General features: G+C 37.2%; 2 long non-coding RNA genes and 3 other non-coding genes across 8 annotated transcripts; 2 read left to right on the top strand and 3 right to left on the bottom strand.

Annotated features, from left to right (window-relative positions):
- Window positions 1-4,992: 4,992 nt before the first annotated feature.
- On the top strand, window positions 4,993-5,101 carry LOC112753878 (small nucleolar RNA R71). Its single transcript, XR_003178241.1, has one exon. It is a non-coding gene; the product is annotated as a small nucleolar RNA R71 (small nucleolar RNA).
- Window positions 5,102-33,089: 27,988 nt separating this feature from the next.
- Window positions 33,090-40,014, top strand: LOC112750166 (uncharacterized). Of its 4 annotated transcripts, none has more exons than XR_003175389.3 (10): window positions 33,090-33,451; window positions 33,554-33,602; window positions 33,792-33,938; window positions 34,266-34,376; window positions 35,159-35,311; window positions 37,877-38,117; window positions 38,209-38,421; window positions 38,687-38,779; window positions 39,300-39,401; window positions 39,504-40,014. It is a non-coding gene; the product is annotated as an uncharacterized lncRNA (long non-coding RNA). The 4 variants fall into 4 exon arrangements; XR_003175392.3 differs by having other exon boundaries at window positions 33,226-33,451; window positions 33,580-33,602; XR_003175390.3 differs by having other exon boundaries at window positions 33,229-33,451; window positions 33,738-33,938.
- A 22,638-nt stretch (window positions 40,015-62,652) lies between these two features.
- LOC140179498 (uncharacterized) lies at window positions 62,653-66,492 on the bottom strand. Its single transcript, XR_011872980.1, has 4 exons — window positions 65,695-66,492; window positions 65,543-65,624; window positions 65,316-65,396; window positions 62,653-62,813 (listed from the first exon to the last, which is right to left on the bottom strand). It is a non-coding gene; the product is annotated as an uncharacterized lncRNA (long non-coding RNA).
- Window positions 66,493-92,137: 25,645 nt separating this feature from the next.
- Window positions 92,138-92,245, bottom strand: LOC112753113 (small nucleolar RNA R71). The gene has a single exon (XR_003177512.1). It is a non-coding gene; the product is annotated as a small nucleolar RNA R71 (small nucleolar RNA).
- Window positions 92,246-108,998: 16,753 nt separating this feature from the next.
- LOC112752233 (small nucleolar RNA R71) lies at window positions 108,999-109,106 on the bottom strand. The gene has a single exon (XR_003176680.1). It is a non-coding gene; the product is annotated as a small nucleolar RNA R71 (small nucleolar RNA).
- Window positions 109,107-144,179: the final 35,073 nt, after the last annotated feature.

Below are 144,179 nucleotides of genomic sequence, written 5' to 3' on the forward strand. Positions count from 1 at the left end.
AGACACCAAACTTAAAAATTTTGAAACCAAAGATATTAATACATCTTACTAACTACTCCAACAATGAGTGATTCATTCAATGGCAAGGCTGTAAGTGATTAAGCCATGGGTCGTGGTCATTAATCTCCTCTAATCCAAACCAAACGCCCGAACAGGTCAGTCAGTCTGGCAGAGGGTGAAGCTCACGCAACTCAATCTCTGATGATCCTACTCAAAACGCCACAGACAAGGTCGGATCTTCCGGATCAGAGAATGACGCTCTATGATTCTAGCCCTTAGAGCCACAGGAACCTCAATTACCCATGACTAACGAGATTTCATGTCGCATATCCCAATTAGCCTAAGTAACTTGTTGGAACCCGTGATGTACTCTCAAGCTGTAGCTCAATACTATCCGGGTCATGACTCGTAAAGAACTCATGTAGAACAAGGGGTCATACTTTCGTTCCACCCCATATTCATAAAGATGAAGAACAACAATACATCATAGAATAGAATCAAACATATATTAGAGTAGAAAAGTAATTGTATTAATCCATAGGAATCCGCAGATCTCCTAATCTTAACCTAGGAGTTTATCCGCTCATACTATACAGAAAATAGTGTATGATAAGTTCTGAGGGGATGAGGATCCTAAACATGGGAGATCTTCACCTATATATACTAATCTAATAATTAAAAATTACAAAAGTGATATAAACTAAGCAGAAAGGTGTGAAAATTCACTTCTGGGCCCACTTAGGTGAGTGTCTTGGGCTAATCTTGGCGTCCAACTTGAGGAATGGGTGTTGAACGCCTATTAAGGGGGTGTCCACGCTGCCTTGTGCTCCCTTAGTGGCGTTGAACTCTAGGTTTGGGCGTTCAACGCTAGCCTTGGTCCTCTTGGGGCATTGAACGCTGGAAAAGGTGTAGTTTGGGCGTTCAACGCCCGTTTTGGGCAGTGCAATCTAAAAAAAGTATATACCATTATATATTGCTGGAAAGCTCTGGAAGTTAGCTTTCCAACTCCATTGAGAACGCCTCAATTGGTCCTCGGTAGGTCCTAAAAAGCTCGTTTGAATGCATGGAGGTCAGGATTTTACAACATCTATACTCCTTTTTTGGCCTCTGAATCAGACTTTGTCAAAACGTGCTAAATTCACCCAAAATTTAGCTAGAATCATAGGAAAAACAAAATAGCTCAAATTAGTATCCAAAAAGTGAATTTTTCATTAAAACCTACTAAAACATCATAAAACTTAACAAAATATACTAAAAACACTAAGAAAGCAGTACTAAAAGGTGTATAAAATATCCACTCATCAGTGCATCCTAAAGAGGAGAGATAAAAATAGGTTTCAAGTAGAACAATGAGGAAGCACAAACAATCTAAAGAAAAATCCAAATGCTTAAGTTGCAAGTCTAAAGAATTGAGATACAAGTAATCTTGAGCAAACACAAGGTGACTTGATTCAATTTTTTGAGAAAATACGTATTGGAGTTGTGGAAATAAAAAGCTCATTATTATGAAAGTTCACAACAACAATAAATATTTAAGCAAAGTGGAATATCATTTGTTCATTTGGAAGATGTGAGAATCACATAAACAATGTGGTTGAGTTAAAGCAAAAGATGTCTGATCAAAACATCAATGTATAAGCACTTGTAATGTGATTACTCTATGTCAATTACTATGATGAACAATGGATAATTTAATTCAATTAAGGTCAATTCATTCATAAACAAGTCACCCATTAACAATGAAGCAAAGTCATGTAAGACATGGGTGATTAAAACTTCCAATTCAATGACTCAAGAAATACATTGATAAATTCAAGTTAATCATCATCAAGATTCATTTTTAACATTGTACAAATCATGGAATATGCCGAACAAGAAATAAGTTGAGTGCATATGATGGCTATTTCATATGAATCAAGCAAAAATGTCACTTGGGCAATTCATTTAAAACTTAATGTGCATTGTGCAAACACATCAAATTTAAGCTCAAATTCAATCAATAACAACCCAAGAATTCAGAAATCAAACATTTGCAATACAATAGCAACTAATCAAGACAATAAACTTAATCTAATTCATTTTATTGAAATTAAAACAAGCTAAAAAATTAACATAAAAAGAAATAAAACTTGAAAAGAAAAGGATGAAGAATGTAAGAAGAGAGGATGAATCAGTGGCACTTTTGATAGCCACTGTGAGGTCACAGCGGTCAGATCGCTACAGACACACCAGATTTCTCAGAGGACGGAAAAGCTCACTGGTGGAAAGGAAAAGAAAGAAAAGGAGAAGAAGAGGAAAGAAGGAAAGAAGAAAGAAAGGGGGTGGTGGCGGTAGCTAGATGGCAGCAGCGCGCCGGCGGCAGGGTCACTGAAAGGGGCTGGGCAGATCATGTGTGCGTGCACACGCATGTGTTTGCATGCACACAGAGCAAAATGTCAGGGGTTCAAATGCACAGGGGCCTACGAGCGCTCCCAACAGAAGGAGTGCAATTGAGTTGGCGTATGCACGAATGGGTGCATACACATAGATTGTAGAAAAGGGTTTGTGTGCGTACGCACAAGAGGGTGCGAACGCACAAAGCACGAAACAAACTGGGATGCACATGCACAGAGAGGTGCGAGTGCTCCCAATAGGGGCTGTGTAGGCTAGTGTGCGTACGCACAGGTGGGTGCGCACACACAGGATGCAGAATTTGGTGATTGTGTGCGTACACACAAGGGTGTGCGCACGCACGATGCCCTATTTTTCCAAACTTTTTTTCTCAAATCCTAAGTTACTAAGCTTTAGTTCAACCAAAGTTCAATCCTCAAACATTTAAAATTCATACATTCATGATCCATATGCAAATTAATCTATCTATGCTCAAAAATTAAGCTAATCCTAAGTGAACCATCATATCAAAAGGGCAATTAAGTCAAAATAAAAACAAAAAGAGAAGGGTTAGAACAATATTACCATGTTGGGGTGTCTCCCACCTAGCACTTTGGTTTAACATCCTTAAGTTGGACATGCATGAATTCAATGATCAACATTGAAACCTCTCCGAGGAGGAAAATCTCCAACTCCTTGGCATGCTTGGATTGTGTGTGGTCCAATGCTATAGGCTCCTTGACAACCTTTTCTTCTTCATGTCCCACATTAGGCTCAACTACTGGCTCTTCAATTAGATCACAACCAAAGATAGAATATGCTTCATGGTTTGGTTTCTTGGCTCCCTCCAAGGTGAACTTCACCACTCTCCCCTCGGCTTCAAATGAATAAGACCCTGAAAATGCATCTAACTTGAACCAGGATGTCTTCAAAAATGGCCTCTCAAAGAGGATAGAAGATGGCTTGTCCGAATCAATCGAACGAGTTTCCAGAATGTGAAAATATACCGGGAATAGCAATTCTTGAATATTTACCAAGACATTCTCCGCAATTCCCACAACCGACACAATACTTTTGTCCACCAACACAAATCTTGCTCCAGACCGCTTCAATGGTTACACGTTCAACTTTTCATAGATATGGAGGGGCATGATGCTCACACAAGCTCCCAAATCGTACATATAATCCATGAACTTCATCCCACCAATCACACAAGTTACTAGGCAAGGACCGGAATCACTACACTTTTTCAGAATAAGAGAAGAGATAGAGTCATTTACCGGATTCTTACCTAACTCATCAATTTTCTCCTTGTGTGTGCAAACATCCTTTAGAAATTTAGCGTATTTTCGAACTTGTTGGATGGCTTGAAAAAAAGGGACGGTAATTTCCACATAAAGATTTCTACTACATTGGGGTCAAAGTCTTCATGCTTCTTAGCCGTTTTAGCTACCGATGGAAAAGGAATTCATATGGGCTCCTCAAGGGGATTTTTCCTTTTGGGTTCCTTGACCTTCAATACATCTTCCTCTTTTCTTACAACATCCTCCTTCTCACCTCCTTCAACCTCCACATCCTCTTCTATTTCTTCATCGTGGGTTTCCTTGCTCACACTCGTAGGCTTAAGATCAACTTCATCCAATTTGGTACCACTCCTTAAGGTAATAGCATTAATGCTTCCTTTAGGATTTGGTTGAGGTTGAGAAGGTAGGTCACTAGAGGTTGAAGCTTGGTGGGTGTTATGATTGGTTAAAAGAGGAAGAGTCAAACGGGATAAGGCTTCGGCGATGGTTTCCATGTATGTTTCTTGCTTCTTATGAAATTCTCTTGCTCTTGCATGAAGCTTTGAAGTGCATCATTCATATGAGGTTGGTCTTAAGAGGGAAGTTGATTATTTTGGGGAAGGTTGGCATAGTGTGTGGTGGTTGATATCTTGCTTGAGGTTGGGAATGTAATTGTTGATTGGTTTGTGAATGGGTGGATTTTGTGGTTGATATGATTGGTAGTGAGTTTGGGGTGTTTGATAATAAGGTTGTTGGCCTTGAGTAGGTTGATGATAATAAGCTTGTTGGTTGGAGTAAGGTTGAGCTTGAGAAGGTTGATTCCACCTTTGATTTGAGTTGTCTCTCCAACCTTGACCTTGGTTTCCACCATAGTGGTAAGACCCTTGATTGCCTTGATTAAAATTCGACCTTTGTAGATGAGAATTTGCCACCACCAATGTGTTGTCCTCTTGGATTTGAGGACACTCATCGGTATAGTGACCATTGCAAGCACAAATACCACAAGATCTAGAGGGCCCCTCAATCCTAGGAGGTTGAGGTGGAGCTAGCAACATTTGTGAAATTTGTTGACCTTGAGTAATTTATCTTAGCAAGACCATCATTTCACCAAGTGTCTTAGTCAAGATAGCATCACCAGAAGGTGAGACTTCACTTATGGCCTTTGGTTGGGTATTCCTTGTCCTTAGATGTTGAGTTGAATCCGCTAAATTCGCAATGACCTTCCAAGCCTCCTCTGTGGTTTTGTTCTTAGTGAGAAATCCTCCACTTGAGGCATCAATGAGGAGCTTGTTTTGAGGGACTAAACCTTGGCAAAAATAGCTTATGAGCATCAATTCACCAATGAAGTGATGAGGACAAGATTTCAAGAACTTCTTGAACCTTTCCCAACATTCATAAAGGGTTTCTCCATCTTATTGCATGATGCATGAGATTTCTTTCCTTAAACGATCCATCTTTTGAGGTGGGAAAAACATTTCAAGAAACTCCTTGCGTAACAAATCCCAATTAGTGATCACCTCCTTAGATTGGGTGTAAAACCACTCTTTCGCCTTTCCCTCCAAAGAGAAATGGAAAGCCAAAACTATGATGGCCATCTCATCTGAGCCATGCCTTCTTGCAGTAGAGCACACAACTTGAAAATCTTTTAAGTTCTTGAGGGGGTCTTCACCCAGTAACCCATGATATTTCGAAAGCAAGTTGATCATACCCGTCTTAAGCTCAAAGTTGTTATTTAAATCTGGATATCGAACTTGTACTGGTTGCAAAGTGATGTCCGGGGCTCCGACCTTGATAAACCACTATTTTATGGTTTATCTTGTACTCAATTGAGTGGTTTTTATTAACTCTTTACCCACTTATTCATACTATTTGCATGGTTTTATATTTCCTTCCTAATTATGTGTTTTGATTGAAAACATGCTTCTTTGATCTTATATTTGCTTATTATTAATCCTCTCTTATTACCATTAGATGCCTTGATATGTGTGTTAAGTGTTTTCAGATATTATAAGGCAAGAATGGCTTGGAGGATGGAAAGGAAGCATGCAAAAGTGGAAGGAATACACGAAGTTGGAGAAATTGCTAAGCTGTCCAGCCTGACCTCTTCGCACTCAAACGGCTATAACTTTAGCTACCGAAATCCAAATGACGCGATTCTAGTTGCGTTGGAAAGCTAACGTCCGGGGCTTCGATTTGATATATAATATGATATAGTTTCCCTAATGCTAGGCAACGCGACTGCGTGATCTATGGGCCGCATCGCAGTGACGAAAAAAACCAGCGTAGCAAAATTCGAAACCAGCGAATTCTGGACTGTTTTCGACCTAGTTCGCGGCCCAGAAAACACAGATTAGAGGCTATAAAGTGAGGGATTGTATCCATTCATAAGAGGCTCTCATAATTCACTTCTCATGATTTAGATTAGTTTTGAGAGAGGTTCTCTCCTCTCTCTCTTTTAGGATTTAGGACTTCTCCTAGTTTTAGGAGTAACTCTCAATCCCAGGTTCTTTATTTTTATTTTTCCAATTGGCTTATGAAATTTTTCATGTTAGATTTTACTACTTTGAATGTATTTTATTTGAGGTATTCCAGATATTTGTGATTTATATTTTAGCTTTTTACATTTTTGGTTTTGGTTAAGAAATCAGTAACTCAGAAGTTATCCAACTCAACAGCATAATTGATAACTGTTATCTTTGCTAATTGAACTGAGCTTCAATAATCCCAACCTTTTCTTAGGAAATAAATAGGATTCAAAGATCAAACTAATTAGTCCCTTGACTTACCTTTACTTTAGTAAAGGTTGACTAAGTGGAATTGAGATTCAACTTTCATTGTTGTTGATAAGAATAACTAAGTCTGGACTTCCAATTTCTCATACCTTGCCAAAAGTTTGCTTTACAGTTATTTATTTATTTTTATTGCTTTGAAAATATACCTGTGCCCATTGCCCAAACTCCAAATTTCTCCAATTTACAAACTCATAACCAATAATAAGAACATACCTCCCTGCAATTCCTTGAGAAGACGACCCGAGGTTTAAATACTCGGTTATCAATTTTAAAAGGGGTTTGTTACTTGTGACAACCAAAACGTTTGTACGAAGGGATTTTTGTCGGTTTAGAGACTATATCTACAACGCGACTGTTTTTATGAACTTCTTTACTGGAAAAAATCCTAACGTCAGGCCTCCTTGAGACTGATTCTTCGAGGTGGCACCGCCATATTGTTGTCACCTAATTCACTTATAGAAATTTCAGCACTTCCAACAGAAGAATACAAGGTTCTCTCATTTAATGAAGAATAAGAATCACGGTTAGAAAGTGATTGTGAATCGGGTTGCTCTTCAAGAGAATCCGATTCACTATGCACAAATGCTAACCGACGCCGAGCTTGCCTAAGATGAGTTAAAGTTCTTTCTATTTTAGGGTTAAAAGGGGCTAAGCTCGGGTATGAAGCAACCGTGTCATTCAACTGAGGAATCAATAAAATCATGCAATCATCAAAAGCAAAACAAGAGTAAGGAAGTAAACAAAAATGATCTAATAGTAAATAACTACCAAAACTATCTAGATAAAAGTGTTAATTACCAATTAGTGTCAAGTGACAAACAAAAATCAAGTATTCACACTATTCACATATTCACAACAACCAAAATCATAGCACTCATCGCACTAGATTCCCCAGCAACGGTGCCAAAAACTTGGTAGAGAGAATTATGCCAATTCAGAATTTAGACAAAACGATTCCATTGGTAGCATAGTCCAAACCGGCAATGTATCCTCTCAATAAAATTTTGAATTAAAGAATGTCACAATTTAAAACCAATTTAATCCGGGAGTAGAATCCAGGGTCGTTCTCCCTAGGAACTAATGACCACAAATGCACAATTTTGGTTGTGAAAATCGAGGCGGTTTTCTATAAAGAAGCAAACAATCAAGAAAAAAAGAACGATCAAAATTTCAATTAATAAACTAATAAAGGAATTAAAGAACTATCTATTTAATATGGACAAGTAATCCTTTAAAATGATGGAAATGTAGTTCAAAACAAAAATGGAACCGTTGACTTGGGATGAGTTAGGAAATCCTTTCCTTGTTACAACCACAACTATGATAATTATGATGGATTAGTCTCACTTAATTAACCCTTAACATCGAAGAGCAAGTCAAGTGAGCATAGCTGTTCTTAATCCACAAATCCTAACTAACTTACTAATTACCTTAGTAAAAAGCTAGCAATAGTAGAAACAAGAACAATCAACAATCCACGAATCATCACTAAATGTTAGACATTACAACTCTAGTATCCCATATGCTCATTTCTCCCAAGCCAAGGAGTGGAATTTTATCCCATAATCAAAATTGACATTTCCACAAACACTTGGTAGGAATACTTATAAAACATGGCAAAATTGGGAAAATGGTAAAAACTATGAACTACAAATGATCAAAATCAACACTAGTAACTCAAACAAACATATAACCAAAAATCATCAAGTTCGTCAACTAGAATTCAAAGATGAAAAACTATGTATATATTAATAAAATGTCTTTAACTATAAGAAAGTGTAGCTCAAGTGTAGTAATTAGAGAGAAATTAAGAGATACTTACAATGGAGGCAAGAAAAAATCTAAGATCAAAAATGGAAATAGCACTTTGCAAGATAAACCTTAATGCAAACCCTAGGAAAGTTGCGAGAAAACTAAGAGAAAAAAACAAAAACCTAAAGCCTCCTAAAACTATCTAATACTACTACTAATGACATGCTATGTTTTCTCAAGTGTTGACCCCTCCATATGAGCTCTAGGCCATCAGATTTGGGCCTCCAAAGCCTCCAATTTGCGAGCCACGTGACCTTTTAATGAAGTCACGCACTGGCAGTTGTGCATACATATAGATGTGTGTGTACGCACTGATAAACCCATATTTTATGATATATTTTGTGCTTAATCTGAGTGATTTATTCAATCCTTCACCCACTTATTCATATTAATTGCATGGTTTTACTTTCCCTTCCTTATTATGTGATGTATGTGACAAACATGTTTCCTATGCTTAAAAATAATTATTTTGATTACCCTTTATTTCCATTCGATGCCGTGATTCGTGTGTTGAGTAGTTTCAGATCTTCTAAGGCAGGAATGACTTAAAGGATGGAAAGGAAACATACAAAATGGAAGGAAAGCACAAAACAGAGTTTTTGAAGAAACTGGCAGCCACGCGATCGCATGGGCGACGCGGCCCATGCCAAAGCGGAAAGGCATTGACGCGGCCGCATGACTGACGCGACCACGTGACAAGGAAAACTCTGAATGATGCGATCGCGTGACCCACGCGGACGCGTGACAGAGGCCACGCACCAGAAATTACAGAAAACACTCATAGCGAATTTTGAAGCCCTTTTTGGCCCAAATCCAAGTCCAGAAGGCATAGACCAGAGGTTATGATGTGGGGGAATGCATCCATTCAAGGAGAGTCTCCAATTAGTTAGTTTTCCATGATTTAGATTCAGTTTTGAGAGGGAGATTCTCTCCTCTCTCTTTAGGATTAGGATTTAGATTTAGGATTTTATGCGCTTTCAAGATTATCTCTTTTTATCAGGTTCAATATTCCTTTTTATTATTTTCCTAATTTTATTTATGAATTCTTCTATGTTACAGATTACTCTTTGAATTAATGTTATTTGAGGTATTTCAGTTTATTATTGCTTTCTTTTGTTTACATTATTGTTATTCCCATCTGAAGACATTTTTATTCCAGTGGATTTACTTTTCTCCTTTTGGTCTTGGTTAAGAAATCAGTAACTCAGGAGTTATCAAACTCAAGCATGATTGATAATTGTTATCTTTGCTAATTGAACTGAACTTCTATAATCCCAATCTTTCCTTAGGGATTAACTAGGATTCGAAGATCAAACTAATTAGTCACTTGACCTTTCTTTACTTTAAGTAAAGACTAATTGAGTGGAATTAAGATTCAATTTTCATCATCATTGATAAGGATAACTAGGATAGGACTTCTAATTTCTCATACCTTGCCAAAAGTGTGTTTTACAGTTATTTATTTAAATTACAGTCTTTTACTTATTTTAAATTGCAATTTAAATTACTTGTTCTTTATCTTCAAATCCTCGATTTACAATCTCCATAACCAATAATAAGAGCATACTTCCCTGCAGTTCCTTGAGAAGACGACCCGAGGTTTAAAAACTCGGTTATCAATTTTAAAGGGGTTTGTTACTTATGACAACCAAAACTTTTGTAAGAAAGGTTGATTGCTTGTTTTAGAAACTATACTTGCAACGAGAGTTTACTATAACTTCTAAACCATCAATCTTCAGTTCTTTCAAAATGGCGTCGTTGCCGGGGAATTGCAATCGTGTGCCTTATTATTGGTTATTGTAAATATTTTTCTTTTACATGTTTATTTGTTTTTATTTTCTTCTTTTATCTTCATTAGCTACTATGAATTCTCACCCCTCTCGCTTTGAGTTTGGTTCTAATATTGTTGAAAGGAATGAAAGTTATAACAGGAACATGCATCAAGGTCAGAGCAATCAAAGATGGATGGAGCCAAGAGGATCTGATCAACCCTTTTGGCAGCAACACCCTCCAAGATATCATGGACAAAGACCATTCTACAATGCATACCAAGGCAATGGACATGGTGGACAACCTCGTAGTTACCAACAAGCCCCACCTTATGCTTATAGGCCATCCTCTCAACACAACCTTGAACCACCACACCCACAAGCTCCTTTTCACCATTCGCCACCATATAATCCTCATTTACCCCGATTCCAATCCAATTACTCCCAAACACCACCACTTCCCAATGTACCACGTCCAAATCCATCACCCCGAGAATCAGAAGTTCGCCTCAAGGGAACAGTAGATCAACTTCAAACAACCCTTCATCAACTGGAGCAAGCAATAAGTCAATTATCTTCTAGACGTTCGAACATTCAAGGGCCTCCCAGAGCCCTATGTGGGCAATCTAATGAAAAGCGTAGCATGAAGGAGATATTAGAAACTCCAGTGGACAAGACAAAGCATGACTTCATACTAGAACAAGCAGATGAAGCTGTCATTATACAAGAAGAAGAGTTGGTTGAAGACTTAGGAGACGCTGAACTTCCATGGGAACCCAGAGTTATGGAGAATTCTGTCAAGGCCGTTACAATTGATGCTAAAGAGAATAGTGTACAACCCCCAAAGCAAGTCTCTTATGAAGAATTAGATGGAATGACCCAAGAAGTAAATTCTCTTGATGATGATAGTCACAAGTCCAGTTCTTCTAGTAATGAACTTGCATCCGCGAGTGAATTCTCTGAGATCGAAGAATCTTCCCCAAGCGAGTATGAAGATGATACAGAGGTAGATTTTTCCCAACCTCCCGTTTATGACTTGAGTGACGAGGAAGACATAGAAGGCTTTGATCAGGACATGAATACATTTGAAGAATCTTGCAAAGAAGTGAAGAATTTCACAGAAGAGCACAAGGGAGTAAAACTCACAGAACCACTGGAACCACCTATCCCAAGGCCATTACCACCCAATACAAGCTTCAAGTGGGTACAATCCTTAACATTTAGCTTTATTTTTCCACTTGAATATGGTTTGCTTGAAACAGATGGCCAGCTTAGAGCTCTCTGCGGCTTTAAGAGTAAAAGAGAAATGGCTCGTACTCAGAGATGGTGCATAAGGTTCAATAAGGTTCCACGCTTCGACTCGAAGTGTGCGGATTGGTATCATGATCTATCAAATGGATCTTGGAAAACGTTTGGTAATTCTGGTGAGAATCTAATTTCTAAACCGCCCGGATGGAAAAATATAGATCAAGACGAAGGCGGATTTAAAAGCGAAGTTTAGGATCCTGGAATCTATTCTGACACTCGTCACCCTGGGAGCCTGAGAATCTATTTGAAGCTGCTTAGAAGCTTTATATGCCTAGTTTGGGACCCCGGAGGCTATTGGCATTCCAAGCGTTGGTGGAGATTTCTGGATGAATTTAAGCACAAGCCACCATAACAGGAAGCTCATCCAATGTCCAACTTAAGGACTTTAACTAAAAGTGCTAGGTGGGAGACAACCCACCATGGTATGATCGTTCCTTTTTTCAATTTTAATTTTATTCCGTTTTGTTTATTTTTTAGTTTTATTTTATTTTACTTCATTGAACCTGGAATCATGCATAACATTCATATTAGCATTGCATTATGCATTTTGCACAAAAAAAAAGAGGGTGTGCGACGCGACCGCATCATTCATGCGATCACGTCAAGTTGCAAAAAATACTTCCCACGTGACCGCATCATTCACGCGGCCGCGTGATCTAGAGGTCGGTGTAAACATCCAACGACCAGAAAGTTAGGCTGAAATTGTGCGGCCATTGTGTGTTTTGCACAAAATGCCCACGCGATCGCGTCCCTGACGCGATCGCGTCACTTGCACAACATCAATCCCACGCGACAGCGTAAGCAACGCGATCGCGTCGCATGGATTGCACAACACCCCAAAAGGAGACAGAGAGTTGCACTGAAATGACGCTGGAATCGTGCGTTTCACACAATTTCCAGCGACGTGATCGCATGCCCCAGGCAATCGCGTCATTCGCTCCCTAATCCATTCCTTGCGATCGCGTGTCCCATGCGATCGCGTCAACCACCATTTCAGCCCAACCACACGACCGTGTGCCCCACGCGATCGCGTGGATTCAAATTTATAACCCCCCAGTCACGCGAACCCTACCATTCGCGGCCCCCCTCCCCCCAAACCCTTCTCCTTCCTCTCTTCTTCTCCAACCACCCAACCACCACCCAGCCACCATCACTGACCGCCGCCACCCCGCCGACCACCCAGACCCTGTCGCCACGCCACCCCTTTCCTCCTTCCCCTTCTTTTTTCTTCTTCCTTCTCCTTCCTCCCTCCACCGCCACTGCCCCCCTCCGCGATCACCACCCCACCGCGCTGCCGTCACTGCCGCGCCCCCATCCGCCACCCAAGCCCCCCTTCCCTTATTTCCTTCTCTCTCTCCCCCTACCCCCATTGCCCTTCCCGAAGCCTCTGCCTCCAAACAGCAACCGCCGCCACCACCGCCACTATCCCCCAGCCACCTCTCTGCCCCACTCTCCTTAATTCGCCTACCAGGTTCTGACGAACGCCACCCTTCTATCCATTTGTAGTTAATTCATATTTTTCTATTTATGTTCATATTTAGGCTAGTTAGTTATGCATGTTGTAGTGGATTTTAGGTTGTTAGGTAGCCTAGGATGTGGTTAGTGGATTTAGGCCTGTTTAATTGCGCTGTTCGTGTTTCTTGTTTTACAATTTTCGCAATTCTGCTGTTGCTATATGTTAATAATGTTCATATGTTGTTCTTCAAGTTCATTCTTGTTCATACTCTTTAATTGCAATCTGTTTTCATTCATATGAACTATTCTGATTGCTGTTTATTTTCCGGGACAATCCAATTTCAGCCGGAATGCTGCCCAAATTTTTATAAAATGTTTTTGACTTTCATTCATGTTTTGGTTTTGGCTATTTAAACTTTGCTTTACTCTGCTTTTACCAAACCAATTCATGAATGCCAGGGCAAGCTTTCTTATTCTTTTTGATTTCCTAGTTCTTAATCTGTATTTTTGATGTTTAGATTCCAATTTTTGCTATTTCTATATCTATCTGAATCATCATCAACTTAATTTCCTTGTTTGGATATGAGTTACCTATAGCTTCTATTTGTGAATGCCTGTTACTTGGAATATGATCATTATGCCACTTACTTTACCCACTTTTTACTAACTCACTAATTTTAACTTCCTAAACTATTTTTCGTTTCTAACCAAACCTAACCTTTCAAAACATTTCTTCTCGTTTTTCACTTTCTTTTAACTTCTAACCAAGGCATGATGATACTTTTTCTAATTAACTTGAACTGAAGTACATTTTGGATTGTGACATTTTTATTCTCAGTATTCTAACTCTTGTACAATCCTTAATGCAAATTTGCTTAACTCAATCTCCTATTCTATTGCTCCTTTGCCACTTTGTGTTTCTTTTGATTATTTGCCTATTTTGTTTTCCTTTTTTTTTATATCCTGGTTTTCTGTCTTTCAGGATGTCTGCCAGCCAAAGAAAAGGAAAAGCAAAGGATACTACTGGCAAACGTAAAAGAGGAGAATCCGCTATGTCCATCATTGATATCATACACGATGACTCCTGGCGGGAGAAAAACTTTACCCCGCAGGAGAAGGCCGACCAGCTACTCCCTGCTACTGATCCAGTAAAGTTTGCAAACCGATTCTGTGAGCTGAAGTATCCGGTGTTTGCAACCTCCAGGAACCTGTACCTGGAGAGGACTCTGAAGATCCCAAAAGAACTCCAGCAATACACCTCTGATAAGATCAAACAAAGAGGCTGGTTCTTCCTGGAAAGAAACCTGACTGAGGTCAATGCATCTTGGGCATGAGAATTCTACTCCAATTACTTCAAGACTTCCCTAGATGCAGTGAACCTAAGAAGGAAGCAGATTCTGGTCACTGAAGAGGCCATAGAGGATGTTCTGAAACTTTTGCCTAAATCTGATCAGCTGGATAGTTATCAAAAAGCTGAGGAGGATATGCGCTTCATGAAGTTTGATTGGGATGTAGTCAAGGCCAGGATAGCCCTTGACCCGACCGTTCCATGGATCATGGGTCAGAACACCACCATGCCAAAGGGAATCAAGCGGATTTACTTAAATGATGAGGCTCAGCTATGGCACCAGATCCTGAGCAATTTTGTCATGCCGAGTACCCATGAGACAGAGATCCCTGCCGCTATGATCACCCTCCTATGGTGTGTGATGGAGGGTAAGGACCTGTACCTGCCACGCTTCATCCGGTACTATATGGCCAGGGTCCACGTCCGAGGCACTCTTCCCTTTCCTTATCTGATTACACAGCTAGGCCGTCGAGCTGACGTGCCTTGGGAGGATGCTGATGAGAAGCCACCTGCTGCAGAATGCAAGAAGATTATCCCTCACAGCAGGAACTTTCTGGCTTTGGGCTACAGACCTCTATTCCTCACTGCTACTGCTGAGACAGCCACACCATCTGCCGGCCCCTCTTCTTCCACAGCTACCCCTGCTACCACCACTGCACCTCCACCTGCCTCAGAGCCCATCTATCACCTAGTGCACTGCCTATTTCGACGGCTTGACCAGATGGAGCGTCGCAACAAGCAACGCTATGAGCACCTGAAGCTGATGATACGATCTGGCGACATTCCCTCCGAGCCTGACACACCATCTGAGGCATTTGAGGAGGAGACGGATGATCACGAGGCAGAAACCCATCCACAGAGCGAGGCTGCACAGGCAGGCACAGAGCAGGCTGCATCACATCAGAAGGCTTCGCCTCAAATTCAGGCTGTAGACCCAGAGATCCCTATCCAGTCAGCACCTCCTCTGCAGCAGGCAGATCTTCAGACCACCACCACAGAGACTCCAGCTACCCACCCTTCCAGTGATGACACCCCTCCACACCCTGCTTGAGTGAGCATCAGGGATGATGCTTCATTTTAAGTGTGGAGAGGTCGCCATCTCTGGCGTATTCTTTTGGTGACCACTACAGACTCTTTCATTTTATTTTGCTATTTTTCTGTATTTTTTTCTTTATTTTTATTTTTATTTTCCCAGTACTTATACATTGCTATTTTCATGTATGTATACTCTATTTTCTGCATTTCGTATTTTCAGTTCATATTTTAGCCATTTAGTTTAGTAGCAATTCTAACTTATTAGTTATAGAAATTGTGGATTAATTAGTATAGTTTACCCTTTTTAGCATAAGATAGCTTAGTTTAATTTGAAAATATAAAAAGGAAGTAAACTAGAGACTTGAACATAATAGAAACAACCCACACCTTGTATATATAGCATTATATGTTAGTTAGTTAACAACATTTCATCAAGGAGAAACACAAACTTTAAAGCCATTCAAAATAAATTTTACATTGAGAATAATGGGAACTTTTAATTTTACTTGCATGACATACATAATTGATATATGATTTCTGAGTTAGAGAACACACAGCCTGTGAGTTTTGAGCTTAATTGTATGGTTACATTCAAACCATAATTTTTATTCCTGTGTGTTCCACCCTTCTTTTTTTTTTTATTCTGATGTTCTTTACTTTGTTTTAATCTATATGTCCGATTATAGAATAGAAATACATACCAAGAGAGTGATTGAGGCCATTGTTTAATTTTAGCTCACTTATCCCAAATTAGCCTACCCTTTACATCACCCTTGTTAGCCCCCTTGAGCCTTTAAATCCCCTCTTATTCTATAAGCCACAATACTAGCTTTAAGCAGAAAAACAAAATAAAAATCCCAAGTTGGATCCTTGGTTAGCTTAAGATAGAAAGAGTGTAATTGTTTAAGTGTGGAAAACCTATTGGAAACATGGATGATAAAAACAAAAGGTAAAAAAGTTGAAAAGAATAAAATTATTCAAATAAAAATTTTGGGAAGCATGCTCATGTAAAATCAAATAATTGAATTACCATGTGCAATAAAAAAATGTTATTTTTCAGTATTGGAATAAAGGGGATACAAAAGGATTCCCCAAATGTAAAATAAATGCACATGGGACAAAAGTTAAAGTATGAGCATATAACATCAAAAGTGGGAAAAAGTGGGAACATAGGTAAAGAAATTTTGCTTTACAAAGTATGTATGTTAGGTGAGATCTTAGACTAATCAAGGATTCGCTTAATTAGCTCACTTAGCCTTATACATATACCTTTACCTTTACCTTGGCCCCATTACAACCTTAATTAAAGACCTCATGACTTTTGTATGCCTATATTCTATAATTGTTGATTGGTTAGATGAAGAACAAAGTTATAGAAAGGAAAGATAAAAAGAAGAATAGAGTGATTAACCCAATAAACACTGAGTGACTAGAGAGTAAACACAAAATCCAGTGAGGGTTCAATAGCTCATTAACATATATCTCTGCTTGAATTATTAATTGTCTTGCAAGTTTATAAAATATTTTTCTCTCCCATCTCAACTGTAAAAGTGCTTTATCATTATCTAAGGTTTATATATATATATATATATGACTCCTTGAGAATGTGAATTAATTCAACTACATGTAAGCTTTATATACAAGTGAATAAAAATTAAGAATTGCGTGATTCATGTAGGTAGTTGCATTTAGAGTAGATAGCATTGCATGAGATTCCACCACTTTAACCTTAACTTACTCTTTATCTTGGACTTAGCATGAGGACATGCTATTGTTTAAGTGTGGGGAGGTTGATAAACCCATATTTTATGATATATTTTATGCTTAATCTGAGTAATTTATTCAATCCTTCACCCACTTATTCATATTAATTGCATGATTTTACTTTCCCTTCCTTATTATGTGATGTATGTGAAAAACATGTTTCCTATGCTTAAAAATAATTATTTTGATTACCCTTTATTTCCATTCGATGTCGTGATTCATGTGTTGAGTAGTTTCAGATCTTCTAAGGCAGGAATGACTTAAAGGATGGAAAGAAAACATACAAAAATGGAAGAAAAGCACAAAACAGAGTTTTTGAAGAAACTGGCAGCCACGTGATCGCATGGGCGACACGGCCGTAGGACTGACGCGACCACGTGACAGAGGCCACGCACCAGAAATTGCAGAAAACGCTCATAGGGAATTCTGAAGCCCTTTTTGGCCCAAATCCAAGTCCAGAAGGCATAGACCAGAGGTTATGAAGTGGGGGAATGCATCCATTCAAGGAGAATCTCCAAATAGTTAGTTTTCCATGATTTAGATTTAGTTTTCTCTCCTCTCTCTTTAGGATTAGGATTTAGATTTAGGATTTTATGCGCTTTCAGGATTATCTCTTTTTATCAGGTTCAATATTCCTTTTTATTATTTTCCCAATTTTATTTATGAATTCTTCTATGTTACAGATTACTCTTTAAATTAATGTTATTTGAGGTATTTCAGTTTATTATTGCTTTCTTTTATTTACATTATTGTTATTCCCATCTGAAGACATTTTTATTCCAGCAGATTTACTTTTCTCCTTTTGGTCTTGGTTAAGAAATCAGTAACTCAGGAGTTATCAAACTCAAGCATGATTGATAATTGTTATCTTTGCTAATTGAACTGAACTTCTATAATCCCAATCTTTACTTAGGGATTAACTAGGATTCGAAGATCAAACTAATTAGTCACTTGACCTTTCTTTACTTTAAGTAAAGACTAATTGAGTGGAATTAAGATTCAATTTTCATCATCATTGATAAGGATAACTAGGATAGGACTTCTAATTTCTCATACCTTGCCAAAAGTGTGTTTTACAGTTATTTATTTAAATTACAGTCTTTTACTTATTTTAAATTGCAATTTAAATTACTTGTTCTTTATCTTCAAATCCTCGATTTACAATCTCCATAACCAATAATAAGAGCATACTTCCCTGCAGTTCCTTGAGAAGACGACCCGAGGTTTAAAAACTCGGTTATCAATTTTAAAGGGGTTTGTTACTTATGACAACCAAAACTTTTGTAAGAAAGGTTGATTGCTTGTTTTAGAAACTATACTTGCAACGAGAGTTTACTATAACTTCTAAACCATCAATCTTCAGTTCTTTCAAAATGGCGTCGTTGCCGGGGAATTGCAATCGTGTGCCTTATTATTGGTTATTGTAAATATTTTTCTTTTACATGTTTATTTGTTTTTATTTTCTTCTTTTATCTTCATTAGCTACTATGAATTCTCACCCCTCTCGCTTTGAGTTTGGTTCTAATATTGTTGAAAGGAATGAAAGTTATAACAGGAACATGCATCAAGGTCAGAGCAATCAAAGATGGATGGAGCCAAGAGGATCTGATCAACCCTTTTGGCAGCAACACCCTCCAAGATATCATGGACAAAGACCATTCTACAATGCATACCAAGGCAATGGACATGGTGGACAACCTCGTAGTTACCAACAAGCCCCACCTTATGCTTATAGGCCATCCTCTCAACACAACCTTGAACCACCACACCCACAAGCTCCTTTTCACCATTCGCCACCATATAATCCTCATTTACCCCGATTCCAATCCAATTACTCCCAAACACCACCACTTCCCAATGTACCACGTCCAAATCCATCACCCCGAGAATCAGAAGTTCGCCTCAAGGGAACAGTAGATCAACTTCAAACAACCCTTCATCAACTGGAGCAAGCAATAAGTCAATTATCTTCTAGACGTTCGAACATTCAAGGGCCTCCCAGAGCCCTATGTGGGCAATCTAATGAAAAGCGTAGCATGAAGGAGATATTAGAAACTCCAGTGGACAAGACAAAGCATGACTTCATACTAGAACAAGCAGATGAAGCTGTCATTATACAAGAAGAAGAGTTGGTTGAAGACTTAGGAGACGCTGAACTTCCATGGGAACCCAGAGTTATGGAGAATTCTGTCAAGGCCGTTACAATTGATGCTAAAGAGAATAGTGTACAACCCCCAAAGCAAGTCTCTTATGAAGAATTAGATGGAATGACCCAAGAAGTAAATTCTCTTGATGATGATAGTCACAAGTCCAGTTCTTCTAGTAATGAACTTGCATCCGCGAGTGAATTCTCTGAGATCGAAGAATCTTCCCCAAGCGAGTATGAAGATGATACAGAGGTAGATTTTTCCCAACCTCCCGTTTATGACTTGAGTGACGAGGAAGACATAGAAGGCTTTGATCAGGACATGAATACATTTGAAGAATCTTGCAAAGAAGTGAAGAATTTCACAGAAGAGCACAAGGGAGTAAAACTCACAGAACCACTGGAACCACCTATCCCAAGGCCATTACCACCCAATACAAGCTTCAAGTGGGTACAATCCTTAACATTTAGCTTTATTTTTCCACTTGAATATGGTTTGCTTGAAACAGATGGCCAGCTTAGAGCTCTCTGCGGCTTTAAGAGTAAAAGAGAAATGGCTCGTACTCAGAGATGGTGCATAAGGTTCAATAAGGTTCCACGCTTCGACTCGAAGTGTGCGGATTGGTATCATGATCTATCAAATGGATCTTGGAAAACGTTTGGTAATTCTGGTGAGAATCTAATTTCTAAACCGCCCGGATGGAAAAATATAGATCAAGACGAAGGCGGATTTAAAAGCGAAGTTTAGGATCCTGGAATCTATTCTGACACTCGTCACCCTGGGAGCCTGAGAATCTATTTGAAGCTGCTTAGAAGCTTTATATGCCTAGTTTGGGACCCCGGAGGCTATTGGCATTCCAAGCGTTGGTGGAGATTTCTGGATGAATTTAAGCACAAGCCACCATAACAGGAAGCTCATCCAATGTCCAACTTAAGGACTTTAACTAAAAGTGCTAGGTGGGAGACAACCCACCATGGTATGATCGTTCCTTTTTTCAATTTTAATTTTATTCCGTTTTGTTTATTTTTTAGTTTTATTTTATTTTACTTCATTGAACCTGGAATCATGCATAACATTCATATTAGCATTGCATTATGCATTTTGCACAAAAAAAAAGAGGGTGTGCGACGCGACCGCATCATTCATGCGATCACGTCAAGTTGCAAAAAATACTTCCCACGTGACCGCATCATTCACGCGGCCGCGTGATCTAGAGGTCGGTGTAAACATCCAACGACCAGAAAGTTAGGCTGAAATTGTGCGGCCATTGTGTGTTTTGCACAAAATGCCCACGCGATCGCGTCCCTGACGCGATCGCGTCACTTGCACAACATCAATCCCACGCGACAGCGTAAGCAACGCGATCGCGTCGCATGGATTGCACAACACCCCAAAAGGAGACAGAGAGTTGCGCTGAAATGACGCTGGAATCGTGCGTTTCACACAATTTCCAGCGACGTGATCGCATGCCCCAGGCAATCGCGTCATTCGCTCCCTAATCCATTCCTTGCGATCGCGTGTCCCATGCGATCGCGTCAACCACCATTTCAGCCCAACCACACGACCGTGTGCCCCACGCGATCGCGTGGATTCAAATTTATAACCCCCCAGTCACGCGAACCCTACCATTCGCGGCCCCCCTCCCCCCAAACCCTTCTCCTTCCTCTCTTCTTCTCCAACCACCCAACCACCACCCAGCCACCATCACTGACCGCCGCCACCCCGCCGACCACCCAGACCCTGTCGCCACGCCACCCCTTTCCTCCTTCCCCTTCTTTTTTCTTCTTCCTTCTCCTTCCTCCCTCCACCGCCACTGCCCCCCTCCGCGATCACCACCCCACCGCGCTGCCGTCACTGCCGCGCCCCCATCCGCCACCCAAGCCCCCCTTCCCTTATTTCCTTCTCTCTCTCCCCCTACCCCCATTGCCCTTCCCGAAGCCTCTGCCTCCAAACAGCAACCGCCGCCACCACCGCCACTATCCCCCAGCCACCTCTCTGCCCCACTCTCCTTAATTCGCCTACCAGGTTCTGACGAACGCCACCCTTCTATCCATTTGTAGTTAATTCATATTTTTCTATTTATGTTCATATTTAGGCTAGTTAGTTATGCATGTTGTAGTGGATTTTAGGTTGTTAGGTAGCCTAGGATGTGGTTAGTGGATTTAGGCCTGTTTAATTGCGCTGTTCGTGTTTCTTGTTTTACAATTTTCGCAATTCTGCTGTTGCTATATGTTAATAATGTTCATATGTTGTTCTTCAAGTTCATTCTTGTTCATACTCTTTAATTGCAATCTGTTTTCATTCATATGAACTATTCTGATTGCTGTTTATTTTCCGGGACAATCCAATTTCAGCCGGAATGCTGCCCAAATTTTTATAAAATGTTTTTGACTTTCATTCATGTTTTGGTTTTGGCTATTTAAACTTTGCTTTACTCTGCTTTTACCAAACCAATTCATGAATGCCAGGGCAAGCTTTCTTATTCTTTTTGATTTCCTAGTTCTTAATCTGTATTTTTGATGTTTAGATTCCAATTTTTGCTATTTCTATATCTATCTGAATCATCATCAACTTAATTTCCTTGTTTGGATATGAGTTACCTATAGCTTCTATTTGTGAATGCCTGTTACTTGGAATATGATCATTATGCCACTTACTTTACCCACTTTTTACTAACTCACTAATTTTAACTTCCTAAACTATTTTTCGTTTCTAACCAAACCTAACCTTTCAAAACATTTCTTCTCGTTTTTCACTTTCTTTTAACTTCTAACCAAGGCATGATGATACTTTTTCTAATTAACTTGAACTGAAGTACATTTTGGATTGTGACATTTTTATTCTCAGTATTCTAACTCTTGTACAATCCTTAATGCAAATTTGCTTAACTCAATCTCCTATTCTATTGCTCCTTTGCCACTTTGTGTTTCTTTTGATTATTTGCCTATTTTGTTTTCCTTTTTTTTTATATCCTGGTTTTCTGTCTTTCAGGATGTCTGCCAGCCAAAGAAAAGGAAAAGCAAAGGATACTACTGGCAAACGTAAAAGAGGAGAATCCGCTATGTCCATCATTGATATCATACACGATGACTCCTGGCGGGAGAAAAACTTTACCCCGCAGGAGAAGGCCGACCAGCTACTCCCTGCTACTGATCCAGTAAAGTTTGCAAACCGATTCTGTGAGCTGAAGTATCCGGTGTTTGCAACCTCCAGGAACCTGTACCTGGAGAGGACTCTGAAGATCCCAAAAGAACTCCAGCAATACACCTCTGATAAGATCAAACAAAGAGGCTGGTTCTTCCTGGAAAGAAACCTGACTGAGGTCAATGCATCTTGGGCATGAGAATTCTACTCCAATTACTTCAAGACTTCCCTAGATGCAGTGAACCTAAGAAGGAAGCAGATTCTGGTCACTGAAGAGGCCATAGAGGATGTTCTGAAACTTTTGCCTAAATCTGATCAGCTGGATAGTTATCAAAAAGCTGAGGAGGATATGCGCTTCATGAAGTTTGATTGGGATGTAGTCAAGGCCAGGATAGCCCTTGACCCGACCGTTCCATGGATCATGGGTCAGAACACCACCATGCCAAAGGGAATCAAGCGGATTTACTTAAATGATGAGGCTCAGCTATGGCACCAGATCCTGAGCAATTTTGTCATGCCGAGTACCCATGAGACAGAGATCCCTGCCGCTATGATCACCCTCCTATGGTGTGTGATGGAGGGTAAGGACCTGTACCTGCCACGCTTCATCCGGTACTATATGGCCAGGGTCCACGTCCGAGGCACTCTTCCCTTTCCTTATCTGATTACACAGCTAGGCCGTCGAGCTGACGTGCCTTGGGAGGATGCTGATGAGAAGCCACCTGCTGCAGAATGCAAGAAGATTATCCCTCACAGCAGGAACTTTCTGGCTTTGGGCTACAGACCTCTATTCCTCACTGCTACTGCTGAGACAGCCACACCATCTGCCGGCCCCTCTTCTTCCACAGCTACCCCTGCTACCACCACTGCACCTCCACCTGCCTCAGAGCCCATCTATCACCTAGTGCACTGCCTATTTCGACGGCTTGACCAGATGGAGCGTCGCAACAAGCAACGCTATGAGCACCTGAAGCTGATGATACGATCTGGCGACATTCCCTCCGAGCCTGACACACCATCTGAGGCATTTGAGGAGGAGACGGATGATCACGAGGCAGAAACCCATCCACAGAGCGAGGCTGCACAGGCAGGCACAGAGCAGGCTGCATCACATCAGAAGGCTTCGCCTCAAATTCAGGCTGTAGACCCAGAGATCCCTATCCAGTCAGCACCTCCTCTGCAGCAGGCAGATCTTCAGACCACCACCACAGAGACTCCAGCTACCCACCCTTCCAGTGATGACACCCCTCCACACCCTGCTTGAGTGAGCATCAGGGATGATGCTTCATTTTAAGTGTGGAGAGGTCGCCATCTCTGGCGTATTCTTTTGGTGACCACTACAGACTCTTTCATTTTATTTTGCTATTTTTCTGTATTTTTTTCTTTATTTTTATTTTTATTTTCCCAGTACTTATACATTGCTATTTTCATGTATGTATACTCTATTTTCTGCATTTCGTATTTTCAGTTCATATTTTAGCCATTTAGTTTAGTAGCAATTCTAACTTATTAGTTATAGAAATTGTGGATTAATTAGTATAGTTTACCCTTTTTAGCATAAGATAGCTTAGTTTAATTTGAAAATATAAAAAGGAAGTAAACTAGAGACTTGAACATAATAGAAACAACCCACACCTTGTATATATAGCATTATATGTTAGTTAGTTAACAACATTTCATCAAGGAGAAACACAAACTTTAAAGCCATTCAAAATAAATTTTACATTGAGAATAATGGGAACTTTTAATTTTACTTGCATGACATACATAATTGATATATGATTTCTGAGTTAGAGAACACACAGCCTGTGAGTTTTGAGCTTAATTGTATGGTTACATTCAAACCATAATTTTTATTCCTGTGTGTTCCACCCTTCTTTTTTTTTTTATTCTGATGTTCTTTACTTTGTTTTAATCTATATGTCCGATTATAGAATAGAAATACATACCAAGAGAGTGATTGAGGCCATTGTTTAATTTTAGCTCACTTATCCCAAATTAGCCTACCCTTTACATCACCCTTGTTAGCCCCCTTGAGCCTTTAAATCCCCTCTTATTCTATAAGCCACAATACTAGCTTTAAGCAGAAAAACAAAATAAAAATCCCAAGTTGGATCCTTGGTTAGCTTAAGATAGAAAGAGTGTAATTGTTTAAGTGTGGAAAACCTATTGGAAACATGGATGATAAAAACAAAAGGTAAAAAAGTTGAAAAGAATAAAATTATTCAAATAAAAATTTTGGGAAGCATGCTCATGTAAAATCAAATAATTGAATTACCATGTGCAATAAAAAAATGTTATTTTTCAGTATTGGAATAAAGGGGATACAAAAGGATTCCCCAAATGTAAAATAAATGCACATGGGACAAAAGTTAAAGTATGAGCATATAACATCAAAAGTGGGAAAAAGTGGGAACATAGGTAAAGAAATTTTGCTTTACAAAGTATGTATGTTAGGTGAGATCTTAGACTAATCAAGGATTCGCTTAATTAGCTCACTTAGCCTTATACATATACCTTTACCTTTACCTTGGCCCCATTACAACCTTAATTAAAGACCTCATGACTTTTGTATGCCTATATTCTATAATTGTTGATTGGTTAGATGAAGAACAAAGTTATAGAAAGGAAAGATAAAAAGAAGAATAGAGTGATTAACCCAATAAACACTGAGTGACTAGAGAGTAAACACAAAATCCAGTGAGGGTTCAATAGCTCATTAACATATATCTCTGCTTGAATTATTAATTGTCTTGCAAGTTTATAAAATATTTTTCTCTCCCATCTCAACTGTAAAAGTGCTTTATCATTATCTAAGGTTTATATATATATATATATATGACTCCTTGAGAATGTGAATTAATTCAACTACATGTAAGCTTTATATACAAGTGAATAAAAATTAAGAATTGCGTGATTCATGTAGGTAGTTGCATTTAGAGTAGATAGCATTGCATGAGATTCCACCACTTTAACCTTAACTTACTCTTTATCTTGGACTTAGCATGAGGACATGCTATTGTTTAAGTGTGGGGAGGTTGATAAACCCATATTTTATGATATATTTTATGCTTAATCTGAGTAATTTATTCAATCCTTCACCCACTTATTCATATTAATTGCATGATTTTACTTTCCCTTCCTTATTATGTGATGTATGTGAAAAACATGTTTCCTATGCTTAAAAATAATTATTTTGATTACCCTTTATTTCCATTCGATGTCGTGATTCATGTGTTGAGTAGTTTCAGATCTTCTAAGGCAGGAATGACTTAAAGGATGGAAAGAAAACATACAAAAATGGAAGAAAAGCACAAAACAGAGTTTTTGAAGAAACTGGCAGCCACGTGATCGCATGGGCGACACGGCCGTAGGACTGACGCGACCACGTGACAGAGGCCACGCACCAGAAATTGCAGAAAACGCTCATAGGGAATTCTGAAGCCCTTTTTGGCCCAAATCCAAGTCCAGAAGGCATAGACCAGAGGTTATGAAGTGGGGGAATGCATCCATTCAAGGAGAATCTCCAAATAGTTAGTTTTCCATGATTTAGATTTAGTTTTCTCTCCTCTCTCTTTAGGATTAGGATTTAGATTTAGGATTTTATGCGCTTTCAGGATTATCTCTTTTTATCAGGTTCAATATTCCTTTTTATTATTTTCCCAATTTTATTTATGAATTCTTCTATGTTACAGATTACTCTTTAAATTAATGTTATTTGAGGTATTTCAGTTTATTATTGCTTTCTTTTATTTACATTATTGTTATTCCCATCTGAAGACATTTTTATTCCAGCAGATTTACTTTTCTCCTTTTGGTCTTGGTTAAGAAATCAGTAACTCAGGAGTTATCAAACTCAAGCATGATTGATAATTGTTATCTTTGCTAATTGAACTGAACTTCTATAATCCCAATCTTTACTTAGGGATTAACTAGGATTCGAAGATCAAACTAATTAGTCACTTGACCTTTCTTTACTTTAAGTAAAGACTAATTGAGTGGAATTAAGATTCAATTTTCATCATCATTGATAAGGATAACTAGGATAGGACTTCTAATTTCTCATACCTTGCCAAAAGTGTGTTTTACAGTTATTTATTTAAATTACAGTCTTTTACTTATTTTAAATTACAATTTAAATTACTTGTTCCTTATCTTCAAAACCCCGATTTACAATCTCCATAACCAATAATAAGAACATACTTCCCTGCAGTTCCTTGAGAAGACGACCCGAGGTTTAAATACTCTGTTATTAATTTTAAAGGGGTTTGTTACTTGTGACAACCAAAACTTTTGTAAGAAAGGTTGATTGCTTGGTTTAGAAACTATACTTGCAATGAGAGTTTACTATAACTTCTAAACTATCAATCTTCAGTTCTTTCATGCACACTGGCCGATTCTCAACTTGTGTGTACGCACAAGTGGCTGTGCGCACGCACACTTCAAAATGTTTTTCTCCTTTGTTTCTTCATGTTTTCTCCTACTTGCATGCTCCTTTTCCCTTCTAATCAAGTCATTCCTACCTATTTCCGTTGATATCACTTATCAAAAACATCAAGGTATCGAATGGGACATAAATGGAATAAAATTTAATTAATTTAAGCACAAAAGAGCATATTTTCACACTTAGACACAATTCAAGAAGAAAACACAAAAGCGTGCTATTTAAGGGAATAAATGTGGGTTTACATGATAAAATCCACTCATTTTCAACCAAAATATATCATCAAATGTGGGCTTATCAGTCACCAATATGGAAAGGACCTTTTAAGGTCGAAAAAATATTTGATGACAATGCATATGAATTATGAGATATAAGAATTAATCGACAAGTAGGGCATATTAATGGCAAGTAACTCAAGTTATATCATTGTCATTAAATCAAAAGATGAAATTGATGAGTTCATACAAAACATGGTCGGGGTATCATTAAAAATACAAAAGGATTGATTAAAATAAAGTCAAACTTAAGCTTTAAGTCCTCTTATTTTTTACCTAAGATCGTAGCAGCTTCCGAAACCTTATCTTTGACCTTGTTAGTCTGAGCGACAACCTCGACTATTGCGGAATGACTTGAGGACTTGGAATTATACATTTTGATCATCTTCTGATGTTGAAAGCTGAGAGTCAAGTTAGCTACTGCAATCTTCCCCCTGACTAGCTTTTAGCTCAGCCAGCTCCTTCTCAAGGGTTTCAATTCTTGATACCATAGTCCTCTTTTTGGCTTGACCCTCTGACAGAACTTCTTCAATTTGAGTCTTGGTCGTCTCGTTTTTCTGTAATTGAATGTCATAATGAGCCAGAACCAAAGTCAATTTGCTTAAATTTTCTTCAGTAGCATCAAACTTTGAGATATGATTATAGATATCTTCAATGAAGATACCTAGAGTTGTGTGGACGTCAGTCGGGATCTTTTTATCCAAAAAGCCAAGAGCATCGAGGAGTCGAATCTTCAGTTCAGGTTGCTGTTGATCTCGTCTAGGGATTGATTAATGCAATCGAGAATTGCGTTTACCTTTTCGACAACGAACGGGTCAGGACCTGGTAGTGTTGGAGGTGGAGGAGAGGTAATTTCTTCTTCACAAATCAAAGCTTCAGGCATGGGTTTTTGAGTTAGGGGAAAAAGGTTAGGTTCTGAGTCTGAAGAGGATAGCACCCTGGTTTCCTCTGACGAATATACTTGTCGAGCTTCAAATGAAATGTTAGCAAGGTCAAAGTCGAAGTGCTAAAAATCTAAATCTCCAGTTTCTGGTGCAAGAAGATTGAAAGCAGGATCCAAATCCAATTTAACATTAGCCTAATTTGTGTCTGGGGTGATTGTAGAAGCGGCTGTAGCAGTTGTCGAAACCGGACCTGACTCTCGATGTGTTTCTGCATTACTTCCGATATGAGTGGACACACTTATGTCTACAGGATTTTAAATCCATAAATGAATACAATTCAGCAACGTTCTAAATTACCTCATGAATAAAATTATGAGGAAAATATAACTAATAATGACATGTTAGAGAAAACTTTCTCGATCTTCCATGTCTCAAATGTGCTTCTACAGTAGTATTGAGAAAAATAATTTTAAAAATATTCTTAGCTAATTTCTTGCCTTCTTGTTGATGAACGGAACAATAAGTTGCTTTTAAAAAAATCATGAAGCGCGCCCAGCTGGCGCCACCCCATTTCCTGTAGCAAATGCGGCAAATCATTACCCTATAAGACGTAAATGGCAAGGTTTTAGTAACAAGAAAAATTATGGAAGGAAGAAAAATTATGTTCACAAGAAAGGATCTCACCAGAAGTGGGATAAAAAAAGAAATAATGGCAAAATAAATCAACAGAGGATAAATGTTTCCATTGTGGTGGAAAGGGCATTGGTCACGTACCTGTCATACCCTGAGGCACCTAGTTGATCATTATCAAGCATTCTTGAAAAAAGACGACAAAGAAAAGGAGACAAATTTTGTTTCAAAAGATGTTGCTAAAAATTACACCACTCATTATAAAGTATCTGATTTCTTTGAGGATCTTGAAGGAAATATTGGTCATTTGATCAATGATGGAAAAGTTTGATATTTGGGTTCAATACTTATGTAAATAAATAATGTAAAAAAACTTTTAAGTTTTATTCCCTATGTATTTGAATTTTAAGTGTGATGTATATAAATAATGTTTAATAAAATATTTATGTTTATAAATTTCAAAATTACTAAATATGTCAAGTTCTAAAATAATAATAATAATAAAATTTTTAGTGTATGATACTATGTACAATACTTTTTAGAAAAACGATTTCAATCTAGAAAATAATTTTACTGTGTATATCCTTGTACTCATTTTATTATTATTATTTGTCATTGAGAAAATGGCAAGGACATATAGTGAAGATGTTTGCCTTGCGGATAGTGAAAGTTTGCATACCTTTCTCAAAAGTAATATATATTTTACACATCTAGTACCAAAAGAAGAATATGTTAATACTATTATTAGCTCAGGCAATGTGATAGAAGGCTCCAGAAGAGCTATAATTTTATTTTTCGGAGAAATAAAATTCATAATAAACAATGTACTTTTATCTACCAAGTCTCTAAGGAACTTGTTGAGTTTTAAAGATATTCGCCAGAATGGATACCATATTGAAACAATGAATGAGGGAATCATTAGTACTTATGTATCACAACTCATGATTCAAATAAAAATATTATATTAAAAAAGTTATCTTCACTTTTATCTGGGTTATATTATCCTAAAATTAGTGCAATTGAATCACATGCCATTGTAAACCAGTAGTTTACTAGTCCAAATAAATTTATAATTTGGCATGATCGATTGGGTCATCTTGGAACAACCATGATGCGAAGAATTATTGAAAACTCCCATGGACATTCACTAAAGAACCAAAAGATTCTTAAATCTAGTGAATTTTGTTGTGCTACATGTTCTCAAGATAAGCAAATTTTAAGGCCATCACCAGTAAGGATTAGATTTGAGTCCCCGGAATTCCTAGAAAGGATTCAAGGTGATATATGTGGATCTATTTATCCACCACATGGATCTTTTAGATATTTTATGGTCCTAATAGATGCATCTTCGAGATGGTCATATGTGTACTTATTGTCTTCTTTCAACCTGGCGTTTGCGAGATTACTTGCTCAAATTATTCGATTAAAAGCACAGTTTTCAGAAAATCAAATCAAAGTAATTCGTCTTGATAATGCTAGTAAATTTACTTTCCAAGCCTTTGATGCTTATTAGATGGCTAACGGAATAAGTGTTGAACATCCAGTAGCTCATGTTCACACACAAAAGGGGTTAACAGAATCACTTATTAAATACTTCTAGTTAATTGCTAGACTCTTGCTTATGAGAACAAATCTCCCAACCTCGGCTTGGGGGCATGCTATTTTACATGCTGCAACACTTATTCGTCTAAGGCTAACAAGTTACCATCAATTCTCTCCTCTACAATTAGCTTTTGGCCAGTAGTCAAATGTTTCCCATTTGAGAATTTTTTGCTGTGCGATATATGCTGCAATTGTCCCACCTTCTCGTACCAAAATGAGACCCCAAAGAAAATTGAGGATATATATTGGATATGATTCTCCCTCAATAGTGAGGTATCTTGAGATACAAACTGGAGATGTCTTTAAAGTCTGATTTCCAGATTGTCATTTTGATGAATTAAAATTTTCAACATTAGGGGGAGAGAATAAGCTTCCTAAAAAGGAACTTAATTGAAATGCATCATCCTTGATACATTTAGATCCTCAAGTAGGGTAATGTGAACTAGAAGTTCAAAAGATTATACATTTGCAAAGAATAGCAAATGAATTGCCTGATGCACTTTCTGATACAAAAAGGATCACTAAATCCTATATACCATTTGAAAATGTTCCAATTTGAATTGATATCCCAATTGGACAAATGGCCATTGAAACAAATTCGCATCAGAAGCGTGGTAGGCCTGTCGGTTCCAAAGACAAAAATCCTCGAAAAAGAAAAGAGGTAACTACTATTCCTATTGAAAAGATAAAGACATCGTAAAGACACCTGCAGATGTCTAAAATTCTGATATATTTTTTATGCCAGAATACGTTCAGGTACCTGAAAATTGTGAAAATGACGAGATCTCAATAAATTATGTCTTTATAGGAGAAAAATGGGACCGAAATAAGACAATTTTCAATGAAATATTTGAATATAATATGGCATTAAATATCATGCATGAAAGTAAGAATCTTGAGCCAAGAACAGTCGAAGAATGTTGACAAAGGAATTATTGGCCAAAATGGGAAGAAGCTATGAAGGCTGAGTTAGACTCACTTGCAAAACGTGAAGTCTTTGGACCTATAGTCCGTATACCAGAAGATGTAAAACCTGTTGGATATAGATGGGTATTTGTGAGAAAATGAAATGAAAAAAATAAAGTTGTATGCTACAAAGCTCGATTTGTGGTGCAAGGTTTTTCATAAAGGTCTGGTATAGATTATGAAGAAACAGATTTGCCTGTAATAGATGCAATAACATTGCTTTATTTGGTCAATTTATCCGCATATCATAAACTACATATGCATTTAATAGATGTGGTAACATCCTACTTATATGGATCATTAGATCGTGATATCTATATAAAAGTCCCTGAAGGATTAAAGATATTTAAATCATCCAATGAATATTCACAGGGGTTATACTCAGTCAAAGATGATCTTTATATGGTCTAAAGCAATCTGAACGAATGTGGTATAATTGTCTTACTAAGTATCTGACCAAAAATAGATTCAAGAATGATGATATCTGCCCATGTGTTTTCATAAAGAAATATGCATCTGGATTCATTATAATTGCTATGTATGTTAATGATTTAAATATCATTGGAACCTTTGAAGAGATTCCAACAACTATAAAAGCTCTAAATGAAGAGTTTGAGATGAAAGATCTTGAAAAGGCTAAATTTTGTCTTGGCCTGCAGATCGAAGATACAAAAATGGAATCTTTATTCATCTAACAACGTACACAAAAAAGATCTTGAAGAGATTTTATATGGATAAGTCATATCCATTAAGTATCCTAATGATCGTAAGGTTTTTGGATGTGAAAAATGATCAATTCTGTCCTAAAAACAAAATGAAGATATCCTTGATCCTGAAGTACCATATCTCAGTGCCATTGGGGCACTAATGTATCTTACTAATAATACACGACCCGAAATATCATTTGCCGCGAATTTACTAGCAAGGTATAGTTCCACTCCAACCAGAAGACATTAGAATGGAATCAAACAAATCTTTCGATATCTTCATGGAACAGTTGATATAGGATTATTTTATCCATATGGATCTAAGTCACAACTAGTTGGCTATGCAAATATAAGATACTTTTCTGATCCACACAAAGGGAGATCTCAAATAGGATACGTATTCAAATATGTTGGTACAACTATATCATGAAGGTCCACGAAACAGACGATTGCAGCAACATCCTCTAATCATGCTGAAATACTGGCGATAAATGAAGCAAGTCACGAGTGTTTTTAGCTCAGGAGTTTGATCCAATATATTCTGTCATCATGTGGATTAATTGATCATAAGATAGCTTCAACTATTCTGTTTAAAGATAATACAGCATGTATTACACAACATAAATGTGGATATATCAAAGGTAATAGAACAAAGCATATTTCTCCCAAATTCTTCTTCACTCATGATCTTCAAAATCAAGGAACAATTGATGTCTAACAGATCCGCTCAAACGATAATTTGGCAGATTTATTTACAAAGTTACTTCCAAAATCTTTCTTTGAAAGGTTGGGATGCACCGATTTCGAGATATTAAATAATGGTGACAAAAGGAGGAGGGTGTACTCTTTTTCCTTTAGTCAGGTTTTTTTTCATTGGGTTTTTCTTGACAAAGTTTTTAATGAGGCAGTCCCCATCACAAAGGATATTGTACTATTTTTCCTTTACTAAAGTTTTTTTTCCCATTGGTTTTTCTTTAGTAAGGTTTTAATGAGTTATAATCCTAAATGGGTATCCAAGGGGGAGTGTTGTGATAAGATCAGAACGGATGCCCATTAATATGGGTAGCTAATTTTATTTTTCAACACTGAAGGGCTCAGCTTCTCAAGGCAACCCAAAGTTAATGAAGTTGAAAATATAAACTTCACACACCTAAAAATAGAGAAGCGATATGAGAAATAATACACATAATAAAATATAAAAATATTTTTCTCTCTCTGTACGTGCAATATATATAATATATATGAATCATCTCTATTATAATGAGATAATAATATTGGTGAATATTAATATTAGCACTACAAAAAAAAAGAGATTAAAATGCCATTTATATTATGGAGGTTTTGAAAACCTGCCATAATATTTGGATATTGTGGTGTTTTTTGTTGCTGCCGTTAAGTGATTTGTTCTTAGTGGCGATTTGGATCATTACAGCGGTTCCAACCCGTCGTTATCTCCCATATATATAAAAGCCCAATTCGGCAATTCTATCCCTAATTTCGGAAACACTAGGTCGTTGCTGAAGACGCGTGCGTACACTACTGCTTCCATTGTGTGGCGATCTCTGATCCTATGCGTTCCCTGACGATCTCCTCCGGTGGCATCTCCTCCTCTGGCGACGATCTCCTCCGGTCGGTCTCCTCTAGCTTCTTGCTGTCCTCCTTCTCTGCCAAAATTCTCAGTGCCTCCCTTTCATTCTCCCTTTCCTTCCATTGATGGTACTTCTCTCTCTCTCTCTCTCTATCTCTCTTTCTTTTTGGGTTCGCTTCTCACTCAAAAATTTGTTGTAATGGTGAAAATGTAATGTGAATTTTGATAAGGACAATGTTTGATGATGGAAACCTAGTGCAGGAGAATAGCTTCATATATGTGAGTGTTATTTCTTCTTTTTCCAGCTTCAGTTTGTAAATTATAGCTTAAATTATAGCTTAGATCTTTATAGAACTAATTAACTTGAGTTGATAATAATAATTACTAGTCTCTATGTTCCTGTCACAAATGCAGTTCAAATTTCTACATTAATTATTACTCTTTCTTTGCTATATCATGTAATTTAAGCGCTGGTGGAGTGGAGGATTTGGATATGAACTGTGAATTGGGATCTTAGATCAGAAGCAACTTATTTACCTGCAGAAGCTCAATACTAGCTGGTGAAATCCAACTTGATGCTAACTGCAGTATTGATTTGAACCTAGATTTCAATAGGTATTTTTATTTACTCCTTTTTATTGTTTTCTCCATTTGTTCACTGCTTATTATCAGAGATTTTCTTTATTTAGTCTTTTTCTTTAAGTTGTTGCTTATTAAGATGGAATAAGATTTGATGGTTGTTACTGTTGTTGTCATATATTGATTTCTAATATTGATTTTTGTGTTCAAAATTTCAGATGCTTTGAATTTAATTTAGCTATCAAATTTAATTTTATTAAGAAAATTGCTTAATCTGTATCTGATTTCTGCTGCTGTTCTCATTCACTCAGAGTTTATTAGTGTTTTCATATGTGATGTTGATATCTTTATTCTTTTTGGCAGGGTTCTTCCTAGTAGAAATCTCCAACCTGTAGTATATAGGCTATACTTGGAACTCCTCAAATGACATGCTTTTGAACTTAAATCTCAGATAAAAAGGTCTCATTATCAAAAGTAAGCTTCAGTCTATATAACATTTATCTCTTTCAGAAAATTAGTTAGTATAGCTAATGTATACATGCCAATTAGATTTCTTTACTTTTAAGTCTTTTGGCCGTTCCTTATAAAGATTGAAATTTTAGATATAAACTATTAATAATTATGTGTTGGTAATGTCCAGTTAATTGATTATACGACCAAGTCAATCTTATCTCTTAGTCATGTTGTTGAACCGTTATAAATTTCTATTTTACCCTTATGACAATGTAACATCAGCATTCTAGTGTTCACTGGTGGTTAATCAGAGGTATGATTTGGAAATTGTTATATTATCCTGCATCTATAGCTTTATAATTATATTCATGATTAATTATATTTCTTGCACATATTGGATGCTATTTCCAACTTCCAATAGATACTTCTTGATGCAATTTTTTGTTCAGAACTTCAGATATGCAACTGATTATCAAGCAAGAAATAAATTTAAAAAAAAAAGAAAACAAAAAATCCAAATGGTATTGTTCTACTCAATGACAGTGAACAATTATATTTACACAGTCCTTGGAATTTCAGAATTAGTATAGTTACTCCACACAGTTTTATATTAAATTAGTTTGTATAGATATAAATTGCACCGAAAATGAATTATCAATATGCAGAAGGAGTGTATCTTTTTTTGCACATCATGAAAATTAGTAGAAGCAGCGACTTTTATTTTTAAATTAGCTTTGTTATTCAAATTATTCTACTGTGCCATGCTTATTCTCAATCTTGTTTATTTTTTCTTATATTTGCAGCATAAAGATTTTTGTTCCAGTGACTGTGGTGGCACTCCTGATTTTGATTCCAGCAAATGTGTCAAGTGGGACATTGTTTTTCTTACAAAAAGAATTGGTAGTGAGCGACATTGATAAACTCTCAATATCGAATGTTTCTCCTAAATCCACAAGGTATGGTTACTATTTTAATTACAGATATATTACATATTGCTGGTACTATGATTTAGTACTAATGCAGTTACTTGTTTGTTTCAGATTTTTTGTTCACATAGCATTAGAATACCTGTTCACAGCATGGATTTGTTTCCTGCTTTAAATTTGAACCCCCCCCCCCTCTAAATCTTACGCTTAATTTAGCAGTGACTATATGTACCTCCTCACAATCCTTCATCATTCAATGCTTTGTGTATTTGTTCGATGTTAATTCTCTCATTCTTAAATTAGGTCTTATATTTGTTTCTCCTTTGTTCTAGCTGATTGGATTTGTTATTGATCAAGGCTTAGTTGCCTTAATTGGATTTGTGTTCTTGTAGTTTAATTGGTAACCTATAAAATGAAAGATGCTTAATAAGGTAATAGCTTTATGTTCTTTCATCTGTTAATATATAAATTATATTATACACTCCACTTTTGATGCTAAATTTAATTTGTCTAATTTTAAATTTGTCCAATTTCTTCTTGTTAAGAACTCCCAATCCCAATTTGTTTTGTTCTCTGTGTTTTTCTTCATGATCATTTATGTCAATGTCATCTATACAAGAATAATTAAGAACAACTCAGATTGTATATAAAAATTCTATAAATACAGACTCATGCCTTAGATAATGTAAATATTGATATCTATATTTAGATCAAAATCATCTTCATCAGCAGTCAGGTTATCATTATTAGCTGCCTCAGAAGGAAAATTCGCATTCGAAAAGATCACTGAAAGTTCCTGAATAGTTTAATAAAGTTTATTTTCATGCTAAGTTATATAAGTTACTTTGCAGTTTGCACGTCTCTCTTTATATTATTAATTTTATCATCATGGACAATATGGTCACTTTATTTTTAATTTTATGACTTCCGATTAATTTTAAAATATATAATGTCAGTTAGGCCAATATGTTATATACATGAGCATGCTTATGTGAACCACCTAGCTAGCTTCCTTAGGATTTTGTGTACAATAATTATATTTAATTTAATTTATTAGGTATATATATATATATATACTAAATAAAAAGTTAGGACTCTATATATAATGAATTATATTTTTATAAATGTTGTATTAATTAATTCTTATTGTTCAAATCCTTTAATAATATAATTTGATATTAATCCTAAATTATTAAAAATACGACATTCATATATTTTTAGTTGATTATACATACACACATGATGTATAGATATTGATCGTACATGATATATATATATATATATATATATCATTCTAGTTCACCACATGCATGCTGATTATTTAAAATTTTGAATGTTTAATTTTGATCATTTTAATATATATATATATGTCATTCTAGTTGACCACATGCATGCTGATTATTTAAAATTTTGAATGTTTAATTTTGATCATTTTAATAAATCTGTTGGTGATAATTTTTTATGTGAAACAAGTTTTAGATTTTCTTCAACTCTTGCTGCTAGCTACTTTACTTTGAAAACTTCAAATTTTAATATTTGTTGGAAAAGAAAAAAAAAAGAAAAATTATCATTTGAAAGAGGTAATTATAATTTTTTTATATTTTTTTAAATATTATTTAAGTAAGTTTTTAATATCTAATTTGCATATAAAAGAATAAATTTTTAGCCTTTAGAATAAATATAGATTTTTAATGAATAGATTTTTTAAAATTCCTATTTGTAGTCCCTCTTAGTCATATCAATCGATAAGTCATGGATTGGAAAACCACGAACCACGCATGAGTATAAAGATGGTTTAAACAAGTTTTTGGATTTTGCTTTTGAGTATCGATCTCTCGCGGGTCGTCAGATTAAATGCCCTTGTCCGGTATGTAATATTCTCAACTGTAATATTCTCCGGCCACCTATCACACCATTTCTTTCACTCCTCTTCCTTTCTAAATTTCACTATCTTCCAATTTACATGTCTTTGTTCAGATTTTTCTCTAAATAATGTTCCTGCCACTACTGCTTCCCTTCTACTTCTACTTCTACTTCTACACCACAATGCCTCACAGCTGTTCCTCTTTCCTTCCAAAACACTTAAGAGAGTGAAATATTTCCTAACCACTGTATTTTATTTTAGTATTTAGTAGACCTTATTTTATTGAGTTATTATCTGAAGAGTATATATATTCTAATCAATCGTAGCATCTTATCTCGCTTAGCAATAATCATTTTCTGCTCTAACTTTTTCTTTGAATATTTGGTCGAAATTATGTTTCTTATTTACCTTATTATATTCTTATATTTAATCAAATTATTCTTTTTTTTAAATTTTATATTCTTACATTTTATCCAACTTGTTCTTTTTCTTAAATATTATAGTATTTTCTTGTTTTAATAATGATATTTATCTTGCAGTGGATACTACTAATATTAGCCTATTTTCACCTTGATTCGGAATTCTGATGTATAATATATAGTATTATATATGTAGCTGTTACATTATACCCTACACAAGAATCAATCTTTTATAATATATATCTATCATCATATGTTTTATTCTTTAGTCGCTCAATTACTCATTTATTTATATTTATTTATCTATTTTAGATGAATATGAAGATAGTACACGCCTTTATTTATTAGTGAAGGATGTGCATAAATTACCAGAAGTTTTGCGCATAGTTGTCAATTTTGATAGACAGCGTGCAGCAATAGGAGAAGCAGCCGGACTCCTTGCAGGAGTTTGTGGACAATTGGCCACTGATTGTGTAGCATTTTCAATCAGTTTTGATAAGTGATCAGACATTCCAGAGAGCTTTTCTGAAAATCAATTTAATATTTTTTCCAAGTAAGAAGATTACTTAAACTCTAAAGCTTATTTCTTTGTCATTATTTAGTTATATTGTTAGTTAATATATATTCTTTGTTCCATATTAAAGGTTCGATTTTGCTTCAAAGTGTGTGATAGCTTGGCCAAACAATTTCTGCTCCAATCGCTTGGCGAAAAATGGAGGGAACATAGGATAAAGCTTTGGAATGAGTTTTATGATCTAAGATTGAGTAAAACTGAGATCATAAATAGTACACCAGAAGATATTGCTCTTGATCAATAGGCTTTATTCGTAGAATATCGTTTGAAACTTGAAACTCAAGTAAGTACTTACTCTCCTAGTTAAATGTTGTCCCACTAAAAAGCCTTATATAGTTTGCTGCTGTAAATAGGATATTGAATTCATATGGAATGTTGTGAAAGGTCTTTATATAAAGTTGGTAATAAAAAACCTTTATTCATAGTTTGCTTCCTGCTCATATTTTATTTTATATAGAGTTGGTAATGAACCAGCGATATGTTGAAGGTATGTTATATGTTGAATGCATGTTTGACTCTATTTAATTGTGTCCAAATTTATCTTGCAGAATCTTTGTAAGAGGAATCAAGAAATTTGGCAAAAATAAATAATTTCTCATACTTCAGGTGCTAAATCAATTGCAAGAAGAAGGGCTGAATTGGTAATCATTTCTATGGTTTTGTTTGAATTGGCTGAGAACTGCTATTCTCTAATGCATGATATTGTGTCCTGTATATTATTTTATTATTAAACTAATGCAGATGTTTGACAAGATCCTTTTATTTGCATAACTAATAATATTTTAAGAAAAGGATAAATATGGTCCACTTCTCCAACTAGAAGCCTTTCGAGAGTAATAAGCAGAAATGTCTTTAAGCATTGCAATTTCAAAATCATTCTCATAGTGATCTATTTGCCCTATCCCAATTTCAACAAATATATCTAATATATTCTTTAATAAAGCCTGATCAATGTGCTCCTTTCACGTTTTTTATTAATCTTTAAACAGATAAGGGTTAGTTATCAAAATTTGTAAGCACTGAATGCATAGGAGTCATTTATGTTAGCACCCAATGCATCTCAGTTATTATATTGTTATTGTTAGTTACTTAATTTTATGCATATCTTTTCTTAAATGATATATTTCTTGATTGAGTCTTTCTACTAATCTTGAATTTTAGACAGAAGAGACGGAAAAAGAAGTTAGTAGGGTTCAAATATGGGACATCACTCACAAAAAAATAGATGAAAGTTATATTAATGAAAAGGCTAAAAAAATAGCGGTAAGACTAAAGTGCAATAAATAACTTGTTTGTATTTTTTTCTTTCTTTTTTTATAAGATAATACTATGTTTGATTCTTTCTCTTTCTTTTTATATATGTAGGAAAAGATTGAAGCAAATAATAGTCAACAAGCGGTAGAATCAACCGTTAATTCTCCTCTTGATGCTCTTGGAGTAGTTCTTGGGAATTAAAGAGCACCCTGGTCGTGTTCGTGGTTTAGACATGGGAGCTGTTCCAACAGTTGCTTTCAAGAACAACATTACAAGGATTAATCAGATGAATTTAGGTCCTTCAAATGATGCTGGCACATCATCTACTTGTGGTCTAAATGTGCAAGAAGAGTTGGACACCGTTAAATCGCAATTGTAAGCGCTAGTCTCCTATATTGCTTCTAAGAAAGGAGGTAAAATTTCAGTGAAATTGGCTGGAATGTTCCCTACTCAACAAATTTCACATGTACAAATACAATTTATGTTCTTAATACCTTATTCCATGTGTAATATTTTGACTCTTAAGAAGGAAATGCTTATATTTGTTAGATTTTCAACAATGTAAAAGAATAATAGTCTAACATATAGAATTATTATACAAGGGAGCATGAGATTTTGCAGATTTTTTAGGCTTTTTTTAATTTTAATTGTGTTTTGGTCTGCTGTGTTGAATTTCTGTTAAATCCATTTTGTTACGGTTGAAGGTATTGAGGGGACATAGAAAATTATATACTAGTGTTGTAAGTTGTAAGTTGCAACCATATCCTTGCATTGGAATATTGATAAAGAAAATTGGCTCAGCATTTTGGTGGATATTATTGCCAGGTGATGAGACGCAGAAGCTGGTGAATTAAAAATTATTAAAATAGTTACGTTGCAAGTATAGTTCTTAACTCACCGAAAATCTGCCTATCAATTTAGAAATATGTCACAGAGAATTAAATTAAAAATTACTGGGAGTTTTAAGTCCCAGGTCGTCTCCCAACGAGTTGCAGAAAAGTGTGCTATCTTATTAATCAGATGTTCCAAGAAGTTAAGCTAAGTAAATTGGGATGTAAATTGAGGAAAGTTAAATAATATGAATAAAAGCCTTGACTGGGAGTTGATTGGTTGGAATTTCTATTATTGGTGGAGTGAATGTAAGATTAATTTATAATTAATGGTTGTTCTGTTTGGTTATCCTTTACTAAGTAAGGAAAAGTCAAACAAGCTGGAATGCCAGATCTGTTCACAAGTTGCAACCCACTTAGTTCAAAGGGATTGGCGTTGGTGACAGGATAGCAATCCAACATTTAACCCAATTACAAATTTTTCTTTCAATCCTTCCAACTCAAGAATTCCTTTTAATCAACTCCCCATCAAGTAAGGAAACTACTCATGCATTGTAAATAAAGAATCCATAGCACATAATAGAGAATTAAAAGAAGACATAATTATTGGAATTGAAATTGAATTAAAAAGAAATAGTCCTTGCATTAATTAATCATAAAAGTATTCAAATAACAAAATTGAACAAAACAGGGAACATGGAAGAATGAAACCAAGTTAAGAAAACAAACTAGAATGATGAAGTCTTGATGGGGAAATAATTCTTCTCAATGTTCCAATGCTAAGACCAATTGAAAATTAAAATTCTAAAACCTAGAGAGAAAAACCTAAGAGAGTAAAACTAGATCTGAAATTGTCTCTGAATGAATGTGTTAATTGTTTCTGCATGTTCTCTGACTCTAGTCTGCTGTTCCGGGCCGAAAACTGGGTCGAAATAGGGCCCAAAATTTCCCCCAACGAATTCTGCAGATTATGCAGATCGCACATGTCACGCGATCGCGTCATCCATGCGGACACGTCATTCGCGCTTTTCCTCGCCACGCGTTCGCGTCGTCCACGCTACCGCGTCGCCAGAACTTTTACAATTCGCGCGGCCGCGTGAGCCATGCGACCGCGTCACTGCGATTTGCTCTCCTTCGCGCGGTCGCGTGAACCATGCGACCGCGTCACTTCTCACTGGTTATCTCCTCAAATTCTTGTGTTTCTTCCATTTTTGCTAGCTTCCTTTCCAATCTCCAACTCATTCATGCCCTATAAAATTTGAAACACTTAACACACAGATCACGGCATCGAATGGAATAAAAGAGAATTAAAAATAAATAATTAAAGTCTCTAGGAAGCAGTTTTCAAACATGTAATAAATTCAGGAAGGAAATCTAAATGCATGCTAATTTAATGAATAAGTGGGTAAGGATCATGATAAAACCACACAATTAAACACAATATAAACCATAAAGTAGTGGTTTATCAACCTCCCCACACTTAAACATTAGCATGTCCTCATGCTTAATTGAAGGAGATAAGGAAATAAGTATGAACATGTAGAAACTCATGAAATGCAGTGCAAACCTACACATATATAAATAAATGCAACTATATGATTCTTGTCCACTTAATCAAATGTAAATAAGCTCTTCAAAACAATTACAAATCAAATTCCACTAATTTTATCATTACACAATAAAACAGATAAAAGTGCAAGAAAATAGCTCGTGAAAGCAGGGAACATGAAAATTCAAGCATTGAACCCTCACTGATAATGTATGTATGCTCTGATCTCTAGTGTATAGGGTGGTCACTCTATCCTTCTCTAATCATACTTTCTAACTTTTGTTCTTCTCCTAACTAATCAACAATAGTTAATATACCAATGCAAACATCATGAGGTCTTTTCAAGGTTGTAATGGGGCTAAGGTATAGGCAAGGGTGTATATTTGGTCAAGTGAGCTAATAAATTGAATCTTTAATTAACCCAAGCTCTAATATAACTTGTATACACTTAATGTCATCTTTAAAGTTCATACCTAGCTACCCAGAATTCCCTTTTTCAATCCATACTCATGTATCAACTTATATTTTTGGTTCTATCATATGTGCATTGATCTTCGAATTCTGAATTCAACATTAGGGTAATTTTGTCCCCTTATTTATTGATTTTTCATATTTATTATTTTATATATATATAAAATAATAAATATGAAAAATCAATAAATAAGGGGACAAAATTACCCCAATATAAATAAAGCTTGTCAATGCACATAGATTTTTAATTCTTATATTTTCACATGAGTAGGTATCCAAATTCCCTTTAAATTTTCATGACACATTCCCTTAACAACTTTTGTTCCCACAATTTCCCATACTTAACTAGCACACACAATTCTATCTTAAGCTAACTAAAGATTCAATTTGGGATATACGATTATTTTTCGGCTTAAGGTTAGTAATGTGGTAAAATATCGAACAAATGGGAATTAAAGGCTCAAAGTGGTTAACAAAGGTAATTGAAAAGGGTAGGCTTAATTTGGATGAGTGAGTTTAAACAAATAATGGCCTCAATCATGTGCAAGCACGCAAATATAATAACTATTGAACATATAAGATAAAACAAAATATAGATTACAATCATAGAGAAGTAAACACACAAGAACGAAATAATTATGGTTAAATAATGTAACCATTCATAAAGGCTCAAATCTTTCACAAGTTGTGTGTTCTTTAACTCAAATATCATGTTCCAAATACAACTCAAGCAAATTTATCATAAAAATTTTGAAAAATTAGTGAAATTTTGTTCCAAAGATAGATTTTTAAAAGAAACTTATTGTCTTTTCAATCAAGTAGAACATGCATGCAACTATCCTAACCTACGCAATTTATTCTATTCTATAAAGGAAAGAAAATCTAACTAAAATATCCTAATTATTGGTGCCAGAGAAGAGAATTTACCTCCGGAAGTCAGGTACTGACCGACCTCCCCACACTTAAGGCTTTGCACCGTCCTCGGTGCCATCTGTCAGAAACAGGGGTGGGCTGGTAGCAGTATCTCCACAGGCGGGGCCGTCATGGCTCCCTGTGCTGGTGAAGGAAGTGGAGTCCGGGGTGTCTGAGTCTCTAAAATGTCCCTTGAGTAGCTCCTTGAGGTGTTTGAATCGGCGCTCGTTACGACGCTCTCTCATCTTTGCTTTCTGTTCTTGCCGATCCAACCGTTCGATTATCTGCTGGAGCAATTTCTCAGTTGTAGATGCTTGTGGTGTTGAAGAAGGATTATCTTCAACTGGAGCAGTAGGAAGGCTTGTAGTGGCTGCTGAGAGTCTGAGGTATTTCCCGTTAGGGACATACTGATCGTTCCGTGGAAGCATGGCTTTGGTGTCCCCAGCTCTGTAGGAGACTCCGGCTGCTGAGACAAGATCTGAGACCAGGGCGGAGAAAGGTAAGTTGCCCGCAATTTATACGTGTTCCATAGCATTCCGGATATGTCTTGAGAGATTCAGAGGTTGGTCTATAAGGATGCACCATAGGAGAATAGCCATGTCCGCAGTGAAGGAGGACTCATGAGTGCTCGGAAAGACGTAATGGGACATGATCTGCGCCCATACGCGAGCCTCCAAGGTAAGTGCTGAAGCCAAGATTCCCTTAGGGCGGTACGGTGGTATCCGTAGATCCAACGGCTGCCAGGTAATGCGATGACTCCGAGAACGGAGTCCCAGTCGAATTGGTATCTCTGGCACTGAAGGGCAGCTTCTTGAAAAGCGTCCATTCCTGCTGGAATAGGGGGAAGATTCAGAGCTTGCTGAATGGCCTCTTCTGTGATGGGGACTTGCTTTTGCCAGACATAAACAGACTGCAGGGTCGGCATGTAGAAGTTGGAGTAGAACTCAACTACCCAAGAAAGATTGACCTGCCTCGGCTGTCTCCGTAGGAAACCCATTGTCTTCGCTCAAGTTGCGGCTCAACAAAGGTGGCAATATTGGACGGGAGGATAAGAAGGTATTCATTGTTATAATTCTTTTCTGCCATGATAGGGAACATCTGCTCACAGTAGCAATTGGAAAATCGCGCAGTGTCCTTTGCTGGAAAGGCTTTCTCCTTTTCATCAACTTTTATTATCCGCTTAACTCTTTTTGTTGAGGGCTTGACGGTGGTTGAAGAAGGCTCTGCCACTAATGCTCTTTTAGTTCCTCTTCTTGCTGGTGGTTTGGAAGTTGCTTTCTCCTTTCCTTTCTTGGTGGCCATCCTGAAAGAAGGGAAGAGAAAGAAAATTAAATTTAAGGAGACATACAGCAGGGAAGGAAACGAAAAAGAGGGTGAATGATGCACAGCAAAATGTAGATGACATTAACACATGCTCTCGAGTACATATGAAAAGCCATTAATGGAAAATAGCTAGTGCAGATAAAAACAAGTGAATGCAAGGTGTTTATTGGCATGCTGGCAAAGGGCATGAGTAGCATAGACCAAGCATTACTTCGTAACAAACCATCACGTTTGTATTGACAATTGAATTTAATTAATAAAATAATAAGGAGAATTTGTGAAAAGCAAGCATTGAATAGTAGAATAAAGTAATGTAGAAAAGTGCATAGGGCTATATAGGCTTTTTCACAAACACATGGCATGCATGGTAAGTAAGATATAAAAAGTATGAAATTGAACATGCAAGTAATCCTCTTAAAAATAATAATAATTGTCAAATAAATTGTAACAAGTCACAAGCATATAATGAGGGATAATGACTCAAAAATTTTCTAGCACCATGTAAAAAGGGAAAAAAGAAAATGAAATACAAAAGTGAAAAGAAAAAGGAAGGAAAAAGAAAATAAAAATGTATATAATATCATAAGAATGATGGAAAAGAGAAGAAGGAAGAAGAAGGTAAAACCTTGTTAATGGTGGTGAGAAAGATAGAGAGTGAAAGGTGAGATAGAAGGGGGAAGGAAGAAATAAGGAGGGAAAAGAAAAATTAGGATTTGGGGGAGAGAAAGATAAGATAATTTGGCAATTTAGGTTGAGCCGTGCGGCGCATGCGACGCGGCCGCGTGGGGCACGCGTTCGCATGGGTGCGCGTCAGGTAAGGGGACGCGATCGCGTCAGTCACGCGGTCGCGTGATCCGTGTTACGCTGCTGGCGCGAGTGCAGCCTCGCTCCAGCACAACTCTCTGTTCGATTTATTTTAATTACCAAATTAGTGTGACGCGATCGCGTGGGTCACGCGATCGCATGAGTGTGCGTTATAAAATGGGTGACGCGGCCGCGTCGGCGACGCGGTCGCGTGAAAAGGATTGTGCTTCCAACACCAATCCAGCACTACTCTTGCACAATATCTCAGTGTGCACCCTTTTACGTCGAAAATTCAGGGCACGCGTTCGTGTGGGAGGCCAGGATTCCCATGCGATGCGAACGCGTCAGGGACGCGGTCGCGTGGGTCGATTTGTGCCATTGGCACGCCTCCAGCCGGACTCCAGCCGAACTCTCTATTCGTTTATTTGTTTTCTCCACCCCCTTTGCGACGCGGACGCATCGCTGATGCGATCGCGTCGCGCGACGAAAAACCCTTTTTTTTTTTGGAAATATAAAGACATGTAAATGAAAGAGCACGAAAGCACTAATAAAGAGAAGAGTTATTAAAGAAGAAAAACTAAAAGTGAAGAAAAGAACGATCATACCGCGGTGGGTTGTCTCCCACCAAGCACTTTGCTTTAACGTCCGTAAGTTGGACGCTCCACTAGCTCAATCGGCTGCTATGTGGGGATCTTCCAGGCGGAAGATCTCAAGCTCCTTATTTTTCTGCACCTTCTCACCATGGTATAGCTTCAGGCGTTGTCCATTAACCTTAATAAGTTCAGAGCTTGAAGGATGGCTTAGGTGATAAACTCCATACGGTTCAGCCTTCTCTACTCTGTATGGACCTTCCCATTTTGATCTCAACTTACCGGGCATGAGCCTTAGTCGAGATTTGTAAAGGAAGACAAAATCTCCAGGTTGAAACTCTTTCTTCTTGATGTTCTGATCATGCACAGCTTTCAGCTTTTCCTTGTAAATTCTGGAGTTCTCATAAGCTTCTAGGCGAAGGTTCTCCAGTTCCTGCAGTTGCAACTTCCTTTCAGCTCCGGCGTTCTCAATTCCCATGTTGCACTCCTTAACTGCCCAGAAGGCTCTGTGTTCTATTTCAACTGGGAGATGACAAGCTTTTCCATAAACCAAGCGGAAGGGACTCATCCCAATGGACGTCTTGTATGCTGTTCTATATGCCCACAGTGCATCTTGTAGCCTGGTGCTCCAGTCTTTTCTGTGAGGCTTTACTATCTTTTGCAAGATACGCTTAACTTCTCTGTTTGATACCTCGGCTTGCCCATTAGTTTGGGGATGGTAAGCTGTTGTAACTTTATGGATTATCCCATGCTTCTTCATCAATCCTGTTAGTCTTCTGTTACAAAAATGGGTGCCTTGATCGCTTACGATTGCTCGTGGTGATCCAAAGCGACATATAATATGGTTTCTCACAAAGGAAACAACAGTGTTAGCATCATCAGTGCGGGTAGGAATTGTTTCTACCCATTTGGAAATATAATCCACAGCTAACAATATATAAAAATATCCATTAGAATTTAGAAATGGACCCATGAAGTCAATGCCCCAAACATCAAAAATTTCACAGAAGAGCATATATTGTTGAGGCATCTCATCCCTCCTGGATATATTACCAAATTTCTGGCATGGGGGGCAGGATTTACAAAACTCAGCAGCGTCTCTAAAAAGAGTAGGCCACCAGAATCCGCAGTCTAAGATCTTTCTAGCTGTTCTTTGAGGGCCAAAATGTCCTCCACTCTCAGATGAGTGACAGGCCTCTAAAATGGACTGGAATTCTGATTGAGGCACACAACGCCTAATTATCTGGTCAGCGCCACATCTCCATAAATATGGGTCATCCCATATATAATATTTAGACTCGCTTTTCAGCTTGTCTCTTTGATGTTTAGAAAAATGTGGAGGAAATGTGCGGCTAACTAAATAATTAGCAACAGGTGCATACCAAGGGATTACCACAGATACTGCTTGCAGGTTGTCAAAAGGAAAATTATCATCTATAGGAGTAGAATCATCCTTAATATATTCAAGGCGACTCAAGTGGTCTGCTACTAAATTCTGATTACCACTCCTATCCTTTATTTCTAAATCAAATTCTTGTAACAGCAGTATCCAACGTATAAGTCTTGGTTTGGATTCCTTTTTAGCTAATAGATACTTTACAGCTGCATGGTCCGAATACACTACTACTCTAGTACCAAGTAAATAGGCTCGGAATTTATCCAAAGCAAAAACAATAGCCAGAAGCTCTTTCTCAGTAGTAGTATAATTGGACTGGGCAGTGTCTAAAGTCTTAGACGCATAGGCAATAACAAAAGGATCCTTACCTTCGCGCTGAGCCAGCGTTGCTCCTACTGCATGGCTGGAAGCATCGCACATGATTTCAAACGGCTGACTCCAGTCTGGTCCTCTCACAATTGGGGCTTGAGTTAGAGCAGTCTTCAGCTTATCAAATGCTTGTTCGCAATCCTCACTGAACTCGAACTCAATATCCTTCTGCAGTAATCTGGACAAGGGAAGTGCCACCTTACTAAAGTCCTTAATAAATCTCCTGTAGAAACCTGCATGGCCAAGGAACGAACGGACTTCCCTCACAAAAGAGGGGTAAGGTAAACTAGAAATAACATTCACCTTTGCTGGGTCTACAGAAATACCATTATTAGATACCACATGTCCTAATACAATCCCTTGTTTTACCATAAAGTGGCATTTTTCGAAATTCAATACAAGGTTTGTGTTAACACATCTATCTAATACTCGAGATAATCCATCTAAGCAAAGGCTAAAAGAATCACCATAAACGCTAAAATCGTCCATAAAAACTTCCATACAGTCCTCAATAAGATCAGAGAAAAGACTCATCATGCACCTTTGGAAGGTAGCTGGTGCATTGCACAAGCCAAAGGGCATTCTCTTATAAGCATAGGTCCCAAAAGGACATGTAAAAGTAGTCTTTTCCTGATCCTCAGGAGCTATATGAATCTGGAAATAACCTGTGTAACCATCTAAAAAGTAATAATGTGATTTACCTGACAGACAATCCAGCATTTGATCAATGAATGGAAGTGGGTAGTGATCCTTATGGGTAGCTTAGTTGAGACGCCTGTAATCAATGCAGACTCTCCAAGCATTCTGAACTCTAGTTGCTATGAGCTCTCCATGCTCACTCTTCACTGTAGTGACTCCAGATTTCTTGGGCACCACTTGTACTGGGCTTACCCATTCACTGTCTAAAATGGGATATATGATACCTGCTTCCAATAGTCTGGTCACTTCCTTTTTGACAACTTCCAAGATGGTGGGATTCAATCTTCTCTGGGGTTGACGGACAGGTCTTGCTCCCTCTTCTAGAAATATTCTATGCTCACATACTTGAGGGTTGATTCCCACTATGTCTGCCAAACTCCACCCAATTGCCTTCTTATGCTTCCTCAGTACATCAAGTAACTGCTCTTCTTGTTGAGAAGTCAGTTCCCTTGCAATAATAACCGAAAGCTTCTGCTCATCCTCAAGATAAGCATATTTGAGATGTGGAGGGAGAGGTTTTAATTCTAACTTTTGATCATGGGCAGGCTCTGGATTATCTGGGGCTTGTAAAAGGGCGAAGTGCCCTCACTGTCAGTTAAGAGGGTCCCCACACTGGGACCTTGTCCAGTGTGCCTCTCTTCAAACTCTTCTTCTTGAATTTCAGCCACACTTTTGTCTATGACATCACACTAGAAGATAGAATGATCTTCTGGGGGATTGTTAATGACTCCATTCAGATTGAAGATTACTATGCAGCCATCTATTTCAAAGGAGTATGTTCCTGAAAAAGCATCCAATTTGAATTTTGATGTCTTCAGGAATGGTCTTCCAACTAGGATTGATGATGGCTTGTCTGAATCATTGTGGGGCATCTCCAAGATATAAAAATCAGTGGAAAATGTGAGCCCTTTAATGTTCACCAAAACATCTTCAGCAACTCTAGCCACTGTAATAATGCTTTTATCTGCTAACACAAAACGAGCTGCCGACCTTTTTAAGGGATGGAGCCTCAAAACATCATATATAGACAAAGGCATTATACTGACACATGCTCCTAAATCACACATGCAATCATAAATTACTACACCACCAATAGTACAACTAACTATGCAAGGACCTGGATCACTACATTTTTCAGGTAATCCTCCCATTAAAGCAGATATAGAACTACCTAAAGGAATAGTTTCTAATTCATTAATTTTGTCTTTATGGATACATAAGTCTTTTAGAAACTTTGCATATTTAGGTACCTGCTGAATAACATCAAAAAGGGGAACAATTACCTGCTGCTTCCTGGGCTTCCTTGCAAGTTGTGGAAATGGAACGGGAGTAGTGTTTTCTGTGGTGCCTGCGCTTTTTGGTGCTTCCTCCTGTGGTTGAGCTATCTCTTCTTCAGCTATGTCCTGTATATCCTCTTCCTCTTCAATATCTTCGATTTCTACCACCTCTTCAGCTGAGGCATATTCTGGTGAGCTTGGTTCCTCCTGAATCCTCTCCTGCAGTGTGGTTCCGGACCTCAGGGTGATAGCATTAATGCCTCCCTTTAGATTGGGTAATGGTTGAGAGGGGATTCCAGTGGTGCTTGAAGGTTGGTTACTGGAATTTTGTGCTGATCCAAGCTGTGTCATAAAAGCTTGCATAGTAGAAGTGAAACCATTCAGACTGGCATTAATACTATTCATGATGTTACTTTCCATGGCCAGTTGTCTTTTCTCAAAAGATTGCAGTAGGTCTTCAGTAGAAGGTGAAGAAGAATGGGTAAATTGAGAGGTCTGCTGCTGATTGTTCTGTGGTCCTTGGTTCTGCCTCAGGTGAGGTGCTCTGTAATGTTGATTTTGCTGCCTATTGTTGTTATTGTTCCACCTCTGATTTCCCTGATTATCTCTGCCTCCTCTGTTATTGTTGTTCCTCTAATTCTGGTTTGAATTGTCCTGCCATCCATGGTTATTATTTTCACCTTGATTGTACCCTTGGTTGGGACGGTCATAGAAGTTGTGAGTGGATGCTACCATGTTGTCTTCTTGTTGGAGCTGTGGGCATGCATCAATGTAATGGCTATAATCAGCACAGATTTTGCAAATTCTTTGTGGGACTAGTTGTTGGTTTTGCTGTGGTGGAGGTTGAGCTTGCTGAGCTTGTTGATTCAACTGTATTTGCTTCAGTAAGTTGGTTATTTCACAGATGCTTTGAGTTAGAGCAGCAGTCTCTCTGCTAGAAGATACTTCTGCAACAGCTTTTGAACGGCCTTGCTTTTGTCTATGGTTCCTAGTGGATTCATCTAAATCACTGATCAATTGCCAAGCTTCATCAGTGGTCTTGTACTTCTTCATAGACCCATTGCTGGCACTTTCCAGTATGGTCTTATCTTGGGGCTTCATACCCTGTGTAACATAGCTGAGTAGCACGATCTTGTCAATCATGTGGTGGGGGCATGCTTCCAGAAGATTATTGAAGTGCTCCCAGTATTCAAAGAGAGTCTCATTGTCATCCTGAACAATTGTGGAGATATCCTTCCTTAGCTTATCAGTAACTTCAGATGGAAAGAATTTCTCCAGAAACTCCTTTCTGAGTGTATCCCAGTTGGATACATTTGCTAGAGGTTGAGTGCAGTACCACTCTCTTGCTTTTTCCTCAAGAGAAAACGGAAAAGCTTTCAGCAAAATTGAAGTTTCATCAGTGCCATCACGCCTGACAGTAGAACAGGCTGCCTGGAAATCTCTCAAGTGCTTGATAGGCTCTTGAGCAGGTAGGCCATGAAACTTGGGCATCAAATTTAGCAGTGCGGGTTTTATTTCAAAATCTGTAGCTACCGCTGGATGATGCGCTTGAAACGGTTGCATTGTAAAATTAGGGGCTCCTTCCTCCTGGATGGTAACTCTCCTAGCTGCCATGTTTTCTGCATGTAAAACAACCAAATCAGTAGAACGGGGGCTGGTTTCTTCCTCAGATTCACTTTCAGATCCGCCCTCAGAGCGGGCTAACCGACGCTGTTCTCGCCTTATTCGTGAAATTGTCCTTTCAATTTCGGGATCGAATATTAGCAAGCGCGGATCAGGAAGTGAACGCGTCATTTGACGAAAGAAACATGCAGCTCATAGTAGCAAAATAAAATAAAATGCAAATAAATAAATTCTAATTTATAAAATTAGCACTCTATTGCAACTCCCCGGCAACGGCGCCAAAAATTGATGAGACGCAGAAGCTGGTGAATTAAAAATTATTAAAATGGTTACGTTGCAAGTATAGTTCTTAACTCACCAAAAATCTACCTATCAATTTAGAAATATGTCACAGAGAATTAAATTAAAAATTACTAGGAGTTTTAAGTCCCAGGTCGTCTCCCAACGAGTTGCAGAAAAGTGTGCTATCTTATTAATCAGATGTTCCAAGAAGTTGAGCTAAGTAAATTGGGATGTAAATTGAGGAAAGTTAAATAATATGAATAAGAGCCTTGACTGGGAGTTGATTGGTTGGAATTTCTATTATTGGTGGAGTGAATGTAAGATTAATTTATAATTAATCGTTGTTCTGTTTGGTTATCCTTTACTAAGTAAGGGAAAGTCAAACAAGCTGGAATGCCAGATCTGTTCACAAGTTGCAACCCACTTAGTTCAAAGGGATTGGCATTGGTGACAGGATAGCAATCCAACATTTAACCCAATAACAAATTTTTCTTTCAATCCTTCCAACTCAAGAATTCCTTTTAATCAACACCCCATCAAGTAAGAAAACTACTCACGCATTGTAAATAAAGAATCCATAGCACATGAAAGGGAATTAAAAGAAGACATGATTATTGGAATTGAAATTGAATTAAAAAGAAATAGTCCTTGCATTAATTAATCATAAAAGTATTCAAATAACAAAATTGAACAAAACAGGGAACATGGAAGAATGAAACCAAGTTAAGAAAACAAACTAGAATGATGAAGTCTTGATGAGGAAATAATTCTTCTCAATGTTCCAATGCTAAGACCAATTGAAAATTAAAATTCTAAAACCTAGAGAGAAAAACCTAAGAGAGTAAAATTAGATCTGAAACTGTCTCTGAATGAATGTGTTAATTGTTTCTGCATGTTCTCTGACTCTAGTCTACTGTTCCGGGCCAAAAACTGGGTCGAAATAGGGCCCAAAATCGCCCCCAACAAATTCTGCAGATTATGCAGATCGCACATGTCACGCGATCGCGTCATCCATGCGGACGCGTCATTCGCGCTTTTCCTCGCCACGCGTTCGCGTCGTCCACGCTACCGCGTCGCCAGAACTTTTCCAATTCGCGCGGCCGCGTGAGCCATGCGGTCGCGTCACTGCGATTTGCTCTCCTTCGCGCGATCGCGTGAGCCATGCGACCGCGTCACTTCTCGCTGGTTATCTCCTCAAATTCTTGTGTTTCTTCCATTTTTGCTAGCTTCCTTTCCAATCTCCAACTCATTCATGCCCTATAAAGTCTGAAACACTTAACACACAGATCACGGCATCGAATGGAATAAAGGAGAATTAAAAATAAATAATTAAAGTCTCTAGGAAGCAGTTTTCAAACATGTAATAAATTCAGGAAGAAAAGCTAAATGCATGCTAATTTAATGAATAAGTGGGTAAGGATCATGATAAAACCACACAATTAAACACAATATAAACCATAAAATAGTGGTTTATCACCAGGCCATAAGAGTGTCAGAATTTTTGTTCATTAAATAATTTCATATTAATTTTAAAATTTGACTTTGGAAGCTAGCTTTAACTTTGTTCATTAAATAATTTCAGATTAATAGTTTTATATTCATATTTCTATCATTTTTTATTGTACTCATAATTATATTTTTGTTGTAGGGATTGGATCAAGAGAGTGAGATTCCATCACCAAGAGAGTTAGGAAGTTGGTCTTCTGGAGTGAGCAACAAAGAAACATGATCTTGTATGATACAAATTTTATGTATTAAGTATTATATATATATATATATATATATGTTAAGACGAATTATTGAAAAATATTATCTTTGATACTTTGTTTTTGGATTATGATTTTTGATTTTCGAAGACCATGTATGAATTAAAAATCTTGTTATGATATTTGATTTAAGGTTATGCCTTCTTGGTTATTATGAGATTTTAAAGTTTGAGTTCTAAAAATGTCGCTTTAAATAGGTAGTTTTGATCTCATTTTAAAAAGTAAAAAATTGCCATCATACTTAGATAAAAACGACGGCTAAAATTCACCATTTTAAACGAAAAGTATGCCATCAAACCCTGGTAAAAAGGGCAGTAAGAAACGCCATTTTAAACGAAAAGGGTGCCATTAAACCCAGGTAAAAATGGCGGTTAGAAATGCCATTTTAAACGAAAAGGATGCCATTAAACCCTGGTAAAAACAGCGGTTAGAAACGCCATTTTAAACGAAAAGGATGCCATTAATCCCAAGTAAAAACGGCGGTTAGAAATGCCATTTTAAACGAGAAGGGTGCCATTAAATCCTAGTAAAAACGGCGGTTACAAACCGTCATTTTAAACAACAACAAAATCGCCGTTTTATTTGGTTAAAATGGTGGTTAAAACCGCCATTTTAACCGCCAAAAAACCGCCGTATTATCCACTGGTTATTATGGCGGTTTTCAGAAAACTGCTGTAATAACCAGAATGGCGCCCAGAATTTTAGCGTTTCTTGGGAGCGCCATTTTTGATAATAATGGCGATTGTAACCGCCGTAATTACCTTAAAAAACCGTCATTTTAACTTTTTTTTGTAGTGTAGAATCTTCTATTTACACTTTTTTATTTTATATTTATTTTCTCTTCCTTATTTATTTATTTTATAATAGAATATAATTATACCAGTGTCTTTCAGAGAGGCTCACCAGCTGCCTTATAACACCACGTCTTATCTTCTTTCAAAAAAATGATAATTCCACTCCATATTTGATAATCTTATTCTATATATAATTTTTTTTATATTATATAAATTTTATAATAAAAAATAAATTACTAAATGCTATAATATGATGTCCAATCAAAATTATTTGAGTGGTTCAAATGTTAATGGTAGACATTGCTAAATTTCTAAAGTTGGACTCAATATTAATAAAATTTGAAAAAATAAACTTTGTACATGTATAAATAAGAGATATAGTCTGATATAATATCACAATAACAATATATAAAATATTCTTCTCTCTCTTTATATTTACGTTGCAATATATAATACTAGTAAATATATAGAGTATTCTTTTTTTTTTTTAAATAAAAAGAAAAATTTAGAGATCAAATTTATTTGTTACCTAGGTTATTATTTTTATTAGTTTAAATGCTGATGGTAATTAATTATAATAGGAATACATAAGTAGTATATAAGATTAACCACAAAATATTTTTTTTTAACTTTCTGTTTTCATTCTTTAAAATTTTCAAATGAGAATAACCAATTTTTTTTCTTCTCTCAACTTTCATTCTTCTTCTCTTTTCTGTTTCGTCAAACCATTAACATCACATCTTGAATAGCTTAGGACATAAGATTTTTTTATTATTTGTGCACCTTCTAAGTATTTATTTAAATATTGCTATAGAAATTCAGATCAAATGAGTAAGTCATTTATCAAATATAAAAAAATTTTATTACTTACAAAATATATAATAATTATGATTATTTTTATCGCATTTTTAAATTATTTAGGGATTATTTTATTAATAATATCTTTCAAAACTTTTTTATAAGCAGCTGAATCTTAGTAATTAACCCAAAAAAAAAAGACATTATCAAAATTAGAATGATAATATCTAGTCTTATTTTAATATTATTTTTAGGTTTAATTACTCTACTAGTCTCTATAGTTTTGCACAATTTTCAATTAGGTCCCTATACTTTTTTTTCTATTAATTGAGTCCTTACATCAATTTTTTTTATTGGGTCCCTACACTTTTTTTCCTTTTATTTAAATCCTTGTACCAATTCTTTTTTTTTAGTTGGGTCCTATAAAATTAAGCCAATTACTACTAAGAGGGACTTAATTGAAAAAAAAAATTGGTGCAACGACCCAATTAAAAAGAAAAAAAGTATAGAAACTTAATTAAAAATTTCACGAAACTATAGGGACCAACAGAGTAATTAAACCTTATTTTTATTTGGAAATCTCTCACTGTATATAATCTAATACCATATTTAATGGGTTTTGTTAAATAAGTATGGTTTTACGTACTAAAACAAAGAGTTATGTGTATTTTAAATTAATTGAAGTTTACATTGTTATGATTGTAGTCACAAACTTTGAATTTTTTTTTCCTTGTATTTTTTTCTTCGTTTCATTTTTCTCCTAACGGAAACATAGTGAATTTTACCAAACTTAAAACTTTACAGAAAGCAAATATGATCGGTCCTAAATTCTAGTCAAACACATTCTTTGATTTTTATGAAAAATATAAGAATAAATTATTATTTGTACATACGAATATTCAAAATATCTATAAATCTATTTAGGAAAAAATGAAACTAATATTGAATTTATAAAAGATAAGTTCTAATTTAAAAGATTATTCGAACCCTAAATGGATTGGATTCATCCAAGTATTACCGCAGCACCACCACTATTACCACTGTCACTGTTATGGTGCTACTTATGTTATTTACTGGACCTAAATTTTTTTATCTCAAATCTCAAACCCCAAATCATTTCACCAAAGTCTCAATAATTTTTCCTTTCCACAACAACTCCATTTTTTCTTTTCTTCTTTACTAGCTACAATGTCGATGTTTATGCACAAAAGAGCTTTTTTTCAACATATTTTCGGACTTGTATGTTGCTCCACCACTTTTCTTCACCAATTTCAAAAAACTCATCCCCATCTTCAGTCCCAAAATACTCTTGGTCCTTCTTTGCCTTGTCATGATGGTAGTGTCTTTAACCCCTAGCCACTATCTCTCTATGAAAATCTTTTCAGTTGTTAAATTCGTTATTTCAAAGTGGGCCAACATTCAGATTCACCAACAACCCCTTGTGATGAGCAAGGACTACATCCTCCGAGTTGATCTTCATCTCTGGAATGTTTCTTCTGTTATCTTTTCCAACTTGACCCTTTGGGGGAATGTCAATGAACACCAAGGTCAGGTGGCTGTGGAGGTCCTCTACCTTTTCGTAATAACTAGATTGCATTACTAGAAGCCTATTGTTGGAGGCCACCTGCTTGGCAGATGCCGTGTTTGTTGAGGATAACAATATTACTGAATTTCATTGTTGGGAAGGTTGGGTTAGTAGTGGCAAAGGTTGGGAATTGGAGTGGAGGTGGTAGTGAAAGGTTGGAGATTTGGAGGTGGGGTTGAGTTAGAGTTATAGTTGAAAATTTGGGGTTAGATTAGGTTGGGTTAGGAGGGACAATTTGAAAAAAAAAAATTCTAAACGGTTCTGACGATCATTTTGAAAGACATCGAGATCTTTAATAAAAAAAATACTCTATTTCGACTTCTGATTTTTATTTTTATGAGACTGATTAGTCCCTTTGTCAATATTTTATCTTTGTATTAACAGAATAAGTCTATATAATATGTTAAACTGTTGATTTATTCATTAAAAATCAATTAGGATTGACAAATTCTTTTGTTGGGAGTCTTGTTGTCTTTTAAGGATAATTGTCAAGGTCGTTTAGTTTTTTTAATTTTGTATTACTTTTTTTAAATATATTAGCTAAATTTATGGTGTAAAACTAAGAATTATTAGTGATTTTTAAATTATTTTGACTTATAAAAATTAAATGGAGGATATATTAGTGATTAACGTGTCACATAAGTATGTTTTGAAGATAGAATATTGACAGAAGGGCTAACTAGTCTCACGAAGTTAAATATCAAAGGCAAAAAATCGTATTTTTTAGGGGTTGGGATAGATATTTACTCTTTAAAAATTTTGGATAATTTTTTAGGGATCGAATAATTATGTTTATTGGAGTTTTTTTTTAGTACAACGTTAGTTTTAATTTTTTGTCGATAGATTTGTTAAACATTCTGAATATTCATGAATATAATGGTAGTTTATTCAAATTAAAACTCTAATCTTTTTCTTTTTAAATCATAGCGTGTGTGAAGGACTATTAAACGGCCAAATCCAGGTTGTTTAGTACCAACCCATCTAAATATATGGATTATGAGTTGACTTGTTTACTTTTTTATTTTTTTCACGAATATCATTTTTAAGTTTGAATCATTTATGGCCATCTTGATGGGTTATTTGCTAGCACGTTTATTTTTTTTATTTTAAAAAAAAAGGTCGAATAAAAATTTTTAGATTTCAATTAAAAATGATTTAAGAAAAAAAAGACCACTATTAACCCAAATTTCTTAAACAGAATTTTTTAAGTGTGAGTCGAATCAAGTCGGATTAAAAAATATTGAAAGAAGTATTAGATTTTTTTAAAAATATAAAAAAATTAATTTAACTTGTTATTTTTTCAGGTTAATTAGTTTTAGGCTGTTTAATTCAAAATTTAAATGTGTATAATTTCAAACAAAATTCAATCCATTTAAGTGAATAAATAGACTGGTCCGACGAGTTTCATTCATTTTGTTACCTACACGCACGCCAAACACATATCTTTGTGTTGATGTTCCCTGACTAATTAAAAAAAAATTCCTACTTAAGGAGAGAATGAGAGAATGAGAGAGAGGGAGAAAACACAGAGTGGGGGTAGAACTAAGATATCACATCAATATTTAAAGGATCCTAGTGTTTGTAATCGAAAAGAGTATCATTGCTTGAAAATGAGTCTTTCTCCATCTTTATTGATAATTTACCAATAGATATCTCGAAGAGGGAGTTGTTTTACCTTTTCAACTGGACACGAAGATCAATGATATATATCTTTCTCGGAAGTGAAAAAATGGGATGATATATCTTTTTGCCTTTATACGGTATACGACAAAAGGAGGGTCCTGAAAACTATAGCGGACATGAGTAATATGAGATTACGAGGTAAGACAATATTCGTGAGAGAGGCTATGTATAGAAGGGCAATTGGGGAGAAAGGAAGAAGGGTGCATGATAAAGAATGAGAAAGGTATGAGGTTGAGAACAGAGAGCCTCAATGTGGGAATAATTGATACACTGCTATTTATTTTGTACTAAATTTAGCGAATTTTATCCATTATTCTCACACTTATTCATATAATTTGTATGATTGAAAACATGCTTCTTTGGCTTTAAATTTGCTAATTTTAATTCTCTCTTATTATCATTCGATGTCGTGATATGTGTGTTAAGTGTTTTCAGGTTTCGTAGGGCAGGAATGGCTTAGAGGATGGAAAGGAAGCATGCAAAAGTGGAAGGAACATAAGAAATTGAAGTTTTCAGAAGTTGGCAGCGACGTGCACGCATAAACGACGCATACGTGTGAAAGGTGCAGAAGGCAAGCAACGCATACACGTGGCCGACGCGTACGTGTGAAAAAGCGTCATGTGCTGCAGATATCAGAAGTCGCTGGGGGCGATTTCTGGGCTATTTTTGACCCAGTCTCAAGCCCGAAAGTGCACATTAGAGGCTACAGAGTGGAGCTGGGGGGGAATCATTCATACACTTTTCATTCATACAATTAGTTAGGTTTTAGATGTAAGTTTCTAGAGAGAGAAGCTCTCTCCTCTCTCTAGGTTTTAGGGTCTTTAGGTTTATTTCTTCTCAAATTCAAGTTCAATGTTCCTTTAATTTAGTTTTCTCTCACTTTTAATTGTTTAAGCACTTTAGTTCATCTTCTTCTCTTGTTAATTTCCCTTTTTTGCCATTTTTATGTCTATGAGCTATTGTTACAATTGATTTCTTTTAATGCAATTTATGTTTTCTATGTTTATTGTTTCTCTCTTTAATTATTAGTCATTTATGCTTGCAATTGGTTGCTTGGATTTAATATTCCTTGTTAATTTTTTATATTTTTATTTTGTACCTTCTAAGTGTTTGATAAAATGCTTGGTTGGATTTTAAATTAGAATTTTGTACTCTTAGCTTGGATTGAGTAATTTGGAGACTCTTAAATTGTCAAAGTCTCTTGTTGGTTGGTGATTGAGAGTTGCTAGCTGGCTTAAGCTTCACTAATTCTAGTCTTTGATTAGGACTTGTGAACTCAAGTTGATTTGCTCACTTGACTTTCCTTCAATTGTTAGAGGTTAACTAAGTGAGAGCAATTTGAAATTACCACCCCAATTGACATTGATAATGAGGATAGGAATTCCGATTCTCAACCCTTGCTAGGACTTTTCTTAGTTGTTAGTTTATTTTCTTGTTATTTACATTCCTTACTTATTAAACTTAAAATCCAAAAAGATACAATCTCATAACCAATAATACATACACTTTCCTGCAATTCCTTGAGAGACGACCCGAACTTTGAATACTTCGGTTAATTTTATTGGGTTTGTACTTGTGACAAACAAATTAAATAATATTGATTAAGGTTTAATTGTCGGTTTATAACTATACTTGCAACGTGATATTTTTGTGAAATTCTTTATAGATATTTTTCCCCATCAATAATATGGCTACTCATCCAGATGGAGAAGCGACGATAAAGAATACAACGAAAAAGGACCCTAACGGGAATGAATGGACAAAAAAGGTTGAAATGACAGTTGCAAAAGAGAACGTGGGTTGGCTATCAAGGAGTTTAATAGGAGGAATGAACACAGCCATAGAATTCAATACGTTAAAGAAGGAAATTAGCAAGAATCTGCCTCAGGTTGTTCAAATTAGAGAATTAGGAGCGTATAAGGCACTATTAACTTTTGATATAGTGAAGCATGCGTAGGAGTATTTTACTTTCAAAATGAATAGTCTCCTGCAATTTTTTCATAGTATTTGGAGATGAGAAGAATCAGAACAAAGTGAAACAAGAAGAGTTTGGCTAGAATGTTTTGAAGTATCGCTACATGTGTGGTCTGCAGAAACATTCAAAATGATAGGTGGACAATTGGGGGAAAGTAGTACGGTGTGATGAAATGACAGAATCAAACTTATCGTATAACTCTAGAAGAGTTCAAATTGATACCTGTGTGTTTGATGTTATTAATGAATGGATTCACATCATGGTGGATACTAGTGGGTTTGATGTTTTTGTGAAGGAGGTAGGACGTAAGATTTATGGAGCAAAAATATTTTTGGACGGTGAAAAATCACGAACAATGTAGGCTAACCTGATTTAGGTGACAGAGGAATGGAGACGCCGACGGCATTGTGGGATCCAACGGCAGAATTGGTGGTGGCAGGGACAAGGGACCACGTTGAAGACAGGGATAGAAGAGTAATTTGTGACATATTTTTGAATGACTGTAATCAAGAGAATTTAAAATATTTTAAGGAAAAAAAAGAAAACAAACCCAAATTCATTGAAGGAGATTAATGGAGGAGATGATTGTGAGGATTATGATTTGAGTCGGGAAAGGGATTCAGAAATAACGATTTCTGAGGCACGTTTAAATTGTTGTCGCGGGCTCCACATGGATGATATAAGAAATAGAGAAACATTTACAATGGGCATTCTATTAACAAGATGAATAACCTAATAGGTATTGAAGGCATGTGCTGTTTGAGCCATCTAATTATTGGGTCAACAATTGCAAATGGGAAAGATGGGCTAAGGGAGGGTTGTGTGAATGATGGATGCTGGATTAGAGAGGCTAAAATAGATCGGGCTACTACAATTTGGGTTATTGCTATTCCCGTGGAAGAAGGAATGCACAGCTCTAGGTCCCTTTTGAAGAGCGTTGTGTGATGAGGATTGGCATGGCACAGCGATGCAGGACCCGAGGGAAAAAGGAACGGCGAGAGCTAGCCACCGAGGATCTCGAGTAGAGCCACCTGAGGTCCAAGCCGTGAACCACAATAATGATGGTTCTGGGAACGAGGTTGCGGGAAGGGCGGAAGCGGAGGCGAGTCGGGATGTCAAGACGCCACATATGTTGATGGTTGAAAAAGAGTGCCAAGGAGAAGCTCATGTGCCATTGAATCATGCCAAGAAAGGAAGTTCCAATTTTGCAGGAGAGGGGGTGAATCAAGAGTTGTGACATCAGAGGTTGAGATGGTTTGTAAGGCACAATGAAGATGACAAAGGTGGTGATATCGACAAGGCTGGATCGGAAACTAAACTAGAGCATGTGAATAAGGCGGATGGTGGAAGTTTGAAGTGGGAGGAGCAGAAGAAGGAAAATCTGAAGACCTCAAAGTTAGCAGTGGATTCTGGAGCAGTGTTATATAATAATGACAAAGATATTATGGTAATATTACATGGTCGAAATGAAGAAATCACTAACAGAAAAAAGAGGGCAAAACAGAAAGAAAAAGCGAGAAGGAGCAGACCTAAGATGAGATCATAAGGGGGTATGTCTAAAATGAGCTCAACACTTATGTGCTTATTGAATGTGCCACATTTATATAGATTATTAGATTTTATTAGATTAAAATCAAAGGCTAATATAAAAGAAGAGTATTGATAGGATCTAATAAATATAGAATATCATAGTACATAAATAAATGCTTTAAATGACAATACTTTAATACGCAATACTTTAAATGCCAACAGAATCTTTTATTCTTAAATAATTAAATATAAAATATATAAATACAAAATATCTGAATATTTTTTATTTATTAAAATTAATTATTATACAAAATTTTTTATAATATTAAAAAATTATATTAAAATAATATTTTAAATTGTAACATAAAAATATGAAATAATTAAAATTTTATTTTATATTACTTGATAAATAATTAGATTATTATATTCAAAATTTATTAATTAATTATTTTTATTAAAGATAATATAATTTTTCATAAAAATATTTTAAAATATAATTTACGTATATATAGGATTGTATAATCTATGTGTGTGTATATATATATATATATTATAAAAAATTATATTATATAATAATATCTTTAATAAAAGTAGTTAGTTAATAAATGTTGAATATAATAATACAATTATTTGTCAAGTAATATAAAATAAAATTTTAATTATTTTATATTTTTATATTACAATTTAAAATATTATTTTAATATAATTTTTTAATATTATAAAAAAAATTTATAATAATTAATTTTAATAAATAAAAAATATTTAGATATTTTGTATTTATATATTTTGTAACACCCTAACTACCAAAGCTCACGCTTCCGGCTGCGCGACTCTGATAGCTCGGACATTACAACGACACTTATACTATTTAATACTAAAATATGAGCCTGTTTAAAACTTTAAATCACAAATACCGCTCCGAAAATACTTTTATCCGATAACATACATCCATAGATACCATACAACTTACAAAACTCATAAGGAGTACATCCATATATATATAAATATATATATATAAATAGTATTACAAGCATTAACCAATACAATCCCTATCCCTCTTACAGAATATATCAAAATAAAGGCGAGGGTACAACAAGTAATAATCTAAAGCAATACAGAGCATTTCAATAACTAAATAAACTCTTCGTGACTTCTGTGCCTTATCCTGAAAGGGGAAAAATGTAGGGGGGGTGAGAACATCATCCTCGAAAGGGTTCTCAATAGAGGGTTTTTGGAAATTACTGTAATAGGATACGTGAAGATAAACCGTACCAGTGATTAATAACTGACTTATGCCTCTTTTCAAAAATAACGGTTTACAGTAAAAGAGAAAATCTGAAATCCTTTTCTGAAAGACGAAACTATTCATTTAAAACAATATTTCGAAAGCCTTTCAAAAGGTTTATCTATGCTAAACCAAAAATAGCCTTTCATACGATTCCAAATCATAAACACAAAACCGAAACCAACCATCGGTCCATCTCATTTCAACCACGACCCTAGGCCCAAACAATCCAACGACAACCAGTCACCACAATCCAATAGAGTCCCAGTTGCAAACACAGATAGGAGGTTCAAGCACAAACAAACAGTTACAGCAAGTAGAGCAAGTAGCAAATAATCTCAAATAGTCACAAAGGCAAACCAAATACAATATGCACACCCAAACAATGTCACATAAATGCATATGATGCATGCCTGTTCCTAGTGGCTGATGATATCATCTGTCGGTTATAGAGCCAACCCGACAAGTCCTAGTAGCTAACCATTGGACTGTCCCTCTGTCGCGCATCCCCAACTTGAGTTATACTCATCATAAACTTGATCATAATCATGATTCATATCCATCACCTTCACTGGTGAATATTTACGGGGGCGAGCTCATCCGGGACTTTCACAGTGCCCGGCCACACTTACGACATAGGGTCAGCAGAGTCTCGAGCCTCCACCTGGAGCACGTGGTGGCTAGCCACTGCTTTCTCCCAGGGATCTCGTGCCTCTGATAGTGGAAGTGCAAATCACAATTATCAATAATTCAGCATATACATGCATTCATTCTCATCCATGGATCAACATCCATCTCAACCATCCGGCTCACGGTTCAGTCCAGAATCAGCCAATATTCATAATCATACACAGGCATTCCAGCTCATGGTTCAATCCAGAACCAGCCAATATTCATAATCATACACAGCCATTCTGGCTCACAACAAAACAGCACTTCCACATTCAGCATCATCAATTCGTAAAATTGGCATTTAAGCCATAAATCACTTTTTCTCAAATCGTTTCACTTTGAAATCAAGTTTCAACTCTTTTCAGTCTTGGCTTTTAGAAATCTCGTTTCTCAAATCATCTCAGACTCATAAGCCAAATTTACTCAAAGTGAGTTCCCTTTTTAAAACAGAGCCACTCTCGGCATTCTCTTTCCAAAACTTCCAAAACCATGGCAAGTTAAGGATTTATTTCAAAGTATTCAGAATCACCCATCTAATAATGGGATTTTATAACCAAAAATTTTCCGGCAGAGTCCCAAGTCTTTAGGAGAGAATAACATAACTCATTTCGCCAAATTCATATAAAATCATTAAAACCTTGGCTTTCCGATTTGAGTAATAAAATAGGATCTAAGCCAAACCGAGTCACGTAATCATTTACTTCTTTCAAAGCTGTTTCCTTTACTTAGGCAAAACCAACTTCAACCCCCATGATAAATTCTAGAACGTTTCAACTGTTCAAAATTGTTTTAGTCTTGCAAGAATTCAGAATTTAAAGAGTACTTAAAACATTTCTCAAAACATTTCAAAATGAAACTTGTCAATAGACATCCAGGTTCTTTCAAAGTCATTGAAACTCCTCTAATTGAAACCCTCAAGTCAAATTCAAAGGCATTGCCCTTGTCACATTTAAAAACAGCTTTAAAACATAAGTCTCATCTAAATAACTTTCTCCTGAAAGAGATACAATGCTTTCTTAAGAAGCAAGACTAAATCACAATTTCCTCTTTAATAATTCATTTCAAAAGCATGAATCATCCTTTTCTTGATAATTCAAATAAAATAGTAGAAGTCTTTAACTCATCATTTTTCTAGACAACATTCAACAAAGACTCGGATCTTATACAAATTTTGGCAGCACCTCCCCTAAAACTTGGACTTTTGCCACCCGGTTCGGGTCCCAACTAAACCGTTTCTCATTCCTTTTCAACAGCTCAAAACCAGAAATCAATTCAAAAGCAAGCTAAATGCCTCAGTGGCACATCTCAAGGAAACCATTTCAAAATCAACTCAATATCAACCGATTTAACTCATTCCCAAAGTTTAAAAGAATCAGTTCAGCGATAAATCATTTATCAAAACCAAATCAATTAAAGCAACCCAGGCTGAATTTCAAGAGTATTCTATCTTTCACATCATCAAAATAATTGAATCACTTCAAACCAATCCTCAACGGATTAAACTCATATTTCAAATCTTTAAAGAATCAACTTCCAAACATTACATTTCACAAAGCCGCACAACAATTCAGCCAAACAAACATTCATAAGCTTTCGAGACAATCAAATAATACATAAGGCCGATACAATCACCAAATACACATTTCTCACATCAGTATCCATATGTAATAATTCCAATACATAAAGTATAGTTTTGGAAAGCGCCCCTACCTCAAAACGCAAATCCATAACCTAAACGTCTCATAGAGTCCTTTCCGCCTTAACCCGAACTGACGGCAACCAAAACCTCCGCTCCCAGTCACGTTCGCAATAACCATAGCAACACTAATCGCAACATACAATAATCAGGACTCAACTTCACGTTACCAAAACTCATATTCATTAACCAAACACATACGAATACTAACGCGAGGCATTTCGAAACATAAATTACTTACTAAACTAGCGAAACGAAGTAGCTACGGTTTCGAACAATCCCGGCAACAGCTCCGGCAGCGGCCAGAAGCTTCGGTGGGTCAACTATAAAAACCACGCAGCGTTAAACCTTCTCGAAATCCAAAAAGGCAGAAACCTCAACTAAAATCCTTACCGGCAGAGTTTTCCGGCGACTAAGTTGCATTCTCCAGCGGCAGAGACGGCGAAGCAGCTCGGAACGGCCAGCAGCAGTGGCGGGGCTAACCCAGCACCAACATCCACCATCGTCACCACTTTCCTCTCCGGTCAGACCCAACGGCCGCAACTCAGCCGCAGCAACGATGAAATGGCAGCAAAAGGATCAGCCTCAACCCGCGATGGTGGCTCTCCGGCGCGACACCAGCCACAACAGGAACGGCGGCGGTGAGATCCCAACAGCGACGAGTTTCCCGGTGACAGAACAAGCAGGACTGGCAATGGCAAGGAGGCCTGGCGACGGCAACCCAGGCGGCGATGGTCTCCCCTGTCGCGCTCTCCCTCTCTCTGTTGTGCAAACTCCCATCTCCCTCTCTCTTCGTGCTCGCCGGCAGAGGCAAAATGGCGGCGACTCAACAAGGATGAGCTCCTCTGGTTCGGTGACAGAGGTGCGGCTCAGGTTCCAGGGACAGGACAGCAATGGCAGCGACGGCACGACTCAGCAACCGCGTGGTGACGGCATGAACAGATCCTTCTTCTCCCTTCGGCTAGCAACGGCGGCGACGATGGCAGTGGCACCCACCATGCCGCCTCTCTCTTCTTCCCCCTCTCCTTCTTTCTCCGTGGATTCCTCACCCCACTCCCCCCTTCGGCTTCATTTTTCTTTCAGGGAACACAAAGAAAATTTTGTGTGTTGTTGTTGCTGCGCAGTGAAGGCAGTGAGGAAAGGGGTTGGGGTGCGCAGCGTGGAGGAAGGATGGAAGGGAATAGGTTTGGCAAAATTAGGGTTAGGGGCATTTTAGTAATTTCAAATAAAATTGGGAATAGTATAATAATTGAAACCCAAATTAAATCCAACACTAGTTGTATATAGAAAATACTATTTGTTCACCAATCTTACAAATTATTTTCCATAAAATGCCCAAATTAAAATAATTAGAAATAATATAATTAAACCCTTTATTTTCCAAAGTAACGGTATTAATATTTAAAATAGTAATTATTTAATCCAAATCATATAAAAATCCTTATTATTTCACAACTACCAATTTTATAATATAATTATAGAAAATAATCCAATAATTATCAAACTGGATAATAATCATAACTTATCTCAAATTCAATAAATCAAAACTCGCCTTAATTATCTTTAATAAAATAATTTCTGAAATTAAGGCTATAAATAACTACGTGATTTGAGACTTTATCATAATAAGACTTTTTTCAAAGGTTCTGGGTCTTACATATTTTATATTGAATTATTTAAGAATAAAAGATTATGTTGTCATTTAAAGTATTATGTATTAAAGTATTATCATTTAAAGCATTTATTTATGTACTATGATATTCTGTATTTATTAGAATCCATCAATGCTCTTCTTTTATATTAGCTTTTGATTTTAATCCAATAAAATCTAATGGTATATATAAATGTGGCACATTCAATAAGCATATAAGTGTTGAGCTCATTTTAGATATATCCATAATAAGGGATAATAAGTTTATTGTTAATGTGGGATAATAAGTTACTTAAAGTAAGTAAATGTTATAAAGGGGAGAAATGGTTGTGTGTGATGCGCATGGTTAGTTGATATACTTTGATGGAGCTTGGGCTATACCCAGGCACGGACCCATGCTCATGAATGGGGGGCACTTGCCCCCGGTGTCATTTGATATTTTTAAACCATATATATATAATATGCCCCCATTTTAAATTTTAAATGATCTCACTACAAATAAATTAAGTCCAATTATTAAAAGTCTAAGTCCATTTTATCTTTTTATGATTTTGACTATTAGTTAACCTAATTAAATTTAGTCTTCTTCTCTTTTTAAATCCCAGCTGTCACTCATTTATTCTCTTAAACCCTTTTCTTAGTTTCATATTTTCAATCTTCTTTTTCTATTCCTTGTCTAGTGGTCATCTTCTCTTCATCAAAAGGTAAATTTTAACTTCTCTATTTTGTTTTATATAGCTCTCTATGACTCTATGTATCTTTCAATTTCATTATTTTTATTTTTGATATTTTCAATTGCAAATTTTAATTCAAACAATTATAGTTTAGGTATTAATCTATTTTTTTATTCTCTTCATGAATTTATATATTTTATTTTATTCTCAATTTAGTGATCCTTATTATTTATTTGTTTATCTTTTGTTCTATTCTATTATATGTAATTATATTGTATATAAATTTTTAAAGTGAATTGATCAATTTACTAATTTAGAATATATATATATTTTTATTTTTAGAAATAGTAATGGAAAAATATTTCAAAAGAAAGCTACCACTAGAATCTGAAGTCACTCCATTAGTCTCTTCTAATAAAAAGAAGTTCTTAGAATTCAATGTGAAAAGTCTGGCAGCTGATCCTGGACAACGACCCAAAATTTCAAATTATGATCCAAATGACAGAGATGAAGTTAGACGAGCTTATTTGCAAAAAGGTCCTTGTCAACCAAGAGAACATGATTTTCCAAAAACATATTTTGGAACTTCTCTCCGTAGATTTAATGCTGATTGGTTTGATGAATTTGGCAATTGGTTGGAATATAGTATTTCAAAAGATGCTGTCTTTTGTCTCTGTTGTTATCTTATGAAACCTAATGGTGCAAGTGGTGATGTTTTTGTAAAAGAGGGCTTTTCAATTTGAAAAAAGAAGGAGCAATTATAAACACATGTTGGAAATCATGATAGTGCTTATAATCAAGCTTGAAGAAAATGCGAAGCACTCATGAAGTAAAAGCAACATATTGAAGTTGTTTTTCAAAAGCATTTAAACCAAGCTAAAAGAGATTACCGAACTCACTTAACAGCAACAATTAAGTGCATTAGGTTTTTATTGTGACAACAATTGGCCTTTCGTGGTGATGATGAATCACACAATTCAAACAATCAAAGTAATTTTTTTGGAGCTTCTTGACTTTCTTACTCAACATAATACAGAGATTGATCGTGTTTTCAAAAATGCTCGTGGAAACCTTAAGCTAGTAGCACCTAAAATTCAAAAAGATATTGTTAGAGTTACTACAAGTGAAACTACTAAAGTTATTATTGATGATCTTGGAGATGATTTATTTGTTGTTTTAGTTGACGAAGCTCGAAACATTTCTGTTAAAGAGCAAATGGCTGTTTATTTGCGGTATGTGAACAAAGAAGGGATTGTAATGGAGCGATTTCTTGGCCTTGTCCATGTTTCTAGCACAAATGCGTTGTCGTTAAAATAGCTTTGGAATCTTTATTAGCAAAGCATAATTTAAGTTTAGCAAGAATACGTGGACAAGGTTACGATGGAGCTACTAATATGCAGGGAGAATTTAATGGCTTAAAAAGTTTGATCTTGAAAGAAAATATTTGTGCTTTTTATGTTCATTGTTTTGCTCACCAACTTCAATTAGCACTTGTAGTTGTTGCAAAGAAACAGGTCGAAATTGCACTACTTTTTAATTTGCTTGCTAGTTTGTGCAATATTGTTAGAGTTTCTTGTAAACGTAAAGGCATGCTTCGTAAAAGCCAAATGCAAAAGACAATCGTTGCATTACAAAATGAAGATATTTCTAATGGGCGTGGCTTAAATCAAGAAACAACATTGAAAAGGGCAAGTGATACTCGATGGGGCTCACATTATGGTACAATACTTAGCTTGATTTTTATTTTCTCTTCTGTGGTAGAAGTTCTTGAAGTCATTGAGGAAGATGGAAATAATCCTAAACAAAGAGATGAAACATGTCAATTATTGAATCATATTCAATCTTTTGAATTTGTATTCAATTTACATTTGATGAAAAGTATATTAGGAGTTACTAATGAGTTGTCTCAAGCTCTACAAAGAAGTGATCAAGACATTATAAATGCTATGACAATGGTTAAAGTGTCCAAGCAACGATTGCAAAGTACAAGAGATGATGGTTGGTCCTCTTTGCTCAATGAAGTTTTACTATTTTGTGATAGTCACAATATTCTTGTTCCAAATATGAATAATATATTTGTAACACAAAGAAGATCAAGGCGCAAAATCCAAAAGGTCTCAAACTTGCATCATTTTCAAGTTGAATTATTTTATCAAGTGATTGATAGACAACTTCAAGAGCTTAACAATTATTTTACAGAGGTAAATACTGAGCTACTTTTTTGTATAGCTTGTTTGAATCCAAGTGACTCGTTTTTTGCATTTGATAAGGAGAAGTTGCTTCATTTAGCTTAATTTTATCCAGATGAATTCTCTTCTACTAAAATTTTGACACTTGATAGTCAACTTGAGAAATTTATATTGGATATGTGATGAGCGGATAATTTATACGCTTTTTGGCATTATTTTTAGTATGTTTTTCATAGGATCTAGTTACTTTTAGGGATGTTTTTATTAGTTTTTATGTTAAATTTACATTTCTAGACTTTACTATGAGTTTGTGTATTTTTCTGTGGTTTCAGATATTTTCTGGCTGAAATTGAGGGACTTGAGCAAAAATCAGATTCAGAGGTTGAAGAAGGACTGCAGATACTGTTGGATTCTGACCTCCCTGCACTCAAAGTGGATTTTCTGGAGCTACAGAACTCCAAATGGCGCACTTCTAATTGCGTTGGAAATTAGACATCCAGGGCTTTCCAGCAATATATAATAGTCCATACTTTTCCCGAGTTTAGATGACATAAACTGGCATTCAACGCCAGTTCCATGCTGTAGTCTGGCGTCCAGCGCCAGAAACAGGTTGCAAAGTGGAGTTCAACGCCAGAAACACGTTACAAACTGGCGTTCAACTCCAAGAATGACCTCTCCACGTGTAAACTTCAAGCTCAGCCCAAGCACACACCAAGTGGGCCCCGAAAGTGGATTTCTGCATCATTTACTTATTTCTGTAAACCCTAGTAACTAGTTTTTATAAATAGGACTTTTTACTATTGAGTTATCATCTTTAGTTTTATCTTTAGATCACGTTTGGGGGCTGGCCTCTCGGCCATGCCTGAACCTTTCACTTATGTATTTTTCAACAGTAGAGTTTCTACACACAATAGATTAAGGTGTGGAGCTCTGCTGTTCCTCAAAGATTAATGCAAAGTACTACTGTTTTTCTATTCAATTCAACTTATTCCGCTTCTAAGATATTCATTCGTACTTCAATATGATGGATGTGATGATCGTGACAGTCATCATCATTCTCAACTTATGAACGCGTGCCTGACAACCACTTCCGTTCTACCTTAGATTGAATGGATATCTCTTAGATATCTAATACAGGGGACCGAGTCCGAGATATTAGAGTCTTCATGGTATAAGTTAGAACCCATGGATGGCCATTCCTGAGATCCAGAAAGTCTAAACCTTGTCTGTGGTATTTCGAGTAGGATCTGGGAAGGGATGGCTGTGACGAGCTTCAAACTCGCGAGTGCTGGGCATAGTGACAGACGCAAAAGGATCAATGGATCCTATTCCAGTATGATCGAGAACCGACAGATGATTAGTCGTGCCGTGATAGAGCATTTGGACCTTTTTCACAGAGAGGATGGGATGTAGCCATTGACAACGGTGATGCCCTACATAAAGCTTGCCATGGAAAGGAGTATGATTGATTGGATGAAGACAGCAGGAAAGCAGAAATCAGAGAAACGAAAGCATCTCTATACGCTTATCTGAAATTCTCACCAATGAATTACATAAGTATCCCTATCCTATTTTAATTTTCGTTCACTATAATCTCTTTATACATTTGAATCCGCCTGACTGAGATTTACAAAGTGACCATAGCTTGCTTCAAGCCGACAATCTCTGTGGGATCGACCCTTACTCACGTAAGGTTTATTACTTGGACGACCCAGTGCACTTGCTGGTTAGTTGTACGAAGTTGTGAAACAGATATAAGATCATGAACGTGCATATTGAGTTTTTAGCGCCGTTACCAAGGAATGGAATGATCACGATTTCGCACAACAATATGCATCTTGATGATCAATTCTCAAATATAAATGGAATTAGTGGACTATCTTAAAAGTTAGTTGAGACAAAAAAGCATATTGTTTATCCATTGGTATTTCTTCTGTTGAAATTAGCTTTGATTCTACCTGTGGCAACGGCATCAGTTGAGAGAACATCTTCTGTTATGAATATCATAAAGAATCGACTTCGTAATCGAATGGGAGATGAGTGGTTGAATGATTGTTAGTAGTTAATGTAATTTTTTATTTTTTTTTTTGTATTCGAATAATTAATGTGCACTTTTATATTTTTTAAATTTAAATTAATATATATTTTGATAGTAATGTGTATTATTTTTGTCCCTCTAATATAAATTTTCTAAGTCCGTCACTGGCTATACCGGGTACAATCAAAGAACTATTTGAGAGTTAGATAGGAGGGCCTGACAGAAAAGATGAGCAAGAAAAGTGGTTGCTTGGATTCTTTGTAGTAATTTGAAATATATAGCTGGAACGTAATGCGAGAACTTTTCAGAATAAAAAGGGTAGCGATGAGGATATTAAAATGAGGTCGTTGTCGAACTACAAAGCATAGTATGACACTGATCTATTTGGTTATTGTTAGCAATATCGGAGATGACAATGAATTAGTCATTTTTGTGTTCCTTGTGTTTTGTTGTATGTGTTTGTGTTTCTTTGAGTCGCTATACTTTAATGTGTTCAGCTTTCTTTGTTCAAAAAAATTTTTAAAAATCTAAAACTAGGATGTGGCTTTTCACAGGTACAAGACTGTTCTGTTGTGCAGCTACATCTAATCTTCAATCACTCTAATTTTTTTGGTCTTGGTCTTCAATCTCTTGAACACTTACAATTATCCTTTTTTTTTTTCTCCCCCTTTTCTTTTGTTCGTGATCCGCTTATAGTTTTTTTCCCCGACCATAAAAAATGTTTCTGTTTGATTTTTGTTTCTGTTTTTCTAACGGACCTTGTGTGTCAAGATAGGCCATCCTTTGGCCCAACTCATGTAGTATCCGATTTTGTCCGGCACTCAAAATAATGTGATTTTTCAGTTCGAAAAAAAAATCCCGTCCAAAAAAAAAGTTCGAAAAAAATAAAATTAGTACTACGAGGGAGACTAATAAATGTGCAGAGCACTTAGCAAAATTGAGTCTAGCTAGATCTCCTGGACTCAGATTCATTGACAGATCTCCTGCCTCTATAGTACAACTGCTTGCTGATTATGTGAAAGGGGTGGCTCCATCTCCACCCATTTAGTGTGTGTGTTTTCTTTCCTTGGGGCTGTAGGCCCCCGTACTTTACCAAATAAATAAATAACGTGATTTGATTCTGCCAATAAATTCTGACAAAGAAAAATAAATTATTTTCCTAATGTATAGTCTATTTTTGAAATAAATAATAACGTAGAGTCAATTATTAGAAGGGGTTTAATGATGACGATGTTTACATCTCTTATATTGAGCAGTATATATATACAAGAAAGTTTTCACTTTGAACTTTATTGATTATTATTTATCAATAATCTTCTTTATTTCATCTTGTGGCCTGGAGAGAGGGGGAGAGTGACATTATATATTCATATATATTATAAATACTAACCTGTCATTGTTCGTTCATATTAAACTGAGATTCTGTTTCTAATGGCAATCAGCTGAGAATTAAACAAGCTTATACTGGTATGATGAGGTCAGGTAGATAAGACTAAAAAAAATAAAGTTTAAACTTGTGGGGTGGAATTTATTATGAAACGACAACCCCCAAAGGCATTGCCAACAAAATGAATTAATCATATGAAAAACTAAAAGTGAAAACATTATGTATTCGGTTAATAAAAATCAAACTTATTGAAATTAAACAACATTCTACTCGCCGTTGCAAAACATCTGTAGCTTTAAAGAACAGTTAAATCTACCATTTAACATCGTTAGATCTTGTTTATATCAAGATATAAGATGCAGTGTAAATATAAAATAGTTTTATACTTTATTTAATTATATAGTATTATATTATAAAAAATTAAATTTTTAAAAATGTTAATAAATTTATTTATTTTATTTGGAGTGAACAAAAATACGCAAAAAAAATTATAAATATACTTTAATATTTACAATTTTTTGTGTGATATTTTTGCCAATTATAAATCTTTTTACGTATAATTTTATCTATTTACTCACTTTTTGTCTTATAAGATGATAATATAGTATTGCTGGTTGTATCTTTAACTTGATTTATTTTGTTTATGTTTTTCTGATGGTTGGTTGGAACTTAACGAATCGTTTGACATGTAATATCAATAATTTATTTCTATGTATTATCATCTTACATATTGATTAAAATTAATATTTCTATGTATCATTCTAAATAAATATTTTTTTATATAATTTTATTCTTAAATAATTTTACTCATCATGAAATATTTGTAGAATGAATTTATTTAGAATAATAAAAGTAATGTGATTAAGTGTAATTAACTTAGATATGATTAAAAAATAATTGAATAACTATGTGCTGTAAAAAATTGATATTATTGAAGGATAAAATTAAAATTTATTTTTATGTATCGTTTTTGTCCCGAATATTTTTGTCCTGTTTAAGTCCCCAACGTTTCAAAATCGTCTCAATTTTGTTCCACCGTTAATTCTGTTAACAGATCTCTAACGGCAGGATAACATTGAGTCAATTTTGAAATGTTAGGAACTTAAATAGGACGATTTAAATGTTAGGAACAACTTTGAGACTTACCTCAAATGTTAGGGACAAAAATGATACTTTACTCTTATTATTGTTGTTGTTGTCATCATCGTCGTCAAAACCTTCTTTCTTATCGTTGAATATCGTAATCAAGAGTGTCAAACATGACGAAACCCACTGAGCCAATCCATATAACCCGCCAAAAAAGGTAGATTGGAATGAAAAATTTGAGACCACCAAACTTAAAAAGTCTGCCTAACTCGCACCGCTTAATCCATGTACTTTAGCGGGTTTCGGTGGGGCAGGGCGGGTTTTCCCACGGGGCCAGGCGGTTTTTTTTGTCAGCGCCATTTTTTTATAAATTTCTATGATGTTATTAATCTACAAGAGGATAAAAATGATAATTGAAGATGTTCTAAGTTATTTTTTGGATTATGTTTTATGTTTGATTGATTATAAACTTGAAGATGTTTAATTATATGTTTTCGATAATAATTGTTTTGTTTTGAATAATGTTAATTTTATTATTTTATTTCAAAAAAATTAGTTTATAAATTATATTTATTATATATTTATAATTATAAAGACTTTAATATTTATACATTTAAATATTATAATTTTTATATTTTTAAAAATTATAAATTTATTAAAATAGTTGTAAAATTATATATATTATTTAATATTTAATAATTTATAAAAAATTTGATAGACCCTAGCTATTAGATAAGACAGAAAAAAAATTCAAGACCGTTTCACTAGACGGAACAAAACAGACGGCGATAAATTTTTCACAGGACAGGATGAGATGGCACGACGGACTTTTTTATTTGTCATCCCTAATCATAACTTTAATACTAGATAAAGTTAAGGTTTTGTAGTTTAACATGTCATTTACACTTTATACTTTAATTATTGAGAGACACCCTTCTTTTCACCGATTTCATGTGAAGCAAAAAACATGCTACCGCATTTATAACTTACTAGCAGAAGTCTCCGAATAGTAGTAATGTTTGGATGTTGTAACTACTCTGCTTCAAACATTGAATTAATTGTGATAGACTTAGTTGTTTTTTTATATTAGTTTATTTGTTTATTTATATAATAACATATAAAGGTAGGATATGATGTAAACAGTATTAATACGGTGGTATTAAAATAAGTGAATGTGTATGAATTGAATGAGATAATATAAATAATTATGTACCACAAATTGGATTTCGATAAGTTATGGAGTCCAGAATAATAAATCGGATAAACAGTATGATACTGTTGAATTGGATAATGGAGTAAAAGAAAGAAGATAGAAATGCTGGTTGAGTTTTTTTTACCTAATAAAATATATTTATACGAGTGATTCTGTGGTTTTATAATGGGTGGAAACAGTGAAGAATCCAAATAATTTATGTTAAGAGGATAAAAATAATGTACATTATTATCAAAGATATATTAATCTAAAATATAAAAAAAATAAAATTGTACGTTAGTTATTCGAATATAAAAAATAAAATAAAAATTACATTAGCCATTAATTTTGTTTTCTTTAAATTTTAAAGACACTTTTCTTTTTGTTTTTATATTTTAAAAATGTTAAATACTTGTTTTATTCTCAACTTGATTATGAGTACTATCATAATTTTGAACATGTGTTTGTAATTACTCATTTTTTTTATTTGAAAAATCCTCTTTTACAAAAGCATCACTACTCACATCATTACGTTTCATAAGATTGCAACAAAGACAAAAGACATCATCTTTTAAAATACTATATTCCAATCAATTGCTAAATTCATCAAACCAATTAGCATTAAGTCTACGAAAAGAAGTCTCAAAATATGTTTGTGGAAAATCATGTTCTCTTGGTTGACAAGGACCTTTTTGCAAATAAGCTCGTCGAACTTCATCTCTGACATTTGGATCATAATTTAAAATTTTGGGTCGTTGTCCAGGATCAACTACCAGGATTTCGACATTGAATTCTAAAATCTTCTATTTATTAGAAGAGACTAATGGAGTGACTTCAGATTCTAGTGACAGCTTTCTTTTAAAATATTTCTCCAATTTCTAAAAATAAAAAAATATATATTCTAAATTAGTAAATTGATCAATTCACTTTAAAAATTTATATGCAACATAGTTTCATACAATAGAACAAAAGATAAAAACAAATAATAAGGATCAATAAAATAAAATATACAAAGTTATGAAAGAATAAAAAATTAGATTAATACCTAAACTATAATTGCTTGATTAAAATTTGCAATTGAAAATATCAAAAAGAAAAACAATGAAATTGGAAGATATATAGAGTCATAGAAAGCTATATAAAAAAACATAGAATTTAAAATTTACTTTTTAATGAAGAAAATATGACCATTAAACAAATAATAGAAAAATAAAGTTGAGAATATAAAACTAAGAAGAGTGTTTAAGAGAATAAAAGAGTGACGGCTGAAATTTGAGAATAGGAGAAGACTAAATTTGATTAGGTTAAAAAAGTGAGTTTGCAACTTTAAGCAATTGGACTTAGTTTATTTGTAATGGGATCACTTAAAAATTTAAAGTAGGGGTATATATATATTTATTAAAAAAAAAATCAAAATTACAGTGGGGGCAAGTGCCCTCTACTCATGTGTGTAGGTCCGTGCCTGAGTGAAAAAATTAAGTGACGGTAAAACTGAATTTAATTTAATATATTAAATATTATACATTTATTAAATATTTATAATATTAATGAATGTGCAATTAATTCTATTCTGGACCTAACTCTCGGGTCCTCAAATGGCCTCACTATCCGAGTCCCTGGGTGCAGGCTTTAACCGCGGCCCAAATCGGCCCAAGGATCATCAATCTCTAACTAACGTTCAAATTCAAACACTTCCCTTATTCTAGCCGATAAGATAAAATAAAGATAACAACCTCAAACTATATAAAGAGGAGGCAAGAGTTTCTTCAGGTACGATACACACTGAACCCTCTCCTATATCTCTGAGATCCATTCAGACTTGAGCATCGGAGTGCTTTGTAGATACCACCCCTCGTCGCTCCAAAAATCCAGTCCTGTCACTACCTTGACCGGCGAGTCTCCGATCCATCTCACAACCCGTACCAGCGACTTCGCGTATATTGGTGCCGTCTGTAGTGACTTGCCAAGTCTTAGCAGGATAATGGAGAATTTCGAGTAGCAATCCTCAAGCCATCACTATGAGTTAGACCCAAACAACCCAACGCTTGAACCACGGAGCAATGTCCCCCCGACCCTTGGGAGGATAACCAGTGACGTACACTGCCAGCCAACCCCTGATAGGCAATAACCAAAAAAAGACGATTGCCACCTCGATAAGGCCCGAGACCTGACGGCCTAGGAGAGAAAGCAATCCAGATAATCCAAGAGTCCTACCAAAGGGTACAAACTCTTGAGGACTGGGACCCGTCCAAAGAGCGATACCAGAACACGCAAGTCACACAACCTCTAGGAGTTGATCACGGTGAGAAACCAAGAATGAAAGGTCACCCAAACGACGACATGAGAAACGACGAGACCGCAATATTTCCTAAGAACCAGAGCGCCGATGCGACAACGACGACAGAGGACAGTAATGGGATACCAAAAGGACAAGGAACGAGCATGTGATAATGGGAGCCACCTCGTTGAATCCAGAAGGACAAGCTACTAAAGGGTTTCGACAAGGCGACCGACATGAAGTACGACGGGATGAAAGACCCATGAGAACATCTCATGGCCTTCAAAGCCAGGATGAACCAGGAGGGAACCGTCGATGCGGTCCGATGCAAGGCCTTTCTGGTAACCCTAGCCGGCCTTGCAATCAAGTGGTTCAACGCCATCCCTAATGACTCGATATTCAGTTTCGACAACGTCTCCAGGAAGTTCATGGCGCAGTTCATCACCAGGATCGCGAAAGAAAAGCACCCGATCATTCTGCTCGAAATTACATAAAGGCAAGACAAACCCACAAGGAAATACCTCGACAGGTTCAATGACGAATGCCTAACGGTCGACGAGCTCATGGACTCCGTGGCCAGCCTTTGTTTAACCAATGACCTCATGAATAAAGATTTCCGAAAACACCTCACCACCAAACCAGTTTAGACCATGCATGAAATCCAGAATGTCGCAAGAGAATACATAAACGACGAGGAGGTAAGCCAAGTCGTGGCTACCAATAAATGACGGCACGGTAGTACGACACCTCAAGGTAACCCGCCACCCAAAGACACCCCAAAAGAGCACTTCAAATCCACTGCCCCTAGCCGGCCGCCTAGGGTGGGAAAGTTCACGAATTACACCCCCTACCAGCTCCTATCACGGGGATCTATCACCAGATAGTGAAGAGAGGCATTCTCCTGAAGGTACGACAATTAAATGAATGGACAGACGGTAACAAAAGTTTGTACTGCGACTATCACCGAGGATATGGACACAAGACCCAGAACTGCTTCGATCCAAAAGGCGCCTTCGAACAAGACATCCGAGACGGCAAACTCCCTGAGTTCGCCAAAATTATCCAAGAACCTAGGAAAGCCGGTAGAGAAAGATCGCTAGAATGGGAAGGACGCAATCCCATGATGGTGAGGCAAGCACACCAGGAAAGCCCGAAAACTAACCCCATCATAATAGTAAATATCATCACAGAAAAGAACGCGCCAGAAAAATCCAAATCAGCGCTGAAAAGGATCTCTGGTGCTGGCTGTTAAAGATGAAGCACGAATCTCCCCTCTCTCGGCAGCGATAACGTTCTCCCCTGACGATTGCCATAACGGCACCTCAGCGAAGGACGCCCCCTTCGTCAACTCGGCAAGGGTCAGGACCGGACTAGTAAAACGAATACTAGTAGACACTAGAAATTACTCTAACATCCTTTTTAGAGGAGCCTTCGATAAGCTAGGACTTCGAAATGAGAACCTACAAAGTCATCGCAACGGAGTAATCGGACTCCAAGATAATTTCCTCAAACCAAAAGGTTATGTAGTGTTGCCAGTCACCATTGGAATCATAAACCAAAGGAAGATCGTACTCTCCGAGTTCGTGGTCTTAAAGGACTATCTACAACATATTTACCTAGTTCTTAATCATGAAGTTCCAACCCAACAACGGCACCATAGGAACGATACACGGGGACCGGAAAGCCACGAATGAATGCGACAACACCATCCTGGCCCTCCAAAAGAGGTCTAGAGATGCGACAGGGATCTTCCTCGCTGACCTGGACGCACGCCAGGATGATTAGCCCAAATCGGAACTAGAGGGAGACATGGAAAAGCTGCAAATAGGAAAGACCAAAGCCGAATTCACGTTCGTCAACAAAACCTACTCTTTGACATAAAAAGTGACCTTGTATAACTCCTGAAGCAAAGTAGGGGCCTGTTCGCATATACTCCGGCTGACATGTCGGGTATAGACCATAACCTAATGTCTCACCATTTGGTCGTGGATCCCAAAACCAAGCCGGTAGCGCAAAGGAGAAAGAAGATGTCCGCCGACCAAATAGCCAAAGTCAGAAAGCAAGTCAAAAGCCTACTTGAAGCAGGCTTTATTCGGGAACTCTCCTACACAACCTGGTTGGCCAATGTCGTGCTAGTAAAAAAAGCAAATGGTAAGTTGCGAATGTGCTTCGATTACATGGACTTGAACAAAGCCTGTCCAAAGGACGCCTTCCCCCTACCAAATATTGATGGATTGGTAGATGCCGCCTCGGGACACCAATACCTCAGCTTCATGGACACCTATTTTGTGTACAACCAAATACCCATGCACCGACTAGGCGAAGAAAAAACCATATTCGTAACCCCCGACGGCACATACTACTACACGGTCATGCCCTTCGGGTTAAAGAACGCTGGAGCTACCTACCAAAAGCTCGTCACCAAAATTTTTAAAGACCTCTTTGGGACCAAAATGGAGGTCAATATTGACCACATGCTATCCAAGACACAAACAGGGAGTAGAAGTAAACCAGGAAAAAGTTCAAGGCCATCATCTAGATGAGTATCCCCGCAAATCTCAAACACGTCCAAAGACTGACTTGGCGATTCGCCGCCCTTTCACGCTTCCACGGAGCCTCGGCCTAAAAAGTCATCGCTTCCTTCAAACTTATGAAAAAGAGTATAAGCTTCAAATGGGAACCTGAATGTGAAGAATCCTTCCAACACTTAAAAAAGGTTCTAGTCTTCTAGTGGAACCCCCCGTACTCTCAAAACCAAGAATGGGAGAGACACTTTACCTCAACTTATTCATAACGGAGGAAGCGCTAACGGCAGCGCTCATTCGAGAAGACAAGCAAAAGACATAGAATTTATATACTTCATAAGTAAAGTCCTCTAAAACGCTGAGACACACTACTCCAGACTCAAGAAACTCGCCTTCGCACTGCTCACAGCATCCCGAAGCCTTCGGCAATACTTCCAGAGCCACCCCATCACGGTGTGGACGGACCATGCTGTTAGGCAAGTACTCCAGAAGCCGGATCTTATAGGATGGATGCTCTCTTGGTTGGTCAAGTTATCACAATACGAGATCAGATTCAAGCCTAGGAATGCAATCAAGGCCCAGGCTATGACAGACTTCATAGCCAAAATGACCTCAAAAAGCAAACCTACAGAAGTATGGAAACTCCACATTGATGGCTCATCAAACATCAGCTCAGGGGGAGCAGGAATAATACTGGAAAATGATCATGGGATCACTATCGAACGATCCGTTCGATACGAGTTCCCGATCTCTAACAACCATGCTTAATACAAAGCCCTCATAGCTAGAATGACGCTAGCCAAAGAAGTCGGCGCAAAAACATTAGAAGTCTGTAGTGACTCCCAGGTAGTTAGCTCCCAAATAAACGGGGACTACCAAACACGGGACACCCTATTATAATAGTACTTATCCAAAGTCAAGGAGCTAACCTCAGAGTTTGATGAAGTAAACATCCGGCATATTCCCAGAGAACGGAACCTGAGTGTGGACCTACTTTCTAAACTTGCAAGTACCAAGTCGGTCCTAGCAAACTGATCATTAATCCATAAAGTCGTCAAGACACCATCCATTGCGACCATGGCCACGACAAACCTTGCCATATCGTATAAGAACTCTTGGACCTTCCCAATCCTTTGGTACCTCACCGACGAGAGCCTACCCGAGGACCCAAAAGAGGCGAAGCGTGTAAAGCAGGAAGCCACAAAATACACCGCAATAGTGGGGCGACTATACAAATGAGGACTATCCCTAACCTCCTCAAATGTATAGAACCTAATGACCCGAATTATATACTTTGTGAGATTCACAAACGGTGTTTTAGCCACCACGTCAGAGGCAAAATCGTAGGTCAAAAAGTCATCCGAGCCGAGTACTTCTGCCCCTCTATCATCAAAGATCCCCTCAAATTGGTCAAAAACTGCAAAAATGCCAAATCCATGCTGACCTTCACCAAGTCACCCCCACCAACTCAATGTGATAACGACAAATCAACCTTTCAGAACCTAGGGAATTGACCTTGTAAGACCCTTCCCCATGGCTCCTGGGCAACACCGATTCCTTATAGTCGCCATCAACTGTGACACAAAGTGGATTGAAGCCGAGGTGCTAGCCACCATCACGGCCACTCAATGCCAAAAGTTCTTCTGGAGGTAAGTCATAATTCGTTTTGGAATCCCCGAGATTGTAATCTCAGACAACGAAACCTAGTTCACGGACAAACCATTTAAGGAGTTTCTAGAAGGACTCGGCATTTTCCAACAGTTCAACAAGGTGGAGCATCCACAAACCAATGGACAAGTAAAAGTAGCCAACAAAATCATCATGAAAGGCCTCAAGAAATGATTAGACGAGGCCAAGGGCCTATGGGCCAACGAGCTAGAATCCGTCCTCTAGTCGTACCGAACATCCCCTTAAACCTCAACCGGAGAGACCCCCTTTCAGTTGACATACGGCCTAGAGGCCGTTATTCCGATGTAGGTCGGGGATCCCAGCTCGCAGAAAACCATAGGAGGACACGATGAGGAAGCAAAACAGGATCTCACAGATGAGGTCAGGAGCATAGCACACATACGGGAGCAAGCCCTAAAACAAAAGATAAGCCTAAGGTACAACCGTGGCATGGTGAAACGAGACTTCAAGCTGGGAGACCTCGTCTTATGACTGATAAATCCCACTTTTAGGGTTTATCTTGTGCTTAATTTAGTGGATTTTATCCATTATTCTCACACTTATTCATATAATTCGCATGTTTTACATTTTTCTTCCTAATTTTGTGCTATGATTGAAAACATGCTTCGTTGGCCTTAAATTTTCTAATTCTAATCCTCTCTTATTACCATTCGATGCCGTGATATGTTTGTTAAGTGTTTTTAGGGTTTATAGGGCAGAAATGGCTTAGAGGATGGAAAGGAAGCATGCAAAAGTGGAAGGAACACAAGAAATTGAAAAAATTGCTAAGCTGTCAATCCTGACCTCTTCGTACTAAATCGATCATAACTTGAGCTATAGAGGTCCGAATGAGGCAGTTCCAGTTGTGTTGGAAAGCTACCATCTGGGGATTCACAATCATATGCAATTGTCATAGTTGCCTTGCAATTAGGTGACGCATACACTTGGATGATGCGTACGCGTGACCGGGAATTCTCCAGTGACGCGTACGCGTGGCTGACGCATACGTGTGACGAGCTGTCACGTGCTGCAGATATCAGAAGTCACTGGGGGCAATTTTTGGGCTATTTTTGGTCCAGTTTCAAGCCCGAAAATGAAGCTTAGAGGCTGTAGAGTGGTCAGAATGGGATGAATGAATCATTCACTTTCATTATTCACATTAGTTAGTTTAGATGTAGTTTTCTAGAGAAAGGGGCTCTCTCCTCTTTCTAAGTTTTAGGATTTTTAGGTTTATCTCTTCTCAATTTCAGATTTCTACCTCATTTTAATTTAGGCTTCTTCTACTTTTATTAGTTCTATTGCTTTAGTTTATCAATTTCTCTTGTTGATTCTTTTATGTTGCCAATTTAGTTTATGCATTCCTTTTGTTTCCTTTACTCCATATTAATGCAATTCATGTTTCATGTTTCTTATTGTTCAATTGCCTTGCTATTGTTATTCCTTTGGAATTGTTAGTCTTAGATTTTACATTCTCTCATTACTTTTCTATGCTTTTATTTTGTGCCTTCCAAGTGTTTGATAAAATGCTTGGGAGGATTTGAAATTAGATTTTTATGTTCTTAACTTGGATTGATCAATTAGAGACTCTTGAGTTATCAAAACTCTTTTGTTGATTGGTAATTGAAAATTGCTAGTTGGCTTAGGCTTCACTAAATGTAGTCTTCAATTAGAACTTGTGAACTTAAGTTGATTTTGCTCACTTGACTTTCCTTCATTGTTAGAGGTTAACCAAGTGAAAGCAAAGGCCAATTACCATCACAATTGATGATGATAATGAGGATAGGAATTCCGATTTTCAATCCTTGCTAGTACTTTTCTTAGTTGTTAGTTTATTTTCTTGTTATTTACATTCCTTGCTTATTAAACTCAAAACCCAAAAAGATACAATCTCATAACCAATAATAAACTACACTTCCCTGCAATTCCTTGAGAGACGACCCGAGGTTTGAATACTTCAGTTAATTTTATTGGGTTTGCTTAAGTGACAAATAATTTAAATATTGATTGAGGTTTAATTGTCGGTTTAGAACTATACTTGCAACACGATTATTTTTGTGAAAATCTTTACCGACATTTATCCCCCATCAATTTTTGGCACCGTTGCCGGGGAATTGCAAATGTGTGCCTTATTATTGGTTATTGTATATATTTGCTTTTTTCTTGTTTGTTAGTTTTTATTAGTTTTAGAATTTTGTTGCTTATTTTTATTAGTTTTTGTTTTTATTTGCTACCATGAATTCTCACCCTTTGGCTATGAGTTTGGTTCAAATTATGTTGTAGGGAATGGAAGCTACAATGAGAACATGCATCAAGGATGAGACAATTAAAGGTGGAAGAAGCCTCAATGATTTGATCAATCCTCTTGGCAACAACCCTTTCCAACTTACTATGAGCAATAGCCATTCTAAGATGCCTATCAATCCAATAGCTATGGTGGACCCCCTTGTAATTACCAACAAACCCCGCCATATGCCTATGAACCCCCTCCTCAACATAGTTTTGAACCACCATACTCACAAACTCCGTTTTACCAAACACCTCCATATGACCCTAATCCATATCCACCATACCAACCACCTTATGAGCCAAATGAACCATACATAGAGCCACCCTAATTCCAACCTAATTACTCCTAAGAACCACCACTTCAATATACACCACCTCCAATGTATGAGAACTTTCAACCACAATATGATCCTAATTATGTTAGCCAAGCGGAACAAGAGCCACCAGATCATTTTAAGGAAGCAATGAATCGACTTCAAGCAACCATCCATCAAATGGAGCGAGAGGAAAGCCGAAAAGCACAGGAAGCTCTAATGGCTAACAAATCTCAACTTGAAAACAAGGGACTGGAGTGTGTTGTGCAACAAGTAGAAAAGATGGAGAGTGTTGAACCGCCACATCCTTATCATGATGAACCACCCTCTTATCATGAACCTTTCCTCCCAAGCAATGAACCCTTATATCCACCCCAATATCCAATGGATCACACTCTTAGTATTCTTCTTCAAGGGAAAAGAGAGATGCAAATGGAGGTATTAAAATTCACAGATGCCTTGACTGAGGTAGTAAGTTGATTAGCTTCCCAACGTTTGGACACTCAAGGAACTCCCATGGCTACATGTGGAGAATCTAATGAAGAACATAGCATGAAGGAGAGATTAGAAATCCCGATGGAAAATGAGGAATGTGGCTTTTTATGGGAACAATTGGAGGCAGCCGTAATTGTTGAAGAGGAAGAAGTGGTTGAAGACTTAGGAGATGCGGAACCTCCATGGGAATCTCAAGGCATAGAAACTCCCTCCAAGAAATTTGAATTTGAGGTCGAAGAAGCGTGTCAAGAGGTAGAAGTTATTAAGGAAGAGCACAATGGAGTGGAGCTTGAAAGATTATTAAAAACACCTCTCTCCAAGCCATTGCCATCCAACACAACATTCAAGTGGATTGGGAAAATGAGGAATGTGGCTTTTTATGGCAACACAATCTTAGGTTCATTATGGTTGGATGTTCAAGGTCTAAGTACAATGGTTGGCATAGCTCTCAATTGATTGGGTCTAGGAAGTTGTTGGGATGGCTCAATGAGAATTCGGATTGCTTGCCACCCGGTTGGAACAATGATGATCAACTTAAAGACGGGTGTAGAAACAAGATTTGGGATCCCGGCATACAAGAGGATCAACTTTGGGAGCTCAAGGCTTGTAAAGAACTTCATCAAGGCTTGGTGAATTTACTTGGAAATGTTGGAGCCTATTGGAAGTCCAAACGTTGGTGAAAGTTTCAAGATGAGTTCAAGCACAAGCCACCATGACATGGAGCTCACCAAATGTCCAACTTAAGGACTTTAACTAAAAGTGCTAGGTGGGAGACACCTCACCGTGGTAAATTCTTTCTATTATTCCTTTTATTTCTATTGGTAACAAGTTGAATTTTCATTTTTAATTAAGTTTATTTAGTTTAAGTTGTGATCTAGCTTGTTTAATAATGTTTGGACTTATTTTGGTAGCTTTTTAGGTTCTCAACCAGCTTTTAAAAAAAAATGGGCTGTCACGCGTACGCGTGACCAACGCGTACGCGTCGATGCCAAGTTTGCTATCTAGTATAATGAACAGAGAGTTGCATTGGAACTGTGCGGGTGGGGTGCCAGGCGCACAACCCAATCCACGCGTGCACGTTGCTGACACGTACGCGTCATTTGCATTTTGGCATTCCACGCGTGGGCGTGGGTGACGCTTATGTGTCGTTCCTTCATGCCATCTTTGGTACAGCGAACTGAGAGTTGTGCTGCCACTGTGCGAGTACTGTGTGAGGAGCACAATTCACACTCACGCGTACACGTGACCGACGCATACGCGTCACCTCCTTATTCTGCAACCCACGCGTACGCGTTGGCAACGCTTACACGTCGCTTCCTGTTTTCCATTCTTCTTCTTTCTTCTCTCCTTTCTTATTATTTCTTCTTCATTTCTTTAACTTCTCATACTTATTCTTTTTCATTCTATTTTACTCATTGTATTTGCATACTTTCATTCATTGTATTTTAGTCTTGTGCATGTTTTTATTTTCTTTTCTAAGTTTGCTATTTCTCCATTGGTGTTAAATGTTTTTACTCATCTGTTGAATATTTCTTCCATTGTTTTGGTGCCTAGTGACTTGTTATGCATTGTTGGGTAATATTATTTATGGATCAATCCTAATCTTTTATGACACTTGTATTCCTTTTGCATTGATATGAACTTCTATTGTCTTTCATAACCCACTCTCTCCCTCATTGTTGCAATTCTTACACTATTGATATGCCATTCACCTATATTGTTTTCTCATTTGCATGTTGTAGCTATCATGTAGTTGAGAACCTCATTATTATTTGGCATTGGCCAACCCATATTTGTTTGTATATCTTTGTTTGTGGGTTATTCTTCTTCCTTTTTCTCTACTTTTAGGATGGCCACCAAGAAGGAAAACAGAAAGCTTATAAATAGGGAGAGCAAACAAGTCCCGCCGCACAATCTTTGGAGAAAGCGCATTATTTGTAGCAACCCGCCCACTTGCACATCTTTACATGCACTGAGGACGGTGCAATCTTTAAGTGTGGGGAGGTCGATACCAACTTTCGTGGGTTAGTTACTTTCTTTTCAACACCAATGTTTAGTTTTCTTTGTTACTGAGTTGTTGCATTGCACGATAGATTGCATGTGTAGTTAATTGCTTGCATTTATGTACCACTTGGTTGAAGTGATGAATTATTTTCCAGGAAACTTTTTATAGCATTTCACTAATTTGAATTAAAATTATTTGTTAAACTTGCTTGAAGAAATTTATTTTGGAACATGGTTTTAGAGCTCGAACACACAAAACCAGTGAGATTTTGAACCTATTTGATTGGTTGCATCGTATCAACCAATATTCTGTTTTGGTGTGTGTTGTTCTCTCTAAAATTGTGATCTTTGTCTTGCTTGATTCTATATTTCCATTGTTTGATATATGCATGCACTTATGTGATTGAGGCCTTTGTTTTACTGAGCTTACATACCCATATGGCCTTATCCCTTTCATTATCCTTTGCAAACCAATATTGAGCCTATTTTACCCATTTGTTCTTTACTTTAGCACATCATTAACTCTAAGTGGAAAACAATAATGTCCTTAATTTGAATCCTTGGTTAGCTTAGACTAGTGAGAGTGCTCATGAATTAAGTGTGGGGAAATTGGGTTTGGAAACGTTTAGTTTGGGAATTGGGTGTTGTATATTTTTGGTGAATTTGTGAAAAGATAGTTAAGCACATATTCTTGCATTCAATACCTTAATCATATGCATTGATAAAAACAAAAGTAAAAAAAAAGAAAAAAAGGAAAAAAAAAAGAAAAAAGACCAAATAATAAAAGGAGACAAAATGCCCCAAAGCAAATGGTGATAGCAATGCATATGTGATGAGCGGATAATTTATACGCTTTTTGGCATTGTTTTTAGTATGTTTTTAGTAGGATCTAGTTACTCTTAGGGATGTTTTCATTAGTTTTTATGTTAAATTCACATTTCTGGACTTTACTATGAGTTTGTGTGTTTTTCTGTGATTTCAGGTATTTTCTGGTTGAAATTGAGGGACTTGAGCAGAAATCAGATTCAGAGGTTGAAGAAGGACTGCTGATGCTGTTGGATTCTGACCTCCCTGCACTCAAAGTGGATTTTCTGGAGCTACATAACTCGAAATGGCACGCTTCCAATTGCGTTGGAAATTAGACATCCAGGGCTTTCCAGAAATATATAATAGTCCATACTTTGGCCAAGAATTGACGACGTAAACTGGCGTTCAACGCCAGCTTTCTACCCAAATCTGGCATCCAGCGCCAGAAAAGGATCCAAAACCAGAGTTGAACGCTCAAACTGTCACAGAAACTGGCGTTCAACTCCACAAATGGCCTCTGCACATGCAACACTCAGGCTCAGCCCAAACACACACCAAGTGGGCCCCGGAAGTGGATTTATGCAGCAATTACTTACTCATGTAAACCCTAGTAGCTAGTTTATTATAAATAGGACCTCTTACTATTGTATGAGGCATCTTTTGATCAGTTATATGCTATCTTAGATCACAATAGGGGGCTGGCCATCTCGGCCATGCCTGGACCTTTCACTTATGTATTTTCAACGGTAGAGTTTCTACACTCCATAGATTAAGGTGTGGAGCTCTGCTGTTCCTCAAAGATTAATGCAAAGTACTACTGTTTTCTATTCAATTCTTCTTATTTCGCTTCTAAGATATCCATTCGCACCCAAGAACGTGATGAAGGTGATGATTATGTGTGACCCTCATCATCCTTCTCCCTTATGAACGCGTGCCTGACAAACACTTCTGTTCTACATGAATTAAGCTAGAATGAATATCTCTTAGATCTCCTAACCAGAATCTTCGTGGCGTAAGCTAGAATGATGGCGGCATTCAAGAGAATCCGGAAGGTCTAAACCTTGTCTGTGGTATTCTGAGTAGGATTCAATGATTGAATGACTGTGACGAGCTTCAAACTCGCGATTGTTGGGCGTTAGTGACAGACACAAAAGGAGGGTGAATCCTATTCCAGCATGATCGAGAACCGACAGATGAATAGCCGTGCCGTGACAGGGTACGTGAGCATATTATTCACTGAGAGGAGGGGATGTAGCCACTGACAACGGTGATGCCCTTGCATAAAGCCAGCCATGGAAAGGAGTAAGACTAATTGGATGAAGATAGCAGGAAAGCAGAGGTTCAGAGGAACGAAAAGCATCTCCATTCGCTTATCTGAAATTCCTACCAATGATTTACATAAGTACCTCTATCCCTATCTTATTATATAATATTCGAAAACACCATTATCACTTTATATCTGCCTGACTGAGATTTACAAGGTGACCATAGCTTGCTTCATACCAACAATCTCCGTGGGATTCGACCCTTACTCACGTAAGGTATTACTTGGACGACCCAGTGCACTTGCTGGTTAGTTGTATCGAAGTTGTGACAATTATGAATTAAGATCAGAGCACCAAGCTTTGGAGCCATTACCAGGGATTGTTCGAGCCTGGACATCACAATTTCGTGCACCAAGTTTTTGGCGCCGCTGCCGGGGACTTAATTGTTCCTGTTTGGCGCTAAGAATCGTCTGAGATCCCAATCCCGGCAACAACACCAAGTTTTTGGCGCCGTTGCCGGGGATTGTTTGAGTTTGGACAACTGACGGTTCATCTTGTTGCTCAGATTAGGTAATTTTCTTTTTGTTTTCTTTTCAAAAATCTTTCAAAAAATATTTTCAAAAATCTCTCATATGTTTTCGAAAAAAATAAAAATGTTTTCAAAATTTTATTCAAGATTTTTAAGAATGAATTCTAGTGTTTCATTAAGCATGTGAAGCCTGGCTGGCTGTAAAGCCATGTCTAAATTCTTTTGGACTGAGGCTTCCAAACCATCAGAGGTAAGTTACATACTTGGTAAATGATGAGCAGCAAGTTGTTATCAAGAGCAATATACTCTGGTGTTAAATGCTGAAGCTTGGCTGGCCATTGGCCATGTCTAGTGTTTTGGACCGGAGCTTTCTTTGAAAGCTTGGCTGGCTAGTGAGCCATGTCTAATTCCTGGATTGAAGCTTTAGACTAAGAATGCAAGATTCCTGGAATTCATGTTAAAAATTTTTGGAATCCTTATTTTTTCTTTTTCATATAATTTTCGAAAAAAATAAAAAAAATTAGAAAATCATAAAAATCAAAAAAATATTTTGTGTTTCTTGTTTGAGTCTTGAGTCATATCATAAGTTTGGTGTCACTTGCATATGCATCTTGCATTTTTCGAAAATTCTCATGCATTCATAGTGTTCTTCATGATCTTCAAGTTGTTCTTGGTAAGTCTTCTTGTTTGATCTTGATGATTTTTTGTTTTGTGTCTTTTCATGTTTATCATATGCATTCTTGAATTCTTAGTGCGTAAGCATTAAAGAATTCTAAGTTTGGTGTCTTGCACGTTTTCTCTGCATTAAAAATTTTTCAAAAATGTGTTCTTGATGTTCATCTTGATCTTCATAGTGTTCTTGGTGTTCATCTTGACATTCATAGCATTCTTGCATGCATCACATGTTTTGATCTAAAAATTTCATGCATTGCATCCTTTTAGTGTTTTTCTCTTGCATCATAAAAAATTCAAAAATCAAAAAAATTTATCTTTCCTTTTTTTTCTCTCATCAAATTCGAAAATTTGGAGTTGACTTTTTCAAAAATTTTTAAAATCAAGTTGTTTCTTATGAGTCAAATCAAATTTTCAATTTGAAAATCTTATCTTTTTCAAAATCTTTTTCAAAAATCAAATCTTTTTCAAAATTCTTAGTTATTTTCAAAAATTCCAAAAATATTTTTCAAAAATCTTTTTCTTATTTTTATATCAAATTTTCAAAAATAACATAATCAATTAATGTTTTGATTCAAAAATTTGAAGTTTGTTACTTGCTTGTTAAGAAAGATTCAAACTTGAAGTTCTAGAATCATATCTTGTGATTTCTTATGAATCAAGTCATTAATTGAGATTTTAAAAATCAAATCTTTTTCAAAACTAATTTTATCATATCTTTTCAAAAATATCTTCTTATCTTATCTTTTTCAAAAATATCTTTTCAAATATCTTTTCTAACTTCCTAACTTCTTATCTTTTCAAAATTGTTTCAACTAACTAACTAACTTTTTGTTTGTTTCTTAACTTTTTCAAAACCACCTAACTAACTCTCTCTCTCTAATTTTCGAAAATATCTTCCCTCTTTTTCAAAAATTTCTTTTTAATTAAATAATTATTTTTATTTTTTATTTTTGATTTCAAAAATTTTCGAAAAAAAATACTAACAAATTTTCAAAAACCAATTTTCAAAAATCACTAACTCCTTTTCAAAAATAATTTTCGAAAATTCCCTCCCTCTCTCTCATCCTATTCTATTTATTCATTCATTTACTAACATCTCTTCCTCACATCATCACCAGATTCGAACCCCCTCTTCTATCTGTGTTCGAATTTCTTCTTCTTTTCTTCTACTAACAATAAGGATCCTCTTTACTATGACATAGAGGATTCCTCTTCTTTTCTTTTTCTCTCCTCTTTCTTATGAGCAGGGACAGAGAAAAGGGCATTCTTGTTGAAGCTGATCCAGAACCTGAAAGGACTCTGAAGAGAAAATTAAGAGAAGCTAAATTACAACAATCCAGAGACAACTTGATTGAAAATTTCAAACAAGTAAAGGAGATGGCAGCCGAACCCAACAACAATGCAAGGAGAATGCTTGATGACTTCACTGCACCTAATTCCAATTTACATGGAAGAAGCATCTCCATTCCTGCCATTGGAGCAAACAACTTTGAGCTGAAACCTCAGTTAGTTTCTCTGATGCAGCAGAACTGCAAGTTTCATGGACTTCCATCTGAAGATCCTTTTCAGTTCTTAACTGAATTCTTGCAGATATGTGATACTGTTAAGACTAATGGAGTAGATCCTGAAGTCTACAGGCTCATGCTTTTCCCTTTTGCTGTAAGAGACAGAGCTAGATTATGGTTGGATTCTCAACCCAAAGACAGCCTGAACTCTTGGGATAAGCTGGTCACGGCTTTCTTAGCCAAGTACTTTCCTCCTCAAAAGCTGAGCAAGCTTAGAGCTGATGTTCAAACCTTCAGGCAGAAAGAAGGTGAATCCCTCTATGAAGCTTGGGAAAGATACAAACAGTTGACCAAAAAGTGTCCTTCTGACATGCTTTCAGAATGGACCATCCTGGATATATTCTATGATGGTTTATCTGAGCTATCAAAGATGTCACTGGACACTTCTGCAGGTGGATCCATTCACCTAAAGAAAACGCCTGCAGAAGCTCAAGAACTCATTGACATGGTTGCTAATAACCAGTTCATGTACACTTCTGAAAGGAATCCATTGAATAATGGGACGCCTACGAAGAAGGGAGTTCTTGAAGTTGATACTCTGAATGCCATATTGGCTCAGAATAAAATATTGACTCAGCAAGTCAATATGATCTCTCAGAGTCTGCATGGAATGCAAGCTGCATCCAACAGTACTCAAGAGGCATCCTCTGAAGAAGAAGCCTATGATCCTGAGAACCCTGCAATAGCAGAGGTAAATTACTTAGGTGAACCTTATGGAAACACCTATAACTCAACATGGAGAAATTATCCAAATTTCTCATGGAAGGATCAAAAGCCCCAACAAGGCTTTAATAATGGTGGAAGAAACAGGTTTAACAATAATAAACCTTTTCCATCATCCACTCAGCAACAGACAGAGAACTCTGAACAAAATGCTTCTAATTTAGCAAATCTAGTCTCTGATCTATCTAAGACCACTGTAAGTTTCATGAATGAAACAAGGTCTTCCATTAGAAATTTGGAAGCACAAGTGGGCCAGCTGAGTAAAAGGATCACTGAAATCCCTCCTAGTACTCTCCCAAGCAATACAGAAGAGAACCCAAAAGGAGAGTGTAAGGCCATTGACATAAGCGCCATGGCCGAACCTGTGAGGAGAGGAGAGGACGTGAATCCCAAGGAGGAAGACCTCCTGGGACGTCCAGTGACCAATAAGGAGCTTCCCTCTGAGGAACCAAAGGACTCTGAGGCTCATCTAGAGACCATAGAGATTCCATTGAACCTCCTTATGCCCTTCATGAGCTCTGATGAGTATTCCTCTTCTAAAGAGAATGAGGATGTTACTGAAGAGCAAACTGCCAAGTTTCTTGGTGCAATCATGAAGCTGAATGCCAAATTGTTTGGCATTGATGCTAGGGAAGTTGAACCTCCCTTGTTCATCAATGAACTAAGTGATCTGGATCAACTGACATTGCCTCAGAAGAGACAGGATCCTGGAAAGTTCATAATACCCTGTACCATAGGCACCATGATCTTTAAGGCTCTGTGTGACCTTGGTTCAGGAATAAACCTCATGCCCCTCTCTGTAATAGAGAAACTGGGAATCTATGGGGTGCAAGCTGCTAAAATCTCACTGGAGATGGCAGACAGCTCAAGAAAACAGGCTTATGGACAAGTAGAAGATGTATTAGTAAAGGTTGAGGGCCTTTACATACCTACTGATTTCATAGTCTTGGATACTGGAAAGGAAGAGGATGAATCCATCATCCTAGGAAGACCTTTCCTGGCCACTCCAAGAGCTGTAATTGATGTTGACAGAGGTGAAATAGTCCTTCAATGGAATGAGGACTCCCTTGTGTTTAAAACTCAAGGATCTCCCTCTGCAACCATGAAGAGGAAGCATGAAAAGCTTCTCTCAAAGCAGAGTCAACCAGAGCCCCCACAGTCAAACTCTAAGTTTGGTGTTGGGAGGCCACAACCAAACTCTAAGTTTGGTGTTGAACTCCCATATCCAAACTCTAAGTTTGGTGTTGGAGAGTCTCAACAAAGCTCTGCACATCTGTGAGGCTCCATGAGAGCCCACTGTCAAGCTATTGACATTAAAGAAGCGCTTGTTGGGAGGCAACCCAATGTTTATCTAATTCTTATTTTTATTGTTTTTCATGTTTTCTTAGGGTCATGATCATGTGGAGTCACAAAATAAATATAAAAATTGAAAACGGAATCAAAAACAGCAGAAGAAAAATTACACCCTAGAGAAGCATCTGTCTGGCGTTCAGCGCCAGAACAAAGCATGGTTCTGGCGCTGAACGCCCAAAATGGGCAGCTTCTGGGCGCTGAACGCCAGAAATGGCACACAGATGGGCGTTGAACGCCCAAAATGGCCACCAACCTGGCGCTGAACGCCCAGAGTTGGGTACAAGGGCATTTTTACATGCCTAATGGGTGCAGGGATGTAAATCCTTGAACACCTCAAGATCTGTGGACCCCACAGGATCCACTCAGGATCTGTGGACCCCACAGGATCCCCACCTACCTCCACTCACTTCTTCTCACCACTCTCTTTCACACAACCCCATAAACACTCTTCCCCAAAAACCCTTCACCAATCACCTCAAACTCTCTTCCCCATCACCTCTTCACCACTCACATCCATCCACTCTTCCCCATAAACCTACCTCATAAACTCCACCTACATTCAAAATTCAAAACCAATTTCCCACCCAAACCCACCCATATGGCCGAACCAATACCCCCCTCCCTTCCCTATATAAAGACCTCCATTCTTCATCAAATTCACACAACACACCCCTCTACACTCCTCTTGGCCGAAACCACATTTCCCTCTCCCTCTCCATATTTCTTCTTCTTCTTCTTCTATTCTTTTGTTTATTGCTCGAGGGCGAGCAATATTCTAAGTTTGGTGTGGTAAAAGCATAGCTTTTTTGTTTTTCCATTACCATTGATGGCATCTAAGACCGGAGAATCCTCTAGAAGAGGGAAAGAGAAGACAAAAGCTTCCACATCCGAGTCATGGGAGATGGAAAGGTTCATCTCCAAAGCCCATCAAGACCACTTCTATGATGTTGTGGCCAAGAAAAAGGTGATCCCTGAGGTCCCTTTTAAACTCAAAAGAAATGAGTATCCGGAGATCCGACATGAAATTCAAAGAAGAGGTTGGGAAGTTCTAACAAATCCCATCCAACAAGTCGGCATCCTAATGGTTCAAGAGTTCTATGCCAATGCATGGATCACCAAGAACCATGATCAAAGTAAGAACCCGGATCCAAAGAACTATGTTACAATGGTTCGGGGGAAATACTTAGATTTTAGTCCGGAGAATGTGAGGTTGGCGTTCAACTTGCCATACATGGAAGAGAACGCACGCCCCTACACAAGGAGAGTCAACTTTGATCAAAGGTTGGACCAAGTCCTTATGGACATATGTGTAGAAGGAGCTCAATGGAAGATTGACTCCAAAGGCAAGCAACTAAGAAGATTGGACCTCAAGCCTATAGCTAGAGGATGGTTGGAGTTTATTCAATGCTCAATCATTCCCACTAGCAACCGGTCTGAAGTTACTATAGACCGGGCCATCATGATCCATAGCATCATGATTGGAGAAGAGGTGGAAGTTCATGAGATTATACCTCAAGAACTCTACAAGGTGGCTGACAAGTCCTCCACCATGGCAAGGTTAGCCTTTCCTCACCTCATTTGCCACCTATGCAATTCAGCTGGGATTGACATAGAGGGAGATATCCTCATTAAAGAAGAAAAGCCCATCACTAAGAAAAAGATGGAGCAAGCAAGAGAGCCCAGTCATGGAGCTCAAGAGGCGCAAGAAGCTCATCACCATGAGATTCCAGAAATGCCTCAAATGCACTTTCCTCTACAAAATTATTGGGAGCAAATCAACACCTCCCTAGGAGAATTGAGTTCCAATATGGGACAACTAAGGGTAGAACATCAAGAACACTCCATCATGCTTCATGAAATAAGAGAAGATCAAAAAGCAATGAGGGAGGAGCAACAAAGACAAGGAAGAGACATAGAAGAGCTCAAGGACATCATTGGTTCCTCAAGAAGGAAACGCCACCATCACTAAGGTGGATTCATTCCTTGTTCTTCTTTCTTCTGTTTTTCGTTTTCTATGTTATGTGCTTATCTATGTTTGTGTCTTCATTACATGATCATTAGTAGTTAGTAACTTTGTCTTAAAGATATGAATGTCCTATGAATCCATCACCTCTCTTAAAAGAAAAATGTTTTAATTCAAAAGAACAAGGAGTACATGAGTTTCAAATTTATCCTTGAACTTAGCTTAATTATATTGATGTGGTGACAATGCTTCTTGTTTTCTGAATGTATGCTTGAACAGTGCATATGTCTTTTGAAGTTGTTGTTTAAGAATGTTAAATATGTTGGCTCTTGAAAGAATGATGACTAGGAGACATGTTATTTGATAATCTAAAAAATCATAAAAATGATTCTTGAAGCAAGAAAAAGCAGCAAAGAACAAAGCTTGCAGAAAAAAAAGGGGGGGGGGGCGAAAAAAATAGAAAAAAAAATATAAAGAAAAAGAAAAAGCAAGCAGAAAAAGCCAATAACCCTTAAAACCAAAAGGCAAGGGCAAATAAAAAGGATCCCAAGGCTTTGAGCATCAGTGGATAGGAGGGCCTAAAGGAATAAAATCCTGGTCTAAGCGGCTAAACCAAGCTGTCCCTAACCATGTGCTTGTGGCGTGTAGGTGTCAAGTGAAAACTTGAGACTGAGCGGTTAAAGTCAAGGTCCAAAGCAAAAGAAGAGTGTGCTTAAGAACCCTGGACACCTCTAATTGGGGACTTTAGCAAAGCTGAGTCACAATCTGAAAAGGTTCACCCAATTATGTGTCTGTGGCATTTATGTATCCGGTGGTAATACTGGAAAACAAAGTGCTTAGGGCCACGGCCAAGACTCATAAAATAGCTGTGTTCAAGAATCATCATACTGAACTAGGAGAATCAATAACACTATTTGAAATCTGAAGTTCCTATAGATACCAATCATTCTGAATCTCAATGGATAAAATGAGATGCCAAAACTATTCAAGAGGCAAAAAGCTATAAGTCCCGCTCATATGATTGAAGCTCTGTTTCATTGATAGTTTGGAATTTATAGTATATTCTCTTCTTTTTATCCTATTTGATTCTCAGTTGCTTGGGGACAAGCAACAATTTAAGTTTGGTGTTGTGATGAGCGGATAATTTATACGCTTTTTGGCATTGTTTTTAGTATGTTTTTAGTAGGATCTAGTTACTCTTAGGGATGTTTTCATTAGTTTTTATGTTAAATTCACATTTCTGGACTTTACTATGAGTTTTTGTGTTTTTCTGTGATTTCAGGTATTTTCTGGCTGAAATTGAGGGACTTGAGCAGAAATCAGATTCAGAGGTTGAAGAAGGACTGCTGATGCTGTTGGATTCTGACCTCCCTGCACTCAAAGTGGATTTTCTGGAGCTACAGAACTCGAAATGGCACGATTCCAATTGCGTTGGAAAGTAGACATCCAGGGCTTTCCAGCAATGTATAATAGTCCATACTTTGGCCAAGAATTGACGACGTAAACTGGCGTTCAACGCCAGCTTTCTACCCAAATCTGGCATCCAGCGCCAGAAAAGGATCCAAAACCAGAGTTGAACGCCCAAACTGGCACAGAAACTGGCGTTCAACTCCACAAATGGCCTCTGCACGTGCAACACTCAGGCTCAGCCCAAATACACACCAAGTGGGCCCCGGAAGTGGATTTATGCATCAATTACTTACTCATGTAAACCCTAGTAGCTAGTTTATTATAAATAGGACCTCTTACTATTGTATGAGGCATCTTTTGATCAGTTATATGCTATCTTAGATCACAATAGGGGGCTGGCCATCTCGGCCATACCTGGACCTTTCACTTATGTATTTTCAACGGTAGAGTTTCTACACTCCATAGATTAAGGTGTGGAGCTCTGCTGTTCCTCAAAGATTAATGCAAAGTACTACTGTTTTCTATTCAATTCTTCTTATTTCGCTTCTAAGATATCCATTCGCACCCAAGAACGTGATGAAGGTGATGATTATGTGTGACGCTCATCATCCTTCTCCCTTATGAACGCGTGCCTGACAAACACTTCTGTTCTACATGAATTAAGCTAGAATGAATATCTCTTAGATCTCCTAACCAGAATCTTCGTGGCGTAAGCTAGAATGATGGCGGCATTCAAGAGAATCCGGAAGGTCTAAACCTTGTCTGTGGTATTCTGAGTAGGATTCAATGATTGAATGACTGTGACGAGCTTCAAACTCGCGATTGTTGGGCGTTAGTGACAGACGCAAAAGGAGGGTGAATCCTATTCCAGCATGATCGAGAACCGACAGATGAATAGCCGTGCCGTGACAGGGTGCGTGAGCATATTATTCACTGAGAGGAGGGGATGTAGCCACTGACAACGGTGATGCCCTTGCATAAAGCCAGCCATGGAAAGGAGTAAGACTGATTGGATGAAGATAGCAGGAAAGCAGAGGTTCAGAGGAACGAAAAGCATCTCCATTCGCTTATCTGAAATTCCTACCAATGATTTACATAAGTACCTCTATCCCTATCTTATTATATAATATTCGAAAACACCATTATCACTTTATATCTGCCTGACTGAGATTTACAAGGTGACCATAGCTTGCTTCATACCAACAATCTCCGTGGGATTCGACCCTTACTCACGTAAGGTATTACTTGGACGACCCAGTGCACTTGCTGGTTAGTTGTATCGAAGTTGTGACAATTATGAATTAAGATCAGAGCACCAAGCTTTGGAGCCATTACCAGGGATTGTTCGAGCCTGGACATCACAATTTCGTGCACCAATATGTATTGTACTCAAAATTGGGATGCATGAATATGAGGAAAACATAGTTAATGGGTAGTTAGATTTTATATTCTGATTACATGGATTGTCTTAAGTTAGGTGGGAAGTTTGGGTTAATCAAGGATTCGGATTTTAGTCCACTTAACCAAATACAATCCTACTTTGATCCTAACCCCATTACAACCCTTGAAAAGACCTCTTGATATGTGTACTCGTGAATTAAATTTTTGTTGATTGGTAGAAGAAAACCAAGCCTTAGAAAGAAAGATTAGTAGAGAATTGAGAGAATCGAACCTTAAACACTTGAGTGATTAGAGTGTATACACTTCCGGTGAAGGTTCGATGCTCGATTCCTTGTTCCCGGCTTTCACGAGCTTTCTTCTTGCAAGTTTATTTGTACTTCATCTTATGATTTGAATTAGTGGAACCCATTTCATATTTGTTCTTTGAGAATTTGATTTACATTTAACCAAGTAGGCAATAGCATTTTACATTTAGTTGCATTCATATAGATAGGTTGCATTTCATACATTCTACCATTCTTCTTCACCTCCTTTATAGCTTCTCTTGAGCTTGGCATGAGGACATGCTAATGTTTAAGTGTGGGGAGATTGATATACCTCATTTTTAGGATTTATCTTGTACTTAATTTAGTGGATTTTATCCATTATTCTCACACTTATTCATACAATTCGCATGTTTTACATTTTCCTTCCTAATTTTGTGCTATGATTGTGATGAACAGATTTTTGCTAGTAAAGAATTCACAATAAATTCCCGTTGCAAGTATAGTTTCTAAACCAACAATAATCCTTTCATACAAAAATTTGGTTGTCACTAAAATAAACCCAATAAAATTAAACCGAAGTATTTAAACTTCGGGTCGTCTCTCAAGGAATTGCAGAGAAGTGTAGTTTATTATTAGTTGTGGAAAATTATCTTTTTTGGGTTTTTGAAATAAGGAACAAGGAAATAAAATGGCAAGAAATTAAATTAATAACTAAGAAAACTCTTGGCAAGGTATGAGAATTAGAAGTCCTATCCTAGCTATCCTTATCAATTGTGACATCAATTGTCCATTGCTCCCACTTAGTTAACCTCTAACTATGAAGGAAAATCAAATGGATGAATCAATTTGATTCCTTAAGTCCTAGTCAACTCCTAAGGAAAGACTAGCTTTAGAGGGATCCAAATCAACTAGCAACTTCAATTATTAATCAACAAAGGAGTTTGATAACTCAAGAGTCTCCAATTACTCTACCAAAGCCAAGAGGAGAAAAACCTACTATAAAATCAAACCAAGCATTTTATCAAACACTTGGTAGGCACAACATAAAAACATAGAAAACTAGCAAGGAATATTAAATCCAAACAACCAATTGCAAACATCAATGACTCAAAAATAATAGAAGAAAGCAATCATAAACATGAAATACCTCGAATTGCATTGAATAGAAAAACAAATCTAACATGAGAATTCATAAACTAAATTGGCAACATAAAGTAATCAACAAAGGAAATAAATAAACTAGAATGCTAGAATAAATAAGAGTAGAAGAGAAACTAAATTAAAGTAAGATAGAAATCTGAAATTGAAAATAGATAAACCTAAGAATCCTAAAACCTAGAGAGAGGAGAGAGCCTCTCTCTCTAGAAACTACATCTAAAACCTCAAATTATGTGAATTAAATTTGTATGAATGAATGAATGATTCCCCTGTTCTGCAGCCTCTAATTTGTATTTTCTGAGCCAAAAACTAGGTCCAAAACCAGCCCAAAATTGCCCCCAGCGTCTTCTGCAATTTCTGCACGTGGCGCATGTCACGCGTACGCGTCGATGGTCTTCTGCGCGTGTCACGCGTATATGTACATCACGCGTGCGCATTGCCTAAAAGCATGGCAACTATGGCAAATTTCATATCATTGCGAAGCCCCGGATGTTAGCTTTCCAACGCAACTAAAACCGCCTCATTTGAACCTTTGTAGCTCAAGTTATGATTGATTTAGTACGAAGAGGTCAGGCTTGACAGCTTAGCAATTCCTTCAATTTCTTGTATTTCTTCCACTTTTGCATGCTTCCTTTCCATACTCTAAGCCATTCCTGCCCTATAAACCCTGAAAACACTTAACAAACATATCACGGCATCGAATGGTAATAAGAGAGGATTAAACATAGCAAATTTAAGGCCAAAGAAGCATATTTTCAATCATAGCACAAAAGTAGGAAGGAAAATGTAAAACATGTGAATTCTATGAATAAGTGTGAGAATAGTGGATAAAATCTACTCAATTAAGTACAAGATAAACCCTAAAAATGGGGTTTATCAGATTGAAAACATGCTTCTTTGGCCTTAAATTTGCTAATTCTAATCCTCTCTTATTACCATTCGATGCCATGATATGTTTGTTAAGTGTTTTCAGTGTTTATAGGGCAGGAATGGCTTAGAGGATGGAAAGGAAGCATGCAAAAATGGAAGGAACACAAGAAATTGAAGAAATTATTAAGCTGCCAATCCTGACCTCTCCATACTAAATCGATCATAACTTGAGATACAGAGGTTCAAATGAGGCGGTTCTAGTTGCGTTGGAAAGCTAACATCCGAGGCTTCAAAATGATATGCAATTTGTCATAGTTGCCTTGCAGTTAGGTGACGCGTACGCGTAGATGATGTGTACGCGTGACCGGGAATTGTTCAGCGATGCGTACGCATGACGAGCCGTCACGTGCTGCAGATATCAGAAGTTGCTGGGGCCAATTTCTGGGCTATTTTTGGCCCAGTTTCAAGCCTGAAAATGAAGCTTAGAGGCTGCAGAGTGGGTAGAATGGGGGGAATGAATCATTCACTTTCATTATTGACATTAGTTAGGTTTAGATGTAGTTTTCTAGAGAGAGAGGCTCTCTCCTCTCTCTAGGTTTTAGGATTTTTAGGTTTATCTCTTCTCAATTTCAGATTTCTCCCTTAGTTTAATTTAAGTTTCTTCTACTTTTATTAGTTCTATTGCTTTAGTTTATCAATTTCTCTCGTTGATTTATTTATGTTGCCAATTTATTTTATGAATTCCTTTTGTTTCCTTTACTACATATTAATGCAATTCATGTTTCATGTTTCTTATTGTTCAATTGCCTTGCTATTGTTATTCCTTTGGAATTGTTAGTCTTAGATTTTACATTCTCTCATTACTTTTCTATACTTTTATTTTGTTCCTTCCAAGTGTTTGATAAAATGCTTGGGAGGATTTAAAATTAGATTTTTATGTTCTTAACTTGGATTGATCAATTAGAGACTCTTGAGTTATCAAAACTCTTTGTTTGATTGGTAATTAAAAATTGCTAGTTGGCTTAGGCTTCACTAAATCTAATCTTCAATTAGAACTTGTGAACTTAAGTTGATTTTGCTCACTTGACTTTCCTTCATTGTTAGAGGTTAACTAAGTGAAAGCAAAGGCCAATTACCATCACAATTGATGATGATAATGAGGATAGGAATTCCAATTCTCAATCCTTTCTAGGACTTTTCTTAGTTGTTAGTTTATTTTCTTGTTATTTACATTCCTTGCTTATTAAACTCAAAATCCAAAAAGATACAATCTCATAACCAATAATAAACTACACTTCTGTGCAATTCCTTGAGAGACGACCCGAGGTTTGAATACTTCGGTTAATTTTATTGGGTTTGCTTAAGTGACAAACAATTTAAATATTGATTGATGTTTAATTGTCGGTTTAGAACTATACTTGCAATGCGATTATTTTTGTGAAAATCCTTACCGATGATTTTCCTCCCATCAACGACGCAACAATATCAGTCTCCCTACCCCGGAAGAAGGAAAGCTCACACCTAACTGGGAAGGCCCCTACTGGATCAAGTCCGTAATCGAAAAGATATCCTACAAGCTCGAACGACTCGACTGGATCGAGTTACCGTGGTCATAGATCGCGGTGAACATACGACGCTACTACACATAAGAATTCACCACCGAGCTAACACCCTTAGCAAGATTAAGGTCATTTTTGCTATTTTTTGAACCTTCCTTTGTCTTTTATTTTTTATTTTCTATTTTGTCGTTTGTTGTTTCTTTGTCGTTTTCTCGGGCACTCTTTCTTACCCACAACGGGAGGTTTTTACGAGGCCTAGCCTTTAATAAAAATCATTCCTACATTTTCTTTTCAAAGACATCTTTTCTCGCATTCTTACCAAACCGACGACACGAACAACACAAAAACATGGCTACCCTCGGGGTCTGATCACCCCTAAGGCCAAATGATAATGAGGATTTACACCGGTTTAGAATTTAACCAATTAATTTCGTTGTGAGCATAGTCCAAACTGATAATCGATCCTCAAATCAAAGTTTTAAAAGATTGGTTTTGTCACATGTACAAACTCCAATGAAAATTAACCGAAATATTCAAACCTCGGGTCGTCTCACAAGAAATTGCAATGAAGTGCTCAATTATTGGCTATGAAGAACAAAGGGGGTTTGATTTGGATTTGACAAGAAAATATAGAAACAAGAAAGTAAATGAACAATTAACTAATAAAATAAAGGAAAAGAACTCTTGGCTAAGACATGGGAAATTGAAATCACCATCCTTGTCTACAATCCATATATTGACAATTATGAGGGACCAACCCATTAAGTTTACATCTAAGCTTTAAGTACGTACAATATCTACTCCTAAGCTTGAAGTACGTCAAATAGGATCGATCAACATCAACCCATAAGTCCTAACCTACCTTACTAAGTAGCTTAGTAGTGGGTTAGCATCAATGGGTATCAAATTGACCACCAAGGGTTCTCAAATCACCAATTCATTGAGACCCAATGACTTAAGGTCACTCAATTCCCTTAGCCTAGGCCAAGAGTAAAGAAAACTACTTTAAAACTAGAGAAAACATTTTATCAAACACCTAGAGTGCAATAAAAGTAAACATCATAAAATGCAAGAATCAATAAAAGCTATAACTAACACAAACAAGAAATCAACAATAACAATGAAGATAAATATTAAGGAGACATAGAAACATAAAATTGCATCAAAAGGAAAATGAAATCACAAGAGTGTATGAACATAAAAACAACAAAATAAAAGAAATTAACAACAAGAACTGGAAGAGGAAAGATGTAATAACAAGGAATCAAAAGGGAAAACTAAATCAAAACAAGAGCTAAAAGTTGGATCTAAGAAAATTAAACCTAAACTACCCTAAATTCTAGAGAGATGGGAGAGCTTCTCTATCTAGAATTCTAACCTACAACATGATGTAAACTACACTAATGACTTCTCCCACCTATTCCCTTGAAATCCTTGGGTTCAAAAGCATCAGAAATGAGTTGGATTTAGTCCTCCTTTAGCTCAGAAATCGCCCCCAGCGTTTTGCCTTTAGTGAGGTCACGTACCGCTTGTCACGCGTACGCATGGGTGACGTGTGCGCGTCGCTGGCGAATCTCCTTCTCACGCGTATGCTTGGGTGATGCGTGCGCGTTGCTGGTGAATCTCCTTCTCACGCGCACGCGTGGGTGACACGTGCGCGTGGCCTTGAGTTTAGCAAAGCCTCATTTCTTCATGAATTCTCCATTTTTGCATGCTTTTTCTTCATTCCTTCAGTCCAATCTTTGCCTTTTAAATCTGAAATCACTTAACAAACATATCAAGGCATCAAATGGAATTAAAGTGAATTAAAATTATCTATTTTAAGCAAGGTTGCAAGAACCGGACCAGTCAATGAACCGGTAAGACAACTGGTTCACTGGTTCAATGGTCCGACCGGGGTTCAACCGGGGTTCAACCGGTTTAATTAAATATTAAATAAAATTATTAAAAATTAATGTATGTAATGCTTGATCACTATCTAGTTGTTCTATCTTCAAAAATAAAAATTTCTAATTAGTAATAACTACAAGTTACAAACACAAATTTACACAAATTAAATTCAGTTACAGCCAATGACTAAATATTGATTGTTGAATAGATTTACAGAATTTCTAATCACATCAAGAAGCAAACAATACATGCAGCACCAAAAATTCAAAACAGAAAATTATCAATTACATTCGACATCAAAAGTTCAGAAAACAAATTCAGAAGTCATAATCCAAACAATTAGACAATTAAATCAACAATTAACAAAGGGAAAGAGAGGGCTAATTGATGAGCAGATAATTTATACGCTTTTTGGCATTGCTTTTAGTATGTTTTTAGTAGAATCTAGTTACTTTTAGGGATGTTTTTATTAGTTTTTATGTTAAATTCACATTTCTGGACTTTACTATGAGTTTGTGTATTTTTCTGTGATTTCAGGTATTTTCTGGCTGAAATTAAGGGACTTGAGCAAAAATCAGATTCAGAGGTTGAAGAAGGACTGCTGATACTGTTGGATTCTGACCTCCATGCACTCAAAGTGAATTTTCTGGAGCTACAGAACTCAAATTGGCGCGCTTCCAATTGCGTTGGAAAGTAGACATCCAGGGCTTTCCAGCAATATATAATAGTCCATACTTTGGCCGCGTTTAGATGACGCAAAAGGGTGTTGAACGCCAGTTCTACGCTGCTGTCTGGAGTTAAACGCCAGAAACACGTCACAAACCAGAGTTGAACGCCAAAAACACGTTACAACTTGGAGTTCAACTCCAGAAAGAGCCTCTGCACGTGTAACATTCAAGCTCAGCCCAAGCACACACCAAGTGGGCCCCGGAAGTGGATTTATGCATCAATTACTTACTTCTGTAAACCCTAGTAACTAGTTTAGTATAAATAGGACTTTTTACTATTGTATTAGACATCTTATGATTTTTAGTTCATCTTAGGATCATATTGATCACGTTTGGGGGCTGGCCATTCGGCCATGCCTGGACCTTCATCACTTATGTATTTTCAAACGGTAGAATTTCTGCACTCCATAGATTAAGGTGTGGAGCTCTGCTGTTCCTCAAAGATTAATGCAAAGTACTACTGTTTTTCTATTCAACTCAACTTATTCCACTTCTAAGATATTCATTCGCACTTCAATATGAATGTGATGAACGTGACAATCATCATCATTCCCCCACGAACGCGTGCCTGACAACCACTTCCGTTCCACCTTAGATTGAATGAGTATCTCTTGGATCTCTTAATCAGAATCTTCGTGGTATAAGCTAGATTGATGGCGGCATTCATGAGAGTCCGGAAAGTTTAAACCTTGTCTGTGGTATTCCGAGTAGGACTCTGGGATTGAATGACTGTGACGAACTTCAAACTCGCGAGTGCTGGGCGTAGTGACAGACGCAAAAGGAGGGTGAATCCTATTCCAGTATGATCGAGAACCTCAGATGATTAGCCGTGCTGTGACAGAGCATTTGGACCATTTTCACAAGAGGATAGGATGCAGCCATTGACCACGGTGATGCCTCCAGATGATTAGTCATGCAGTGACAGCGCATCGGACCATTTTCACAGAGAGGATAAAAAGTAGCCATTGACAATGGTGATGTCCTTACATAAAGCTAGCCATGGAAAGGAGTAAGACTGATTGGATGAAGACAGCAGGAAAGTAGAGGTTCAGAGGAACGAACGCATTTCCGTACACTTTTCTGAAATTCTCACCAATGATATACATAAGTATTTCTATCTTTATTTTCTGTCTATTTATTATTTATTTTCGAAAACTCCATAACTATTTGATATCCGCCTGACTGAGATTTACAAGGTGACCATAGCTTGCTCCAAGCCGACAATCTCGGTGGGATCGACCCTTACTCACGTAAGGTTTATTACTTGGACGACCCAGTGCACTTGCTGGTTAGTTGTATCGAGATTGTGAATGAAAAACGATTTATTAAGACGTGCATACAGAGTTTTTGGCGCCGTTGCCGGGGATTGTTCGAGTTTGAACAACTGACGGTTCATCTTGTTGCTCAGATTAGGTAATTTTCTTCTTATTTTATTTTCAAAAAGTTTTCAAAAATTTTTCAAAAAATTTTTTTTCCTCTTTTTCTTTTTTTTTTCCAAAATAAATGTTTTCAAAAAAAATAAATAAATAAAAATATTTTTTTCTTCAGAATCTTTAAGAATGAATTCTAGTGTTTCATGAAGCATGTTAAAGCCTGGCTGGCTGTAAAGCCAGGTCTAATTCTTTTGGATAGGGGCTTCCAACCATTAGCATAGAGGCAAGTTAATTTGATAATTAATGAGCAGTATATCTGAGTTACATTGTAAAGCTTGGTTGGCTATTAAGCCATGCCTAACCCTCAGATTGGAGCTTTAGACTAAGAGTACAAGATTCCTGGAATTCATATTAAAAATTTTGGAATCCTTATTTTTCTTTTGCACAAATAATTTTCAAAAAAATCCAAAAAATTAATAAAATCATAAAAATAAAAAATATTTTGAGTTTCTTGTTTGAGTCTTGAGTCAATTTTTAAGTTTGGTGTCAATTGCATACTCATCTTGCATTTTTCGAAAATTGCATTCATGCATTGCATTCATCATGATCTTCAAGTTGTTCTTGATAAAACCTTCTTGATTGATCTTCATATTATATTGTTTTGTGTTGTATGGTGTTTTTCATATGCATTCTTGAATTCTTAGTGTCTAAGCATTAAAGATTTCTAAGTTTGGTGTCTTGCATATTTTCTTTGCATAAAAAATTTTTCAAAAATAAGTTCTTGGTGTTCATCTTGATCTTCAAAGTGTTCTTGGTGTTCATCTTGACATTCATAATGTTCTTGCATTCATCACATGTTTTGATCTAAAATTTTCATGCATTGCATCATTTTCATGTTTTTCTCTCTCATCATTAAAAATTAAAAAAAAAAACAAAAAATAAAAAATATATCTTCCCCTTTTTCACTCATAAATTTCGAAAATTAGATTTGACTTTTTCAAAAATCAAATCTTTTTCATTTTTCTTAGTTATTTTCGAAAATTTTAAAAATATTTTTCAAAAATATTTCTTATCTTTATCTCCTAATTTTCGAAAATAACATCATCAATTAGTGTTTTGATTCAAAAATTTCAAGTTTGTTACTTGCTTGCTAAGAAAGATTCAAACTTTAAGTTCTAGAATCATATCTTGTGATTTCTTGTGAATCAAGTCATTAATTGTGATTTTAAAAATAAAATCTTTTTCAAAACTAATTTCAATCATATCTTTTCAAAAATATCTTTCTATCTTATCTTTTTCAAAATCATATCTTTTCCATCATATCTTTTTAAAAATCTTATCTTTTTCAAAAATTTGATTTTAAAATATCCCTTCTAACTTCTTATCTTCTTATCTTTTCAAAATTGATTTTCAAAATTTGTTTCAACTAACTAACTAACTTTTTGTTTGTTTCTTATCTTTTTCAAAACTACCTAACTAACCCTCTCTCTCTAATTTTCAAAAATATCTCCCTTTTTTTTTCAAAAATTCTTTTTAATTAACTAATTGTTTCAAATTTTAATTTTAATATTTCTTCTTTTAATTTTCGAAAATCACTAACCATTTTTCAAAAATAATTTTCGAAAATCCTTCTCTCTCATCTCCTTCTATTTATTTATTCATCTACTAACATCTCTTCCTCACTCACCAAAAATCCGAACCCCCTCTCTCTCTCTCTGAGTTTAGATTTTCTCTTCTTCTTTTCTTCTACTCTTCTTTTCTTACACTCACCTAAGGGAACCTCTACACCTGGGCAAAAAGGATCCCTATTATTATTATTTTTCTGTTCCCTTCTCTTTCATATGAACAAGAGCAAGGACAAGAATATTCTTGTTGAAGCAGATCCAGAACCTGAAAGGACTCTGAAGAGGAAACTAAGAGAAGCTAAATTACAACAATCCAGCAAGCACCTTTCAGAAATTTTCGAACAAGAAGAGGAGATGGCAGCCGAAAATAATAATAATGTAAGGAGGATGCTTGGTGACTTTACTGCACCTAATTCTAATTTACATGGAAGAAGCATCTCCATCCCTACCATTGGAGCAAACAATTTTGAGCTGAAACCTCAATTAGTTTCTCTGATGCAGCAGAACTGCAAGTTTCATGGACTTCCATCTGAAGATCCTTTTCAGTTCTTAACTGAATTTTTGCAGATCTGTGATACTGTTAAGATTAATGGAGTAGATCCTGAAGTCTACAGGCTCATGCTTTTCCCTTTTGCTGTAAGAGACAGAGCTAGAGTGTGGTTGGACTCTCAACCCAAAGATAGCCTGAACTCTTGGGATAAGCTGGTCACGGCTTTCTTAGCCAAGTTCTTTCCTCCTCAAAAGTTGAGCAAGCTTAGAGTAGATGTTCAAACCTTCAGACAGAAAGAAGGTGAATCCCTCTATGAAGCTTGGGAGAGATACAAGCAACTGACCAAAAAGTGTCCTTCTGACATGCTTTCAGAATGGACCATCCTGGATATATTCTATGATGGTCTATCTGAATTAGCTAAGATGTCATTGGATACTTCTGTAGGTGGATCCATTTACCTAAAGAAAATGCCTGTAGAAGCTCAAGAACTCATTGACATGGTTGCTAATAACCAGTTCATGTACACTTCTGAAAGGAATCCTGTGAATAATGGGACGCCTATGAAGAAGGGAGTTCTTGAAATTGATACTCTGAATGCTATATTGGCTCAGAATAAAATATTGACTCAGCAAGTCAATATGATTTCTCAGAGTCTGAATGGAATGCATGCTGCATCCAACAGTACTCAAGAGGCATCTTCTGAAGAAAAAGCTTATGATCCTGAAAAACCCTGCAATAGCAGAGGTGAATTATATGGGTGAACCTTATGGAAACACCTATAACCCCTCATGGAGAAATCATCCAAATCTCTCATGGAAGGATCAAAAGCCTCAACAAGGCTTTAATAATGGTGGAAGAAATAGGTTTAACAATAGTAAACCTTTTCCATCATCCACTCCGCAACAAACAAAGAACTCTGAACAAAATACCTCTAATTTAGCAAACTTAGTCTCTAATCTATCTAAGGCCACTGTGAGTTTCATGAATGAAACAAGGTCCTCCATTAGAAATTTGGAAGCACAAGTGGGCCAGCTGAGTAAAAGGATCACTGAAATCCCTCCTAGTACTCTCCCAAGCAATACAGAAGAAAATCCAAAAGGAGAGTGCAAGGCCATTGAATTGATCACCATGGCCGAACCTGTAAGGGAGGGAGAGGACATGAATCCCAAGGAGGAAGACCTCCTGGGACGTTCAGTGATTAATAAGGAGTTTTCCTCTGAGAAACCAAAGGAATCTGAGACTTATCTAGAGACCATAGAGATTCCATTGAACCTCCTTATGCCATTCATGAGCTCTGAAGAGTACTCTTCTTCTGAAGAGAATGAGGATGTTACTAAGGAGCAAGTTACCAAGTACCTTGGTGCAATCATGAAGCTGAATGCCAAATTATTTGGTATTGAGATTTGGGAAGATGAACCTCCCTTGTTCACCAATGAACTAAGTGATCTGGATCAACTGACATTGCCTCAGAAGAAACAGGATCCTGGAAAGTTCCTAATACCTTGTATCATAGGCACCATGATCTTTGAAAAGGCTCTGTGTGACCTTGGTTCAGGGATAAACCTCATACCCCTCTCTGTAATAGAGAAACTGGGAATCTTTGGGGTGCAAGCTGCTAAAATCTCATTAGAGATGGCAGATAATTCAAGAAAACAGGCTTATGGACAAGTAGAGGACATGTTAGTAAAGGTTGAAGGCCTTTACATCCCTGCTGATTTCATAATCCTAGATACTGGGAAGGATGAGGATGAATCCATTATCCTTGGAAGACCCTTCCTAGCCACAGCAAGAGCTGTGATTGATGTTAACAGAGGTGAACTAGTCCTTCAATTGAATGAGGACTCCCTTGAGTTTAAAACTCAAGGACATCCTTCTGTAAACATGGAAAAGAGGCACAGTAAGCTTCTCTCAAAACAGAGTCAACCAGAGCCCCCACAGTCAAACTCTAAGTTTGGTGTTGGGGAGTCTCAACAATGCTCTGAACATCTGTGAGGCTCCATGAGAGCCCACTGTCAAGCTATTGACATTAAAAAAGCGCTTGTTGGGAGGCAACCCAATTTTTATTTATCTAATTTTATTTTTATTGTTATTTCATGTTTTATTAGGTTCATGATCATGTGGAGTCACAAAATAAATATAAAAATTGAAAATGGAATCAAAAACAGCAGAAGAAAAATCGCACCCTGGAGGAGGATCTCACTGGCGTTTAAACGCCAGTAAGGAGCATCTGTCTGGCGTTCAACGCCAGAACAGAGCATGTTTCTGGCGTTGAATGCCAGAAACAAGCAGCATCCTGGCGTTCAGACGCCAGAAATGCACAGTGAAGAAGAGCTGGCGCTGAACGCCAGAAACAAGCATCTGGCTGGCGTTCAACGCCAGAAATATGCTGCATCTGGGCATTGAACGCCCAGAACAAGTATCAGTTCGGCGTTTAAACGCCAGAATTGCATGCAAAGGCATTTTACATGCCTAATTGGTGCAGGGATGCAATTCCTTGACACCTCAGGATCTATGGACCCCACAGGATCATCTCAGCATCTGTGGACCCCACAGGATCCCCACCTACCTCCACTCACTCTCTTCCCTCTTCTCAATGTTCATCCTCTCTTCCCAATAAACACTCTTCCCCAAAACTCTTCAATAATCACCTCAATCTCTCTTCCCTATCACCACTTCACCACTCACATCATCCACTCTTCCCCATAAACCTACCTCATAAAATCCACCTAACTTCAAAATTCAAAATCAATTTCCCACCCAAAACCCACCCTTATGGCCAAACCTTACCCCCCTCCCTTCCCTATATATAGCCCTCCATTCTTCCTCATTTTCACACCACACAACCCTCTCTTCTCTTCTTGGCCGAATACACCTTTCCCTCCTCTCCTCCATATTTTCTTCTTCTTCTTCATCTATTCTTTCTTCTCTTGCTCGAGGGCAAGCAAAATTCTAAGTTTGGTGTGGTAAAAGCATAAGCTTTTTGTTTTTCCATTACCATTGATGGCATCCAAGACCGGAGAATCCTCTAGAAAAGGGAAAGGGAAGACAAAAGCTTCCACCTCCAAGTCATGGGAGATGGAAAGATTCATCTCCAAAGCTCATCAAGACCACTTCTATGATGTTGTGGCCAAGAAGAAGGTGATCCCCGAGGTCCCTTTCAAACTCAAGAGAAATGAGTATCCGGAGATCCGACATGAGATCCATAGAAGAGGTTGGGAAGTTCTAACAAACCCCATCCAACAAGTCGGAACTCTATTGGTTCAAGAGTTCTATGCTAATGCATGGATCACAAGGAACCATGATCAAAGTAAGAACCCGAACCCAAAGAATTATCTCACCATGGTTCGGGGGAGTTACTTAGATTTTAGTCCGGAAAATGTAAGGTTGGCGTTCAACTTGCCAATGATGGTAGAGAACGCATGCCCCTACACAAGGAGAGTCAACTTTGATCAAAGGTTGGACCAAGTCCTCATGGACATATGTGTGGAAGGAGCTCAATGGAAGATTGACTCAAAAGACAAACCAGTTCAACTGAGAAGACTAGACCTTAAGCCTGTAGCTAGAGGATGGTTGGAGTTCATTCAACGCTCAATCATTCCCACTAGCAACCGGTCTGAAGTTACTATAGACCGGGCCATCATGATCTATAGCATCATGATTGGAGAAGAGGTGGAGGTTCACGAGATTATACCTCAAGAACTCTACAAGGTGGCTGACAAGTCCTCCACTATGGCAAGGTTAGCTTTTCCTCACCTCATTTGCCATCTATGCAATTCGGCTGGGATTGACATAGAAGGAGACATTCCCATTGAGGAAGAGAAGCCCATCACTAAGAAAAGGATGGAGCAAACAAGAGAGCCTATTCATGGAGCTCAAGAGACGCATGAAGCTCATCACCATGAGATCCCGGAGATGCCTCAAATGCATTTTCCTCCACAAAACTATTGGGAGCAAATCAACACCTCCCGAGGAGAATTAAGTTCCAACATGGGACAATTAAGGGTGGAACATCAAGAGCACTCCATCATCCTTCATGAAATTAGAGAAGATCAAAAAGCAATGAGGGAGGAGCAACAAAGACAAGAAAGAGACATAGAAGAGCTCAAGGACATCATTGGTTCCTCAAGAAGGAAACGCCACCATCACTAAGGTGGATTCATTCCTTGTTCTTACATTCTCTATTTTTCGTTTTCTTTATGTTAAGTGCTTATCCATGTTTGTGTCTTATTACATGATCATTAGTATTTAGTAACTTTGTCTTAAAGTTATGAATGTCCTATGAATCCATCACCTCTCTTAAATGAAAACTGTTTTAATTCAAAAGAACAAGAAGTACATGAGTTTCGATTTTATCCTTGAACTTAGTTTAATTATATTGATGTGGTGACAATGCTTCTTGTTTTTTGAATGAATGCCTGAACAGTGCATATGTCTTTTAAAGTTGTTGTTTTAGAATGTTAAATATGTTGGCTCTTGAAAGAATGATGACAAGGAGACATGTTATTTGATAATCTGAAAAATCATAAAAATGATTTTTGAAGCAAGAAAAAGCAGCAAAGAACAAAGCTTGCAGAAAAAAAAAGCGAAAAAAAAATAGAAAGAAAAAGCAAGCAGAAAAAGCCAAAAGCTCTTAAAACCAAAAGGCAAGAGCAAAAAGCCAATATCCCTTAAAACCAAAAGGCAAGGGTAATAAAAAGGATCCCAAGGCTTTGAGCATCAGTGGATAGGAGGGCCTAAAGGAATAAAATCCTGGTCTAAGCGGCTAAACCAAGCTGTCCCTAACCATGTGCTTGTGGCGTGAAGGTGTCAAGTGAAAACTTGAGACTGAGCGGTTAAAGTCAAGGTCCAAAGCAAAAGAAGAGTGTGCTTAAGAACCCTGGACACCTCTAATTGGGGACTTTAGCAAAGCTGAGTCACAATCTGAAAAGGTTCACCCAATTATGTGTCTGTGGCATTTATGTATCCGGTGGTAATACTGGAAAACAAAGTGCTTAGGGCCACGGCCAAGACTCATAAAGTAGTTGTGTTCAAGAATCAACATACTGAACTAGGAGAATCAATAACACTATCTGAACTCTAAGTTCCTATAGATGCCAATCATTCTGAACCTCAATGGATAAAGTGAAATGCCAAAACTATTCAAGAGGCAAAAAGCTACAAGTCCCGCTCATCTGATTGGAGCTATGTTTCATTGATAGTTTGGAATTTATAGTATATTCTCTTCTTTTTATCCTATTTGATTTTCAGTTGCTTGGGGACAAGCAACAATTTAAGTTTGGTGTTGTGATGAGCGGATAATTTATACGCTTTTTGGCATTGCTTTTAGTATGTTTTTAGTAGAATCTAGTTACTTTTATGGATGTTTTTATTAGTTTTTATGTTAAATTCACATTTCTGGACTTTACTATGAGTTTGTATATTTTTCTGTGATTTCAGGTATTTTCTGGCTGAAATTAAGGGACTTGAGCAAAAATCAGATTCAGAGGTTGAAGAAGGACTGCTGATGCTGTTGGATTCTGACCTCTCTGTACTCAAAGTGGATTTTCTGGAGCTACAGAACACAAAATGGCGCGCTTCCAATTGCGTTGGAAAGTAGACATCCAGGGCTTTCCAGCAATATATAATAGTACATACTTTGGCAGAGTTTAGATGACGCAAAAGGGCGTTGAACGCCAGTTCTATGCTGCTGTCTGGAGTTAAACGCCAGAAACACGTCACAAACCAGAGTTGAACGCCAAAAATACGTTACAACTTGGCATTCAACTCCAGAAAGAGCCTCTACATGTGTAACATTCAAGCTCAGCCCAATCACACACCAAGTGGGCCCCGGAAGTAGATTTATGCATCAATTACTTATTTCTGTAAACCCTAGTAACTAGTTTAGTATAAATAAGACTTTTTACTATTGTATTAGACATCTTATGATTTTTAGTTCATCTTAGGATCATATTGATCACGTTTGGGGGCTGGCCATTCGGCCATTCCTGGACCTTCATCACTTATGTATTTTCAAACGGTAGAGTTTCTGCACTCCATAGATTAAGGTGTGGAGCTCTGCTGTTCCTCAAAGATTAATGCAAAGCACTACTGTTTTTCTATTCAACTCAACTTATTCTGCTTCTAAGATATTCATTCGCACTTCAATATGAATGTGATGAACGTGACAATCATCATCATTCCCCCACGAACGCGTGCCTGACAACCACTTCCGTTCCACCTTAGATTGAATGAGTATCTCTTGGATCTCTTAATCAGAATCTTCGTGGTATAAGCTAGATTGATGGCGGCATTCATGAGAGTCCGGAAAGTCTAAACCTTGTCTGTGGTATTCCGAGTAGGACTCTGGGATTGAATGACTGTGACGAACTTCAAACTCGCGAGTGCTAGGCGTAGTGACAGACGCAAAAGGAGGGTGAATCCTATTCCAGTATGATCGAGAACCTCAAATGATTAGCCGTGCTGTGACAGAGCATTTGGACCATTTTCACAAGAGGATAGGATGCATCCATTGACCACGGTGATGCCTCCAGATGATTAGCCATGCAGTGACAACGCATCGGACCATTTTCATAGAGAGGATGAAAAGTAGCCATTGACAATGGTGATGTCCTTACATAAAGCCAGCCATGGAAAGGAGTAAGACTGATTGGATGAAGACAACAGGAAAGCAGAGGTTCAGAGAATGAACGCATCTCCATACACTTATCTGAAATTCTCACCAATGATATACATAAGTATTTCTATCTTTATTTTCTGTCTATTTATTATTTATTTTCGAAAACTCCATAACTATTTGATATCCGCCTGACTGAGATTTACAAGGTGACCATAGCTTGCTCTAAGCCGACAATCTCCGTGGGATCGACCCTTACTCACGTAAGGTTTATTACTTGGACGACCCAGTGCACTTGCTGGTTAGTTGTATCGAGATTGTGAATGAAAAACGATTTATTAAGACGTGCGTACAGAGTTTTTGGCGCCGTTGCCTGAGATCACAATTTCGTGTACCACTAATTCCATAATTTATAGCTTTGAAGATGCCTACAGCCTCATCAAGAAAGCAGAGAAAGAGAGAACCTGGAGAACAAAGGGAAGAAACTCGACTGCTCAAGCATTTCACAGAGGTGAAAGCAAGGTCCCTAGAATACGCTCTTGTGAAAGTTAAAAGAACTCCTCCTTTGTAATAAGAACGATTATCCGGTTAACCCATGCTCTTGGAAGAAGAACTAAAAGGGCTGGTGCAGACAAATACATCAATTCATACAATTCATACAGCATTCAACATAATTAAATTCATCAATTCATCAGTTAATTCACCAAACTCAATATAGCAGAATTCAATACAACAGAATTGAACTTATATAGCAAAGTTTAAAATTTCAAAATTGAATTTACATCAAATTTATTCAAAATTACAAAACCTTTAATCCATATAATTAACAAAAAAAAATTGAAAAGCAGAATAAGAACTCAAAAGAAAAACTGAAAAACTCTGCATCTGCCATCTGAAACTCTAAACTAAAATCTGCCCTAAATTCCTTACTGAATAAAAAAATCAATTGAAAATAAAAACCAAAAAATCCATGAACTCAATAACATCAGCAAGTCAACAACCCAGTTCATACAGAGAAACAAAATTCAGCAAGTCAACAAGTTAGCAACCCAAACCAAATAAACAAAATTCATTGAAAAACAAAGATGTTATGTTAGAGACTTAGAATACTCAACGCAGAAGAGCACAGCCAGACGACGACGACCAGATGCCCGACGACGACCAGACGATGCCGATGACAAGGATGACAAGCCGACGACCAGATGCCCGACGATGACTAGACGGCCGACGACGACCAGAAGATCCCTCGTCTGCGACGGTGAAGCTTCGATCAGGCGTTTGTTGGAGGTGACAGTGGCGCTCCAGCCTTGGAGGTGGGGATTGGCTTCGAAGAGGAAATTAGGGTTGTGAGTTTGTGACTTGGGAGTCTGCGAAGAGAAGGGGGTTCAAAATAACCTCATCATAACAAATAACCTCAGGATTAGGGCTTCGTTGCTTTCTTCTTTTTTTTTTTTAAACTTTCAAAACGACGCCGTTTAATAGTTTAATTTTCAAACCAAAAACTGCTAAAAAACCGAACGGTTCTCCCGGTTCACCGGTTCGACCAGTTTTTTTACCGGTTTTTTGCCAGGCGGTTTTGACCTTATCCGGACCGGCTAAGTGACCGGTTCTCAGTTTTTCTGGTTGAACCGACTAGTCCGGTTTGGTTTTCAGAACCATGATTTTAAGGCTTAAAAAACATGTTTTTACTCTTAAGCACAAATTAGGAGCAATTCACAAAACCATGCTATTTCATTGAATAAATGTGAGAAAGGTTGATAAAATCCCCTAAAATCAATACAAGATAAACCACAAAATTAGGGTTTATCAAACTTCCCCACACTTAAACCAAGCATGTCCTCATGCTAAACCAAGAAAGACAAGAAAAGGGGTATGAACATTTATTCAATGTAAATAAACTATATGAACCTATTTACATGCATGCAACTAAATGAAAGATGATTCTACCTACTTGGTTGAAAGTAAATCAATCCCCAAGAACGTATATGAAAAAGTAAGGCTAAGTAGTATGATGATTCATGAATCCTACCAATTCAAATATCAAAGTAAAGTTCAAATAGACTTGCAAGAAGAAAAGCTCATGAAAGCCGGGAACAAAGAATTGAGCATCGAACCCTCACCGGAAGTGTATCCGCTCTAATCGCTCAAGTGTATAGCGTTGATCACTTAATTCTCTTCTAATCATGATTTTCATGATTTGTTTTACATCTAACAATCAACAATTATTCAATGCATGCATACATTTATCATGAGGACTTATTCATAGGTTGTAATGGGGCTAGTGTAAAGGTAGGGATGCATATGGTCAAGTGAGCTTGAAATTTGAATCTTTGATTAACCTAAGCTCTCACCAAACACATATAACACCTATACAATTCTAATACAATACCTAGCTACCCATGATTCCCACTTTTTTCCACATACTCATGCATTCTCTTTTCAATTCACATTCCATATGCATTGTTTATTATTGAACTTTACTTTGGGGCATTTTTGTCCCCTTTTATTACTTTTCTTTTTCTTTTTTTTCTTTTATATATATTTTTTCCTTTTATTTTTTTTTCTTTATCATTTTTTTTCACATAAAGTATGTATAAATGTATCAATGCATATGGTTTTACATTTAGTACATGAGTATGTACCCAATTCCCAAAATCTTCAACAAAAATACAAAATACACTTTTACCTCAACCAATGTCCCATGTTTTCCCATACCCAAATGATATACACCCTCACTAGCCTAAGCTAATCAAAGATCCAAATTAAGGGACATTTATTATTTTTCACTTAGGGGTAGTGATGTGCTAAAATTAAGAACAAAGGGATCAAAGAGGCTCAAAATTGGCTAAAATGATTGATGAAGGTAGGCTATTTGGGTAAGTGAGCTAAATGAAATGATGGTCTCAATCATATAAATGCACGTATACATGGAATAATGGACATATAAACTCAAAAAAATCAAAGATTACAATCATAGAAAGAGAATAATACACACAATAATGGACATAAGTGGTTATAAGATGTAACCACGCAATTAGGCTCAAAACTCACATGCTTGTGTTCTTAGCTTAAAAACCATGTTCCAAAATAAATTCTTCCAGCAAGTTCAACAAAAAAAATTAAATTGGTAGGGTGCCCTAAAAACAATTTCTTAGAAAAGAAGTCATCACCCTAACCAAGTAGTCTTAACAAGAAAAATAAGTGGTAAAATATGTACAAATTCTAACTAACATGCAACCTATTATGCAAATGCAACAACCAACCAACAAAGGAAATTAAGAATTGATGTTGAAAAAGGAAGTTGTTACCCATGGAGATCGTTCGGACGACCTCCCCATACTTAAAAATTTGCACCATCCTCGGTGCATGCAAAGAAGAGCAAGGTGGATGAGTTGCTACAACTAATGAGCTCCTTCAAAAGATTATGCGAATGAGCTTGTTTGTTGCCACATTTTAAAGCTTTTCTTTTCCCTCTTGGTGGCCAACCTAAAAGGATAGAAAAGAAAAAAAATTAAGCCTACAACAAAGATATCAAAGCAAATAGAACATAGGCGGGGGCTAATGCCAAATAAGAGTAAGGTTCTCAACTACATGGTAGCTACAACATGTGAGTGAGAAAGCAATATAAGCAAAGGGCATATCAACTAACACTTGATGCAAGAGTTAAATCAAAGTATAAGTAAATGACATGAATAGCACACTCAGAAGCATCAAGTTCAACTAGGAAAGAGTGGGTCATGCAAGACATGCAAGTTCATATAAATGCACAAAGGATGCAAGAATCATCAAAGGTTAAGCATTGATTTAAAAGTTTCATCACCCAACAATATCAAACAAGTCAAGAAGCACCAAAACTAACCAAGAAAATCTCAACAATTGAGTAGGTGAATTCAACACCATTATTAAAATAAGAAACATAGAAAAGGAAGGAAGAACAAGTTGTAAAACAAAATTAAAATGCAATGAATGAAACTAAACAAATGCAACATATAAAAGAAAATGAAAAATAAGAAAAATGAGAAGTGAAAACTCAAAAAGAGGAAAAAGAAGAAAGTAAGAAAGGAAGAAGAGAGAAGAAGATAGGAGAAAGAAGAAAGAAGAAAGAAAAGAAGGGAAGAAGGGAAAAAGAAAACAAGACAGAAACATGGGAAACAAGGCGCGGATGCGACGCACGCGCTTCAGCTACGCATGCGCGTCGGAGGCAGAAGGGAGATTCGACGCGTAAGCGTCGTTCACGCGTACTGATAAACCCCAATTTTGTGGTTTATCCTGTGTAGAATTTGGGAGATTTTATCAATATTTTTCACACTTATTCATATAAAATGCATGTTTTGTGTTTCCTTCCTAATTTTGGTTCATGGTTGAAAACATGCTTATTTAACCCAAAAATTGCTATATTTTGATTCTCTTCTATTGCCATTCAATGCCGTGATGCATTTGTTGAGTGATTTCAGAGTTTATAGGGTAGAAATGGCCTAGAAAATGAAAGAAAAGCATGCACAAGTGGAAGGAGACATGGAAAATGAGGCTTTGAAGTATTGACATCGACGCGCACGCGTGGATGCAAATTGCTGGGATTGGCGCACGAACAAGTGACGCATACGCGTGGCTGAGCAAGAACTCCATAGACGCACACACGTGCTGTGCGCGTACGCGTGGATCGCAAAGCGCAAGGGGCGCGTACGCGTGACGCTCAGCACGTGACCTCTTTAATGAAATCGTGGCTGGCAATTTCTGGAGAGCTGGAGGCCCAATTCCAAGCTGATTCTGCATGGAAAAGACCCAGGAATTATAGGGGAAAGGGGAGATCATTCATTACACACTTAATACATAGTTTGAGTTTTTTGTATTCTAGAGAGAGAGAAACTCTTCCTCCCTCTAGATCTAGTTGATTTGATCTTTCCTTGTTGAATTGTTGAATTGGATCTTGTTGATTTGAGTTTGGATTACTTAATTTGAATTCTCTAGTTTTACTTTTGTTGGATCTATTGTTGAAATTGAATTCTCTTATCATTCCCTTTTCTACTCATTTCATGAAGCTATGGATCTTGAATTTCTATTGATGCATTGATGTTCTCCATGATTGATAGTATTATTGGAGTTGTTTCTCATTGAAAATTTTTAGTGGGTACTTGATGAGCGGATAATTTATACGCTTTTTGACATTGTTTTTAGTATGTTTTTAGTAGGATCTAGTTACTTTTAGGGATGTTTTTAATAGATTTTGTGTTAAATTCACATTTCTGGACTTTACTATGAGTTTGTGTGTTTTTCTGTGATTTCAGGTATTTTCTGGCTGAAATTGAGGGACTTGAGCAGAAATCAGATTCAGAGGTTGAAAAAGGACTGCTGATGCTGTTGGATTCTGACCTCCCTGCACTCAAAGTGGATTTTCTGGAGCTACAGAACTCGAAATGGCGCGCTTCCAATTGAGTTGGAAAGTAGACATCCAGGGCTTTCTAGCAATATATAATAGTCCATACTTTGGCCAAGAATTGACGACGTAAACTGGCGTTCAACGCCAGCTTTCTACCCAAATCTGGCGTCCAGCGCCAGAAAAGGATCCAAAACCAGAGTTGAACGCCCAAACTGGCACAAAAACTGGCGTTCAACTCCACAAATAGCCTCTGCACGTGCAACACTTAAGCTCAGCCCAAACACACACCAAGTGGGCCCCGGAAGTGGATTTATACATCAAATACTTACTCATGTAAACCCTAGTAGCTAGTTTATTATAAATAGGGCCTCTTACTATTGTATTTGACATCTTTGGATTACCTTATGATCCTTTGATCACGTTTTAGGGGGCTGGCCATCTCGGCCATGCCTGGACCTTCACTTATGTATTTTCAACGGTAGAGTTTCTACACTCCATAGATTAAGGTGTGGAGCTCTGCTGTTCCTCAAAGATTAATGCAAAGTACTTCTGTTTTCTATTCAATTCTTCTTATTTCTCTTCTAAGATATCCATTCGCACCCAAGAACGTGATGAAGGTGATGATTATGTGTGACGCTCATCATCCTTCTTCCTTATGAACGCGTGCCTGACAAACACTTCTGTTCTACATGAATTAAGCTAGAATGAGTATCTCTTAGATCTCCTAACCAGAATCTTCGTGGCGTAAGCTAGAATGATGGCGGCATTCAAGAGAATCCGGAAGGTATAAACCTTGTCTGTGGTATTCTGAGTAGGATTCAATGATTGAATGACTGTGACGAGCTTCAAACTCGCGAGTGTTGGGCGTTAGTGACAGACGCAAAAGGAGGGTGAATCCTATTCCAGCATGATCGAGAACCGACAGATGAATAGCCGTGCCGTGACAGGGTGCGTGAGCATATGATTCACTGAGAGGAGGGGATGTAGCCACTGACAACGGTGATGCCCTTGCATACAGCCAGCCATGGAAAGGAGTAAGACTGATTGGATGAAGATAGCAGGAAAGCAGAGGTTCAGAGGAACGAAAAGCATCTCCATTCGCTTATCTGAAATCCCTGCCAATGAATCTACATAAGTATCTCTATCCCTTTTATTGTTTATTTTAATCTAATAAAGTATCATGTTTAAATCCGCCTGACTGAGATTTACAAGGTGACCATAGCTTGCTCAAGCCAACAATCTCTGTGGGATCGACCCTTACTCGCGTAAGGTTTATTACTTGGACGACCCAGTACACTTGCTGGTTAGTTGAACGGAGTTGTGTCCACACATAGTAAAGAGCCATAATAATGATTCCATACAATAACAAAGAGTACTACATTAATGGGAACACAATTTCGTCCACCAAGTTTTTGGCGCCGTTGCCGGGGATTGTTCGAGTATGGACAACTGACGGTTCATCTTGTTACTCAGATTAGGTAATTTTCTTTTTGTTTTGTTTTCAAAAAAATTTTCAAAAATCTTTCAAAAATTCCTCACTTGTTTTCGAAAAAAAAAAAATTTTTACTAAAAATAATGTTTTCAAAAATAAATTATTCTATGGCTTCAAAATTTTTAAGAATGAATTCTAGTGTTTCATGAAATATGTTGAATCATATCTGGCTGTAAAGCCATACCCAAACTACTTTGGGATTGGTATTCAACTAATCACTCCAGCCCATGTAATTATATGTTAAAGCTTGGCTGGCTGTTAAGCCATGCCAGACCCTTTGATTGGAGCTTTAAGACTAACATGGTAAGATTCCTGGAATTCATATTAAAAATTTTGGAATCCTTATTTTTCCTTTTTCTAAATAACTTTTCGAAAAATATAAAATAAAAATCCAAAAAAAAAAATTTAGAAAATCATAAAAATCAAAAATATTTTGTGTTCTTGTTTGAATCTTGAGTCATATCATAAGTTTGGTGTCAATTGCATGTGCATCTTGCATATTTCGAAAATTTCATGCATTCATGGTGTTCTTCATGATCTTCAAGTTGTTCTTGGTAAGTCTTCTTGTTTGATCTTGATGATTTTTTGTTTTGTGTTGTATGTTGTTTTTCATATGCATTCTTGAATTCTTAGTGCGTAAGCATTAAAGAATTCTAAGTTTGGTGTCTTGCATGTTTTCTTTGCATTAAAATTTTTTCAAAAATATGTTCTTGATGTTCATCATGACATTCATAGTGTTCTTGGTGTTCATCTTGACATTCATATCATTCATACATGCATTCATTGTTTTGATCTAAAAATTTCATGCATTGCATAATTTTCATGTTTTTCATAAAAATTTCAAAAATCAAAAAAATATCTTTCCTTTTTTCTCTCATCAAATTCAAAAATTTGAGTTGACTTTTTCAAAAGTTTTTAAAATCAAATTGTTTCTCATGAGTCAAATCAAATTTTCAATTTGAAAATCTTATCTTTTTCAAAATCTTTTTCAAAAATCAAATCTTTTTCAAATTTCTTAGTTATTTTCGAAAATTTCAAAAAATATTTTTCAAAAATCTTTTTCTTATTTTTAAATCAAATTTTCGAAAATAACATAAGCAATTAATGTTTTGATTCAAAAATTTGAAGTTTGTTACTTGCTTGTTAAGAAAGATTCAAACTTTAAGTTCTAGAATCATATCTTGTGATTTCTTATGAATCAAATCATTAATTGTGATTTTAAAATTCAAATCTTTTTCAAAACTAATTTCTATCATATCTTTTCAAAAAATATCTTCTTATCTTATCTTTTTCAAAAATATCTTTTCAAAATATCTTTTCTAACTTCCTAACTTCCTATCTTTTCAAAATTTGTTTCAACTAACTAACTAACTTTTTGTTTGTTTCTTAACTTTTTCAAAACCACCTAACTAACTCTCTCTCTCTAATTTTCGAAAATATCTCCCCCTTTTTCAAAAATTTCTTTTTAATTAACTAATTAATTTTATTTTTTATTTTTGATTTCAAAAAAATTTTCGAAAAATACTAACAATTTTCAAAAACCAATTTTCAAAAATCACTAACTCTTTTTCAAAATAATTTTCGAAAATTATCCCTCCCCCATCTCATTCTATTTATTCATTCATATCCTAACATCTCATCTCACATCTCTTCCATCTGTACAGTTGTGTTTCTTCCTTTACATCACATTCTTTATCTCCACATCTTTTCTTCCACTCACAAAAGGGATCCCTATACTGTGGTATAAAGGATCTCCATTATTATTATTATTTTTCTGTGCCTTCTTCTTTGTCATATGAGCAGGAGCAAGGATAAGAACATTCTTGTGGAAGCAGATCCAGAACCTGAAAGGACTCTGAAGAGAAAATTAAGAGAAGCTAAAATACAACAATCCAGAGATAATCTTTCAGAAATTTTCGAACAGGCAGAGGAGATGGCAGCCAAAAATAATAATAATGTAAGGAAGATGCTTGGTGACTTTACTGCACCTAATTCCAATTTACATGGAAGAAGCATCTCCATTCCTGCCATTGGAGCAAACAACTTTGAGCTTAAACCTCAATTAGTTTCTCTGATGCAGCAGAACTGCAAGTTTCATGGACTTCCCTCTGAAGATCCTTTTCAGTTCTTAACTGAATTCTTGCAGATATGTGATACTGTTAAGACTAATGGAATAGATCCTGAAGTCTACAGGCTCATGCTTTTCCCTTTTGCTGTAAGAGACAGAGCTAGATTATGGTTGGATTCTCAACCTAAAGACAGCCTGAACTCTTGGGATAAGCTGGTCACGGCTTTCTTAGCCAAGTACTTTCCTCCTCAAAAGCTGAGCAAGCTTAGAGCTGATGTTCAAACCTTCAGACAGAAGGAAAGTGAATCTCGCTATGAAGCTTGGGAAAGATACAAACAGTTGACCAAAAAGTGTCCTTCTGACATGCTTTCAGAATGGACCATCCTGGATATATTCTATGATGGTTTATCTGAGCTATCAAAGATGTCACTGGACACCTCTGCAGGTGGATCCATTCACCTAAAGAAAACGCCTGCAGAAGCTCAAGAACTCATTGACATGGTTGCTAATAACCAGTTCATGTACAATTCTGAAAGGAATCCTGTGAGTAATGGGACGCCTATGAAGAAGGGAGTTCTTGAGGTTGATACTCTGAATGCCATATTGGCTCAGAACAAAATATTGACTCAGCAAGTCAATATGATTTCTCAGAGTCTGCATGGAATGCAAGCTGCATCCAACAGTACTCAAGAGGCATCTTCTGAAGAGGAAGCCTATGATCCTGAGAACCCTGCAATAGCAGAGGTAAATTATTTAGGTGAACCTTATGGAAACACCTATAACTCAACATGGAGAAATCATCCAAATTTCTCATGGAAGGATCAAAAGCCTCAACAAGGCTTTAATAATGGTGGAAGAAACAGGTTTAGCAATAGCAAGCCTTTTCCATCATCCACTCAGCAACAGACAGAGAACTCTGAACAAAATGCTTCTAATTTAGCAAATCTAGTCTCTGATCTATCTAAGGCCACTGTAAGTTTCATGAATGAAACAAGGTCTTCCATTAGAAATCTGGAAGCACAAGTGGGCCAGCTGAGTAAAAGGATCACTGAAATCCCTCCTAGTACTCTCCCAAGCAATACAGAAGAGAACCCAAAAGGAGAGTGCAAGGCCATTGACATAAGCGCCATGGCCGAACCGGAGAGGAGAGGAGAGGACGTGAATCCCAAGGAGGAAGACCTCCTGGGACGTCCAGTGACCAATAAGGAGCTTCCCTCTGAGGAACTAAAGGACTCTGAGGCTCATCTAGAGACCATAGAGATTCCATTGAACCTCCTTATGCCCTTCATGAGCTTTGATGAGTATTCTTCTTCTAAAGAGAATGAGGATGTCACTGAAGAGCAAACTGCCAAGTTTCTTGGTGCAATCATGAAGCTGAATGCCAAATTATTTGGCATTGATACTTGGGAAGTTGAACCTCCCTTGTTCATCAATGAACTAAGTGATCTGGATCAACTGACATTACCTCAGAAGAGACAGGATCCTGGAAAGTTCATACTACCCTGCACCATAGGCACCATGGTCTTTAAGGCTCTGTGTGACCTTGGTTCAGGAATAAACCTCATGCCCCTCTCTGTAATAGAGAAACTGGGAATCTATGGGGTGCAAGCTGCTAAAATCTCACTAGAGATGGCAGACAGCTCCAGAAGACAGGCTTATGGACAAGTAGGAGATGTATTAGTAAAGGTTGAAGGCCTTTACATACCTACTGATTTCATAGTCCTGGATACTGGAAAGGAAGAGGATGAATCCATCATCCTAGGAAGACCTTTCCTGGCCACAGCAAGAGCTGTGATTGATGTTGACAGAGGTGAAATAGTCCTTCAATGGAATGAGAACTCCCTTGTATTCAAAACTCAAGGATCTTCCTCTGCAACCATGGAGAGGAAGCAGAAAAAGCTTCTCTCAAAGCAGAGTCAACCAGAGCCCCCACAGTCAAACTCTAAGTTTGGTGTTGGGAGGCCACAACCAAACTCTAAGTTTGGTGTTGAACTCCCATATCCAAACTCTAAGTTTGGTGTTGGAGAGTCTCAACAAAGCTCTGCACATCCGTGAGGCTCCATGAGAGCCCACTGTCAAGCTATTGACATTAAAGAAGCGCTTGTTGGGAGGCAACCCAATGTTTCTCTAATTTTTATTGTTTTTCATGTTTTCTTAGGTTCATGATCATGTGGAGTCACAAAATAAACAAAAAAATCAAAAACGGAATCAAAAATAGCAGAAGAAAAATCACACCCTGGAGGAGCATCTGTCTGGCGTTCAAACGCCAGAATGGGAGCATCCTGGCGCTGAACGCCCAGAACAAGCATGGTTCTGGCGTTCAACGCCAGAAATGGCAGCAAAGGGGCGTTGAACGCCCAAAATGGGCACCAACTTGGCGCTGAACGCCCAGAGTTGAGTGCAAGGGCATTTTACATGCCTAATGGGTGCAGGGATGTAAATCCTTGACACCTCAGGATCTGTGGACACCACAGGATCATCTCAGGATCTGTGAACCCCACAGGATCCCCACCTTACCTCCTTATAATCCTAGTTTTTATTTCCACATCTTCTTCTTCATCTATTCCCTCTTCTTTTGCTCGAGGGCGAGCAACATTCTAAGTTTGGTGTGGTAAAACAATTATGTAAAGGATCTATAGCTCAGTGGTAGAACATTTGACTGCAAATCAAGAGATCCCTGAGATACCTCAGGGGATACATTTTCTTCCACACAGTTATTGGAAGCAACTAAGGGTGGAACATCAAGAGCACTCCATCATCCTTCATGAAATCAGAGAAGAGCTAAAAGCAATGAAGGAGGAGCAGCAAAGGCAAGGAAGAGACATAGAAGAGCTCAAGAATATCATTGAAATGCCATCATCACTAAGGTGGATTCATTCCTTGCTCTTATTTCTTTTGTATTTTTCGAAAATTCTCTATGTTATGTGCTTATCTGTGTTTGTGTCTTCATTACATGATCATTAGTAGTTAGTAACTTTGTCTTAAAGATATGAATGTCCTATGAATCCATCACCTCTCTTAAATGAAAAATGTTTTAATTCAAAAGAACAAGAAGTACATGAGTTTCGAATTTATCCTTGAACTTAGTTTAATTATATTGATGTGGTGACAATGCTTCTTGTTTTCTGAATGAATGCTTGAACAGTGCATATGTCTTTTGAAGTTGTTGTTTAAGAATGTTAAATATGTTGGCTCTTGAAAGAATGATGACTAGGAGACATGTTATTTGATAACCTGAAAAATCATAAAAATGATTCTTGAAGCAAGAAAAAGCAGCAAAGAACAAAGCTTGCAGAAAAAAAAAGAAAAAAAAAATTAGGCGAAAAAAAAAAAAACAAATACAGAAAGAAAGAGGCAAGAGCAAAAAGCCAATAACCCTTAAAACCAAAAGGCAAGGGCAAATAAAAAGGATCCCAAGGCTTTGAGCATCAGTGGATAGGAGGGCCTAAAGGAATAAAATCCTGGTCTAAGCGGCTAAACCAAGCTGTCCCGAACCATGTGCTTGTGGCGTGTAGGTGTCAAGTGAAAACTTGAGACTGAGCGGTTAAAGTCAAGGTCCAAAGCAAAAAAAGAGTGTGCTTAAGAACCCTGGACACCTCTAATTGGGGACTTTAGCAAAGCTGAGTCACAATCTGAAAAGGTTCACCCAATTATGTGTCTGTGGCATTTATGTATCCGGTGGTAATACTGGAAAACAAAATGCTTAGGGCCACGGCCAAGACTCATAAAGAAGCTGTGTTCAAAAATCATCATACTGAACTAGGAGAGTCAATAACACTATTTGAAATCTGAAGTTCCTATAGATGCCAATCATTCTAAACTTCAATGGATAAAGTGAGATGCCAAAACTATTCAAGAGGCAAAAAGCTATAAGTCCCGCTCATATGATTGAAGCTCTGTTTCATTGATAGTTTGGAATTTATAGTATATTCTATTCTTTGTCTCCTATTTTGATTTTCAGTTGCTTGGGGACAAGCAACAATTTAAGTTTGGTGTTGTGATGAGCGGATAATTTATACGCTTTTTGACATTGTTTTTAGTATGTTTTTAGTAGGATCTAGTTACTTTTAGGGATGTTTTTAATAGATTTTGTGTTAAATTCACATTTCTGGACTTTACTATGAGTTTGTGTGTTTTTCTGTGATTTCAGGTATTTTCTGGCTGAAATTGAGGGACTTGAGCAGAAATCAGATTCAGAGGTTGAAAAAGGACTGCTGATGCTGTTGGATTCTGACCTCCCTGCACTCAAAGTGGATTTTCTGGAGCTACAGAACTCGAAATGGCGCGCTTCCAATTGAGTTGGAAAGTAGACATCCAGGGCTTTCTAGCAATATATAATAGTCCATACTTTGGCCAAGAATTGACGACGTAAACTGGCGTTCAACGCCAGCTTTCTACCCAAATCTGGCGTCCAGCGCCAGAAAAGGATCCAAAACCAGAGTTGAACGCCCAAACTGGCACAAAAACTGGCGTTCAACTCCACAAATAGCCTCTGCACGTGCAACACTTAAGCTCAGCCCAAACACACACCAAGTGGGCCCCGGAAGTGGATTTATACATCAAATACTTACTCATGTAAACCCTAGTAGCTAGTTTATTATAAATAGGGCCTCTTACTATTGTATTTGACATCTTTGGATTACCTTATGATCCTTTGATCACGTTTTAGGGGGCTGGCCATCTCGGCCATGCCTGGACCTTCACTTATGTATTTTCAACGGTAGAGTTTCTACACTCCATAGATTAAGGTGTGGAGCTCTGCTGTTCCTCAAAGATTAATGCAAAGTACTTCTGTTTTCTATTCAATTCTTCTTATTTCTCTTCTAAGATATCCATTCGCACCCAAGAACGTGATGAAGGTGATGATTATGTGTGACGCTCATCATCCTTCTTCCTTATGAACGCGTGCCTGACAAACACTTCTGTTCTACATGAATTAAGCTAGAATGAGTATCTCTTAGATCTCCTAACCAGAATCTTCGTGGCGTAAGCTAGAATGATGGCGGCATTCAAGAGAATCCGGAAGGTATAAACCTTGTCTGTGGTATTCTGAGTAGGATTCAATGATTGAATGACTGTGACGAGCTTCAAACTCGCGAGTGTTGGGCGTTAGTGACAGACGCAAAAGGAGGGTGAATCCTATTCCAGCATGATCGAGAACCGACAGATGAATAGCCGTGCCGTGACAGGGTGCGTGAGCATATGATTCACTGAGAGGAGGGGATGTAGCCACTGACAACGGTGATGCCCTTGCATACAGCCAGCCATGGAAAGGAGTAAGACTGATTGGATGAAGATAGCAGGAAAGCAGAGGTTCAGAGGAACGAAAAGCATCTCCATTCGCTTATCTGAAATCCCTGCCAATGAATCTACATAAGTATCTCTATCCCTTTTATTGTTTATTTTAATCTAATAAAGTATCATGTTTAAATCCGCCTGACTGAGATTTACAAGGTGACCATAGCTTGCTCAAGCCAACAATCTCTGTGGGATCGACCCTTACTCGCGTAAGGTTTATTACTTGGACGACCCAGTACACTTGCTGGTTAGTTGAACGGAGTTGTGTCCACACATAGTAAAGAGCCATAATAATGATTCCATACAATAACAAAGAGTACTACATTAATGGGAACACAATTTCGTCCACCAGTACTCGTAATTTCCAATTGATTTACAATTTGAATATGTCTTTTGTTAATGCATACTATGTGTTTGATGAAATGTTCTCTTTGATTATGGAGTAGTTCTCTTTGCTCTTGGCTTAGGCTAAGGGAATTGAGTAAACTTGAGTCATTGGGTCTAATGGATTTGGTGATTTGAGAACCTTAATGGTCAACTTGATACCCATTGACACCAATCTACTACTAATCTAATTAGTAGTTGGGTTGGGACTTATGAGTTGAGATTGAACAAGCCATTTAACGTACTTCAAACTTAGGAGTAGATATTACGTATTTAAAGCTTTTTGGAGGTAGACTTAATGAGCTTGGTTCCTCATAATTGTCAAGATATGGTTGTTAGACAAGGAAGGCAACCCTAATTCCCATGCCTAGCCAAGAGTTCTTTTTATTATTCATATTTGAAAACCAAAACTTAGTTCTTGTTGTAGTTAGCTTAGTTACTTGCACTTTAAGATTGCTTGAACATGCCTCTTAACCCCAGAATTCTGACCAATATTGATGCACAATTTTGCCCATTCCTCGTGAGACTACCTGGAGTCTAAATACTTCGGTTAATTCTTATTTGGGGTTTGTTACTTGTGACAACCAATCTAAATTTGATTTGAGGATTCATTGTTGGTTGAAAACTATACTTGCAACGAGAATTCTTAAGAATTCTCTACCGACGATAAGCCTTACATCACGTACACATGGAACGCAGAAAAGAGAGGTGACCCACACGTACGCGCAGGGCTAATTTGTGCCCTTCGCACAAAAATAGCACCACTCCAGTACAACTCTCTGGTTTTTGTACTAGGAGTCCCAACATCGTATACGACGCGTACGTGTTGCCCACGCTTAAGCGTGGGTATGCAAAATGGACAAATGACGTGTACGGGTCACGGACGCTTACGCGTGGAAAGGACTGATCTCCCAGCATCATTCTTGCACACTTCCAACGTAACTCTCTGGTTTTTGTACTAGGAGTTGTGGAAATGCATCGACGCGTACGCGTTGTTCATGTCCACGCATGGGACGAATTTTTTTTTAACAAGAAAACATAAACAAGGCACTCTCCTAATCTATGTACATTCTAAAGCTAGCAAAATTCAAATTTAACAACAAATCTTTTGGTTTTTGAAAAATTTTCAAATACAAAACAAACAAAACTTACACTTCAAGCAAGATACAATTCAACAACAACTATTCTAGACAAAACATGAATCTAATGAGAAATCTATCAATCAAAACAAAATGTATAAGAGTACAGAAAATAAGAAAAACTACCTATAATGGCAACTCAATTCATTCATTGATTATATTCACAAGAGAATGGAAAGAGGTTACCATGGTGGGGTGTCTCCCACCTAGCACTTTTAGTTTAAGTCCTTAAGTTGGACATTTGGAAAGCTCCTTGTCATGGTGGCTTATACTTGTATTCATCCTTTAACTTCCATGGATACTTGCTCCTCAAACAGTTGTCAGAATTTCTAACCGACTTCACCAAGCTTGGGTGAAGTTCTTCCTAAGATATGAGCTCCCAAAATTGGTCTTCGTGTTGTAGTTTGGATCCCAAACCTTGTTTTTACACCCATCTTTAAGTTGATCATCATGATTCCATTTGGGTGATAGGCACATAGAATTCTTCTTAGAGCACCAAATTCTCCTCCAAGATCCACACAATTTAGCACTCTTCCAACCATGGGACCTATGCCTTGAGGGTTCAACCTTAATGAGCTTAACATAAAATCTCCAACCACTACACAACTCTTTTTTACTCCTCAATCCACAAAGAGCTCTAAGTTGCCCATCCGTCTCTAGCAAACCATATTCAAGTGAGAAAGTAAAGCTTAGGGATAAGAATTTTACCCACTTGAATGTTATGTTGGATGGTGACTTAGGAAGGGGTGGTCCCAATGATCTTGCAAGTTCCATTCCCTTATGCTCTTCCTTGACTACCTCCACCTCTTGGCAAGCATCTTCAATGTCAATTCCTTGTTCACCAACTTCTTATATACATCCCTCATTGCTCAAGCCATGTGTCGGAGGTTGTGCACGGTCCTCCTTGTTATCAATTCCATAACACAATGAGGAAGGTTTATCAATTCCAAAAGACATATTGGTTGGTGTGAAATCAACTTTAATGATGGACTTTGCTTGCTCAACTTCTTCCACCTCTTGTTCAACTTCGCCTAAGTCTTCAACCACTTCTTCTTCTTCAACAATCTCCATCATTTCCACTTGTTGCAAGACATACCCCATTTTCTTGTCCTCATGTTGGGATTCTAAAATCTCCTTCATGCTCCAATCTTCAGTTAATTTCTCATATTCATCCATGGAGATGCTTTGTCTACAGTATGAATCCCATGAGTCCAAGTTGGCTTTAATTTTGGAAAGGTTAGCCTCGATAACTTCATTCATCCTTTGGGCTTCCTCTTGCTTCTTTTGACGGATGATTGCTTGAAGCCAGTCCATTGCTTCCTTGAAGTGATCCATTGGCTCTTGTTCCACTTGACTAACATAAGTAGGATCATATTGCTCTTGGAACGATGGATGTGGGTATTCTTCCATGGAGGGTTGTGGTGGAAAGGGAAATCATTTTGTGGTTGAAAGTTATCATAAATGGGAGGTGATTCATCTTGGTAAGAATAGTGGGGTGGTGGTTCTTGAGGGTATTGATGTTGGAATTGGGGTGGTTCTACATATGGTTCACATGGCTCATAAGGTGATTGGTATGGTGGATAAGGATGAGGGTCATATGGAGGTGTTTGGTGGTAGGGGGCTTGTGAGTATGGTGGATAACAATGTTGAGGAGGGGGTTCATAGGCATATGGTGGTGGTAATTGATAGTCAAAAGGAGGTCCACCATAGCCATTAGAATTGTATGCATTAAGAGTGATCAATTTCTTGAGGCTCCTCCCATCTTTGATTGTTCCATCCTTGATGCATATTGTCATTGTAGTTTCCATTTCCTACAACATAATTTGAACCAAACTCATAACCAAAAGGGTGAGAATTCATAATGATAGTAAAAACAAAAGCTAACAAAAATAAGCAACAAAGTCCTAAACCTAACAAAACTAATCAAACAAGCAAAAGGCTAACATATTCACAATATTCACATACATACAATAGCCAATAATATAACACCATTGCAATTCCCCGGCAACAGCGCCAAAAACTTGATAATGAGGATTTATACCGGTTCGAAATTTAACTAATTAATTTCGTTGTGAGCATAGCCCAAACCGATAATCGATCCTCAAATCAAAGTATTAAAAGATTGGTTTTGTCACATGTACAAACTCCAATGAAAATTAACCGAAGTATTCAAACCTTGGGTCGTCTCACAAGGAATTGCAATGAAGTGCTCAATTATTAGATATGAAGAACAAAAGGGGTTTGATTTGGATTTGACAAGAAAATATAGAAACAAGAAAGTAAATGAACAATTAACTAATAAAATAAAGGAAAAGAACTCTTGTCTAAGACATGGGAAATTGAGATCACCATCCTTGTCTACAAACTATATATTGACAATTATGAGGGACCAATGATAAACCACTATTTTATGGTTTATCTTGTGTTTAATTGAGTGGTTTCATCAAGTCTTTACCCACTTATTCATATGATTTGCATGATTTTACAATTCCTTCCTAGTGTTATTCTATGGTTGAAAACTTACTTCCTAGAGATCTTTAATTTGTATATTTTAATTCTCCTTTATACCATTCGATGTCGTGATCTGTGTGTTAAGTATTTCAGGCTTTATAGGGCAGGAATGGCTTAGAGAATGAAGAGGAAGCTTGCAAAAATGGAAGGAATACAAGAAACTAAGGAGATGACCAGCGAGCATCGACGCGTGCGCGTGCCTGACGCGTATGCGTGGATTGGAGTCTGCACAAAAGACGCGCACGCATGGATGACGCATACGTGTGACAAGGAAATTCGCCAAATGACGCGCACGTGTGACATGTGTGATTTACAGGAATAACAGAAAATGCCCCCGGCGATTTCTGGGCTGTTTTTGACCCAGTTTCTAGCTCAGAAAACACAGATTAGAGGCTATAAAGAGGGGGAATCGACTCATTCAAAAAAACAAGTTTAATAATTCACAATTAGGTTTTAGATGTAGTTTTCTAGAGAGAGAGGCTCTCTCCTCTCTCTTAGGTTTTAGGATTTAGGATTTCTATTAGTTTTAGGTTTGTGTCTTCTCAATTTCAAGTTAAATGTTCCTTTAATTTATGTTCTCTTCTACTTTTATTTATTCTAGCATTCTAGTTTATCTATTTCTCCTATTGATCACTTTATGTTGCTATTTGATTTATGAATTCCTATGTTTAATTTGATTATATATTTAATACAATTCGAGGTATTTCAGATTTATGGTTGCTTTCTTCTATTTATGATATAAATAATTTGGATTTTTTCCCTTTTGGCTTTGGTTGAGTAATTGGTGACATTTGACTTATCAAACTCAGCTGTTGTTTGAAAATTGGAAATTGCTGATTGATTTGGATCCCTCTAAAGCTAGTCTTTCCATAGGAGTTGATTAGGACTTGAGGAATCAAATTGATTAGTCCACTTGACTTTCCTTTATTTAGTAAGGGTTAACTAAGTGGGAGCAATAACAATTCTCATCACACCTGATAAGGATAACTAGGATGGGATTTCCAGTTCTCATACCTTGCCAAGAGTTTTTCTAGTTATTAATTTACTTCCTTGCCAATTTATTTCCTTGTTCCCTATTTCAAAAACCCCAAAAATATATAATTTCATAACCAATAATAAATCATACTTCCCTGCAATTCCTTGAGAGACGACCTGAGGTTTGAATACTTCGGTTATCAATTTTATTAGGGGTTTCTTTAGCTACTATGAATTCTCACCCCTTTAGTTTCAAGTTTGGTTCCAATGTTGTTGTAAAGAATGGAAGAAATAATGAGAACAGGCATCAAGGTTGGAAGAATCAAAGATGGGAGGAGCCACAAGGATTTGATTAACCCTCTTGGCAACAACCCCCTCCAATGCGCTATTACCAACAACCATTCTGTGATGCATACCAGGACAATAGTTATGGTGGACCCTTTTGTGACAACCCACCTCCACCAAATTACTATAGTCAAGATCCATTCCAGGGAGCGTACCAAGATGATGAATATGGTGGACCCCCTTGTAGTTACCAACAAGCCCCGTTATATGCTTATGAACCGCCTCCCCAACATACCTTTGAACCACCATACTCACAAACACCTTACCACCAAACACCCCCATATGACCCTGACCCACATCCACCACACCAACCACCACATGAACCACACCCAGAACCACCACCTCAATATTCAACATCTCCATATCCTTATCAAGAAAAACCACCTCCGTATTATGAGCCCTTTCTCCCAACAAATGAACCCTCCTATCCACCCCAACCTCTATTGGATAACAACACACTCATCTCTAATATCATTGGTCTCACCTCTACACTCCAAAATCTTATATCCCGCATGAACCAATCCTCTACCTCCAATATTCAACCCTCAAGCTTTAGTGCTCTTCCTTTTCAACCACATAATAGTCTCCCCATCCCATCACCACCCTCCATGGAAGAGCACCCACATTCATCAATCCAAGAGCAAGATGATCCCAGCTATGCTATTGACAAGGAACAAGAGAAAAGGGATCATCTTCGCGAATTCATACTTCATAAGAAACTAGAGGAGGCTCTAAAGGTGAAGGTAGTAGAGACCCTTGAAGTCGAAGGAGTGGTTGAAGAATTAGTGAAGAAAGACATCAATGAGGAGTCTGATTTTATCTTAGAGCAAGAGAAGACCCAAAATATGGAGATAGGAGAGACTCTTGCAGATGAAGGAGTAGTTGAAGGGAGTTGTCATGGAAAGAAAATCATCAAGGATGAGTACGATTTTATACTAAAACAACTGGACAAAGCAGTAATTATAGAAGAGGAAGTGGGTGAAGACTTGGGAGATGCAGAACCTTCATGGGATAGTCCAGTCATAGAGCCTCCTTCCAAGGTATTTGATATTGATGTTGAAGAGGGTGTACAACCTCCAAGGCATATCATGGTTGAAGACTTTACAGAGGTTGATCAAGAGATGGAGATTAAAGAAGAATAAGCACAGCCTCCCATGCCCTTGGTAGGCAATGAAGAAGAGATTAAATTGGAAAAAAGCTACCAAGAGGAGGCGGTTGAAGTTGAAGAGGCTTGCAAAGAGGTGGAAGTTATCAAGCAAGAGCTCAAGGGAATGGAGCTGGAAATCACCTTGCCAAAGTTGTTGGAGACCTCTCCCCCAAAGCCATCCCCATCCATTCCTTCATTCAAGTGGGTAAGTCTTTCATCTCTAAGCTTAATTAGCCCACTTGAATATGCTTTACTTGAGACGGATGGGCAACTCAGAGCTCTTTGTGGCTTTAAGAGTAAGAGGGAGATGGTTAGTGGTAGGAAATGTCATGCAAGGTTCAATATGGTTGCATGCTCCAAACTGAAGTACAAAGGTTGGTACAATTCTCAATTGAATGGGTTTAGGAAGCTGTTTGGATGTCTCAGTGAGAATTTAAATTGCGTGCCACCCGGTTGGAACAATGATGATCAACACAAAGACGGGTGCAAAAGCAAGGTTTGGAACCCTGGAATTCATTTTAGCAATCAACACTCTTGGGGCCTTGTCACTTGCTTTAGCTTGCTTGAAGGCTTTATGCAACAAGTGTGGGATCCCAGAGGCTATTGGAATTACAAGCACTGGTGGGATTCCTGTATCAGTTCAAGCACAAGCTACCATGACAAGGAGCTCACCAAATGTCCAACTTAAGGACTCTAACTAAAAGTGCTAGGTGGAAGACAACCCACCATGGTATAATCATTCCTTTTTATTCTTAATCTTATTTTATTTTATTTTTACTAGTGTTCATTCATAATTCTGCATATTCACCTGCATTCTGCATTTGCATATGCATATTGCATATAAAAAAAAGAGAAGTGGCAGAAAGTTGCGTGGGAGCAATGCAAAAAGTGTGCCAATCGCACAAGCACCACCACGCGCACGCGTCTCTCACGCGTGCGCGTCATTTTGAACATTTGGCACTTCACGCGTACGCGTCAATGACGCGCATGCGTGACCTAGGAAAATCGGCTAAAGAGGTGTCAGGCCGAAAGTTGTGCTGGCCTGGTGCGGGCACTGTGCCCAAAGCATAAAATCACCCACACGTACGCGTCCCTGACGCATGCGCGCCATTTTCAAATTCTGACCACTCACGTGTACGCGTCAATGACACGCACATGTCACATGTTATTTTGGCACACACCCCAAGACAAACAGAGAGTTGTGCGCGCGCAAGGATGCCTTCGCGCGAGTAGCACAAACACGGACACGCGTATGCGTGACCAATGTCCACGCGTCACCTTCCAATTTTGTGGCCCACGCGTACGCGTGGAGTACGCGTGCACGTCACTAGCACAACACCACCAGATTCCTGCGCCGCCACTTTTCTTATCTTTTCTTTTCTGATCCTTATTTCTTTCTTCTTCCTTTCTCTTCTTTCTTCTTTATTATCCATTCTTTTTCTCCTTCTTCTTCCTTTACTTTTTCTTCTTCTTCCCCCCTTCCATCATATCTTCTTCACCTCACATTCTCCATTATCTCTCTTTGTCACCTTCTTCTCAAGGTTTTTCTTTCTATTTTCTTTCTTCTCTTCTTATTATTTATTTATTTTTGTATTATTTTACTTGGTGTTAGAAATTTAATTGGGTGATTATTTTCTTCTATAATTGCTTGTGGATTATTAAGGAGTTGTTTGACAATTATCACTAATTATTTTGGATTGTTTGCATGTTCATATCTAATACTTTCAATAACATCTTTATCATGCATACTAAGTATTTGTGAAAAAACCCGTATGGCATTGTGAATTCTTAATTATTCTATCCTTCTACTCAAATGCCTGTTTTACACAAAACCATTCCAATATTTTATTAATTAAATATAATTGTCAATACAAACGTTATTGTTAATTTGTTACGACTAATAATACATTTTGGCTTTTAATGCTTAATCTATGCTACTCATGCCTTTGCCAACATATCAATAAACATCTTGCATTTAATTGCCTCAACTTATCATGCTATATTTCCATTGATGTCCTAATTTCATGGAGTCGCTGGTGCATGAAATTGTGATTATACTTTTCACAACTCCACACAACTAACCAGCAAGTGCACTGGGTCGTCTAAGTAATACCTTACGTGAGTAAGGGTCGATCCCACGGAGATTGTCCGCTTGAAGCAAGCTATGGTTATTTTTTAAATCTTAGTCAGGAAATTAATAATAAGAGTGATTGTATTTATGAAAAGTAAATAACATAAAATAAATGGTACTTGTGATTCAGTAATGAGAAACAGGTTGGGCTCTGGAGATGCTCTACCATCTGAATCTCTGTTTTCCTATTATTTCCTTCTCCAAACACGCGTGGCTTCCTTCCATGGTAAGCTGTATGATCCTCTCGGATGAAAAATATCAGGCGCTGTCATTGCACGGCTAATCATCTGTCAGTTCTCACTAGCGTCGGAATAGGACCATTATCCTTTTGCACACTGTCACTGCGCCCAACATTCGCAAGTTTGAAGCTCGTCACAGTCATCCCTTTTCAGATCCTACTAGGAATACCACAGACAAGGTTTAGACTTTCCAGATCTCAGGAATGCTGTCAATTGGTTCCGGCCTCTACCACGAAGGTTCTGATCTCATGGATTTGGTCCGTGGGTCAGATACCCATGAGATACGCACTCAAGCTGTCGCCCAATGACTACGTTGAGCTCAGATAGAACGGGAGTAGTTGTCAGGCACACGTTCATAGATTTGAGAATAATGATGAGTGTCACGGATCATCATCTTCTCCGGATTGAAGCACGAATAAGTATCTTAGAATAGAATCAAGCGTGATTGAATGGAAAATAGTAGTAATTGCATTTATCCATAGAAACACAGCAGAGCTCCTCACCCCCACCCATGGGGTTTAGAGACTCATGCAGTCAGAAATACAATATGAAGTGTCAAAAATGTCATAAGTTGCTAAATGAATCTCTAAAAGTAGTTTTTATACTAAACTAGTAACTTAGGGTTATAGAAAATGAGTAACTAGGTGTAGATAGTGCAGAATTCCACTTTCGGAGCCCACTTGGTGAGTGTTTGGGCTGAGCTTTCAAGCTTCCACGTGCATATGCCTCATATTGGAGTTTAACGCCGAAAAGTATGCTAGTTCTGGCGTTTTACGCGAGAAAGTTTTTTGCTAGCTTTTAATGCCAGTTTGGGCCATCAAATCTCGGGCAAAGTATAGACTATTATATATTGCTGGAAAGCTCAAGATGTCGACTTTCGAACACAATTGAGAGAAAGCCAATTGGACTTCTGTAGCTCCAGAAATTCCATTTCAAGTGAAGGAGGGTCAGAATCCAGCAGCATCTGCAGTCCTTTCTCAGCCTCTGAATAAGATTTTTGTTCAGGTCCCTCAATTTCAGCCAGAAAATACCTGAAATTATAGAAAAATACAAAAACTCATAGTAAAGCCTAAAAATGTGATTTTTGAATAAAAACTAATAAAAATATAATAAAAAGTAACTAAAATATACTAAAAACTACCTAAAAACAATGCCAAAAAGGGTATAAATTATCCGCTCATCACAACACCAAACTTAAATTGTTGCTTGTCCCCAAGAAACTAAAAACAAAATAGGATAAAAAGAAGAGAATATACAATAAATTCCAAAAACATCAATGAAGATTAGTTTTAATTAGATGAGCGGGACTAGTAACTTTTTGCTTCTGAACAGTTTTGGCATCTCACTTTTTTCTTTGAAGTTCAGAATGATTGGCATCCATAGGAACTCAGATTTCAGATAGTGTTATTGATTCTCTTAGTTTAGTATGTTGATTCTTGAACACAGCTACTTTATAAGTCTTGGCCGTGACCCTAAGCATTTTGTTTTCCAGTATTACCACCGGATACATAAATGCCACAGACACATAACTGGGTGAACCTTTTCAGATTGTGACTCAGCTTTGCTAGAGTTTCCAGTTAGAGGTGCTTAGAGCTCTTAAGCACACTCTTTTTGCTTTGGACCATGACTTTAACCGCTCAGTCTCAAGCTTTTCACTTGACACCTTCACGCCACAAGCACATGGTTAGTGACAGCTTGGTTTAGCCACTTAGGCCAGGATTTTAATCCTTTGGGCCCTCCTATCCATTAATGCTCAAAGCCTTGGATCCTTTTTACCCTTGCCTTTTAGTTTAAAGGGTTATTGGCTTTTTCTGCTTGCTTTTTCTTTTATTTTTTGCCACATATATTTCTTTATTTTTTTTCGCAAGCCTTGTGTTTTTCACTGCTTTTTCTTGATTCAAGAATCAATTTATGATTTTTTAGATTATCAATAACATTTCTCCTTTTTCATTATTCTTTCAAGAGCCAATAATTTTAACATTCATAAACAACAATATAAAAAATATACACTGTTCAAGCATTCATTCAGAAAACAAAAAATATTGCCACCACATCAAAATAATTAAGCTAGCTTCAAGATAAAATCCGAAATCATGCATTTCTTGTTCTTTTGTAATTAAAACATTTTTTATTTAAGAAATGTGAGTGATTCATGGAATTTATTCATAGCCTTAAGACATGGACTCTAAATTTTATTGATCATGAAATAAAAATAAGACATAAAATAAACATAAAAGCAGACAAATAAAAGAAAAGAAATTAAAGAAATAAATGACTCTAATACTAATGCTCATGTGACTCTTAAAATAGATCTCTAATAACAAAAGTCATCATAGAGTTAGGACTCAACAACCTGCATTTGGAGAGGCAAGTGCTCCTTCAATTTGTGGGACGCCTGGCTCTTCAAGGGATAGCTTCTGGCGCTTTAGCTCCTGTATCTCACGCCCTTGTTTTTCTTGTTCTATGAGTAATTTGCAAAGCATGCTATTTTGATTCTGCTGCTCCTCTTTGAGTTGATTCACAGCTTCTTGCAGCTTGGTGACAGATGCTTCTAAGCAAGCCCAATAGTCAAATTAAGGAATTTCTGGAAGGAGTTCATGTGCCCCCTCTTGGTGGGGTTATCTTGAATTTGAGGTCCATCCATCACTTTTTTGGTGATTGGGCATTCAACTGGAATAAATTCATCCACACCCATCTGTACCCTGCATCTTTGCATAGCAGACTAATCAAGCTTGGGTAGGCCAATTTGGCCTCATTGGATTCCTTGTTTGTAATTGTGTAAATTTAAATGGGGATCAACTGATGAATCTCTACCTCCTTCCCTAGCATAATACAATGAATCATCACTGCCCTCTTGACAGTGACTTCAGATCGGTTGCTGGTTGGGAGTATAGAGCGCCCAATGAAATCCAGCCAACCTCTGGCAACTGGTTTAAGATATCCTCTCTTTAACTGGTTTGGGACACCTTTTGAATTGATAATCCATTTGGTTCCAGGGAGGCATATATCCTCTAGAACTTGATCCAGCCTTTTATCATTGGCCATCCTCCTATTAAAGGACTCGGGATCATCTTGCAGTTGAGGGAGTTTAAGAACTTCTCTCACTTTGTCCAGGTGGAAGTAAATAATCTTCCCTCTGACCATAGTCCGGAAGGTGTAGAAAGCAGTTCCCTCTAATCTTTGCTTCTCTGTCATCCACAGATTTGCATAGAATTCTTGTACCATATTTTTTCCAACAGGTATCTCAGGATTAGTCAGGACTTCCCAGCCCCTGTTTTGAATCTGCTCTTGGATCTCCGGGTATTCATCTTCTTTCAGATTGAATCTAACTTCTGGGATCACTGATCTTGTGCATACTATTTTGAGGTAGTGGTCTGCATGTTCTTTGGTGCAGAATTTCTCATGCATCCAAAGTGGCTTTGAGTTGCCTTCTTTCTTGCTTCTTGAAGTGGTTTGTTTTCCTTTGGGAGCCATGAACTTTGTTTGTTTTGGCTTAGAGATCATGGAAATCACACCAAACTTAGTGCTTTGCTTGCCCTCAAGCAAAATAGAAAGAAAGAAGATGAATAGATGGAGAGAAAGATTCCAATGATGAACCAAAGGGGGTGGCCAAATTTATAAATAAAGGGGAGGAAGGGAATGGGGTCGAAAAAAAAAAAAGAAAAAGATATGATTGAAAGATATGATTGATAAAAGATAAACATGATATGAAAAAGATGAGATTCATTTCAAAAATTTAAAACATATGAGAAGGATACGAGGAAGTTAAATCTGAATTTTTGTTTATGTTTCTAGAAAATAAAAGATAATATGAATTAGTAAAAAAATTTGAAAAGGATTTGGAAAGATGAATGAATTTTTGAAAAAGAATTGAAAAGATTTGGAGAAAAATTAAAAAGATTTTATGAGATTATTAATTTTTTTTTAGAATAGAACTCGAAAAATGAATGTTTGTGCTAAATTGATGCAGAAAATTATGAATTAAAACATGAAAATTTAAAAAAAAATTGAATTGAAAATGAAATTACCTCTCCCCTTACTGTTCTGGCGTTAAACGCCCAGAATGATATCCATTCTGGCGTTTAACGCCCATCTGGTGGCCTTTTTGGGCGTTTAACGCCCAGCCAAGTACCCTGGCTGGCGTTAAATGCCAGAAATTCTTCTTCACTGGGCATTTTTCTGAACACCCAGAATGCTGCCTATTCTGGCGTTTAACGCCCAGAATGATACCTTTACTGGCGTTAAACGCCCAGATTGCCTCTTTACTGGCGTTTTGACGCCAGTGAGCTCCTTTCCTCTGTGATTTCTCTATTTTATGTCTTGAACCTCCATTTTCCTAACTTTTTCACTGAAAATATATTAATTAACAAGGAAAACAAAATTAAAAAGACTTATCTAACTGTTACAAACATCTAATTATTGATAATGGCTGGGTTGCCTCCCAGCAAGTGCTTCTTTACTGCCTTTAGCTGGACTTTACTGAGCTTTTAACTTAGTCTCATCTTTGAGCATTCTTGCTCAATATTGCCTTCAAGATAATGTTTGATTCTTTGTCCATTAACAATGAACTTTTTGTCAGAATCAATATCTTGAAGTTCTACATAGCCATATGGTGACACACTTGTAATCACATATGGGCCCCTCCACCGGGATTTCAATTTCCCGGGGAACAATCTGAGCCTAGAGTTAAACAGCAGGACCTTCTGTCCTGTCTCAAAGACTCTAGATGATAGCCTTTTGTCATGCCATATTTTTGCTTTCTCCTTATAAATTTTGGTATTTTCGAAAGCATTGAGTCTGAATTCTTCCAGCTCATTCAACTGGAGTAATCTCCTCTCTCCAGCTACATTAGTATCAAGGTTTAGGAACCTAGTTACCCAGTAGGCCTTGTGTTCTAGTTCCACTGGCAGATGACAGGCTTTTCCATACACAAGCTGGTATGGAGAGGTCCCTATAAGAGTCTTGAATGCTATTCTGTATGCCCACAGAGCATCATCCAGACCTCTTGCCCAATCCTTTCTACGGGCATTTACAGTTCGCTCTAGGATTCGCTTTAGTTCTCTATTTGAGACTTCAGCCTGTCCATTTGTCTGTAGATGATATGGAGTTGCCACTTTATGGTTAATTCCATATCGAACCAGAGCAGAGTCAAGCTGTTTATTACAGAAATGAGTGCCTCCATCGCTGATTAGTATCCTGGGGACATCGAACCTGCTGAAGATATGCTTCTGAAAGAACTTTATCACTGTCTTAGTATCATTAGTGGGTGTTGCAATTGCCTCTACCCATTTAGATACATAGTCTACTGCCACCAGAATATAAGTGTTTGAGTATGATGGTGGGAAAGGCCCCATGAAATCAATACCCCATACATCAAACAACTTAATCTCTAAGATCCATTGTTAAGGCATGGCATAACCGTGAGGCAGGTTACCAGCTCTCTAGCAACTATCACAGTTACGTACAAACTCTCTGGAGTCTCTATAGAGAGTAGGCCAGTAGAAGCCACACTGGAGAACCTTAGTGGCTGTTCGCTCACCTCCGAAATGTCCTCCATATTGTGATCCATGGCAATGCCATAGGATCTTCTGTGCCTCTTCTCTAGGTACACATCTACGGATCATTCCGTCTGCACACCTCTTAAAGAGATACGGTTCATCCCACAAGTAGTATTTTGCATCAGAAATCAATTTTTTCATTTGCACCTTGCTGTACTCCTTGG

This window comes from Arachis hypogaea, chromosome 15 (genome assembly GCF_003086295.3).
Source record: "Arachis hypogaea cultivar Tifrunner chromosome 15, arahy.Tifrunner.gnm2.J5K5, whole genome shotgun sequence".
In the NCBI taxonomy this organism is placed as follows: Eukaryota; Viridiplantae; Streptophyta; class Magnoliopsida; order Fabales; family Fabaceae; genus Arachis; species Arachis hypogaea.